General features: G+C 41.5%; 10 protein-coding genes and 4 pseudogenes across 10 annotated transcripts; 10 read left to right on the forward strand and 4 right to left on the reverse strand.

The window, feature by feature from the left end:
• The first annotated feature begins 14,001 nt into the window (after window positions 1–14,001).
• LOC121776202 lies at window positions 14,002–15,344 on the forward strand. Its single transcript, XM_042173361.1, has one exon. It carries the CDS (start codon window positions 14,283–14,285, stop codon window positions 15,198–15,200), a length of 918 nt encoding a protein of 305 aa, XP_042029295.1. The 5' UTR covers window positions 14,002–14,282; the 3' UTR covers window positions 15,201–15,344.
• A 9,821-nt stretch (window positions 15,345–25,165) lies between these two features.
• On the reverse strand, window positions 25,166–26,772 carry LOC121777715 (transcription factor MYC1-like). Its single transcript, XM_042175059.1, has one exon. The coding sequence runs from the start codon at window positions 26,609–26,611 to the stop codon at window positions 25,301–25,303; it is 1,311 nt and encodes a 436-aa protein (XP_042030993.1). The 5' UTR covers window positions 26,612–26,772; the 3' UTR covers window positions 25,166–25,300.
• An 11,859-nt stretch (window positions 26,773–38,631) lies between these two features.
• On the reverse strand, window positions 38,632–41,507 carry LOC121777777 (rho GTPase-activating protein 5-like). Its single transcript, XM_042175132.1, has 5 exons — window positions 40,921–41,507; window positions 39,868–39,988; window positions 39,658–39,777; window positions 39,345–39,575; window positions 38,632–39,196 (listed from the first exon to the last, which is right to left on the reverse strand). Exons 1-5 carry the CDS (start codon window positions 41,289–41,291, stop codon window positions 38,834–38,836), a joined length of 1,206 nt encoding a protein of 401 aa, XP_042031066.1. The 5' UTR covers window positions 41,292–41,507; the 3' UTR covers window positions 38,632–38,833.
• Window positions 41,508–46,026: 4,519 nt separating this feature from the next.
• Window positions 46,027–51,155, forward strand: LOC121777771 (CDPK-related kinase 3-like). The gene is made up of 11 exons (XM_042175126.1): window positions 46,027–46,701; window positions 47,625–47,755; window positions 48,532–48,573; window positions 48,714–48,822; window positions 48,924–49,002; window positions 49,414–49,710; window positions 49,818–49,927; window positions 50,130–50,237; window positions 50,317–50,379; window positions 50,475–50,642; window positions 50,726–51,155. Exons 1-11 carry the CDS (start codon window positions 46,174–46,176, stop codon window positions 50,858–50,860), a joined length of 1,770 nt encoding a protein of 589 aa, XP_042031060.1. The 5' UTR covers window positions 46,027–46,173; the 3' UTR covers window positions 50,861–51,155.
• Window positions 51,156–54,210: 3,055 nt separating this feature from the next.
• On the forward strand, window positions 54,211–60,201 carry LOC121777494 (annotated as a pseudogene).
• A 1,038-nt stretch (window positions 60,202–61,239) lies between these two features.
• On the forward strand, window positions 61,240–62,605 carry LOC121777061 (heat shock cognate 70 kDa protein-like). The gene is made up of 2 exons (XM_042174187.1): window positions 61,240–61,581; window positions 62,137–62,605. The coding sequence occupies exons 1-2, from the start codon at window positions 61,368–61,370 to the stop codon at window positions 62,319–62,321; spliced, it is 399 nt and encodes a 132-aa protein (XP_042030121.1). The 5' UTR covers window positions 61,240–61,367; the 3' UTR covers window positions 62,322–62,605.
• Window positions 62,606–64,765: 2,160 nt separating this feature from the next.
• Window positions 64,766–71,152, forward strand: LOC121777063 (heat shock 70 kDa protein 18-like). Its single transcript, XM_042174189.1, has 6 exons — window positions 64,766–64,887; window positions 65,258–65,502; window positions 65,800–66,799; window positions 67,174–67,183; window positions 68,888–69,077; window positions 69,373–71,152. The coding sequence occupies exons 2-6, from the start codon at window positions 65,289–65,291 to the stop codon at window positions 71,001–71,003; spliced, it is 3,045 nt and encodes a 1,014-aa protein (XP_042030123.1). The 5' UTR covers window positions 64,766–64,887; window positions 65,258–65,288; the 3' UTR covers window positions 71,004–71,152.
• Window positions 71,153–77,496: 6,344 nt separating this feature from the next.
• LOC121777057 lies at window positions 77,497–80,393 on the forward strand (annotated as a pseudogene).
• Window positions 80,394–87,758: 7,365 nt separating this feature from the next.
• LOC121776946 (heat shock 70 kDa protein-like) lies at window positions 87,759–88,079 on the reverse strand. The gene has a single exon (XM_042174085.1). It carries the CDS (start codon window positions 88,077–88,079, stop codon window positions 87,759–87,761), a length of 321 nt encoding a protein of 106 aa, XP_042030019.1.
• Window positions 88,080–88,693: 614 nt separating this feature from the next.
• Window positions 88,694–90,341, forward strand: LOC121776947 (annotated as a pseudogene).
• Window positions 90,342–93,649: 3,308 nt separating this feature from the next.
• Window positions 93,650–109,847, forward strand: LOC121777062 (heat shock cognate 70 kDa protein 2-like). The gene is made up of 4 exons (XM_042174188.1): window positions 93,650–94,049; window positions 94,400–95,407; window positions 99,639–99,833; window positions 107,940–109,847. Exons 1-4 carry the CDS (start codon window positions 93,836–93,838, stop codon window positions 109,670–109,672), a joined length of 3,150 nt encoding a protein of 1,049 aa, XP_042030122.1. The 5' UTR covers window positions 93,650–93,835; the 3' UTR covers window positions 109,673–109,847.
• On the reverse strand, window positions 96,713–97,494 carry LOC121777060 (annotated as a pseudogene).
• A 664-nt stretch (window positions 109,848–110,511) lies between the features above and the next one.
• Window positions 110,512–112,751, forward strand: LOC121777058. The gene is made up of 2 exons (XM_042174184.1): window positions 110,512–110,673; window positions 110,776–112,751. The coding sequence occupies exon 2, from the start codon at window positions 111,051–111,053 to the stop codon at window positions 112,602–112,604; it is 1,554 nt and encodes a 517-aa protein (XP_042030118.1). The 5' UTR covers window positions 110,512–110,673; window positions 110,776–111,050; the 3' UTR covers window positions 112,605–112,751.
• Window positions 112,752–112,906: 155 nt separating this feature from the next.
• On the forward strand, window positions 112,907–113,407 carry LOC121776948 (RING-H2 finger protein ATL52-like). Its single transcript, XM_042174086.1, has one exon. The coding sequence runs from the start codon at window positions 112,907–112,909 to the stop codon at window positions 113,405–113,407; it is 501 nt and encodes a 166-aa protein (XP_042030020.1).
• The last annotated feature ends 4,201 nt before the right edge of the window (window positions 113,408–117,608 follow it).

Here is a 117,608-nt window from a genome sequence, read left to right on the forward strand (position 1 = left end):
TTTCGGGGTTTTCCTAGCATTTCGGTGCTAGGTAAAGGCGCCTTTTTTTAGTGATAAAGAGACACGGAATTTACGTGGTTCACCAACGTTGTGTTGGCTAAGTCCATGGAAAAAAAACGGAGAACAGATTGTATTTAGATTGTTTTCAGATTACAGAGTTATGTATCCTACCTGTTTGACTAGTGACAAACTATACAGATTTAAGGCATACTAACAATATTTCTATTTATTGCAAACCGAATCAAAATTTGAGGATCCACTTCTGATTAACACTTACATTATTAACATGCATATTTTGTTTTCTCTTTTCAGAATGTCTTATTTTTCTCTATTGAGTTGGTTACTTACAACTTTCATGTATTAACATCTTACCAAGTAAAATGCTCTTCATTGTCAGGTTATGGTCTCGTAGTGAAGTGAGCCTTCACTACCATTTTGTAAAGCAGTCCGATTCTCGGTCTCAAGCTTCTCTTTGACCTTTATTGGTTAGCCACTTATAGCCGGTCTCTTCAACCAAGCCAAATGACGTTGAGAAATAATTACTATTTGCAATTATTTCTCTCATTTCATTTTTATACATTTTTATACTCTATTTGATAAGTAGATCACATCTGAGGAGTATTAGTATTATAAAACTTAATAAAAAAAATGAGACTGATATTTAACTAATTTTTTCAATTCACATTTCTTACAAACCAAAACAAAAAAGTAGGACATGTAATTGCTTGCGGAAGGAGGGAGTATTTATCTATGTTTTTCATTTTTCCTTAAATCCATTCCAATGTTTATTTATAAAGATAAAATAACCAAAGCTAGACAAGTCAAAACTTATTAAGAGTGTCCACTATAAGGCTGACACGCCCAATAGCCCCGCCCCAGTTTTTGTCCATAGCCCCAGTTTTGTTGTCCATAGCCCCAAAATTCTATTTCCGCCACTATAGTGGACACCTCCAATAGCCCCCAAATTTTATAATCAACTTTCATTTTATAATGTTTCAAGTAATTATTAACAAATTTATCGGGCTATACGTAATTAGAAGAACACGACTATACGAAGTAGAATTAGAATTAGAATTAGAATTAGAATTAGAATTAGAATTTAAATTTAAATTAAAATTTAAATTACACACTAAATTAAAATTACACACTACATTTAATCTAGTACAAATCACTAACATGTTTACACTGCGACATCACCTCCCCTACGTGCCCACACTTCTTCAATCAAATCGGCATGCAGTGTGTTATGTGATGTGGTCCTGCTCATATCAGCGAAGCGTTGGATCAAATATTCATTGCTCCGTGGTACGCCCATCTGGATCGGCGCGGAGGCAACACCGTGACTTGTACTTGCGCCTTCTTCCGGTGCCCATCGCTCTGCCGAAAAGCCTTCATCTTCTATTATCATATTATGCAATATGATACAGGCTAACATAATATTCGCGACATCATCTTCGTGCCAAACTCGTGCCGGACACCGTATAATAGCCCACCGCGGTTGGAGGACACCAAAAGCCCGCTCAACATCCTTCCTAGCACTCTCTTGTTTGCGCGCAAAATATTGTTTCTTCGGTCCAACCGGTTGGCGGACAGTCTTCACGAATACGGGCCAGAGCGGATACATCCCATCTGCCAAATAGTAAGCCCTACTGTACTGCGTACCGTTGGCTACAAAGCTGATTTCTGGACCCTCCCCCCGGCACTCCTCGTTGAAGAGCGGCGATGACTGAAGAACATTGATGTCGTTGTTCGAACCTGCCACACCGAAATACGCATGCCAGATCCGCAGACGGTAGTCCGCAACGGCTTCCAGAATCATTGTTGGATGTTTGCTTTTGAATCCTGTAGTGAACTGGCCTTTCCATGCCACGGGGCAGTTCCTCCACTCCCAATGCATGCAATCGATGCTTCCTAACATTCCTGGGAACCCGTGCATCGAACCGTGCATATCCAGTAGGCGCTGACACTCATCCGGGTTGGGCTTCCGTAGAAACTCCCCACCGAAAATTTCCTGGATCCCCTTACAGAACTGCCTTAGCACCGTGAGGCCATTCGTCTCACCCATCTGTAGGTATTCATCGAACATGTCCGCTGGTCCGGCGTAGGCAAGCTGCCGGATTGCAGCGGTGCGCTTCTGTTGCGTAGACAGCCCGATCCGGCCAGCCGCATCACGCCAGAGGGTGAAGCACCGGTAACGCTCAGCCAAATTCGTCGCTATATAGTTGAACAGCCGTCGCGACATCCTGAATCTCCGGCGGAATATCTCGGGTGGATAATGAGGGTTATACACAAAGTAATCATCCATTAGACGATGGTGCGCACCGACGTGGTCTCGTGGGATTGTCCGCCGATGAGTAATGGCACGAGGGATCGCATCCTCCGCATTCTCCGCCAAACAGGCTGCTTCCTCCTGGGCGGCCTGGTGTTGCACTTGTTGAACCAGAGCATTCCAGCCGTCTCTCCACAAATTGTTCATTTCCGACCCCAAATTGTAGTGAGAGAAATTTTTATAGATGTAGAGTTGGAATGGTGTGAAAATAATGAATGGAGTGGGGTGTATTTATAAGTGAATTGAAATGTAAAAAAAAAAAATCGGCTATAGCCGCTGCGGTCGGTGCCGCCACTATAGGCGCCGCGGCTATAGCCGCGTCCTCGCCCCGGAGTCGGCTGAAGGCCGTCCGCCCCCCTACCGCCCCCAAATCGCCGTCCGCCCGCGCCCTCCACTATAGCCCGCGCCCTCCACTATAGCCCGCTCCCGTAGTAGATACCCTAACTGAGTCTTGGCATTAAAACTCTAGCCGCCAAAAAGTAGGACGTGCAACTGCAGACGAAGGGAGTATTTCTCTTCGTTTTTCATTTGTACTCAAATCCAATCCAATGTTGTTTTATTAAGATAAAATAACTAAATGTAGACCAGACAAATCATATAGGTACATAAATACTAGTAGTAGTAGTTGAGAAGATAAACCCTCCCAACAAGCATAAACATACCTCCTAAGATAAACCTGCCCTTTCACCTTACTTCACTGGCTACACATATTTGACTAGTATTGCTATCTTATAATATTCATTATAAATGGGATTGGATGGAGTAAAACATAGGACAAACACTACTTTTATTTGGGTGTAACATATTTTGATATAATAGTGGTTCACGCGTGTGTGTGTGGTGTGATTAATGATACCCAAATTCAACTCTAAACTCTCAATCTAGGCAATCTGATGTCACATTTTGAAATCCTCTATATGATATATCATCCATCCTAACCTGCCAACTAGTATGTCAATGCAAACCTAAAGGCCACTAGTCAACTCAAACTATATAAAATACTATTATTATCAAATATGAACTTAAACCATATAGGTAGCAACCACATGAATATATAATCTGCCAATAAAGCTACACGCCAAACCCTTATCATGTTTTTTTCTTCTAGCAGTTAACAACTAATTTGATGGGAAGGGCACTGATTTGTACTAGCTTCCTACATCAGATATGAGATGATCATATAAATCTCATCTCACACTTTTTTATCAAACGCAGATTACTGATGGAATCATATTCGGACAAAGAAGATGTAAAACGGAGAAGGATTGAATACTTGGGATGGTCGGCAGTATGCTTGGCTGGTGGTGTGATGTTGGTTTGGTGCTTCCATGCCACCAACCGTCAGGAGTGGATGATGCCGGTGGGGCTCATTCTCTTTGTCACGCCTATCTTAGTTTGCTTCTCGCTCTTCCTCTCCGATTTGCTATCATCATAAACATGTTATATGTAATTTTCCATCTACAGACATGCATCCTATGATAATTACTCAATCTCTACTTGATTGATAGTGATGAATACATAGTACTATATTGTATTTTTACAACTCTGGTGCTTCTACTTCTATCTTATAGCATTGCACACAGAGTTTAACTCTGGAAAATAGGACTTGTATTACACAAACATGAGCTTTAGTCATGATGTTGTAGAATTATTATTTCCAATACTCAATGAATGTTAGTAGATTATTACTAAGTGGAAATTGTCAAAACATATCAAATGAGATATTCCAACCAAGGGAGAAGATTGTGGAGAATAATTAGTTGATTGAGAATAATTAGTGTATCAATTACATTTATAATATTTCCATAGATAGAGAGGATTCTACCCTATATATTGAAGGGGATGTAAATCATTCTGATTATCAAGAAATATACGAAACCTTTACCTCTCAAAGATCCTCTATCTTTCTTTCGCCTACCATGACCATCGCCTCTCTCGATTACCATCGTTAAGATGGTATCAGAGCAGGTTGATTCTGAAATGAGACTCAGAACAAATAGGATGTCAGAATCCAAACCCAAAACCTCCACAATCACAAACCAATCTATAATCCTGTCTGCAGAACAATTTGCAGAAATCATGAGCCGAATTGACCGACTGGCTACGATTGACCGAAGCCGAATACACCCCAACCAGAGCACCGGAAATGAGATCTGCAATTTTTCCGCCTCGTCGCCGCCCCAGACAAACCGGCGGATTCCAGCCGGCGATTATACCACCCCAGATTCGTCGTACTCCCAAATTCAGAGAAAGATATCCTCAATTGAAGAAAACCATCAACTCCTCCACACCACCACTCCGACGCATCGCTGCTCTGATGCCACGCCGGCGGTTAGTCTTCGCCAGCCACCGCTGCTGCTGTCTCCTCAACGGAAATCACCGCTGCAGAGCGAGAGAGGAGGACGGTCGCCGTGTTTGCAATTTGCCGCCGGGTGCTGCGTCGAAGAGTTGTCACTGCTCCCTCGCTGTCAGCCACCTTCGTCGCTTCGTACAGTCGGAACAATCGAACGAAAGGTCTCAACGCCGCTGTTCGCTGCCCCTCACTATTCGACAGCCTCCAATATCCACTCTGACCCCCGAGCCCAAAAAGCCTATCCAAAATTACCCCAGAACTCCCGAAAATTACATTCTGACCCCAGAACCCGAGAACCATCCAATTTTCAGCCCCAGAAAAACCAGAAATTACAATCTAAACCCCACTCAGCAAAAACCTTGCAGATTGCACCCCAAATTTTGGAAAATATCGAAAGCCTACCCTCTATACCATGCAAAAATTCCTTCGATGCCTTAGCCTGTTCCTCGATGTCCCAAACCGGCCCAAAAGACAACCATTGGATTTTCGACTGCGGGGCAACCGACACGATGTCATTTGATGCCTCTGATTTTTTTACTGTCTCAAAATCCACCACATCATATGTCCAAACAGCCAGTGGGGACCTAGCTCGAGTCCAAGGGGCCGGAACAATCAATATTTCGCCTACTTTACGACTGTCTAACTGTCTTTTTGTACCATCATTATCACACAAGCTCCTATCTATCAGTCATGTGACTAATGAGCTCCATTGCAAATTACTGATGCAACCCCGTTTTTGCATGTTACAGGATATCAAAACGGGGACGATAGTTGGGCGTGGCACTGAGCGCAACGGTCTGTACTATGTGGATGAGATAGCCCAACAGAGTACTGCATTGCTGACTCACGGACCGACAGACAGACAGGCTTGGCTTTGGCATCGTCGGTTAGGACACCCATCCCTAGGATATCTTCGCATGCTTTTTCCTAAGTTAGTTACTTCTATGAATTCCTTTCATTGTGAAACTTGTCTGTTAGCCAAAAGCCACAGACACACTTTTAAGTTAAACAATACAAGAATGAAACACCCTTTTGCCTTGATACATTCTGATGTTTGGTGTCCTGCCCCTATTATTGGGGGACAAGGCTTTCGTTATTTTGTGCTATTTGTTGATGATTATTCTCGCATGACTTGGATTTATTTTCTAAAGAATAAGTCCGACGTGTTCGAAAAATTCACCGCATTCTATACCCTTATCCAAACCCAATACCACCAACAGATTCAAATTCTTAGGTCAGATAACGGGGGGGAATTCGTCAATACAAAAATGCAAGATTTTTTCCGGGAAAAGGGATTAGTCCACCAAACATCGTGTGCCTACACCCCTGAGCAAAATGGGGTTGCAGAAAGGAAAAATCGATATATCCTTGAAATTACCCGAGCCCTCCTAATTGACTCCAAAATACCCAAAACCTTCTGGCCCGAAGCCGTAGCTACTGCTGTGTACCTCATGAACCGCTTACCCACTGGGATCCTAAACTTCAAATCTCCCTTAGACACTTTCTCCAAACACTTCGAGCTCCCTTCATCCTTATCTTTAGAACCCAGGGTATTCGGGTGTACTGTTTTCGTCCACATCCCTAAACACGAGCGAACTAAATTTTCACCATGTGCTCTCAAATGTGTTTTCTTGGGATATGGAAAAAGTCAGAAGGGGTATAGATGTTATGACCCGATCACTCGACTCATACACACCACCATGAACTGTGACTTTGTGGAAGGGGAATGCTTTTACAGCCAACCTAGTAGTCAGGGGGAGACACAATCCTCAGATAACTATCAGAACAGTGAACTACTAAGTTGGCTGCCTACACCCATACCTAACACTGATCCACAGCCAAGCCCCAACACTGAGCCACAGCCAAGCCCTGTCACAGACGTTGGTCCAACAGAGGAGGTAGAAGGCACCACCGGGCCGTCAAACCCTGTAGTACAGGACGGTGAGCAAAGTGACATTGACCAAAGATCAACCCCGACTTTGAATCCTGAGGTAAATCGTTCAAATATTGATGAGAGTATATCTCCAGAGAATACTAATGATGATAGAGACAATGGAGTCGAGGGTGAAACCAGTGACGGTGATGGAGAACAACAGCACAGATTACCTCCCAGAAGTACAAGAGGAGTTCCCCCTCGACGATACTCACCAGACTGGAAAGGGAGAAAGGCAAAATATGCAGTATCCAATATTGCACAAAGTCACCTATCAGAAATGGCCCGAGCTTTCGAAGCTGCTCTATATGAAGAAGAAGCCATCCCACAAACATTTGAGGAGACAAGCAAACATAAGCATTGGAGAGAGGCCATGAAGAAGGAGATAGATGCCCTAGTGAAGAATGGTACTTGGGAAAGATGTACGTTGCCAAAAGGAAAGAAGCCAGTCGGATGCCGATGGATATTCACCATAAAAAGGAGAGCAGATGGTTCAATCGAGAGATACAAGGCGAGACTCGTGGCGAAAGGATACACCCAAGTATATGGAGTGGATTACGAAGAAACATTCTCCCCAGTGGCTAAGATGGAGACTGTGCGAACACTACTATCTGTAGCAGCATGCAAAGATTGGAATCTACACCAGTTCGATGTAACTAACGCCTTCCTTCATGGAGAGCTTGAAGAAAACAAAGAAGTGTACATGGAGGTCCCACCAGGTTTTTTCGGAGAATTTGGAGAAGGGGAAGTCTGTCGGTTGCGGAAAACCTTGTACGGTTTGAAGCAGTCTCCACGGGTCTGGTTCGGCAGGTTTTGCCAAGCTATGCTTAAGCACGGGTTCCACCAAAGCCATTCCGATCACACACTCTTTACTAAAAGGAGAGACAACAAGGTAACATGTCTACTTATCTACGTTGATGACATGATTATCACTGGAGACGATACAGAAGAAATTCAGAGATTGAAGGAAAATCTGTTCCAAGAATTCGCAATGAAAGACCTAGGAGCACTGAAATATTTCTTGGGGATAGAAGTGTTGAGATCCAAACATGGAATATTCCTAAGGCAGAAAAAATATGTCCTAGACCTGCTGACCGAAACAGGTCTCCTCGAATGCAAGCCCGCAGACACTCCAATGATGCCCAACCATGGTTTGAAGATAGAAGAAGACGCGGAACTCGCTGACAGAGAAAGGTACCAACGGTTAGTCGGAAAACTCATCTATATCTCACATACTAGACCCGACATTGCATACGCGGTGGGCATTGTGAGTCAGTTCATGCACCAACCTCAAGCCAATCACATGGACGCTGCATTGAGGATCGTGCGATACTTGAAAGGTACTATAGGATACGGAGTATTCCTAGCAAAGAGGGAAGACTTGGAGATTGATGGATACACCGATGCCGACTGGGCGAGTAACCCGGTGGATAGAAAATCTATGGGAGGGTACTTCACTTTCATCGGGGGAAACTTGGTTACTTGGAGGAGTAAGAAACAAAAAGTTGTAGCCTTATCCAGTGCCGAGGCCGAGTTCCGAGGAATGAAAAGTGGACTCATGGAAATCCTATGGCTAAGGAGGTTGCTCACAGAAATTGGCTTCCCACCGACTCGGAAAAGCCGGCTATTCTGCGACAATAAGGCCGCTATTAGCATCTCAGAAAATCCGGTACAACACGACCGAACAAAGCACGTGGAAGTTGACCGACACTTCATTAAAGAAAATCTTGAGGCAGGCACCATTGAGTTCCCGTTTGTGCGTTCGGAAGACCAACTAGCAGACATCTTGACCAAAGCAGTTCATCCGAAAGCCTTCAAGGAGATTTTGGGCAAGTTGAGCATTGGGGATACCGTTTCTCAACTTGAGGGGGAGTGTCAAAACATATCAAATGAGATATTCCAACCAAGGGAGAAGATTGTGGAGAATAATTAATTGATTGAGAATAATTAGTGTATCAATTACATTTATAATATTTCCAAAGATAGAGAGGATTCTACCCTATATATTGAAGGGGATGTAAATCATTCTGATTATCAAGAAATATACGAAACCTTTACCTCTCAAAGATCCTCTATCTTTCTTTCGCCTACCATGACCATCGCCTCTCTCGATTACCATCGTTAAGAGAAATGAATATATGGCAGATCTCTCATTCTTCACTCAGTTCTGATTCTGCTAATCAAGGATAATAGATTTCTAATAAGAATATTTAGCATGCTCAATGCTCTTCCTCCACCCTAAGTCATACTTCCATGGTATACCTTTTTCCTTTAGCAAAGTGCAACTGAAATCAGGCTTGTGCATTACTATATAATGGAGTATGTAATTTGACACAAGTTAATATAATACGTCGTCAAGTAAAATTGTAGACAATGACGAACGATTGTGTTTACCTTCCACTGAGGTTGTATTGCTCAAGAGCAGGATATTCATGACAACGGAACAGAGCAGGCTCGGCACAGAAGCCAGATAAAGAAGTGCATTAAGGGATGGAATCTGTAAGAAATATAGAGGGATGCAGCAATGGAATGGGGAAGTGGAGATGCAAGGAAACTTAACAAGAGTATTTAGCATCTTTTCCAGTAAGACGTAAAGCTACAAAACAACAATGAGTCAATGATACAAAAGAAAGATATACTAATATGATCTTCGTGTTTAAGAGCATCTCCAGTGGGCGGATGTCCCACTCGGACATCCACTAGGACATCCCGAAAATACCTCCCGCCACGTCACTAGGACTTCCCATCCCACTGCCACGTCACTAGGACATCCTCTTCACAATCCGCCCTTCCCATCGCCCTTCCCACTAGGACTTCCTGCAATAAAAAAAATCACAAATTCACAAATAAAACAATTTACGTTTACGGAAATAAAATTTCAACACGAATACGAACGGGAAAAATTAACAACTTTATTTAAAAAAAACATACATGATTTGAAAAAAAAATTACATAGTAATAAAACAAAAAAAAATACTAACATCAACGTCAACCCTTCCGCGTCCAAACCTCTTCGATAATATCGTTCTGAAGTCGAACATGGGCATCTGTTTGCCGCATGTCGGCAAATGCACGCATCCGCTCGACCTCTCCATGAGGTACCCCCATATTCACATTCGCGGTGGCCACGCCGTAACTTGGACCTGCACCCGTATCATCTTCATTGGTCCACTGAGTCAGTTCCGCACCTTCATTTTCGACAATCATGTTGTGCATTATGATACATGCGTACATGACATCGCCGATATTGGGAATATACCACTGCCGTGCAGGACCCTTGACTACCGCCCATCGACTCTGGAGCACACCAAATGCCCGCTCCACATCCTTGCGCGCTGCTTCCTGACGGCTCGCAAAGTATGACTTCTTTTGTCCGAGCGGATGCTTGATTGTCTTCACAAAGACGGGCCAGTTTGGGTATATCCCATCCGCCAAATAGTATCCCATATTGTGCTGGTTGCCGTTGGCGACGAAACTGATGGCGGGACCAACGCCCGCGCACTGAGCATTGAACAGGGGCGACAACTGGAGAACGTTGATGTCGTTGTTCGACCCGGCGACTCCAAAATAAGCATGCCATATCCACAGCCGGTAGTCAGCTACAGCTTCTAGGATCATCGTGTGATGCTTGGCTTTGAAGCCAGTAGTGTACATCCCCTTCCAGGCGGCGGGGCAGTTCTTCCACTCCCAATGCATACAATCTATGCTGCCCAACATCCCAGGGAACCCGTGCACCGACCCATGCATATCTACCAAGCTCTGGCAGTCTTCGGGGCTCGGGCTCCGAAGATACCGCTCACCGAATATCGCTCTCACGCCTGCGCAAAAATTCTGCAGACACTCGACGGCTGTCGACTCGCCAATGTGGAGGTACTCGTCGAACATGTCGGCCGCGCCTCCGTACGCCAGTTGTCTGATTGCGACAGTGCACTTCTGCAAGGGCGTGAGTCCGGGTTTGCCAGCTGCATCCTCCCTGATCCTAAAATACAGGTATCTTCTCTCTAAAGCACCCACGATGTGCAGAAACAGCGGACGATGCATCCTAAAGCGTCGCCAGAATAAGGCTTCCCCAAAACGCGGTTGCGGAGCGAAGTAGTCTGCATACAACCGAATATGTGCAGCAATGTGGTCACGGGGTACTGTAGTTCGACGATGGATCGGGCGAGGTACCGCAGCCTGCTGCCGCCGCTGCGCCCTCTGCTGTAGCAGCCTATCTATCGCACCTTCCACAGCGACCTCCAATTCATTCTCGCTATCATTGTCACTAGACATTCTAGATATACTTGAAATTAGAGATGTAGAGAGAGAAAGTTGTTAACACAAGTGGTGCGAATGAAATAAAATTCAACGAGCCGTATATATAGAGTTTAAAAAAAATTAAAAAAATTTAAAAATCGGACGTCCGACCCGGACGTCCAACCCACGCCACAATGGCGGACGTCCGCCCTCCTGTCGCGCCGACGTCCGAGGACACCCGTCGTCCTCACGGGACGTCCGTATCCGACCTCCCCTGTCACAATGGCGGACGTCCCGGTCGCCCGTCGCACAAGTCCGACCGGACGTCCGCCATTGGAAATGCTCTAATAGGGACTAAAGATTCCAAAAGCTCATACAGAAATTTCAATCACCAAAATTTGTGAATGCCATGCTTTTTACATATCAATCGTAAAATAAGAATATTGACAATGATGAATGTCTATCTACATACATATCTAAATCTTGGAAAGTGAAGAGAGAAAACTAAAGAAGAAAACACTTTGATGACTGTGTTGAATGGAAATGAATGAAAGATTTTGTTCATCCTGCTAAAATTTCAGCACAGACAGCACCAATCAAAAGGTCAGATAAATTTTTCTTTACATAGTTTGTTGTACTTTTCGTAGCATAATAATGAAATAGATGATTTTGATATTTGGACTGTATAACCAAATACACCAACATGCTTCCAATTGAAAGTACAAGCTATAAACAATAACTAACCCTAAATCCAATCAACGAGAAATCTTTATCGAATAATTAATATCGTTGTTTTTTTTTATAATCCATTAATATCGGTGTTTACAATGTTCAAAATCCAAACTAGACTTCCTAACCATTACACAATCTAGATGTAAATGTGATTATGAATGTGATATAAAATAAATGATGGTTACGCATCTGGATAGGTTTGGCAAGAAATATTGATAATTACCACTAAGTTTGGTAAGGGTATAATCGCATGAGATGTACTTATAGTGTCATACTAATTTGAAAATGTGAATTTACATTAATGAAATGAAAACAATACATTTATATCAAATTCTAAACTTACAAATATATACAAATTACAATAACAATTTATTGTACTCCTACAAATGGTAGAATAGAATTGAATTCTAGGACAAAATTTATATTACATGGTTGGATAAGAGTATAATCACTTGAGATTTATAGTATGTCACATGTCAGAAAAAGGAGTAGATAAAATATATTTAGATATTTAATTGTGAATTTTATTTGGAAGTGGACAGGTGATTTAATTTCGTAGAAAATTAGTTATGAATTTGGCGTGGTTGAATTAGTAGTATTGAATAGAAAATTCATAATTGGCATATATAAGAGAAAAAATCAAAGTCGGCTGCTCACAAGTGGTTGTTTAGAGCATCAGTAATGGCGGACTTCCGCGCGAAATTCCCACGGACGTCCCGAAATTCCACCGCGGACGTCCGTCATTAGGCGTGCCCGCCACGGATACGGAATTGGGCTGAGGACGTCGCAGGTCCGCGGCGTTAAGCGGAATTCCGCGGGGACGTCCGCCATTGCGTCGACTCCCGCAGAATTCCGCATTATTTCATTTTTTAATTACGTAAATTATTTACTTCCGGAAATTGTTTCGTTTTATTTCATTTTCCTTATTTTCGTCGAAATTCCGCTTTATTTCGTTTTCCTTATTTTCGTCGAAATTTTAATTACGTAAATTGTTTAATTTGTGATTTTTTTAATGTGGAAATTCCGTCGGAAATTCCGCAAGGGAATTACGCCACTGTGCAGTGGAAAGTCCGTATGACGTGGCAGTGCAGTGGAAAGTCCTTATAACGTGGCAGGAGGTGTTTATGGGAATTCTGCGAGGAATTCCGCCGGGACATCCGCACCACTGCGGATACCCTTAGGGGATATTGATTGGTCAATCATATGTACACATGTTATCCCATAATTGGTCTAAATAAATACTCCTATAGTAAATAGTGCATTAATAAAATCACCACCACCACCACCTCAAAATTTCATATTGTAATTCAGCCAGCTCCATGTATTTATATTTTTCATGTGTAGAGGTCCAAATACGTTAATACTACTAGTTAATTAAGATATTACATTGAGATCGGCTGAGGATCACAGATCACCTACACCAAATCGAACCACATCTCCTACTTCATCCCTCACAAATATAATATATGATGATGAGTCCATTGCTCATGTATGTGCGTGTGAAGTAGGAGATATTGTAGGAATTGGTGTAAGTAATTAGACCAAAAACTTTATAAAAGCTAGTATTATAAATTAATTCGTGTTGACAGACATGATAAAAACTAAATTCATTACACGGTAGTCTTACCAATTAGTATAAATTATCAAAGATTAAAATAAACCAAAATGTGATATAATTGATTAATAAAATAATAACGAGTTACAACTTACCTTAGTTTTACACGAAATTATCACATTCTTATCATGTTACAACAAGTACAATAAGAGTTTGATAATTTGATATAAACCCATTATTTTTGTGCTGACATTAGTTTGTTGTATCTAAGCTAAATTAAGTAGTACGATAATAGTAGTGTGCAACACCATTCATTTGTGATTAAACAAAATTTAACATGCCAAAGATACGATATCAATAATTCATTGTCCTAATTGATATCGTATCACGTCCTTTGTCCTTATTCATATCATATTAATTAGTTAATTCATATTCCACTAAATAATACACATTGAATTCTATTTTCAATTATCTATTCTATAGTGTTTACATTTTTCAACATTTATCTCGCTTCACTTTAACTCCTCAAACATGACTTTGATTAACTTTGTAATAGCAATAATACTACTATTAATTAATTAACAATAATAATTACTCACTCCATCCACCAATAATTACTTTTTTTTTCCAGTTTCGTCCATCTACCAGTAAATGTCTCATTTGTTATTTACTCCCTCCGTCCCTAAAAATTTGTCATATTTCTTTCTGCATACGTTTCGAAAAAAATGATAATAAATAGTCAGAGAGGAGATAGAGTAAAATAAAAGAGATAATAATGTAGAGAAGACTCTCATCTACGTTATTCTCTCTCTTACTGAAAATGAAACGTGACAAATTTTCAGCGACGCATAAAGTATTACTTTTATTATACAATTAATACTATACACTTAAAAAAAATAACTTACATTCCATTACACAGTAATAAGTGATTAATGAAAAAGAATGAAACAGAAATAGAATGGGGACGATGTAGGAAGTGGTAATAAAGTAAGACCAAGTCAACAGACACATCTCTCTCTATAAAAATAAAATAAAAAAAAAGAAAGAAAATGGATTCAATTCAACCGTCTCTCCACTCTCCTCGCTCCCCTGCTTCTACATTTCAGATCTCTGTTCCCCTCTCTCACAATCAAGATTAACCGGAATGAATTTGGAAGATCGCGAGCAGCAATTACCCCCGCCGACGCAAGGCGGCAGCCTCCACCACCACCACCCGCGGCGGAAGAACCCCTACCAGAAACGCCTCGAAACCACCGCATCCAAACCCAGGGCATACGTCATCCTCCTCCTCGTCCTCGCCTTCGCCCTCGGCTACCTCTCCCACTCCCACCCCCTCCTCTCCAGCACCGCCAGCGACGTCCTCGAGCACAACTCCTTCCCCGCCCCCTGCGCCGAGCCCCTCCCCCCCTCCGACGTCCGCCGCACCATCCTCTCCCGCGTCTTCAACAACACCTCCCCCTGGCAATCCTTCCCCCCTCTCCACGCCCGCCCCCTCCTGCTAAAGGAATGGACCAAAGGCTGGGGATCTCAGATGCCGGTCTTCGAGCATTTGATCGAGCAAGTCCGCCCCCGCACGATCGTCGAGGTCGGCACCTTCCTCGGCGCCTCCGCTACTCACATGGCGTCGATTGCGAAAAAGTTAGGGCTGGAGACGCAGATCGTGTGCATCGACGATTTCAGGGGGTGGCCGGGGTATTACGACGAGGAGAAGAAGAGCTTGAAGATGGTGAACGGAGATTCTCTATTACTGTATCAATTTATGCAGAATGTGGCGAGGGCGAACGCGACGGAGAATATAATCATGATGCCGTTCTCGGCGGGGACGGCGCTGGGGGGGCTGTGTGATTGGGGGGTGTACGGGGATCTGGTGGAGGTGGATGCAGCGCATGATTTCCACTCGGCGTGGGTGGATATTAACCACGCATTTAAGGTGCTGAGGCCCGGCGGAGTGCTGTTTGGGCATGACTATGCTTGGGATGGAGTCAGGAAGGCGGTGCATATTTTTGCCAGGCTTCATGGCTTTCAAGTCAAGCTAGATGGAGAGCACTGGATTCTCTATTGATTTTTTCTTACTGAATTTCTGTGACTGCAGCATTGATTCACTGTTTGTATTATTGATTTATCCCCCCCTTTCCCTCTCTCTCCATTTCAATTTCACGCTGGAGTTGGTCAATGCCTAATGCTATTATACTACTAGTTTCCTTCTTCTCTGTCTGTTTGTGTTATTTTTAAGTTCTTTTTTTTTTGGGAGGGAATATATATATATATATATATATATATATATATATATATATATATATATATATAATATAATGGGACTATATATATATATATGTATGAAAAATATAGTATTCCCTCTGTTCTATACATTTTTTTATTTTTAGGCCGTAAATTTAGAATTAATTTTTTATGTAATTAAATTAGAATCTATAGTGTAACGAGAAATCACTTAACAAGGAGCTCTTAACTTAACTTAATATATTATTTAAATACCGTGTAAGTAGTTTGTGACAAGAATATATGGTAAATAACATAAGACAGGAGAGAGTATTAAAAAAAGATGATTTTGAATATGAATATATTATTATTGTAGATAATAGAGCAGTACAGCTTTTGGCCTATCGCCATAATAAACTAATGGCATGACTTTTGACCTTTGCTTGGCTAGAATATAACTAGCATTTCGGTTGGGCGTAATTGATATATGGTGTTGACTCTTGGCGTATCTTGATGATTAGGTCTTTTGTAGTCTTTTTTTGCTTTATACTACTCCATATAGATATGTGCTTTGAAAAATCATAACAGGCAGAACGACCACGCATATGGCAGGGGAAAAATACCAAAATACCGGCCTTATCGTACCGAAAAAATATCGAAAATACCAAATTTTTGGTATACTGTGACTTTCGGTACGGTATGATACCTTACCGAAAAATTTCGGTAAGGTAACGGTATGGATTTTCAAATACCGCGGTATACCGCTGCATACCGAAATTCGGTATATACCGTAAATTAAGGTATATACCGTAAACTAAGGTATATACCACAAAAATATAAACACAATTATATATAAAATATATTTTATATATTTTTAAATTATAAAATCTATTGTGAAATATAAATATAATTATGAATAAATTATATTTAATTTATTTTTAAAATTATAAAATATAAATAATATTCTAAAAAATCTAATTTTCTATTTTAATTGATGTTGAAAGTAAGGTATACCGAAAATGAGGTACGGTATCGGTATGGAAATTCGTCATACCGAAAATAAGGTATACCGAAGTTCGGTATACCGAAAACTTTGGTAAGGTAAAGGTATGATTTTTCCGCATACCGTATTTACGGTAAGTTATACGGTATGGTGGTTTCGGTAAGGTATACCGTACCTACCACGCATTCTCTCACAAAGCTCATGAGCATTTATGTCACATGCATACACCTCTTAGAGCATCCACAACGGTCGGCGGACAAGCAATAGCCCAGCCATGCCACATCAACAGCACTAAATTCCTCCAGCCATATCAGCTGGACAAGCAATAGCCCAGCCACAGCCTTGCCACATCATCAGCACTAAAAATAAATAATTAACAATCACACAAAATACGGAATTAAATTCACGCCACATATACGGGAAAATTCGATAATTTCATTTAAATTAAAAAAAGGTACATAATTTAACAAAATTACATAATAAAAAAATTACATAATTTAACAAAATTACATAATAAAAAAAATTACATAATTTAACAAAATTACATAATTAAAAAAAACCTATCGTCGTGCAGTCCTCCGCGCCCACAACTCTTCAATTAAATCCTTTTTGAGTCGAATATGAGCATCCACTTGGCGCATGTTGGCATGTGCCTGGAGGCGGCAGACTTCATCGCGAGGTACCCCGCTTCGTACGTTGGGGGCGGTCGCGCCGTGGCTTGGACCGGCTTCATTATCATCGTTGACCCAACTAGTCAGTTGTACACCTTCATCTTCGACAATCATGTTGTGCATGATAATACAGGCGTACATTATATCAGCAATGCAGTCGACATGCCACAAACGCGTTGGACCCCTAACTGCCGCCCATCGAGACTGGAGCACACCAAATGCGCGCTCCGCGTCCTTGCGCGCCGACTTCTGTCGTGCCGCAAAGTAGGCCTTCCTCTCATCTGATGTGCATCGGATCGTCTTCACAAAGACGGGCCACCTAGGGTATATCCCATCCGCCAAGTAGTAGCCCAAATCATGTTGGTTGCCGTTGGCGACAAAACTGATGGCCGGACCGACGCCCCTGCTCGTTGAAAAGGGGCGACGAGTTGAGGACGTTGAGGTCGTTGTTCGAACCGGCTACCCAAAATACGCATGCCAAATCCACAGCCGGTAATCAGCTACGGCCTCGAGGATCATCGTGGGATTCTTTCCCTTGTAGCCGGTCGTGTAGAACCCTTTCCAGGCAGCAGGGCAGTTCTTCCACTCCCAATGCATACAATCTATGCTGACTAACATACCCGGGAACCCATGCTTCTCCCCGTGCATCTGCATCAGCTCCTGGCAGTCTTCGGGGATTGGGCTTCGAAAGTACTGCTCACTTAATATTTCAACCACGCCCTGACAAAAATACTTCATACATTCAAGGGCAGTCGTCTCGCCGATGTGGAGGTACTCGTCCCACATGTCTGCCGCGCCTCCGTAGGCCAGCTGCCTGATTGCCGCAGTGCACTTTTGAATAGATGTGTGGCCGGGTCTGCCAGCCGCATCGTGCCTGAAGCGGAAACACAGATATCGACGCTCCAAAGCGTCGACAAAGCCCTGCTCATCCTAAAACGCCGCCTGAAAAGGTTGGCGTTAAACCGCGGCTCTGGTGCGAAGTAGTCTTCGTATAGCCGCTGATGTGCAGCTACGTGATCCCGGTCAATCACTGCTCGGCGGAGGACAACGGGTCGAGGTTGAGGTACCGTCGGCTGTGAGGCCCGTTGTAGCAGCCGGTCTATCTCTCGGGACGTATAGGCATCCAAATGTTCGTTCAAATGCCGTTCGTACTCCTCAACATCCCCACCACTACCACTACTACTACCACCTGCGTTACTCATTTCGCGTTGTTGTTGATCTTGTACGGAAATTAAGATAGAGAGAGTACTCGTTAAAACAAGTGGTGCGAATGAAAATGTCGTCCAAATCGCGTATATATAGTGTTTCGATAATTTAAAAAAAAATCGCTCGTCGGTTCCTCGCCGATCGGGAGGCTGCAATAGCGGCGAGCCGATGGCGAGCGCCTGAGAATCGCCGTACCCTCGCCGAAATTCTCGCCGATTTGGCACTCGCCGGCTACAATAGTTCGGCGAGCCGCTCGCTCGCCGATCACTGGAGATGCTCTTATCCTCTTTACGAAAATTGTTTGTTCAGTTGTCAAGAAACTACGTCAAGTTTGTTGGAGCCTAGTAGGTTTGATGCAAGGGCAGAGCTAAAAATTTGTAGGGAAGCGGCAAATTTATATATGAAAGAATTTTAAGAATTTGGGGATAGATCTTTCGTAAAAAATAAAGATATGAAATTTATAATGGATAATATATGTTTGTTTAATATGAGGGGCAATCCTATCTAACCCTAAGGTAAATCTGCCCTTGGTTTGATGTGATTCTATGTGCTAAGAGTATGTTGCACCTAACCCTAAGGTAGATCCGCCCTTGGTTTGAGGTGATTCTATGTGCTATGAGTATGTTGTTTTATGGACTTCGAGAGCATTAATCGCAAAATAATTTATCTTTCGGAAATAGAGTTTACTTCCACTTGAATTACATATTCGGACGATATGTAATTTTCGCTTTGTTCCTTTCGTGGAAATGTAATAGATACAATATGACATGAATCATTTTTTAAATATATAATTAGAATGTATTCTGCCTTAAAAATATGAACTGTTCTCATTTAGTTTGTCCTTCAAAATTATGAAATTTCTATTTATGATTTCTTTAGTGCGCGTGTGACATATTCTACACTAACAATATTTCCTTATATCTCTTTCTATTTTTTCGGTTTGACTCTACGTGTTCTGAACCTGCCTTTGCAGAATCTGACTTGTCTTGCTCGCCGGGTTTGCGGATTCAAGCCGAAAGTCTCCCAGCAGGTGGCAGGGTTTGAACCCGTGACCTCAATCAAGGTCACCGCAACTTCGCATTGCCAACTGTGTTATAACTCGCTAGTCTTTCTATCTCTTTCTTAATTTATCAATTGTGTAATAAAACTTGTGTCTTTTTAAAATTTCGTATTTCTAACTGACTAAGAATAGTACTCCTTTTGTCCCAAAGGAAGATAATAACCCCTTCCTTTTTAATGGGACGAAGGTAGTATGTATCAAAAGATGAGTGAAGTCAAGTGAAGTGATGTTAATACAAAGTGGGTGTGATAGAAGAAAATGTGCATCTTTTTCTAAGCACACTATATTCGAATTGTGTATAGGGATGTGGTCCTTGTAAAGCAAACTAACACTACCAAATGAAACAGAGAAAATAAAGAAAAAGAAAAAAGCGGCCCAAGATTCAAGTAGAGTGTGTTCTTATAGAGTAAATTATTTAACAATAGCCCATTTATGAAAAAAATAACGAATTTTGTTGAAATATTTAAGGCCCCATTTAAGAAATCGGGCCGCCCAAATTAGTGTATAATCCACCTGGCCTGTGGCTAAATTTGGGGCGACGACAGCAACAGTGACATGCTTCTCTTTCACGTGGCAATCAATTAAGCACAATTGATTTAACACTCCCACTTGCACTCTTGCTTTGTGATAAGTCAAAACCTTGTTTTCCACTTCTAAAACATGTGAATTGCTTTTTAATTGAAAACAAAATCTTTTTCGTCTTCTTTTATGACCATGTATTTACACACACAACTTCACACTTTCCCACTAACATCGCATTGCTTTTTTAGTCGCACAAATATGCAACCCTTGCTTTCATGTCCAAGTCCAATCTCTTGTTTCCGTATGGATTTAAGCAACATAACTTATGGGGTTAAACACAATAAAGAAGATAATAAAAAATCAGAGCCAGTGAGCAGGTTATCGCTACCAAAGAATAATAGACAAAACAAAAGCGATTTCGGGCGGAGCTGTCGCACCATGGAGTCGACGTCAGCTCCATTGGCAAAATTTAGTGGAGTTTTTCGGCCTCACGAGCTATCAGTGAGGTCTGAGGTCAGTCGACTCCAACTCCACCATTGATCTTCAAAACCTTTATTTATATATAGTACTACATGTAATTAAATGGGGAGAGGTTAATGTTAATGAATTTGAGAGATGAATTTTTTTAATCCAAGTCAGAAACTACATCATGATTTAAACATGCACAATTAAGCCTATCTAGTTTTCTAGAAGGCCATTTGCCTTAATTAGCTACTCATCCCCACTACCATTTTATTTCTTCTAGCCTCATTATTACTTTTCTTGAATTTTGTCACAAATCAAAATTTGGTACGACTTTCAAATTTGGACTCTACGTGGGAACTCAAATAGAAATTAAAATGACCATAGTCCATAAATTCCATTGACCAAGAGTTAGATGTTAAACCATGAAATGCTCGATCTTGAGCAACAAATTAAATTATACTCTCTCGATTCCATATTAATTAATATTAATTAAGTCATTTTATAGTTTTATAAAGTTTCAATATAATTGAGTCAGTTCTATTTTTGACAAAAAAATAATATTCTCTCTTATTTTATTCTCTTTTTATTTCTTATATTTTATTCTCTTCTACTTTATTCACCATCAACTTAATACACCATTTTTAATTCTGTGCAAAAAAAAATGTCTCAATTAACAAGAAACGAAAGAGAGTATCAAATTGATGTCCAAGATTTACAAATTCCGAATATAATTTCTGAAGCATGCCATCATCACTCAAGGAAGTTAAATAATTATTTTGTCAAGAGTAATACTAACATTGGCTAAAGGCTCATTTTGGACATATTGCGATTTTATGATTTTGGTCCAAAACATTATCTTTATAATTATTCGGTCCCTCATAAATAAAAACGGAACAAATTTTCCGAATTTGACGTAAATGTTAAAATTTAACGATCAACTTTAATTATATTTTGACCGTATTAAGTTAATAAATATATTTTATTAATGTCTAATATCTAATTAACCTAAAAATAATAAATTAAGAATTTTATTAGTCGGGCATAGGGCTGGTAAAGCTATTCTGCCTCAACGACAAATCCTGCAATTGAATCAACCCAGTGAAATCAGGCAAGGGGCCGGAGAAATCATTTTTGCGCAGCCAGATTTGAGTCATGTTTTGCAGAACAGAAATGGAGCCGTTCATTTCAATCATCTGGCCGTTCAGCCACAAGCTCTGTATCGAGGAGCCGGACAATGAGGCCGGCAGCGGGCCCTCAGTATTGTTGAGCGCTAAGTGATTGTAATCCATGGAGACCTCTTGCAGAGAGGTCATACCGTCGAAGAAGTCGGGAGGGACGAAGGTGAACTTGTTGTTGTTGACGGAGAGCGTTTTCAGCGAGTTCAACCCGGCGAGACTCGGGAGGGCGACGGAGAGCTGGTTGTTTTGGACCTCCAATGTTTGGACAGATGTGAGCTTTCCGAGGGAGGGATGCAGCGAGCCCTGGAGGTTTTGTTGCCTGATTTGGATCTTGATGATGCAGTTGTCTCTGGAGCAGGTGACGGACTTCCACTTGCAGGGGTCTGGGTCGGTCCACCCGAGTCAACTCTGTGCGTTGATGCTCTTCTTCAATTCATGCATCACTGCCGAGTCGCCGGACTGAGAGCGGGCGGCGGCGACTAAAAACGAAAAGACAGTGAAAAAATCAATGTTGATGACGCCATCAGACTAGGGATTGAATTGCAATGGACGTTTTTTTCCCGCTGCAGAGAATTGAATGAGAAAAAAATTGCTCCTGCAAACAAAGAGATTTTTTTCCTTGATTGGAATTATTTGTTTCCGTTTAAAATTTTGGTGATTTTGAATCCGAATCAGAATCCGAATTCAAAATCTGTGACGGCAATGAGTTGTTTCCATTTATAATTCTTAATTTATTAGTTTTGGGTTAATTAGATATTAGATATTAATAAAACATATTTATTAACTTAATCCGGTCAAAATATTATTAAAATCCATTTACTGTTAAATATTAACAGTTCCATCAAATTCAGACCAAATTTGACCCGTTTTTATTTGTGAGGGACCGAATAATTCAAAAGATAATGTTTTGGACCAAAATCGTAAAATCGCAATATGTTAAGAATCAAATTGGGTAAATCGTGAATAAGTTTACTTACTAAACAAATACACACATTTTTAGATACATCACTCTAAACTTCAATCTTTTTATTCATGCTTGCCTGCGTATAAAATTTAATGTTATAACATAATCTCAATCCAAAATTTCTATAATTCACACCCAAAACCATCAATAGAGTGCAATCCGATTGGGTACAAGCCTAGGACACGCCAAGAAAGGAGGGTAATGCATTTGGCTAGGCCACGATGAGCATGACAACGCAGTTAGCTAGGGCACGAGAAAGACTGTGTTCGAGGGGTTTGGATCCCTTGTTGTGGAGAGGAATACAACAGAGGATGTTGTCTCTCACACTCTACTATTTTATTAAAAAAAGTTTAATTTTTAATAATATATGTTTTAATTAAAATAATAGCATATGTGAGACATCATCCCTTGATGCGCTTCTCTCCGCTCTCTCCGCAACTGGAGATCCAAATCCGTGTTCGAGATGGAGTGTTTATAAATAGAATATGACAAATCCGTGTTCGAGAGGTTGTGTCAATAAAATAGAATATGATAATCTCACTAGCTAATTTATTGCATCTTTCTAGTTTCTAATACTTTCTCCGTGTTAAAAAATAGAAACATTTGAAACAATACAAATTTTAATGCACAATTGGTAAAATAAGTGAAAAAAATTGGTAAAGTATAAGAAAGGAAAAGAAAAATGAATAAAGTAAGAGAGAGGAAAAGAAAAAGTAATAAAAGTAGAGTTAGTGGATTGTGGGGTCCATGTCCTAAAATAGAAAGATTTTAAAGTTTCTATTTCTAAGGAACAAACCAAAGTGGAAATAGTTGCTATTTTTAAAAAACGGAATGAGTATTATACTAATGAAATGATTATGCTATCAAATTATCAGTATTTATTTATAAATCAGTCATCATAATAATCCATAAAATATCGCCACGCAAGCCCGGGGTTGTAATTTTTGAATTCATGTGATTTAGAATTTTAGATAATTATTCTTAATTTTGCCATGTCCACATTTCGAAACCCAAATGGCCCCTCGTCACAGGTTTGTGTGGTTGAGTCAATTAAATTGTTTAAAACAATAAAAACAACAGCAGCAGCATTGACACGCTTTCATCTACGTGAGTACATAAAAATAAATAAAATTAATATTTTTTGTCGTACTAGTTTCGTAACCAGCAATTGGAGACTGACACGTGGAAAATTGTATTAATTGGACATCACCATAAATTTGTCCTTTTCTTCAGCCAACGCACCTGTATTAAAACATTTTAAATTGATATGCAGTTGTGGGCCTTGTGGTTGTGCCTCATGTTTCATATGAGTAAAATATCTCATCCAAATAATTACTCTCATGTTCACGTTACTTTAATTCTATGTTTCTTCTCCCAACGCCATACAGAGATTCTCGTTGTTGCATCATTATCTGCAACATTATTATACTCACTTCATAGGATTAATTAATGGATTTGACACGAATATTAATAAAAGTTATTTGTGTATTTTGAATGAAAAATTAATTGATCTCATCTTAAAGTTGGTGTTGGTAACGATTAAAAATTATTGTGTTTTGGGTGAAGAAAATGTCGAATTTATATGGTAGAAAAAGTAATTATTCTTATAAAAGTCAATTTTTATGCGACATAGTGATTATTTTTGCCAATCACTCCAAACCAGCTCACAAATATGTCTCCAAATATGCTTTTTTTCATTAGAAAGGAAGCCTAGTTTACCTAGTGAAAAATTTTGTGTCCTATACTAATCATGAAGAATAACTAGAGATTCCTGTATGTAATCCTATGTTCATAAAAAATAGTTTATTTATGAATATCACGAGTTTTAATGAGAAATTGCTAAAGTACGAAAAAAGTGAAAAAGGTAGATAAAGTAGGAGAGCAAAAAGTTGATAAAGTACATGAGAAAATTTTCTATTTGTTAAATGAGATTATTTTTTATAGACACCTCAAAATGAAAACTGGTACTTGTTATTTTTCGTGGACAAGTGGGAGTATTATTATGGTGGAAACACCCTAAATTACAAGTAATTAAGCATTGGAAAAAAAATGGAGGCAGATACAATGACATATTAACAATTTTTGATGTAGGGTGCGATAAATAATTACAGTGACTTGGAGTCTCGAAGTTTGCACATTCGTTCGGAAAGGGGACACCAACTCATACAAGAGTAATAAACAAACATGCTACCACAAACACCAACATAGCTAGGGCAGATACAATGCTATATTAACGATTTTCAACATAGGGTGTGATTAATAATTACAGTGTCTTGGAGTTTCGAAGTTTGCACATTCCTTCGGAATGGGGACACCAACTCATACAAGAGTAACAAACAAACATGCTACCACAAACACCAACATAGCTAGCGAGCATTATACATACAAGTAGTACTAATCTGGATGAGATTTTAAAACTCTATGTGTGGAATAGGGCAAACATGCACCCCCAAATATAGTTGAGAAAGGAGTGAACGTTTTGTGCTAAAGAAAAATACAGTCTTCATTGGTCAATTAGGTGGGGGTCCCACCAAACAGTTTCCACATTTCAACCACACATATAAAGGGGGATAAAAATCACATGTATATTTTAGTGATTCTTACTACGAGGAATGTGTAATATCCTGTTTTGGTGTTCAATCCAACAATCCTGAAATATCCGTATCTATTTTAGTGTGGGGACAGAATTTGCAACCAATTATAAATTATAATCTTCAAAAAGCTAACTAATTAATCGCTAATTTCATAATCTCGATGAGTTGGTTATTCAATTCACGATGATCATACATACAACGTATCCAAAAAACGGAATTAGTGGGGTTTGAGCAGTCTACCACCACTAAAAAGACCGACGGTGAGATCGATCGACCCGTTTCTCACTGCTCTAATCTTGCGAGAATGGCGTTTCTCAACGCCTTCTCGCATCGGAGCCCCTCCGGGACCCGAATCACGACGTCCTGCAGCATCAGCTCGTTGACGCACGACATGCTCGCGTGGTGCAACGGGAGCTCGAGCTCCCGGATGGCGTTCATCAGCCGCGCGGCCGGGTAGTTTGACTTTTCCGACTGCACCCGGATCATCCCGTCGCCGCCGACGACCTTCACCTCCACTTCCACCGACGACGACGACAGGACCACCTGGTCAACTGTCGTGGTCGTGCTGTGGTTGTCGGCCGTCTCCGTCTTGACCGCCTTATTGGTATTCCTCGGCTGCTGCTGCGCCTGCTCGAGATCGTCGACTTTCGCCTTCAGCTCCTTGATGTACGACACTGCGTCGGACAGCAAGGAGGCCTTGTCCATCCGGGACACGTTGGGGACGACAGAGCGGAGGGCGTAGAAGCGGTGGTTGAGCTTCTCGCGCCTCTGCCGCTCTGCCTCCACGTGGTTCAGGGGGGTGCGCCCCTGAATGGACTTCCTGCCCCTCTTTTTCTTTGTAGGGGTCGCTTCAGCAGCCCCTACAAAGAAGTCTGAATCCGACTGCTCTGGCGAGTCGAGGTAGGACAAGATGTCCGGCTTCTGCATCTCCTTGAAAGGGAGATGCAGGGCGGGATCGTGGAGGGTGGGGTCGAAGAGCGACTTCACCGTCTGCACGAGGTTCCAATTCTCGGTGACGACGGCGTCGGAGCCGAGCTCGAGGACACCGTCGTAGCACGGGATGCAGACCATGGTCTGTATCCCGTGGATCTGGGCCTCCTTGGCGCGGTGGCAGTTGTAGAAGCGGAGCTGGTTGGCGCCGGAGAGCCAGACGAGGGAGCCGGAGTTGAAGGCCTTGCCGACGACGCCGTCGCCGAGGGAGATGGACTGGGCGAGGGACATGACGTAGAACCACTCGGAGTCGGTGACGTCGCCGTCGAGGGGGTCGGAGGCGGCGTCGCCGATGAGGGCTTGGATTCCTCGCATGACCTTCTTCCGCTCGGGCTGGAGGGAGCCGGCGGGGGCGGAGGGGCTATTCTCCTTGGTGCCTTGGAAGTGGCCGTCGGCCCAGGTGAGGACGATGCGGCCGGAGTCGTCCTTGGTGGTGTGCCATAGAATGGCGTAGGCCCACCAGTCCGGCTGGGTTTGCAGGATGTGCTGGAGCTTCTTCTGGAGGAGGCCGGAGGAAGGGGGCTCGGATGAGAGGGACGCCGCCGCGGCGGAGCTCGTGGTGGAGGAGGCGGTGGAGGAGGAGAGGATTAGGTCGTGATCCATGGCCGGTGGTGAAGGTAATTGAGAGAGAGAGAGAGAGAGGTGTTTTTAAGGAGAGAGAGAGAGAGGGGGGGATTGGGTTAAGCTAGAGTGTAGTGAAGTAAAGGAGTTTTATTAGATAGAGTCGTAGAGAGTGATGAAGTTCTGTCCCCATCCTCCTGTGTGAGTGTGACTATTTGAGCCACATACATAGGATCCCACCACGTACTAGGATTGGGATATCTCTATGCCCTACGCCTAATTGTGTGTGTTCTGTTTTGATGCTCATATTAAATTACCTCTAATAGTATTAAAAATTGTTCAAATATTGCTTGAGATTAGTATGGTCGTATGTATACCTCAAGACAAGAGCCACGAGGTCAGGAGCTATTAGAGCATCAGCAATGCCGTCCGTCCCCGCGGACATCAGGGCATTAGCAGTGGGGCGCCCTAAGGCGCGCCATATCATCATTTTATTGTTTTGTTTAATTAATTTAAATATTTTCAAATAACAAGTAACGAGTAAATAAAAAACGTCTACATAACAAATGGCGACGAATTAATAAAAAAAAGTTACACCATTCAACTTACAAAAAAAATAACTAAGTCGGTGCAATTCTCAACTTCCGACGCAGCTCATCGATTAACGCCCGGAGATATTCGGCTTCGTCGGGGTCGGTACACTTCTTGAGGGCCTTGTGCGTCTGCAATAACGTCCTCGCCATCGACGCTGTTGCCAACGACTCAAACGCGATGGTCGTCTGGGTCGGGAGCGTTTCCGGGAACGGGGATGGGTTTGCAGTGGTCGAGGATGAGGTCGCGGCCACCTTCCCCTTGGCCTTCGCAGCCTTGACACCGGGAGGACGCCGGGAGGACACCGGTGTGCCGGAACTCCCTTCATCCACGTACGTCCGGTTGAGGTCAACCGGGTGATTGCCGCTGCCGCTGCTCGTGTAATCACCAGCTTCGGTGGTCTTCGTCTTCTTCGGCGCACCAGTGTGTAGAATTCCACCTTGAAACTTCTGCTTGTCCCTCAAGAGCGCCCAGATGGCCTCGTGCTTGAAGTCGCCGTACATCGACTGGTACAACAACAGCGCTTGAACGCGCACGTCGCTCAAGCTCTCGCCGCTCCCCGGTGCCCGCGTGAACTTCTCGAACTCCGCCGCGTACAAGTTCACTTGCTTCTTCACTTGATCCCAGTGCTTGCGGAGTTGCTCACGTTTGCGCTTGTACGCGGTTGGTGCTTGGCCTCATTGTAGAGGCCGGCGATGCGCTCCCAGTACGCGACCTGCCTTTGGTTGTTCGCGAAAATCGGGTCTTCCGATATATCTACCCAACACCGGGCCAAAATGAGGGTTGGTTTCGTCGTCGGTGTAGTTCATACGGCCGGGGGCGTACTAATCGCAATTTCCGGGAGGCGGCAACTTATGTGCCCGCTGCCGGTTCCGCTTCTTTTTTGCTGGGGCGGAAGCGGTCGCGGCGGGTTCGGGGTCGGCCGCTGCGGCGTCACGGCGGGAGGGAGCGCTTGGTCGGTTTGGAGACGGCTCCATGTCAGACAACCCGTACGATTTCGTACTAAAATCGGGATTGTACTGGGTGTCGGCGTCGAACGAACGATATTCGCCGGGTTCTGTACCCGGCCAATGCGCCTCTCCGCTAAACATAGGACTATTGGGACTTGAATCCATTTCGTAGTAATTATGTAAATGTAATAAGTTTCGAAAGTGAAATCATTAAATGAAATTACAAATGAACTCTATTTATAAAAAAATGAAACCGCGTGCCATCGTCCGCGTAGCACACAATGGGCCGGACGATGACGCGGATTATGGCCTATCGTCCGCGGCCATCGTCCGCGTAGGCCGCAATGGGGCGAACGATGCCCATCGTCCGCGCTATACTCCGCGCCCTTAGTATAGGGCGCGACCATCATCCGCAGCCTATGTCACACACCCGCAATGGGGCGGACGATGGCGGGCGCGGACGATGCGCGCCATCGGGCGTGCCATCGTCCGCCCCATTTCGGATGGACTCAGCCATTGTGCAAGGCGCGACGGATACGGACGTCTGCTGCGGATGCCGGAGTTCTGCGGCGTTCCGCGGATATACGTCGCGACGTCGGTGCGGACGTCCGCCATTGCGTTGACTCACACGGACGTCAGCGCGGACGTCACGATTATTGCATTAATTTCTTTTTTTAATAATTCTTTAAATACATATCGTTGAACTTCATTTCATTCACACCACTTGTGTTAACGAGTATCTCTCTCTAAAATACTTTTCTTTAGTAAATTGTTTAATTCCGTAAATTGTTTAATTTGTGAATTTTTATTGTGGGAAGTCCGTCGGGATGTCCTTGGGGATGTCCGCCACTGTGCAGTGGGATTTCTGTATGACATGGCATCCGCAGTGGATGTCCGTATGACGTGGCAGGAGTTGTTTTTGGGATGTCTGCCGGGACATCCGCACCACTGCTAATACTTTTAGGAGCCTAATGTCCAAGGACCTTCCAAAATACTTCATCCATCCTCAAAGATTATGCATTTTGGGTTTGATACGGATTTTAATTCAAATTGGTAAAGTCAGAGCGAGGTAGAGAGAAAAATGAAATAAAGTATTATTAATGGAGAATGAGTCTCACCTCATTACAAAGAAAATAGTTTCAAAATTAGAAAGTGCATATATTCTTATTGAGCGGACTATAAAGAAAAAAGTGCATATTCTTGTGTGATGAAGGATGAAGTGAATATATTACTACTATGTATATAATGTATATTTTCAAAAGGTCCCAACCAAATTAGAATTCGATAAAACTTGTATTTCGATGTGGTATAGTTTGTAGCCAACACAATTTTCTTCAGTTTCTTGTATTTTAACTTAGCAATTAATTAGAACTAAGCCATTATATTCACTAATATCACACCCGCGGTGCACGATGCATTTAATATTATAAAGTGGTAAACAATACTATTATCCAAATATGGGTTATAACCACTTTTTAATATTCAATTTATGAGTATTAATTAATAGTATAAGATTAAAAGGACCGATCAATTATTTACTATAATAATCGAAAACATCTACTCCTTCTGTTCCATAGTAATAGAGTCATTTTGGTACGTTCCATAGTAATATAATTATTTTATTTTTTTAATAAAAGTCAACACATTTTTCCACATCTACTTTACTTTTTTCTCTCTTCATCTCTCTACCTTTTTCATTTTCCACTTTATTCTTCCTTTTCCTTAACTCACCTAACACAATTTTTCTTAATATCCGTGCCGAAAAGAAACGCATCCATTACTATGGAACAGAGAGAGTAAATTTTACTAATATATCCATCAACGGAGTGGTGGTTATATCACCGAGGCAAAGTTTCGATTTGAACCCCACCAATTAATACTAGTACTTATTATTTTTTTTTATTTTTTACTCTATAAATACTCCTATTTCATCCTCATTTCACACACAAACACACATCTAATCCTCTCAAATCATCTCTCTTTCCTCTCCAATTTTCATCTCAAATCATCTCTTTTATTCTTCCCCCAAATTTAATCGATCTAATGGATCCATATGAGCAAATGCGTCGAATAATGGAAGAATCACTTGAAGAAGATCGACGCCGGGAGGTGGAGGAAGCCGCGCCGCCCCAAAGACGCTCCCGGACTTACATCCATCGAAACCGGGAAGAAACCGCCGCAAGGTTAGTCCGCGACTACTTCTGCGATAACCAGGTGTGGGGAGATACCTACTTCCGTCACCGTTTCCGCATCCGGCGACCACTATTTCTCCACATTGCAAATACATTGGCAGCCCGGGAAGAGTTCTTCCAAGAAAGGTTCGACGCCGTCGGCCGTCCCAGCCACACGACGCTGCAGAAATGTACTGCAGCAATCCGTCAGCTTGCGACTGGACAAACGGCGGATGTGTTCGACGAATACCTCCACATTGGAGACAGCACTGGGAGAACGTGCTTGATCCAATTCTGCAAAGGCGTTCGGGCAGCCTTCACCGACGAATTTATCCGGAAGCCAAGCACGACAGATTGCCAGTTCCTGCTCCGCCTTCACGAAGAAGTGCACGGATTCCCCAGGATGCTTGGCAGCGTCGATTGCATGCACTGGCAATGGAAGAATTACCCGGTGGCGTGGAGGGGGTCGTACACGAGTGGCCACAAAGGCACCCACCCCACCATTATACTCGAGGTCGTTGCCGACTACCGGCTATGGATCTGGCATGCGTACTTCGGGGTCCCCGGCTCGAACAACGACATAAACGTGCTGCACCAATCCGACCTCTTCGCCGAAGTTTTGGATGGTAAAGCGCCGACCATCAACTTCACCGCTAACAACCGACGCTATAAAATGAGGTACTATCTTGCCGACGACATCTACCCGAAGTGGCCAACCTTCGTGAAGACGTGCACCAGGCCTGTGAACCCAAAGCAGGCGCTTTTTGCGCACAAGCAGGAGGCTGCTCAGAAGGATGTGGAGCGGGCACTCGGGGTTCTCCAAGCGCGCTTCAACATTATCAAAGTCCCGTCTCGTACGTGGTTCATGGAGAGCATGGTCGACATCATGTATACGTGCATAATCTTGCACAACATGATTGTCCAAGACGAAGGACCTGAGGCGGGAAATTGGTTCTACCCTGAAGCCCCCGGAAGCTCTATCGCTAGTAGTCCGCCACGCAGTGGAGTGCATCTGTCTATACAAGAACGGTTGTTTATTCGAGCAATGACACGTGACTCTTCCGCCCACGCCCAACTTCAAGATGATCTAATAGAGCACATTTGGGCAAAATTTGGCGGAGGAAATTAATAAATTATGTATTTTTAATTTTTTTAAGAAATTATTAAATTATGTTTTTTTTACGAATTTTATGTTGTAAGTTTATTTTATTTAATAAAGTGTGTTTTTATTAATTGAATTTGGTTGGAAATAAAAATAAAAAATGAAATTGAATGAATAATAGTAATTTAAGGACGGTTAAGGGACGGATAAGAGATGAAGGGTTTCAGGTTCCGTCCCTTAGTTAAGAGATGGAGTAAAAAAGTATAGTGGGACCCATAAATAGTAATTTAAAGGACGGTTAAGGGACGGATAAGTGACAGCGTTACGGATGGCCTTAGCAACTAATTCCATATGAGGAATTGTCACTTTTCACTTAATCGCTAAATTATTGAAGTCAACAAATAAATGATTGTCACTTTCACTAATTTCTGAAAATAGCAAATCCATGGCCACTGCAACATTCACCGCCGGTATCTGGTATAGGTCCAATTTATACCGCAACATAATTAAAAATCCAAAAAAATTTAAAAATACATAATTTAATTTCCTCCACCAAAGTTTACCCAAATGTGCTCCATGAGATCATCTTGGAGTTGAGCGTGGGCGGAAGAGTCACGTGTCCTTGCCCGAATAGACAACTGTTCTTGTATAGACGGATGCACTCCACTTCGAGGCGGACTACTGGCGGTTGAGCTTCCGGGGGCTTTGGGGTCAAACCAATTTCCCGCCGCGGGTCCTTCGTCTTGGACAATCATGTTGTGCAAGATTATGCACGTATACATGATGTTGACCATGTTCTCCATGAACCACGAACGAGTCGGGGCTTTGATAATGTTGAAGCGCACTTTGAGAACCCCGAACGCCCGCTCCACATCCTTCCGAGCAGCCTCCTGCTTCTGCGCAAAAAGCGCCTGCTTTGCGTTCACAGGCCTAGCTCACGTCTTCGCGAAGGTTGGCCACTTCGGGTAGATGTCGTCGGCAAGATAGTACCCAATTCTATAGCGCCGGTTGTTAGCGGTGAAGTTGACGGCCGACGCTTTACCATCCAAAACTTCGGTGAAGCGGTCGGATTGGTAGAGCACGTTTATGTCGCTGTTCGAGCCGGGGACCCCGAAGTACGCATGCTAGATCTGTAGCCGGTAGTCGGCGACGACCTCGAGTATAACGGTGGGGTGGGTGCCTTTGTGGCCGCTCGTGTACGACCCCCTCCACGTCACCGGGCAATTCTTCCATTGCCAGTGCATGCAGTCGACGCTACCAAGCATCCCGGGGAAGCCATGCACTTGTTCGTGAATGCGGAGCATGAACTGGCAATCTGTCGTGCTTGGCTTCTGGAGAAATTCGTCGGTGAAGGCTGCCCGGACGCCTTTGCAGAATTGAAGCAAACACATTCTCCCAGTGTTGTCTCCAATGTGGAGGTAATCGTCGAACATATCCGTCGTTTGTCCAGTCGCAAGCTGACGGATTGCTGCCGTACATTTCTGCAGCATCGTGTGGCTGGGACGGCCGACGGCGTCGAACCTTTCTTGGAATAACTCTTCCCGGCCCGCCAATGTATTTGCGATGTGGAGAAATAACGTTCGCCGCATGCGGAAACGGCGACGGAAGTAGGTATCTCCCCACACCGGATTATCGCAGAAGTAGTCGCGGACTAACCTTGCGGCGGCTTTCTTCTGGTTACGATGGATGTAAGACCGGGAGCGTCTTTGGGGCGGCGCGGCTTCCTTCGCTTCCCTACGTCGATCTTCTTCAAGTGATTATTCCATTATTTGACGCATTTGCTCATATGAATATATGAGATCGATTAAATTTGGGGGAAGAATAAAAGAGAGATGATTTGAGATGAAAATTGGAGAGGAAACGGAGATGATTTGGGAAGAATAGATGTGTAGTTGTGTGTGAAATGAGGATGAATTATGAGTGTTTATAGAGTAAAAAAAATGGAAACGGCTATAAAAACGGTAACATTACCGTTTTCACAATTTATAATTTTTTTTTATTTCAATTTTTTTAAAAAAAATGAATTATTGCGTCAGCGTGACGAATCCCACTCGCGCGCCGGCAAGTGGGCGTCACGCATCGCCTGGGAGCTCGCCACGTCGCCTCGGCGCGTGGCGAGACGTCATGCGATTGGACACTGCGGGACGGGTTGCGGGACGTGCTGGCGACGGGCTGGTGACGGAACGAGACGCTGCAACCCGTCCCGGTTCCGTCACTGCGGAACGAAACACGGGCCACCCGCGTAACGCGCTGCGGGTAGCCTAATTAATTAAAACAGGAAATTACCATTCTGCCCTTTCATAATTAATTAATCTAAAAATATTTTTCATGTGGCAAATTTTGGACCACTCATTTAATAAAAATGTGTGACTGATAATGCATCTCAATTTTTAATTAGGCTAAAAAATCTCAATTGATCATAACCCGTGCAGAGAATATATATAAATAAATTAATTAAATAAAAGCTATGCGGGTCCCTTAACTGTGTTCTTGATCAATGATCATATAGTGTACACCAAACTGTTCCAACTGTTAAAATTGTTTCTTACACATTTGATGCAATGTGATCGAATACGTCACATATGATTATAATAGTTTTATGAGGTTTGAATGATATTTTTTATAAATATAATAATATGAAGACTACTTTAATGGAACCAAAACCAATTAGCTAATTCCAAACTTCTGACCATTTACAGCTCAAAGGTCAAATTAAATGAATGTGGTGAAAAATTAATGAAATTTTGGTCTGTTAACAAATTTTTGTTGTGTAATTAATTAAAGGAGGACGTCTGTATGTAGCTTGGGAAATTAGGAGGGACCATATTAAAGCAAAGGTAATTAAAGGAAGATAATAATTATTTTTATGTATGCAATTTCTTATTATAATGGACTTCTAATATTATTAGTACGGAGTACTATTTTTTTTAGGGGAGGACTTCTAGTAATATTATTTTGGACTGTGTTTGTGTATAACATTTGAATGCAATTACCTTACATTATAATATTTGAGAATATAATAATACAGTGTACTATATACTTTCAATCCCATAAAAATAGACACTCTTTCCATTTTAGTCTGTCTCACACGAATATGCAATTTCAAATTTTGGAAACTCCTTTCTCATGAGGTGAGATATATTCTTCACTAACAATACTTTAATTACATTTCTCTTTACCTCTCTTACTTTATCAAATTTTCATTAAAATGTATATTCTTTTGAGATGAAGAGTATATGTATGATGTTCGATTTCAACTCACATCGATCCACACTATTCATACAAAACATCAATTAAAAGTTAAAAAACCGGACACATCGCGCGGTGAATTCGATCAGAACAAATGGATGCGGCAGTTTTTAAATTTAAAAAGTTAAAGGTGTTATTGTTTTTTAATTTTAACATTTTAAGGTCATGGGAAAATTCCAATTCAAACAAATTAATATATCATGTTTAGTATAAAGAAGCCTTGTTATTGTTGCTTATAAAAGAACGTGATCAAAATAAAAATATTATTATAGTATATAAAGTAGCATTACAGAAAAGAGACCTTTAGCTGTCAATTTAGTCAAAATTTAAATCAAATTAGCGCAAGATTCCGATTATATAAATATAGGTGGAGTCAGTCGAGTTTACTACCAAGAAACTTCATTACTAGACCTTTAATCCTACTATAGTTCCAACCATTCGTTTATGTTGTGTGATTTCTATGCCTCACATAGTGTTTAATCTAATCATATCTTAGAAGTTACTACGATTATAATTTATTGATTTAGCTAGTGAATTAATTTTCACTAGCACCACCATACTTTTGTTCTCTCTCTTGAGTAAGGAGTTTATAGATGAGACAAAGAAGGGGGATAGACCACATTGGTAAAAAAAAGGTTTCCTTAGTCCAACTGGTAGACGAAGCTAATGAATTGGTGACAATTTATTTTTTAAAGAGGATCAATAAGAAGTTCTCAATTGACTCCACAATTAAACTCCCAATCTCGTAAGGTGGTGTTCGGTTGACTAGATTAATTAGTATTGAGATATAATATGGGATAAGGTAAGATGGGCTTTGTCTTGGATTGAATTAGTATTGAGTTTTATTTTGTGTTTGGTAGATGAGATTATGTCCAACATAGATTTAATAAAGTGTTTGGTTGATAATATTAATAAAAAAACTAATGGGTATTAATTTTGATTCTATTTATTATAACTATAAATCAATTTTAAATTAACTTATAATTAATAATTGATTACTTATTCAATTCATTCAAATATTAATAATAATTTATTTATTTTTATAATGTGATAAGTAATCAAGCGATACGGTCTCATTTCTCATTGTCTACTAATCCTAGTAAGAGCATCCACTATAAGGTGGACACTTCCAAAAAGTTTATGCAGCAATAGTGGACACTTTTTTTAGCCACATCTTCTTCTTCAACCCATCTTCTTCTTCACTTCAAAAAATCCATCTCCTTCGTCTCCTTCATCAACCCATCTTCTTCTTCAACCCAAAAAATCAAAAGAAAACGAAAAAAAAGGAAATCCGGCGACCGCTGCGCCGGGACGGTCGCACAATAGGCCGCCGCGCCCCTCAAGGACCGGCGCGTCCTCGCCGCCTAGTCGCCGAAGGGGTTTCCGCCCCTTCCCATTCGTCAGCGTCGGGGCGGACACGGTTCCTACAATAGTTCGACGGGGCGGCCGGCGCTATAGTGTACACCCTAAAACATAAGCATTGAACATCTATAAATTGATTAGAATTTTCCAAAAACAAAAGTGTCATAAATTACAAATTCTCTAGTAGCTCAATTCTCTCTCTGATGCGTGCATTTTTTGCATATAATATTAATCAGATCTGTAACTATAAATTACACACATATATATATAAAAACTCGATGATATACAGAGAGAAATTTGGTGATTGGACCGATTTAGGGAAATGGTCTTCGTTCTTAGCTCTTCGGCTCTTCTACCATAGTAAATCCATCCCCGATTTTCCTCTCGTCTCTCTCATCTGTCATTCTTCCTTTCATTTATTCGCTGGACTAATGTTATCGCAGGGGTAGGGGCGGATGGTTTGTCATGTGATAACTGCCGAAAATACATCACGGGCGATGGGCCTAGATAACTTTGTCTCGGGCAGAGTCGTAGGAAAAAATAGAACCGAACAGCAGATTAGAGGAGATGAAGATAAGAAGTCATGGGCTATCTCGCCAACCGAACGGGGCCTAAATGGTTAAATGGAGGAGAAACGTCTCGTCAATAAAATTGTGATTCATTACCTTCCATCGATGAATTGTAATCTTGTAAATTATAATTCCCGGATCCGTTACTGCAAACAAATCAACGATCCTGCATTAACAATTAATCCCAGTGGCCAAATTTCCGTCTCTTTTTGTTAAATCGAATATTTTGACTTTTTGTTTAATTTGTGTAGGGGGAATAAAATAAAGAATATAACCCCATGAGGTTGGTAGATTGTCAATCGAGTAGTATTTTATCATATAAACAAAGTTGAACTTCTGATTAGCATTAAACAGTACACGCACCCCTGTAATAATCAACAAAACTCCACGTGTTTCACGTGTTTATAACCCCCAGATATCACAGAATCGATATAAAATAAATTAATAGTACTAGTCAGTTTCACACTCGTCAACTTGATATTATCTCGTATTTTTCTTTTTGAATGACCTAAAATAAAGTTTAAAGTTCATATATTCTTTCACTCTAACTTAAAATGCAATCCACGATATTATTATTTTTTTATTCTAATATGTTGGAACCTATCAATTTTTTGTTTTATTTAAAACAAAAATGTTGAATTGATGTTGAAAATTCCAAATTAACAACGGCCCACGCGTAATCCAAATCAAAATCAGATGTTCCAAAACCCAAACTTAGTAGTATTTCCAGTTTTAAAATTTTATTGATAAAAATACATTTTTTGAATATTTTATTTATTAATAATGCAACTTGAAATTTTTTGGAAAATCTTAAAATCGAAAACAAAAGTATAATATCTCTCTATTTGTAATTATGATACTAGTATTGGTACAATTATGTAATTAAGTGGTGAAGATTAGATAAAGTTAAGAAAATTAAAAATTTAATGCACCATTATATCACGTGATGTGGGGAAGGGCGGAAGGAGAGGACCACTCAAGCTGCTGGATAATAAACTATAATAAATTACATACTGTATAAATAGCGAGTGCAGAATATGAAGCAACCGAACCAAAAGTAAAAAAAAGAAAAAAAAAAGAGATTCTTAATTATTTAAGTGAACAAAATATTTGAGTCGAGACACCACATCTAGCAACATACTACATATTATTATATCAACTCTTTATAATATCATTACTTTTCTTTACTTGGTTCTTGAATTTCTTGAATTGAATAAAAAAAAGTTAATCCCACGTGTTGGTACTATATTGTATTGGTATAGATAGGTAAAAAGTCTCTCTTGATGTTTGGAGAAAATAGAGATTAGGTTCAAGATGAAAAAAATCGATTCATTTCTTCAAAAAAAATATTGTTAGAGCATCCACATCCATGCTCTTACCAATGAGCATGAATGTGGGTCCGGATCCACTTTTACTTCCTGCTCTTAGGCATGAGCACAACACCCACATCCGTACTCTTCCGCAAGGACAAGCTTAAGGGTCCCACCATTCTATTTAAATAAAAAACATTTTCGAAATATTAAAATGCATTAAAGTTACCCGGAATAATATTACAAATTTAAAAATTACATAAATAAAATCCTAAAATTAAAAATTACATAATTAAAATTCTAAAAAATAAAAATTACACAATTAAAATCCTAAAAATTGAGATTGAGAGAGTTGTTTGGTATAGTGTCATTTTTTGTGTTTGAAATGAGAGTATTAATAGATGAAAGTATGAATTTTGGGGTAAAAATAATGAAAAAATAAATTAAAAGTGTAGAAAAAATGGAAATATTTTATTAGGAAGTGGGAAAATATTTTTTTATTAAATCTGAATTTTTTAGATTTTTTCAATTTTTTAAAAAAATAATAATAAAAAATGATAAACCAACGGGCCAATCGGAACATGCCACGTCGACGCCTCGTGCTCTTGCCATTCACACGGACATGCTCTATGCATAGAGCAGCGCCCTGCCGTCGGCAAGAGCACAGCGGCGGACAAGGCTTGTCCTTGCCGACGGCAAGAGCACGTTCGTCGGCAAGGACACCGCTATGGATGCTCTTAGAATGATATGCTTTGGCCTTGTTGGAATGGATAATAAATAGGATGAAAAGGGATAAGAGAATTTGATACATAGAAAGTCCTAATTTCCAAGTGAAGGCCCAACTTTTAAGAACCAACCAACCAAGAAGCCTGCCTACATATTGTGTCTATTTATGTGGTGAAATGAAGAAAGAAAAAAACTAGCTAGCAAATCAACATTGCATTAGAAAAAAAGAAGAGATTAATTAGAATTATATAGCTTCTTAGGTTGTGTCTTGGTCAAGTGGAATACCGGATGCCGGCATAGCTTTTGCATGCCTTTCCGAAGATTCAGACGACGGAGAATTCCGTCGTCTGCTTCGTATTCGTCTTTGAAATTATGCCCTAAGGTTCGCCTTTTGCGTGTGGTGATAGCGGTGGTAGCGGGCGTTGTCTCTCCACTACTCATCACTACTGCATTATTGCATTCTTCGTCAACTGGGGCACCACTCTGCTCCAGTACCGCCGAATACTCCTCTCTCTCAGCAAGTGTCTTCCCAATGAGGGTCTTGAGAAAGTTCATGACTTGGACCGCGTGGATGAGCGCCGTAAGTGGATCAGCCATCTGGATTGTACATATTAGTATTTCAAATTAAGCAGTCTGATAACTCATCCAAAAGACTAGTCTGTTAGGAGAAAGTCATTTGGTCTATAATATTCACAACTGATGAGGGACATTAGAGTCTATAACAGATTTGAGAGTAGCAAAGCACCTGAGTCATGTTTGGAGCGAAAACCATAGCGATGTTCCTCGCGTTCATCTTGTTAAGGTGGTGGTGCTGCACGACATCGGCCATGAGATTGATGGCCCAGTCGAGCAGCGCGCCCTCGGTCGGGGGAAGCTGCTTTACGAGCTCGCTACACTCTTCCTCTGTGTTGCAATGCATCACATCTTCTGCACTTAAACAGTCAAGCACTCCTGAAGGGAGCTCTCTAAACCAAGCCTGATATCATATTTTCCTCATCAACAATGGGACAATATCAACTTTATTTTTAACTACTAATATAATTTGCTTCTATTATTACCTTTATCAAACCAGATAAGCAGTGTACATCAATTCCATGTGGCACAATTCCTTTGTTCAGCTGTTTCCTAACATTTTCTTCTTGGCTATTCTCAGCATTGATTCTGAAAATTCCTTCTGCCTTCAAATTAACACACACACACACACACAATTAATCATATACTACTAAATTATAAATATAAAGCTAAAATAACATTAGAATTGGGCATACTTGAAGGCCTCCTTCTTCATACAGCCTGGTTTGCATCCTAAGAAGAATTGTGGGTACGCTGTTTCCTCTTTGGTCAAAGCTACATTGCATTGACTCTGCAGAAACTCCAAATACACTAGCACTGTCCACATCATTATATAGATATTAGCTCATCACATTCAAACTCGACTGTTCAATTTAATTCTCAACCAGCCACTTTAACTACTGCACATGATTCAACTTAATGCAAAACATTGTGGGTTATTAGAAAGATAGAACAAAACATAGATCAACCAAAATCTTGAGCTATGCAGAGTTACAAGACAACTTACCAAATAAGTTAAATAGACTTATGCAATAATCTACTATGTACTAAACCAAAAAATATGCCTGCTATTAATATAGTTTTCCTATAATGAAAGATATGTAATTCTCTTTTGAATCATCAATTAGAAACCTAAGAAAATCTCTATATCCACAGTCTCTCCCTTCGTCTACCTCTCGGTATCAAAGTGCGTCGCTAAAGAGAAAATTAAAAATCGAACTTTGAAAGAGTTCAAGGGAGGGTGTTGACATAATGAAACAAGAATATTTACATCTATCCTAAGAGAAAATTAGAACCACTACATACATTTTAAGATAGAATGCCATAAACTTCCGTATTCGTAATCCCACCACTCCAATTATGTTAGCAAACAACAATATTGATGTATTGATTTGATCACTACTACTTGGATTGCAAATCTAGATCTGAATCAAACAGATTTTTTTAGAATTAATTACTAACAAACACAACTTAATTATCCAGTCTCACCTCCAGTTCCTAAACTAAAATCTTTTTCCCCAAAACACGGAAAATACACAATCAATTGTCAGACGATTTAGAGATTTATTCACCATTAAATACTCATTAAATCCCACCACAACACAAATATTATTCCACCAAACACAAATTAATATGCATGCATGTCATGTACCTCCCTCCTTCACTTCAATTATAATTAAATATTAAGATTAACAACAATTAATTAAAATTAAGAAAAATAAAACGGAAAAGAGTTGGTAAAACCAAACCTGGCGCTGGGCGGTTTAGAAGGTACCTCTGGCTGCAGCTCGACCGGCAGGCCCAGAAACCCATCAAACCGGTCAAACGTCACATGTGACACGTGTCGCACGTCGGTTGGCCATCCAATGTCCACGTCAGACGCAACGTCGTCCGCATCGACCGAGCACGTGACCAGCGACTTCCTCAGCGCCGCCGCCACAACTCCCAGCACCGAAAACTGCGCCTGATTTCCGCCGCCGTTTCCTCCAGGGCTCAAAAAAGGCGTAGTCGCCGGATTCTCCGAGGCTCCGTCGTCTTCATCCTCCTCCTCGTCGTCGGTGTTGTAGTTGTAGTCTCCAAAATAACCATTTTCGTCGTCTTCGTATAGAGGCGGCGGCATTGTGTTAAGAGAGCAGGATTTGGACCGGAAGAGTCACGCCATAATTTAGTTCAATTGAAGACGAAGACACGAAGATGAAGAAGCATTGCAATTGATTAATGCATGATTGATGATATGATAGTAGTGCTAGCAAAATGTATGATTGTGAGGGGCTGTTTTCAGATATGGGGGCCGAGGCCTGCACCTAAAATTCAGACTCATATTTGGAAATAGAAATACATTGAAATTCAAGTCTCATTAGTATTTATTTATTTATTTATTTATTTATTTATTTGTTTGTGAATTTACTACTCAATGATGATAACTAGCAACTATATAGTTGTCGCTATTCTTCATCCGCAATGCGCCAACCTCTCGTTACCGCGGGGGTCATCACGGGTGGCGAGACGAGAGTGCCACGTATAATGCGTATTAGTCTTGACTTACGAGTTTGTGACAAAATTAATCTCGGGTCAATTTGATAACACGTCTCTCCTTTTAATGGGATTGTGCGTAAACTTGATGGCTTTATCCATTTGTGTGTTCATTATTGACATTACTATCGTGACATTAAGTAGGGTAGATAAGAGAGTTAGTAGAAGCAGCCAAATAAAATTAAGGTTATGTGTTTTGTGTTTATGTGCAGTCATTTTCGTCCATGTGTAGTGGCAGATAATTTCTTTTGGTGATTTTAGATTGTTTGATTAATATTTTTCTCCAACTCTCATGCTTTTCTACAAAGAATTGAGAGATTCCTGCCTCTTTACAACTCTTTATCTTTTTGTAAAGGTCAGAATATTAACTACTTTTATTAGAATATATTCCATTAACTTAACTAGTCTTGGTAATTTTTCCCACAAGGCCACAACCAATATTGACCCCTCTTATCAATTTCACATTTATTTTCGGCACATGTTTTAAAAAAGTATATACATAAAGTATATTATAAGTAGGGGCGGGACTTTGTATAATAATTTTGTCGAAGTTTCATTATTTTGTTTAAATTATTGTGCAAAAGTCCATATCATGAGAACAAAACATATAATTCAAAATTCAATTTGAGTTTTTTTGAAATACATACCACATATCAAAATGAATTTATTTTTGCGTCCATCACTGATTATGAATAAGGGAGCACTAATAGAGTACGAGTCCCACCTTGTTGGTTGTTTGATTAATTGAGTGTTAAATAAGTGAATAAACATCCTATTTGGCAAATTGGGACAATATGTAAGTATAAAGAACTGAAAATTCTGGTATGCTACTAAGTAGTGATGATGCATAGGATTTAACGACATAAACAATAAATTTGCAGAGCAGTTGGCCTTGTAATGAGGCCATGATTGCACAAAGACAAAGAGTTGATAATGGCATGGGGCAGTTGGGACTTGAATATTTTTGGCAAATATTCATATATATAGAGAGAGTATAACATTAACAGCATTTGATACACCACAGTATTATTATACAAGTAGTGTAAATAACAGCTGTACATACACCAAAAATGAAAGAAAGTAGATGAAGTTGTTAATGAATATTGGAAGGTCTGAATTAATTTCACCTTTTTCTGTATTTATTTTGGCTAGGCTCTTCTTTTGCTTTGCCACCCAATTTAGTCTGAAAAAAAGACTGCAATTATAAGAATGTGTTTTTTTTTTGTTTTCCCAGAAGATTTGGATCTAGTCGTGAGAAGAATGCTTAGTATAACTATCCTGTAAATTATACTCTCTCCGTCCCGCACTACTCGCACTTATTTCCTTTTTGGGCGTCCCAAGTTACTTGCACTCTTCCCATTTTTAGTAAAAAATTTCACCTACAGCCGTAATTTTTGACTTTCCTATACACTCATTCCTTAATCTCCGTGCCGAAAAGGAAAGGGGCGAGTAGCCCGGGACGGAGGGAGTACTATTATTTTCAATTTAAATTGGAATATTTGCTACTTCAATTATTGGCAAGAAAAGTTTATAGTCGACCTGATAGTGCCTGTTTTGGAATGTCCATTTCTCAGAGTCACTGAATGAGCAAGTCGTTAATTCTTAATCTATGTAATAATCTACAAGTGGACATTTTATCCGAGATTTTTCACATATCCCTTGTGTGTATAGTAAAATTTTGTCTTTTAAATAGTGCATTTATAGTAGCATATCATTATTTATTTCTTGGTAATTCGAACCCCTGATCTATTGGATGGAAGATAAGCGTCTTAGCAACACTTCGTCATTAATGCTTAGTCAAGTATGTACATAGTTTTTGTGTGAGATCGTTGATGCTTACATATGAACATTGTTGTCTATTAAAATTAATGTGGAGAATCTCACATAGACAATTAATAATATAATAACATACATCCTAGCTAGAATGGTAACGCACGGTGGTATATAGTATATCCTATTGATTCCTTCATTCAATCTCGACAAAATTTATAGTACTAATATATTTTTCACGTGGAACTCCACATCTAAAATTGAAAGTATAAACATAGACACCAAAATATTGCAATATGGAGTAAATAAATATGTGGATATTGTTGTAGATACGTATACATGTATGTACATGTGTGTACGTATATGTATAGATATGATGAAACATCCACATCGTGGTCACATGATGGCACATGGGATGTTCTTTCCAGCTTCATTGTCTGTCCATTCCCCACAACCATGCATCCCCACATTTTAATTATTCATTCCTTAATTAATTAATTTATTACCAAGAGACAAGATCCCTGGCTTTTAATTTGGTGGTCACTCAGTAATAATAATAATAATCTTATCAAAGATGAGGGAAGTGATTTGGAGCAGTCACCTCGCATATGTATTTTGTCTGGGATGATGGTGGTGGGGTGGGGCAAAAGTTTTGGAGTTTTTATGAGTATTTTACTACTTTTATATTTTTGAAAAATAGGTAATTGTCATAATAAATTACAATTTCTTGAAACTAAAATATAGTACGAGTGAAATTACAACTTTTAAATATTTGCAATTATCCCACGATAATCAAAGTCGAAACTGATGCAACAATAAAATTTGGTTGTGTTCAATAAATTGACGTTGTTTTAACGTAGTTAAATTTGAATGGCGCCGTTTTATCCATAGCCAACATCGTTTTGCTACTTAATCATATTTGTTTCTATTTTGACCATCGGGGAACAATTGCAAAAAATTGTAATTTTTAATTTAAATATCAATTATCCCTTTAAAGAAATTACTTTTGTTTAATTAGTCAAATCTGAGAATTTGAAATTTGTTCAGTGCCGAAGCTATATATATATTTGGAAAATTCATTTGCTTTATTTATAAGTTAATTTGCTTTGAAGCTACTCGAAGAAAGCCCTATAGTGACATTTGGCCCACTAGTATAAGTTGAAAAAAGCCCAACCACTTAATTCCCGCATAAACTTTACTGTATCTTATTCTCAAAACTGGATATTTTCATTTTAAGAATCATTTTTCTAGAAAAGGCTAATATCCTTATTTTGTTTTTTCACTCCATATTATTATAGTGTGAATCTCGAAAGAAGATTCACATAATGACGAACTGTGACCTATATATTTAGTCGTTATCTCGTATTTCTCGAAATGTGATTCAATTTGACAAGATTTGGTATGTAAAGTGATTCGATTTGATAAAATTTGGTGTGAGATCGATGGTATAGATAAGATTGACACTCAAATATTTTTCCTTTGTCGATCTGCTTAAAATGTCACCACATACACCACACCTCTTTCACTTAACACCTTTACCAGCTCTAAACTTTTTCAACACACAAATGTAGTGTGGTTACCAATTACTATAAATTTACATTTATAACATGCTTGACCATGAGATTATGATGTGAGTTCTTTTGTGTTAGCATATATACATATATTTTATTTATATATATATATTTTGTGTTAGTATTTTTTATTTGATCTCTGTACAATCATACATAAATTGGGCCTAGATCCAAATCTCAACTGGGCCGGCCTGATTTACAGCTGCAGGCTGGGGATAAAATGATAAATACGTTCACCAACTAACATAGGTAAAGCTATAATTGATGAAAAATCACCACCAGATAATTTACAACGCAATAAATACCATAACAAGAATTTAATTTATTGCGTTGCAATTTAATCAACTCATAATAAATACAATAAATAGGCCCAAAATGAAGGTACAGTAAAGCCCCAAATCCATAAATAAACTTCTCATAATCAAGTTTTTTCCCTTTCTATATTAAAGAACATTAATAATTTTTTGACCGTGATGATTCGAATCTTCGATCTAAATTACGGCCGAGTATGATTTTTCAAATGTTGGTTAAGCTGCTCTCACACTGTCACACAGCATCACACCTATTTAAAATTTTCTAATTAGTTGACTTCTTGTTAACCTAATACTGCGTGTAGCATGTTCTCAAGCTTAATAAGTTTGAGTTTTACTTTCAATTAAATAAATATCTGGTTTGAATTCGTTTAAAATTTGATTTGCATATACAAAATGTGGATGTGTCATCATTAGGTGTGGAATAGAGAGCATTTATTACTAGTAATTCAATAATTTCCTTTCCTCTTAATTTTGCTTCTATCTTTGCATATTGCAGAAAATCTCACTCTTCATTTTTTACTAATTAATTTCCTCTTTCTCTAGAAAAAGATTAAAATTAGTGTATGTGTGTGTGTTTTTCGTCTCTTTGTCCAATTAACTTTGTTTTGACTCAGTTACATTTTGTCACATTTGAATTTTCTGATTTCGATTTTATTACAAAAAAATGGAGAAATACGGATACAGACAAAGAAACGTATATACTTTTTTATCCGTATAGGAATAGTAGAAGACAGTATAGAGGAAGAAGAAGAAGAAACTCTGTTATTCGCAGAGAGAGAAACAGAGAGAGAGAGAGAGTTGACACTCACTGCTGATGGGGCAGTGCTACGGTAAGACGATCCCCACGGTAAGCAACGATGAGTACCCAACCACCGCCTCCGCCGATCTCCCTCCCCAGACGCCTCCTCCCAACGGCACTCCGGCGAGATCCTCCGCCGCGAACAGCGCCTGGCCGAGCCCCTACCCCGCGACTCCCGGCGGCGTCTCTCCGTCTCCGGCGAGGTCCACGCCGTTGAGGTTCTTCAAAAAGCCCTTTCCGCCGCCGTCTCCGGCGAAACACATCAGGGCGTCGCTGAGGAAGCTGGGGAACAGGAAGAAGTCGCCCCGCCACGGCGCGATTCCGGAGGATGCGGCGGCGGCGGAGGATGCGGCGCCGCCGCCGCAGCAGCAGCACCACCACGCGCTGGATAAGAATTTTGGGTATAATAAGAATTTTGGGGCAAAGTATGAGCTTGGGAAGGAGGTCGGCAGAGGGCATTTTGGTCATACCTGCTTTGCCAAGGGCAGAAAGGGGGAGCTCAAGGATTTGCCTCTTGCTGTTAAAATCATCTCCAAATCCAAGGTTCATCTCAATTTATAATGTGCTTTGCTTTTCTTGTCTAATTAAACATCTTTATTTCATAGCCAATTGATTCACAATTGTTAGGAAGTCTACAAAAACATATGCCAAGGATTCAACAACAATAATTAGCTAACAGTTTTGTCTTTGATTATGTATAAAATGGAGGGGGGATGTGTAGACTTAAAAAAGGCATCTTTTTTTGTTTTGATTAGCTGATCAATGATGTAATTCTGGTTTAGATAGGATGGTGCATGTTTAGCAGATCAGGGAAACAGGTTTAGGATTATTGATACGAATCAAACATATATCTCAAGTTGCAGAATTTGTTTCTTAACTGATGAGCTTAAGTTTATGGGGTGACTGTTGAGGTGAAGGGAGGTTGTGGTTTCAAATGAAGCACGGACTGAGTAATCATATTGGTTGATGTAACAAGAATATACACGAACAGACTCACTTGATTCGATAATTTCATTTTCGGCGTCATTTTATTATGTAATATAAGGTCCCTTCAATTGTATGGGTTCTAATATGACTGCTCCAGAGTCATTTAGATATGTCTTTTGCTTTCCACTTAAAATGATTGTCGAATGATAAAATGAACTATCTTCAGCTGCAAAACATAATAATTTGTCAGTGTCCTTGTCGGTGCATTATTTTATGGAGATGGTGGAAGTGCATAATGAGCAGACAACTATCAGTATCTTTACTGGTGGGAGAAGTAAACCTTTGGATTAGAGTAACAGTAAGATAAGCATTAAGGGTACTTGGGAAGATAAATTCCATCTTTAGCAGGTCAAATGAAATGGATAGACCCGTGTATGCGTCAAATACACAGTTTTCTTTTATACTACTGATGGCTTCTTTCTGAATGAATTTTATGATGCTATGAAACTCGATTTATATCTCAATAAGCTGTTTGGCAGATGACGACTGCAATATCAATTGAAGATGTTCGCAGAGAAGTGAAAATTTTGAAAGCTCTCTCAGGTCATAGACATCTAGTTAGATTTTATGACGCTTGCGAGGATACCAATAATGTATACATAATAATGGAGTACGTATCTCTCTTTTCCCTGTGCTGTTGTGTACACAATTGAATCTTTGTTGAGTGAAGCTTGCAACTTTTCCTGATTTGCCCACTTTACTTTTTACGCTTTTCCTAGATCAGGAAATTTTTTGTTAGTTTCTTAATCTAGGAAAAGATAGTTGATGCTTGCTAACACATACTACAGTTTTCTGTAAAACCATCTTCTATGAATAACTTTATATCATTGTTGACCTTATGGTGGAGACTATTCTGTTCCCCACCTTGGATGTTGATTTAGTTAAGTATTTTCCTTTAGTATTTGATATATGAATCTTCCACAAGTCCTTTTCAGAACCATCTCATGGATTTTGGTCTGTCGTACAGAGGCTCCACTCCAATACGACTGATATTTTTCTTCTAACAGTCTTATTTTTCTTGAAGTTAGAATTTCGGTTATTAAAGTGATAGATATCGAACTTAAAGAGTTACTGTACTTTTGTTCTATCTTTGGACTTTGGTCTATGTGATGGTTTCGTGCAAGGTTTTTTCTTGTAACATCCTGTAATATAATTCTGTCTTCTGGTAGGAGTTATCTCCTTTTAACCCAATGGATTCGCATATAAAAATTCTCACATGTTTGAACAAACAAACTTTACGTTTTGATTTCGAAATATTTCTTTAATAGTAGTAAAAGATATACGAGAAAGATAGATAATAATTGAAACTGGGACTGGCAGGAGTTTTAAAAGTTTGTACTATTAGTCTTTGAACCAATAGCGTTTGTAATTCTGATTTTCTTACAGGTTGTGTGATGGTGGAGAACTGCTTGACAGAATATTGGCAAAGTAAGCTTTCCTTTCATAGTCCTGCCTGCAATCTATCAGGGAGGAGAAACTGAGAAAACTGATATTCGTTTATGTTCTAATTTTAAGCCATCTTTGTGATGGTTGCAAGAAAAACACCAACAATAGTTTATTCATTTCAGAGGTGGTAGATATACTGAAGAAGAAGCAAAACTTATTATCGTTCAGATTCTTAGTGTTGTTGCATTTTGTCATCTTCAAGGTGTTGTCCACCGTGACTTGAAACCTGAGGTACACAGAATGTTTCTTTTTCCCATCAGCTTGATATAGCTCTTGATAGAAGACTTATTATAACTTTCCATCATGACATCGATGCTAATTCCAATCCTCAGAATTTTCTATTTGCCTCCAGAAGTGAAGATGCTGATATGAAACTCATTGACTTTGGTCTTTCTGACTTCATCAGAACAGGTAACAATCCATTTCATCACCCCGTTTTTTGAAAACTGCTCTCTTTCAACTTGCTGTAAAACCTCGTAGATTTTCTTCCTATTTTTGATTACTATGACATGAGGTATTGCTCGATAAGTCAATTTCTGAGAAAATGTTTATTAGATTAGTTGCTTCTAGGTGAATTGCATCCCTCTGCCTAATTATTTGAACTCGTGAACTTCCCCGAACCCAAGCTTGTATCAGTTATAACACGTGGATATATGTAGAAATGTTTTTTTTTATTTGCACTGTTTTAGTGAAGCAAAAAGTTGTTACCAACAAGGTGTAACATCTTTCACCGACGTTCCTTGCACTTTTCTTACTAATGCTTTGCATTTTTAAAGTGGGTATCTTAGTTTTCTAATTTCTGCTCTACTTTTGACGTTGCAGATGAAAGACTAAATGATATTGTTGGAAGTGCTTATTATGTAGCTCCTGAGGTTCTTCACAGATCTTACAGTGTGGAGGCTGACATATGGAGTATCGGTGTCATTACCTATATTTTGCTTTGTGGTAGTAGACCATTTTGGGCAAGAACGGAGTCTGGAATATTCCGTTCTGTTTTGAGGGCTGAGCCAAACTTTGAGGACACACCTTGGCCATCTGTCTCTTCACATGCCAAGGACTTCGTGAAGCGACTTCTGAACAAGGATTACCGGAAAAGAATGACTGCCGCCCAAGCTTTGAGTTAGTATTGTTCCATGAGTTTCTCACAAAATCCATTTAAACCCGAACTGAAGTCGCCAATATATTGCTAAATGATGCAGCTAACTTACATTTCTTTGCATATGCAGCTCACCCTTGGTTGCGAAGCGAAAGCCATCCAATTCCGCTAGACATATTGGTGTATAAGTTAGTGAAAACATATCTACACGCTACACCTTTTAAACATGCAGCACTAAAGGTATGTCCGCTGTTTCGCAAGATGTGATTTTGAAAGTTTGTTTATTTTATTACAGTTCCCATCCTTTAATACATAGATACAAGGCGAGTTCGAAGTCTATATGAGGATTCCTTCTACACTAAAGTTCTATGGTTTTCATGAGTAATTGTTACACCCACCTTCGATTAATGGCCTTGTTTGATCATCCGATGGTTACATACAGGCTCTCTCGAAAGCATTGAGTGAGGAGGAGCTGATCTATCTCAGAGCACAATTCATGCTTCTAGAGCCTAGTGAGGATGGGCGAGTATCTCTCGAAAACTTCAAAAAGGTTGTCAAGCTTAACCTCCCGTCCCTCAATTTCTGAATCACACATGCCCCGTATTGAGATGGTATAACTGTTTTTGCAGGCTCTTGCACGTAATGCCACCGATGCCATGAAGACTTCTAGGGTCCCAGATATCCTTCACGCGGTTAGCTACCTTATCAACACCTCTCACTACACACATATATAACTATACTAATCTAAATAAGTTAATATTTCTTTTTTTTTGTGGGGTTACTTCAGATGGCGCCGTTAGCTTATCGAAAGATGGAGTTCGAAGAGTTCTGTGCAGCTGCCATCAGCACATACCAACTAGAGGCCCTGGACAAATGGGAGCAAATTGCTTCCACAGCTTTCGAGCATTTCGAAGAGGAGGGTAGCCGTGTTATATCAGTAGAGGAATTAGCCCGGGTACGTATATATCATGTCATAACTAACTAACTAACTAACTAATCTTGTCTCGCTCGTAGCTAATAAAATCTGGTTGGATGCAGGAGCTGAACGTCGGGTCTACTGCGTATTCAATGCTGAGAGATTGGTTGAAGCCCAACGGCAAACTTAGTTTGTTGGGATATACTAAATTTTTGCATGGCCTCACCCTTCGCAGCTCAAATATGAGACATCATTAGCTAACTTCTCTCCTCTTTTTGTTATGCATAATTTATTTAGGAATTCTCAAAAGGGAATGATTACTGCTGGTCGGAGATTTTGGGCATAAATTGACAAGAATTTCGTGTACAAATGTAGTAGAGGAACCAGATTTTACGTTAGAGAAACCATACACTTTTGTTTTATTTTTTTATTTTGATTTTATTCGTATTGATATAGTGAATGGAATTTGGGTTGACGAAAGTGTTGTGTGGACTGGAGATTCTCTTTGCACAGTTTTTTTTAAAGCAATATAATACTATAGTAATTTTATTATTCAGTTGGATTAGAGCAGTATTCTTGAGCTTCGAACAAGGTAATTATGTTTAAATGTTTTATTTATTCTTATCTGTGTTGGACAGAGGAATTTATTTGGTGCAATTTGTTAACGTTAGGGATTCATTTGCTTTTTTCTATAAACGTTTGGAATCAAGTTGCTTTAATACAAAATGCCAGGTATTTATTTGCTTTTTGAGCAAACGTTATTAGTGGTTTTGGTACTTACCTTGTTTTTTTATTGATAAATGAATAGAAATTCATAGGCTGCATCAACTCGAGTCTGAGACTTTTGGCTTCGGACACGAACCACTCTTCTATTAGCTGAACGCACGCACACAAGATAGATTATTGAAATGGTCCCTAATTTTTAATTACTTTGATATAAAGAGGTGTAATTATTGTTAATTGGATTCGATGTGTGAAAACGCTATTTCTAAGAGATAACTTAAATCTCAAGTAATTAGCTACTTTTATAAGTTATGAAATTGACTAGTCAACTAAAAGGTATCGAAATACACTATTGCGAAAAAATCATATGTTGATTTTCTAGGTTACTTTACCACATGAATTCGAATTTCTAGATAATTATTATGGATTTAGACATCTAACGCGAGCTGCAATATATATTTATATATTTCCAATAATAACAATAAAGTTGTGGCAAAAATAATTCATAAGATATGATCATGTGTATAAGAAACAAATACAGAAACTCTTCTTAAAATGGCAGTCGTGGCCATGCTCACATCACAAAATGAAAGACAAAGAGAGCTTGCTAGAAAACTAAAACGACTTCAACTCATTCACTAAAAATAACATAATAAGCTAAAAGAAATAATTTAATCGAAAATTCTTGCCCTTAATTATAAGGCCATCCACAACGCTGTTCCTATACCGTTCCTAAACCGTTCCTTAAACTACTATTTGCGGGCCCCACTGTACTTTTTTACTCCATTCCTTAACTAAGGAACGGAACCTGCAACCCTCCGTTCCTTAAATTACTATTCATTCAATTTCATTTTTTATTTTTATTTCCAACTCAATTCAATTAAAACAAACACACTTTAATAAAAAACAAACACACTTTATTAAAAAATACACAACATTAAAACAAAGTTACAACTTAAACTTAAAAAAATAAAAAGCACACAATTAAAATCCTAAAAAAATAAAAGTACACAATTTTAATAATTTCATCTGCCAAAGTTTGCCCAAATGTGCTCAATTAGATCCTGTTGGAGTTGGGTGTGTGCGCTAGAGTCGCGTGTCCTTGCACGAATAGATAACCGTTCTTGTATAGACGGATGCGCTCCACTTCGAGGCGGACTACTTGCGGTTGGGCTTCCGGGGGATTCGGGGTCGAACCAATTTCCCGCCTTGGGTCCTTCGTCTTGGACTATCATGTTGTGCAAGATTATGCACGTATACATGATGTCGACCATGTTCTCCATGAACCACGTACGAGCGGGGCTTTGATGATGTTGAAGCTCGCTTGGAGAACCTCGAACGCCCTCTCCACATCCTTGCGAGCGGCCTCCTGCTTCTGCGCAAAAAGAGCCTGCTATGGGTTCGCAAACCCACTGGACGTCTTCACGAAGGTAGGCCACTTCGGGTAGATGCCATCGGCGAGATAGTACCCCATTTTATAAAGCCGGTTGTTGGCGACGAAGTTGATGGTCGGCGCTTTACCATCCAAAACTTCGGTCAAGAGGTCGGACTGGTGGAGCACGTTTACGTCGTTGTTCGACCCGGGAACCCCGAAGTATGCGTGCCAGATCCAAATGCGGTAGTCGGCAACGGCCTCAGGTATAACGGTTGGGTGGGTGCCTTTGTGGCCGCTCGTGTAGGACCCCTTCCACGCCACCGAGCAATTCTTCCATTGCCAGTGCATGCAATCGACGCTGCCGAGCATCCCGGGGAATCCGTGCACTGTTTCGTGAAGGTCGAGCAGGAACTGACAATCGGTCGTGCTTGGCCTCCGGAGAAATTCGTCGGTGAAGGCTGCCCGGACGCCTTTGCAGAATTTGAGCAAGCACATTCGCCCAGTGCTGTCTCCGATGTGGAGGTATTCGTCGAACATGTCGGTCGTTTGTCCAGTCGCAAGCTGGCGGATTGCTGCAGTACATTTCTGCAGCGTCGTGTGGCTGGGACGGCCGACCGCGTCGAACCCTTCCTGGAAGAACTCTTCCCGGGCTGCCAAAGTATTGGCGATGTGGAGAAATAACGGTTTCCCCATGCGGAAACGACGACGGAAGTACGTATCTCCCCAAACCGGGTTATCGCAGAAGTAGTCGCGTACTAACCTTGCGGCGGCTTCCTCCCGGTTACGATGGATGTACGTACGGGAGCGTCGTTGGGGCGGCGCGGCTTCTTCCGCCTCCCGTTGTCGATCTTCTTCAAGTGATTGTTCCAATATTTGACGCATTTGTTCAAAATGATCCATTAGTTTGATTAAATTTGGGAGAAGAAAAACAGAGTTGATTTGTGATGAAAATTGGGGTGGAAATAGAAAGGATCTGAGAGAAATAGATGTGTGTTTGTGAGTGAAATGAGTATGAAATAGGAGTATTTATAGAGTAAATAAATTAAAAAAAAATAAATAAATAAAATCTGCAAAAAAAACGGTAACAATACCGTTGCATTTTTTTTAATTAAATTCGAATTTAAAAAAAAAATCGAATTATTGCGTCACCGTGACGACGCCCACTCGCGGGGCAGCGAGTGGGCGTCACGCGACGAATGGGAGGCCGCCACGTCGCCTCGGCGCGTGGCGGAAAGTGTCGTGCCGCGTCTCACGGGAACGGCACCCGGCACGGCACCGGCACGGATTGGCGACGACACGGGCGGCTGCAACGCGTGCCGCCGCGGTTCCGTTCCTCCGGAACGAAATAAGGCACCGCAACGGCACGCGTTGCGGGTGCTCTAAAAAAAGGAAAGATTTATAAAACGTGGCCCAATATGATGTTGGCGGGGTCCACGTAATTCCCTCTATATATATAGGGACTCAAATTTTCAATTTTCAAATCAAACTTGCCACTTTTCTGCCGAAAAATTTCACGTTTTCGACGAGCAAATATCCGATCGTCTGTTTCGTGATGGCCGGAGGGCTTGCGATAGGGATCGATTTGGGGACTACTTACTCGCGTGTGGCGGTGTGGAAGCACGACCGCGTTGAGATTATACGAAACGAACAGGGCAACCACACCACGCCGTCTCACGTCGCTTTCACCGACTCCCACCGTCTCATCGGCGCCGCCGCCATGAATTCCATCAACACTGTCTTCGGTGAGTTTCACCCTTTTATTTTCCATGGTTTTCATTCTTTTTTTTACCCTGCTGCATCAAGCATAGTTGAAACATTGAGAAAAATTTGTGTGTATGAGTTGAATTAGATGAAATTGGGAGTGGTTTCTAATTTTATTTTCTTTGTTTAATAACAATATCTGTACTTGATAGATGCAAAGAGGTTGATTGGTTGCAAATTCAGTGATCCAACGGTTCAGAGTGACATGATATATTGGCCATTCAAGGTCGTTCCTGGCGCTGATGACGAGCCTATGATCGCGGTAACCTACAAAGGGGAGGAGAAACAGTTTTCTGCTTGAGGAGATTTCGTCAATGGTGCTTACCAAGATGAAGGATATCGCGGAGGCATATCTTGGATCACCTGTCACGGATGCGGTCGTTACTGTGCCTGCTTCTTTTAACGACTCCCAACGTCAAGCCACCGAGGTGGCTGGACCCATTGCTTGCCTCAACGTTATAAGGATCGTCGATGAGTGCATATGGTTTTGATGAAAGGGTTATGTGCACCGTGGCAAAGAATGTGCTGATTTTCAACCTTGGTGGTGGTGGCACGTTCAATGTGTCTGTGGCCACGGCTAGGAGAGATGGCATTGAAGTGAAGGCTGTTGCCGGGATACTCATCTTGGAGTCTTGGAGGGAAGGACATAGACAACAAGATGGTGGATCACTTTGTGAAAGAGTTTAAAAGCAAGACAGGTATGGATATTAGTGGGAATGGAAGAGCTATTAGGATATTGAAGAGTGCTTGCGAAACAGCCAAGATTGTCCTTTCCTCTGCTTTAGAAACCCCAATTGAGATTGAATCATTGTTTGAGGGGATTGCTCTGCTTTCGACCATCACTCATGCTGGATTTAATGAACTCAACATAGATTTATTCATCAAGTGTATGGATCTGGTGGAGAAATGCTTGAGTGATGCAAAGATGGATAAGAGTAGTGTGGATGAGGTGGTTCTGGTGGGCGGGTCGAGTAGGATTCCCAAGGTGCAGGAGATGTTCCAGGAGTTTTTCGATGGAAAAGAGTCGTGCAAGACCTTTAATGTATATGAAGTTGTGGCATATGGTGCTGCAGTGCTAGCTGCCAAGTTGAATGGAGAAGACAATGAGAATGGTACGAAGAACAAGATCACCATTACCAACGATAATAAGTGCAGGCCGTCTAAGTATGAAATAGAGAAGATGGTGAAAGATGCAAAGAAGTACAAGAGGGAGGACGAAGAGTATAGGAAGAAGGTTGAAGCAAGGTACGGTTTGGAGAAGTTCACCTACGGCATGAGGGAAACCACGAGATGTGCAACAAGGATTGAAGCAGCCGACAAGGAGGAGATAGAGAAGGCATTCGAGTCTACTATGAAATGGTTGGAGTCAAACAAACTTGCAAAAGTTGATGCTTTCAATGAGAAGTTGGAGGAGCTTACAATCCCATTGTTGCTAAGATGCACTCTGCCAGTCCGAGTATTGTTGGGATATACTATTTATCATACACTTGTTTTTTGTTTTTTATTTTTATTTTTAATTTTATTCGTATCGATATAGTGAATGGAATTTGGGTTGACGAAAGTGTTGCATGTGTTTGGCTTTGCATTACAATTTCTGGTTTTTATTAAGAAATACTAGAGCAATGGTAAATTTTTTATTCAGTTGGATTAGAGCAGTTTTTTTGAGCTTAGATACGCTTATTAAGAGTCCACTGAGTTCAAATGAATAAATGAGAAATGTTTGAATTGGTTAATTATATTTAAATGTTTTCTTTATTTTTATGTTGTTGGACATAGGGTTTATTTCTTGCAATATATTGACATTAGGGATTCATTTGCTTTGAACAAAATTTAATGTTAGGAATCTATTTGCTTTTCGAGTAAACGTTAGTACTAATGTTTTTTTGTACTTAAAACCTTGTTTTAATTATGATATACTCCTATAGACGTATAGATAATGTGAGTTGGATTGGATATAAATAAACGTTGTCCCTAAAAGATAAATTAAATTTCAAGTTATTAGTCATCATGGGTTCAATTCACCAAACAATGCTAATTACATGAGAAAGGAGTAGTACAACTCTAGTCTCTAGCCAAAAAATCATACGGTGATTATGGATTTAGACATCTTATAACCCGAGCAATATATATTCATATATTTGCAATAATAACAATAAAGTTGTGGAAAAAATAATTCATGTGATATGATCATGTGTAGAAGTTTAACAAATACACAAACTCATCTTCAAATGGCAGACGTGGCCATGCTCACAATCACAAAATGAAAGACAGAGCTTCCTAGAATTTGTAGCTAAAAAAGAGAGCTTAAAATAATATATTAAGTGGAGGAAGAATGGAAGAATAAAATAAGAATAGATGAAAAGAGAATAAATTATCATGAAAGAATAATATTTTTACTTAAAATACAAATGATTTAATTATTTTACAAATTTGAAAAAAAAATGTGATTCAATTAACAAGAAGGGTAGAAAATTGTATGTATTATCACAGAAAATGTCAAATAAAAAAAAGCTAAAGAAGTGTTAATATCAAAAACATGTTGAGAAAGAAAAAATGTAAAAACTAAAAAAATCCCCACTTGTAGGTAAATATTTATCTCTCCGCTAAAAGATTAACACAAATATACAAAGACGCATAACTAAATCTTAGTGTAAATTATATAACAATACTCCTACTATACTTTATATTGTACCAGTATCATATAACAATAATAAAAATAATAGTAATTACTAGAATGATTTTAATTGATAATTTAATTGAAAAATCCTTGCTCTAATTGTTAGGAGTACTTCTGTTGTAGTGGCGGAGTTAAGTAATTCTCTCTATATATATATAAGAATAGGGTTTCAGAAGTCAGAACAAACTTGTTACTTTTCTGCAGTTCGTTGCCAATAAAAGTATTCCCTCGTTTGGTTTTGTGATGGCGGGAAAGGGCGAAGGCCGGGCGATAGGGATCGATTTGGGGACTACTTACTCGTGTGTGGCAGCGTGGAAGCACGACCGCATTGAGATTATACCGAACGATCAGGGCAACCGCACCACGCCGTCTCACGTTGCTTTCACCGACTCCCATCGTCTCATCGGCGACGCCGCAAAGAATCAAGTCGCCAATAACCCCATCAACACTGTTTTCGGTTACTTTTCTCTTCTATTTTCCATGATTTTCAGTCTTCTTTTCCCCTTGTTTGTTGCTGCATGCATATATTTAAAAGATTCATAACAGTTGAAACTAAAAAAGATTCATAACAAACTTTTAATATATTCATACATAGTGGCCAAACATTGCCTTTTTAGTGCACTATAGGAAAGTTGAATTTTAATATGACCTACTTCAGTGTTAGATTGTTTAGTTCATCTTAAAATCCGATATTAATATAATCAGCAAAACAAAGTAATAATGAGCTAAGGTATTCTCCTATTATGACCTAGTTTATTTCGTCCTGTGTTCTACATTTATGGGGTGTTTCCCATAGCCTTAAGATTAAGGATAGTCTTATTAAGATTAAGGATAGTCTTATTTGGGGCAAATTGCCAATAAAATCAAGTTTGGCTGATTAATGGTAAATCCCCTGTCTTAATGTACATATTTTTAATTGTTACGTGATGAAAATTTTCGGCATGATGTATTGCGCGCGAACATGTGTAAGCATATAAAGTGTGATTGAGTAATTAAGTGTATTAACAACGTCGTTTAAGTAGTTGAATGTTATGTCTGTAGAATAATTTTTTCTGACTTTTTGTCGAATTTGAGATTATGGGACAATTAAGAAAAATGTGGTTTTGTCAGCCATTGACTGAGTATTTGACCAAATTTTGGTGGTTTTTTTGGCAATATATGGGCAGTTGACGATATGTGGTGTGGTTGGAAGAGATGCTACTAATCCAATCCAGCCACAATTTTATTTTCTTGGTTTTAACTTTGTTGTAACTCAATTTGTATCTTAGATGCAAAGAGGTTGATCGGTCGCAAATTCAATGACCTAACTGTTAAGGATGACATGAAATTTTGGCCATTCAAGGTCATTCCTGACGCTGCAGACAAGCCTATGGTAGTGGTAACCTACAGAGGGGAGGAGAAACATTTTTATGCTGAGGAGATCTCCTCAATGGTACTTACCAAGATGAAGGAAATCGCTGAGGCATATCTTGGATCAGCCGTAAAGGATGCTGTGGTGACTGTGCCTGCTTATTTCAACGACTCTCAGCGTCAGGCCACCAAGGCTGCCGGAGCCATTGCTGGCCTCAACATTATAAGGATAATCAATGAGCCTACTGCTGCAGCCATTGCTTACGGTCTTGATAATGGTGTTACTAGCATTGTGGCAAAAAATGTGCTGATTTTCGACCTTGGTGGGGGAACGTTTGATGTGTCTGTGGCCACAATTAAGTCAGGTGTCATTGAAGTGAAGGCTATCGCCGGCGATACTCATCTTGGAGGACAGGACATGGATAACAGGATGGTGGATTACTTCATGAAAGAGTTCAAAAGCAAGAAGGGTAAGGACATGAGTGGGAATGCAAGAGCTATTAGGAGATTGAAGAGTGCTTGCGAAAGAGCCAAGAGGATCTTATCCTCAGCTTTCGAGACCCCAATTGAGATTGAATCGTTGTTTGAGGGGATTGATTTGTTTTCGACTATCACTCGTGCGAAATTTGAAGACCTTAACATGGATTTATTCAACAAGTGTATGGAACTGGTTGAGAAATGCGTGAGTGATGCAAAGGTGGAGAAGAGCAGGGTGGATGAGGTGGTGCTGGTGGGCGGGTCGAGTAGGATTCCAAAGGTGCAGGAGTTGTTGCAGGAGTTGTTTGGTTGGAAAGAGGTGCGGAAGACCATTAATCCAGACGAAGCTGTGGCGTATGGTGCTGCAGTGCTGGGTGCCAAGTTGAGTGGTGAAAGCAATGAGAAGGTGCAAAATGTGGTATTTGTGGATGTTACACCTTTGTCTCTTGGTATTTCAGGCGATGGAGATGTGATGCACGTGATTATTCCGAGGAATACACCTATACCAACAAGGATGGAGAAAATTGTCACCACAGCAAAGGACAATCAGACCGGTATGAATTTTCTGGTGTATGAGGGCGAAAGAAGCAAGGCAACAGACAACAATCTGCTAGGAGTATTCAGTCTCCAAGGCATTCCAGCAGCGCCCAGAGGTGTTGCTAAAGTCAATGTTTGCTTCGACATAGATGCAAATGGTATCATGAACGTGTCAGCGGAGGACACAGAGACCGGAGCGAAGAGCAGCATCACCATCACCAACGACAAGGGCAGACTGTCTAAGGAAGAAATCGAGAGAATGATTGGGGATGCGGAGAAGTACAAGGTGGAGGATGAGAGGTTTAGGGAGAAGGCTGATGCGAGATATGCTTTGGAGAAGTACGCCTACGACACAAGGAACGCTGTTAGAAGTTCAGCAAAGGTCACAGCAGCAGACAAGAAGAAGATGGAGAAGGCTTTCCAGTCTTTCACACAGTGGTTGGAGTCCAACAAACATGCAGAGGCTGATGAGTTTAAAGATAAGATGAAGGAACTACACACTGTTTTCAATCCCTTCATCGCCAACAAACGTGCAAAGACTGAAGATTATAAAGACGAGATGAATGGAAAATGATGAGTGGCAAGATCTCGTGGCTCTTTGCTTTTATCTATCTTGTATTTTTGTTTAGAGCTACGATAAAATATCATCGTGATGATTCTTGCGAAATGCCAACTTTAAGTTACTATGTTCAGTTTTACTATTAGTTTATATTCGTCTCAATTTTTGTTAGTTTCTCCTTTCTTTGCTCTTTTTTAGGAGTCACTCCTATAAGTTTAATCAAAATTATCTTTTACTAGTCTTTTAGTGAAATTTAAGAGACTAAAGAATCTAAAAACTATGAAGAATCTTTACGGCTGATAAAAAACATCTGAATTCTATTAACGATTTCTACAACATAAAACAGAATAAAAAAGACACTGCACAAGGTATTGTGGGGCATCTTGGACCGTTCGTAAATCCTGTTAAGCTCCTCCAACTTCTCTTTGAAAGCATCAACATTTGCAAGTTTGTTGGACTCTAACCATTTCATAACAGACTCGAAGGCTTCTCTATCTCCTTTATTCTCAGCTGCTTCAATTCCGGCTGCACATCTGTAGGCGTTCCTCATGTCGTAGGCATAGTTTTCAAAAGAAAACCCTCAATCTGCTTTTGGATTCCCACTCATATCCTTACCTTTCTTGATATTGAATTCTTTCATGATGCCATTCACCATCCAGTTGTCTATGTCTTGTCCTCCAAGATGAATATCGCCTGTAGTAGCCTCACTTCAATGACATCTTCCTCAATTATTGCTATAGTCACATCAAACGTACCACCATCAAGGTCGTAAAGGAGCACATTCTTAGCCACAGTGCTAGTAGCACTTTTTTCCGGATCATATGCGATGGAGGCAGCCGTAGGCTCATTGATGATCCTTATAATGTTAAGGCCGGCAATGGTTCTGGCATCCTTGGTGGCCTAACGCTGAGAATCGTTGAAATTGTAAATCCAGAAAGTAATATTCATAGGGTCGGATCGAACAAGATCAATATCAATATCTTGTGTGCGGGACAATTGATTATCTATGTTGTGAAAGTGATTCAAAATTATTCGTTGAAAATAGTTGCAAATATTTCTCTCTTTTGTAAATTAAAAAAAATATTAAAGTGAGCTGGATAGTGGAAAATAAACCGACAACTAAATTAGGAAAGTATTCCTCTCTCCTCTGCTCCTTCCACTCCCCTCTCCCCTCTCTCCTTTCCCTCGCCAACACACACACACACACACGGGTTTGGATCACACACACACACACACCTCCTCTCTCTCCTTTCCCCCGCCTCTACTACTTTTCTGCATCTCAAGTATTCGATCCTTTGTTTTGTGATGGCCGGAAAGGGTGAAGGGCGGGCGATAGGAATCGATTTGGGGACGACGTATTCATGTGTGGTGGCGTGGAAGCATGACCGCATTGAGATCATACCAAATGATCAGGGCAACCGCACCACCCCGTCTCAAGTCGCTTTCACTGCCACCGATCGTCTCATTGATGACGCCGCCAAGAATCAAGTCGCCAATAATCCCATCAACACTGTTTTCGGTGATTTTTTCTCTTCTATTTTCCATTGTTTTCATTCTTCTTTTATCTTGTTTGCTGCGGCATGATTGTATTCAAAACATCCATAACAATACAGTCATACATAGTGGCTAGATTTCAAATATTGTCTTTTTATTGCATATATACTTTACTTTACGTACATATAAAATTAAGAGAAGGATAGTCTTATTTAGAGTAAATCCCAAAAACAAATCAGGTATGGTTAAATTCTGGTCAATATCCTTTCATAACTTTGACAAAAATTTCTGGCATGATACGTGTCTGAATTTATCAACATAGTGCGTGCATGTGCAAATATTAAATACGTGATTGACTAAGGCTATACACATCTTGGAGGCCAAGATATGGACAATAGGATGGTGAATCATTTGATGAAAGAGTTTAAAAGAAAGACTGGTAAGGATATTAGTGGGAACTCAAGAGCAGTCAGGAAATTGAAGAGTGCTTGTGAAAGAGCCAAGAGGATCCTTTCCTCAACTTTGGAAGCCTGAATTCAGATTGAATCGTTGTTTAAGGGGGTTGATCTGTTTACTGCAGTTACTCGTGCTAAATTCGAGGACCTTAACATGGATTTATTCAAGAAGTGTATGGGACTGGTTGAGAGTTGCCTGATTGATGCAAAGATGGAGAAGAGCAACGTAGATGAGGTGGTGCTGGTGGGTGGGTCAAGTAGGATTCCCAAGGTCCAGCAGATGTGGGAACGAGGCATGCAAGACTATTAATCCAGACGAAGCTGTGGCATATGGTGCTGCTTTGCTGCTGCCAAGTTGGATGGTCACGGCAATAAGAGGTTGCAAAATGTGGTGGCTTCCAACAAACATGCACAGGTGTATCATTTTAACAAGAAGATGAAGGAGCTCCAGACTGTTTTCAATCCCATCATCGCCAAAAAGATTAAGAATTAAAATTGATGATTGGCAGGATCTCGTTGGTTTTTCTTTGCTTTTATCTATCAAGACTTTTGTTCATGTTTATGTGATGATTTCTGTGAGGTGCTTGGTTTAAGTTAAGTACTAGTAGTACATTGGTTTTTCTATAGTTTATTTTCTTCTATTTTATAGTAATTTTTAATTATACTTTCCTCTCAATGTTAGTTTCTTATATCTTTGCTCTTTTTTACCTCATTTTGCTCCCATTTGATTTTTCTTTTACAAAAACAACACATTTATCTATCTTACTTTATTTCTCTTTTTAATTTTTTTTTCTTATTTAACTATTTTTAAAAAAAAATATCATGCCCAAAAAAAACTTCTTATACAGTGGGACGGGATCTTAATCTCCCATTTCTTTATATTTTTAATAAGATAATTCCAGTATGAAAAGTTACCGATCCACTCTTGATTAAGAGCATCCACAACCGTGCTCTTGCCAGCGGCACGATTGTGGGTCCGGGCGGTACTATTCATGCCTGCTCTCTGGCAAGAGCACAACACCTACAACTGTGCTCTTCCGCAAGGACGAGCACAATTAATTTAATATTCAATTAAACATAAACATTTCCATAATACTAAAATTCATTAAAAAATCACAATAAATATTACAAAATACAAATAAAATAAAAAAGACATAATTAAAATCCTAAAAATTAAAAATTACATAATTAAAATCCTAAAAATTAAAAATTACATAATTAAAATACTAAAAATTAAAAATTACATAATTATTGGCTAATATTACCCGAGGAAGACTACTCATCCGGCGACAACAACCCCAATTGTTTTTGAAGACCCACTATCATGCCCTCGTGCGTTTGAAGTTGCGTGGGGGTCATAGTTGACCTATCGGCCATATTGAGTTGGGCCAAAAGGGCCCACAACGAGTTGTTCGGGGGTGGAGGTGGAACATAGGGTGCGGGTTCGGGGGCGGGGGCCGATGGAGTCGCGGAGCGCCGGCGCTCAGCCGCCGCCTTCTTCCTTCCTTGCGGTCGGCGTTGGAACCGCTTGGTCCGGCGTCGGGGCTACCCAAGTTAGCTCCGGCGAGTTGGCTAGCCACTTCTTCGCACCATACTCTCGTTGCGCTCGATCGTTCCCGGCGGCCGGTTTGCATTGTACCGGCGAGATACGCGCCACCAAAAGTGATCGCCCGATTGGTTCGTGCCAACCGCCGCATCTTCGGAGATTTCGAAGTACGCCTTGAACAATTTATCCATCTCCGCCGGCGTGTACGGTGTGCGGACACCGCTGCCGCGAGTAGGAGCTTGCGGAGGTTGGGAGAGGGCGGTCGGCCTAGGCTCCGGTGTCCACCCGTATCGTCCTTCGGAGGCACCTTGGTCGTCGATTGGGTATGGACGGTAGCCACCCGGAACGGCCGAATCTTGGGTTTGAGGAGGGGCTGAATATTCCGTTTCCGGACTAGGAAACGGTTGTAAACCGAACCATTCGGGGTTCCAACCGTGGGAGCCCGTAGGATTATCGCCTTGGCCGGACATAGTGATGTGTAGGGTATGAGAGAATGAAGATGAAAATGGATATGAGAGATTGAAGATGAGAATGGAGATGAAAGAATGATGATGAGAATTGTGTAGTTTGATGTGAATTTTTGGGAGTGAAATTGGGGGTATTTCTAGATGAAGTGTGTATTTTTTGGGTAAAAAAATTTAAAAAAATTAAAAAGTGGGAAAAACGGTTATAAACGGATATAATTTTTTTGGGAAGTGATTTTTTTTTTATCGGTTTTTTAATTAAAAACCGATTTAAAAAAAAAATTATTTAAACCCAACGGCTATGCCGTTGACGAATGAGGGCGCGCCACGTCAGCTGCTCGCTGGCACGGCGCTGCTCGATGCATCGAGCAGCGCCGTGCCAGCGGCGGGTGCCGTCCGTGCCAGCGGCGTGGACGGCGTCGAGCAGCGCCGTGGCCAGCGGCGCGAGCGCAGCGGCGGCGGGTGGCGTCCGTGCCAGCGGCGTGGACGGCGGTGGCGAGCAGCGCCACCGTTGCGGATGCTTTAAAGTTAATCAATTCCTACTATTGCATCGAGCAGCGCCGTGCCAGCTGCGCGAGCGCAGCGACGGCGGGTGGCGTCCGTGCCAGCGGCGTGGACGGCGGTGGCGAGCAGCGCCACCGTTGCGGATGCTTTAAAGTTAATCAATTCCTACTATTTTAGTATACTAACTTAACGATGAAGGCTATACTAAACCAATGTTACCAATCAACAATTCCTACTATTTCAACATAAGCTGGACACTCTCTCTCTACTACCTTTCCGCTCTCTCATCATTCATAGTGCACCGCCGCATCCCTCCTCCAGCGCCGCCCTTCGCCTTCATCCACAGCCTATACCGCCGACTTGGTATATTTCTCTCTGTGTGTTTAATTTTTCTTGGAGGGTTGAAATTAAGAGACTCTGTGTGTTTAATTTTTCAACGTCTTGAATGCTAGTATACTGAAATAGTAGGAATTGAACTAGTGAGCCACTATCTGTATAATATACTCAAGTAATTTAATACTAGTAAGCTGAAAGAAATTAGAATTCGGATGTGCATATTTCCCCTCTCTCAAATATTAGTTTATTGGGCAATGATTGGTGTGACATGCTGATGCTGCTTCTATTTGCTTGTCACTACCGGCTAATTTCAGAATAGGTGTTTCACATTTCAGTTCCTTGTTGAAAATTTCGACAACTATTGAAGCCTTCGTTTGACATTTTTGCTTTCTTTTGGTTACAGCCCAGTTTGTTGTTAGCATCATTAATGGCTGGAACTGGCTATGGGCAGGCGATAGGGATTGATTTGGGGACCACGTATTCTTGTGTGGCAGCGTGGAAGCACGACCGCTTTGAGATCATACCAAACGATCAGGGCAACCGCACCACGCCTTCTCAAGTCGCTTTCACTGACTCCCTTCGTCTTATTGGCGACGCAGCTAAGAACCAAGTCGCAAAAAACCCCTTCAACACTGTTTTCGGTCAGTATTCTCTTCTATTTCCAATGTCTTTTAATTTTTTTCTTGCTTGCTACTTTCATTCCATATATTTTTCTACGAGTCACAGATATATATATATTGGGAAGGTAGGAAAATTTAATGTAGTGCTAGTAAAAAGATTCTCCAGAAATAAATGCAACGTTTTTTTTATGCATTATAGTGGTATGTGTATGTAACTGCTAACTGTTGATGAAGTGAGGTGTGGTTGGAGCAGATGCTACTAATCCAGTAGTTTCTTCAGCAATTACTGATTTCTCATTTCTCTCTAATTGTACACAGATGCAAAAAGGTTGATCGGTCGCAAATTCAGTGACCCAACAGTCAAAAGTGACAAAATGTTATGGCCATTCAAGATCATTTGTGGCACTGGCGACAAGCCTATGATCGCAGTAACCTATAAAGGGGAGGAGAAACAGTTTTCAGCTGAGGAGATCTCCTCAATGGTGCTTACCAAGATGAAGGAAATCGCTGAGGCATATCTTGGCAAAACTGTCAAGGATGCTGTTGTGACTGTGCCTGCTTATTTCAACGACTCTCAGCGTCAGGCCACCAAGGCTGCCGGAGCCATTGCTGGCCTCAACGTTATAAGGATCATCAATGAGCCTACTGCTGCAGCCATTGCTTACGGTTTTGATAATTGTGTTGCTAGCTCTGTGGCAAAGAATGTTCTGATTTTCGACCTTGGTGGTGGCACCTTCGATGTGTCTGTGGCCATGATTGAGGGAAATGTCATTGAAGTGAAGGCTATCGCCGGCGATACTCATCTGGGAGGCCAGGACATGGATAATAGGATGGTGAATCACTTCATGAAAGAGTTCAAAAGCAAGAAGGGTAAGGATATTAGTGGGAATGCAAGAGCTATTAGGAGATTGAGGAGTGCTTGTGAAAGAGCCAAGAGGGTAATTTCCTCCACTTTGGAGACCCCAATTGAGATTGAATCATTGTTTGAGGGGATTGATCTGTTTTCCACTATTAGTCGTGCTAAATTCGAAGACCTTAACATGGATTTATTCAACAAATGTATGGAACTGGTTAAGAGTTGCTTGAGTGATGCAAAGATGGAGAAGAGCAGTGTGGATGAGGTCGTGCTGGTGGGCGGGTCGAGTAGGATACCCAAGGTCCAGCAGATGTTGAAGGAGTTTTTTAGTGGGAAGGAGGCATGCAAGACTATTAATCCAGATGAAGCTGTGGCATATGGTGCTGCTTTACTGGCTGCCAAATTGAATGGTCACGACTATAAGAGGTTGCAAAATGTGGTTCTTTTGGATGTTACTCCTTTGTCTCTTGGTATTGAATGCGATGGAGATGTGATGAGTGTAATTATTCCGAGGAACACACCTATCCCAACTAAGAGACAGAGAAATGACTTTGCAACAGCAGTGGACAATCAAACCATTGTGCCGTTTCTAGTGTATGAGGGCGAAAGAAGCAAGGCAACAGACAACAATCTGTTGGGTAAGTTCAGTCTCAAAGGAATTCCAGCAGCACCCAGAGGTGTTGCTAAATTAAACGTGTGCTTCGACATAGATGCGAATGGTATCTTGAAGGTGTCAGCGGAGCACGTGGGGACTGGATTGAAGAACAAAGTCACCATCACCAGCGACAACTGTAGGCTGTCTAAGAAAGAAATCGAGAGGATGATTGAGGATGCAGAGAAGTACAAGTTAGAGGATGAGGAACACAAGGCAAAGGCCAAGGCCAGGTATGCGTTGGAGGACTATGCCTACAACAAGAGAAATGCCATCAGAAGTGCAGCCGATATCAAAGCAAAAGACAAGAAGAAGATGGAGGATGCTTTCGAATCTTTCACACAGTGGTTGGCTTCCAACAAACATGCACAGGTGTATCATTTTAACAAGAAGATGAAGGAGCTCCAGACTGTTTTCAATCCCATCATCGCCAAAAAGATTAAGAATTAAAATTGATGATTGGCAGGATCTCGTTGGTTTTTCTTTGCTTTTATCTATCAAGACTTTTGTTCATGTTTATGTGATGATTTCTGTGAGGTGCTTGGTTTAAGGTAAGTACTAGTAGTACATTGGTTTTTCTATAGTTTATTTTCTTCTATTCTATAGTAATTTTTAATTATACTTTCCTCTATATTAGTTTCTTATATCTTTGCTCTTTTTTACCTCATTTTGCTCCCATCATAAATGTTTGATTTTTTTTTCACAAAAACCGAACATTTATCTATCTTACTTTATCTCTCTTATTTTATTTTCTTACTTATTTAACTATTTTTTAAAAAAATATCATGCCCAAAAAAAACTTCTTATGTAGTGGGACGGGATCTTAATCTCCCATTTCTTTATATTTTTAATAAGATAATTCCACTATGAAAAATATAGATGACAATGACATTAATCGAATAGTCCATTCACTTTAAACCAATGTTACCCTAATAGGAAACCGTTCACTTGAAACCAATGTTTAGTTAATTGAATCGGAAGCAAATTGGCACATTGTCTCACGATTCAACCCTAAAAACCGGCTGCTATATGAACTGTCGGTTTGACTTAAAAAGTTACCGATCCACTTTTGATTAAAGTTAATCAATTCCTACTATTTCAGTATACTAACTTAACGATGAAGGCTATACTAAAGTTAATCAATTCCTACTATTGCATCGAGCAGCGCCGTGCCAGCGGCGCGAGCGCAGCGGCGGCGGGTGGCGTCCGTGCCAGCGGCGTGGACGGCGGTGGCGAGCAGCGCCACCGTTGCGGATGCTTTAAAGTTAATCAATTCCTACTATTTCAGTATACTAACTTAACGATGAAGGCTATACTAAACCAATGTTACCAATCAACAATTCCTACTATTTCAACATAAGCTGGACACTCTCTCTCTACTACCTTTCCGCTCTCTCATCATTCATAGTGCACCGCCGCATCCCTCCTCCAGCGCCGCCCTTCGCCTTCATCCACAGCCTATACCGCCGACTTGGTATATTTCTCTCTGTGTGTTTAATTTTTCTTGGAGGGTTGAAATTAAGAGACTCTGTGTGTTTAATTTTTCAACGTCTTGAATGCTAGTATACTGAAATAGTAGGAATTGAACTAGTGAGCCACTATCTGTATAATATACTCAAGTAATTTAATACTAGTAAGCTGAAAGAAATTAGAATTCGGATGTGCATATTTCCCCTCTCTCAAATATTAGTTTATTGGGCAATGATTGGTGTGACATGCTGATGCTGCTTCTATTTGCTTGTCACTACCGGCTAATTTCAGAATAGGTGTTTCACATTTCAGTTCCTTGTTGAAAATTTCGACAACTATTGAAGCCTTCGTTTGACATTTTTGCTTTCTTTTGGTTACAGCCCAGTTTGTTGTTAGCATCATTAATGGCTGGAACTGGCTATGGGCAGGCGATAGGGATTGATTTGGGGACCACGTATTCTTGTGTGGCAGCGTGGAAGCACGACCGCTTTGAGATCATACCAAACGATCAGGGCAACCGCACCACGCCTTCTCAAGTCGCTTTCACTCACTCCCTTCGTCTTATTGGCGACGCAGCTAAGAACCAAGTCGCAAAAAACCCCTTCAACACTGTTTTCGGTCAGTATTCTCTTCTATTTCCAATGTCTTTTAATTTTTTTCTTGCTTGCTACTTTCATTCCATATATTTTTCTACGAGTCACAGATATATATATTGGGAAGGTAGGAAAATTTAATGTAGTGCTAGTAAAAAGATTCTCCAGAAATAAATGCAACGTTTTTTTTATGCATTATAGTGGTATGTGTATGTAACTGCTAACTGTTGATGAAGTGAGGTGTGGTTGGAGCAGATGCTACTAATCCAGTAGTTTCTTCAGCAATTACTGATTTCTCATTTCTCTCTAATTGTACACAGATGCAAAAAGGTTGATCGGTCGCAAATTCAGTGACCCAACAGTCAAAAGTGACAAAATGTTATGGCCATTCAAGATCATTTGTGGCACTGGCGACAAGCCTATGATCGCAGTAACCTATAAAGGGGAGGAGAAACAGTTTTCAGCTGAGGAGATCTCCTCAATGGTGCTTACCAAGATGAAGGAAATCGCTGAGGCATATCTTGGCAAAACTGTCAAGGATGCTGTTGTGACTGTGCCTGCTTATTTCAACGACTCTCAGCGTCAGGCCACCAAGGCTGCCGGAGCCATTGCTGGCCTCAACGTTATAAGGATCATCAATGAGCCTACTGCTGCAGCCATTGCTTACGGTTTTGATAATTGTGTTGCTAGCTCTGTGGCAAAGAATGTTCTGATTTTCGACCTTGGTGGTGGCACCTTCGATGTGTCTGTGGCCATGATTGAGGGAAATGTCATTGAAGTGAAGGCTATCGCCGGCGATACTCATCTGGGAGGCCAGGACATGGATAATAGGATGGTGAATCACTTCATGAAAGAGTTCAAAAGCAAGAAGGGTAAGGATATTAGTGGGAATGCAAGAGCTATTAGGAGATTGAGGAGTGCTTGTGAAAGAGCCAAGAGGGTAATTTCCTCCACTTTGGAGACCCCAATTGAGATTGAATCATTGTTTGAGGGGATTGATCTGTTTTCCACTATTAGTCGTGCTAAATTCGAAGACCTTAACATGGATTTATTCAACAAATGTATGGAACTGGTTAAGAGTTGCTTGAGTGATGCAAAGATGGAGAAGAGCAGTGTGGATGAGGTCGTGCTGGTGGGCGGGTCGAGTAGGATACCCAAGGTCCAGCAGATGTTGAAGGAGTTTTTTAGTGGGAAGAAGGCATGTAAAACTATTAATCCAGACGAAGCTGTGGCATATGGTGCTGCAGTGCTAGCTTCCAAATTGAGCGGTGAAGGCAGTGAGAAGGTGCAAAAGCTCATGTTTTCGGATGTTACTCCGCTGTCACTTGGCGTTGAAGTTGTAGGAGATCTGATGTCAGTATATATTCCAAGGAATACACCAATCCCAACAAGGAAGGAGCATATTCATGCGACGGCCTATGACAATCAGACCGAAGCGGAGTTTGCAGTCTACGAGGGTGAAAGAAGCAAGTCAAAAGAAAACAATCTGCTAGGTAAATTCGAACTCCTAGGCATTCCAGCAGCACCCAGAGGTGTTGCTGAATTCAAAGTGTGCTTCGACATGGATGAGAATGGTATCTTGAATGTGTCAGCGAAGCACACAAAGACTGGATTGAAGAACAGCATCACCATCATAAACGAAAAAGGTAGGCTGTCGATGGTAGAAATTCAGAAGATGATTGAGGATGCGAAGAAGTACAAGTTGGAGGATGACGAGTTTAGGGAGAAGGCTGATGCAAGGTATGCTTTGGAGAACTACGCCTACGACACGAGGAACACCATTAGAAGTGCAGTTAAGCTCAAAGCAAAACACAAGAAGAAGATGGAGGATGCTTTTGAGTCTTTCACAAAGTGGTTGGAGTGTAACAAACATGCAGAGGCTGATGATTTTAAAGACAAGAAGAAGGAGCTCCAGACTGTTTTCAATCCCATCATCGCCAAGATGAAATAAGAATGAGAAATGATGATTGGCAGGATATCGTGGGCCTTTACTTTTGTCTATCAAGATTTTTGATCAATTTTTTGTGATGATTCCCGCGAATTGCTTGGTTTAATTTACAACTATTACTAGTTGATTGGCTGATTATATTTTCCTCTCTACTCTCTGCTTATTTTCTTGATTCTGCTTTAGCGGATGCATTTTATTACTAATTCACTCTTAAATTCCTAATTACAACTAAATAATAAATATCAAATTTTCAAATCAAGTGTCAACATCATTCAACTTTGAGTATTAATATAATGAACAAAAAATGTGAATATTTTTTGTAATTAATAATAAATTAATTATAACTAACTTTTTAAAAAATATCTTAAAACTTTAAACATATATAACTATCTCAATTTAAATTATTTTTTCCCACAACATATATCAAATAAAAGATAATATTATAAGGATTTTAACGAGATTTTACTTAAACATATTCTGATATGAAAAAAGTTTAAATTTTTTAAATTTTTTTATATTTTTTAAGAAGCAGTTTAATATCAACATATCTATCATATTATGTCAACATAATACATATAAAATGTCAATTCGAATTGTGTTGACATGCATCGTATTAATGTGCTTCTACACTATATTGACAGTTTGATCTAAAATCCAAAATTTGGTAGTTTTTCTTATATTTTTAAAGTTAAATTTTTTCACATTTTAAAAACACATACTCCCTCAGTCCATGATTAATTGGACCCCTTTGATTTGACACGTATTTCATGAAATATAGTGAAAATTGAGTTGAAAAAGTTAATAAAATGTGGATCATACTTTTATATTAGTGCTATAATAGAATGTGAGTAAGATAAGTTAGTGGAATCTGAAGTCCAATGACCAAAACTATTACTCCCTTCTTCTTTGAAAAGTATGAATATTTGTTTCAACACTAGTTTTAATGCATAAAAGTATTACTCCCGAGTTACAAAGACAGAAGGCATAGTGTTCAACCAATTTGTTTACATATATAATAATACATAGAAGGAAAATTGATGGGGGACCGGGCCCCCTTGGCCCAGCGTAGCTTCGCCACTAGAGAGGACCTCGAAGAAATCTCCTTGGCTGAAAACTGTTTTTCCTTCCCTTTGTAGCTTACTAATATCATAGGATTGTTGTTCGTAGGGTGAGGAATGACCTTGATTGGCAATAGTTTTATGTCACTTTCAACCATTGGGTCATTGAATTTACGGCCAATCAGCCTCTTTGCATCTGCATCTGAAGAGAGAATAATAATAATAATAATAATAATAATAATAATAATAATAATAATAATAATAATAATAATAATAATTAGCTTAGTAAAGATAGAGATTAGAAAGATTGCAACAACTATTAGGGTAGGAAAAAAAATTAAAAAAAAAATTCAAGAATAAATTCTTACATATAATAGGATACAAATAGAAATAATATTCAACTTTGTGAAGAAAATTTTACTCATTCGCTTCTCCGATCTCTCCATCACAAAACACAAGTAGTTTTTTTTTAATATTTCAATTGTAATTGTGTTTTACTACGAGTAATAGTTTTCATTCCATTGTACTACTACCTCCGTCCCCCAAAATTCGTCCCAGTTTGACCGGACACGGGTTTTAAGAAATATAATGGAAAGTGAGTTGAAAAATTAGTGGATTGTGGGACCTACTTTTATATATTAGTTTTATAATAAAATGTGAATAGGAATGAGTTAGTGGAATATGGGACCCACTACCAAAAATGGTAAAAGTGAAATGGGACAAATTTTGGAGGATGGACGAAAATAGAAAACTGGGACGAATTTTCAGTGACGGAGGTACTACTAGTTAAAGTAAAGTACTAATATGAATGTTGAGATAGTAACTAGTAAGTGGTGGAAGAGAGAGCGCTAACCGAAAACGGTGTTAGTTGGTGCCCTAGCGACTTGATTCTTGGCAGCGTCTCCGATGAGATGCTCGTTCTCGGTGAAAGCGACGCAAGAGGGCGTGGTGCGGTTGCCTTGATCATTGGGTATGATCTCGACGCGGTTGTGCTGCCATGCTGCCACGCACGAATAAATCGTGCCCAAATCAATCCCGATTGCCCGTCCTTCCTCCTTTCCGGCAATTGATGCGAACGAGTTTAGTTGCTCTTTGAAACCGTGATATTTTGAACAAGGAACTACTAGAATTCACGATACGTATGTACAAAGTATAAACCTAGCTCATATATATATATATATATCTATATATATATATATATATATATATAGGAAAAATGAGGAAATATAGGAAAAGGAAATGAATACATCCCTATATATATATAGGGATGTATTCATTTCCTTTTCCTATATTTCCTCATTTTTCCTTCTTAATATCAACCATTAGATTAGAGAAATTGACGGTCAAGATCAACATTGGGTAATTAATCCCGTGTTGCATTATTTGTCCTATTTTGTGCATTATGAGGGTACAATAGTAATCTAATAATGGCTGGAAACCGCTACGAATAATGCACCACATGGTCACGAGTAATGCATATAATTGCCTATATAATGCACAATATGTGAACTGCAATGCATACGAACAAGATGTGCTGTGTTATGATGTTTGACACACGTTTCTTGTTTCCCCTAAGGGTTTAATAAGCTTAGGGGCTAGGGTATAGTACGTAGACATGTATGTAATCTTCACATGGTAACGAGTAATGGATATAATTGACTATATAATGCACAATTTGTGAACTGCAATGCATACGAACAAGATGTGCTGTGTTATGATGTTTGACACACGTTTCTTGTTTCCCCTAAGGGTTTAATAAGCTTAGGGGCTAGGGTATAGTACGTACGCATTAATAACAAATTATAAAACGATACAAATAATTCACCAAATTGTCACGAGTAATGGATGTTATTAACTATATAATGCACAATATGTGAACTGCAATGCATACGAATAAGATGTACCATGTTATGATGTTTGACACACGTTTCTTGTTTCCCCTAAGGGTTTAATAAGCTTAGGGGCTAGGGTATAGTACGTAGACATTACTAAATGCACGTATGTAATCTTCAATCCGTTGATTAACCCATATACACAATACCTCTAATAATGCATAATATACTGAGATAATGACAATTAACAGCTACATAATGCACTACCTAAACCAAATAATGCACATACGTGTATTCCAATAACAACAATTTGTTAGTAATGTCTACGTACTATACCCTAGCCCCTAAGCTTATTAAACCCTTAGGGGAAACAAGAAACGTGTGTCAAACATCATAACATGGTACATCTTATTCGTATGCATTGCAGTTCACATATTGTGCATTATATAGTTAATAACATCCATTACTCGTGACAATTTGGTGAATTATTCGTATCGTTTTATAATTTGTTATTAATGCGTACGTACTATACCCTAGCCCCTAAGCTTATTAAACCCTTAGGGGAAACAAGAAACGTGTGTCAAACATCATAACACAGCACATCTTGTTCGTATGCATTGCAGTTCACAAATTGTGCATTATATAGTCAATTATATCCATTACTCGTTACCATGTGAAGATTACATACGTGTCTACGTACTATACCCTAGCCCCTAAGCTTATTAAACCCTTAGGGGAAACAAGAAACATGTGTCCAAACATCATAACATGGTACATCTTATTCGTATGCATTGCAGTTCACATATTGTGCATTATATAGTCAATTATATGCATTACTCGTGACCATGTGGTGCATTACTCGCAGATACCAAAATGTGGCAGTTACTTTTCCGTCAAATGTCAATAATAACCCTGTAATGCATACAACCACCATCTATAATGCAACACGGAACCAGTTTTATAGAATCAATCTGATCCGTTGATGCCTTAGATCTAACGCGTAATATTAAGAAGGAAAAAGGATCTAAGATGTGAAAAGGAGAATAACGCTCCCCTATATATATATATATATATATATAGGCCGAGTTAATAGCGCATGTTGAGAGAGTCCTAGTCCTACATGGATTTATTTACTGTATTAATTAATCATGGAGAGACAGAATTTGATATCTATCAACTAGGATTTATTTGGACCTTTTAAATTTGGTCTTTTTAGTTCTAATTAAGATTACTTATTTTAAATTGAAAAACAAAAAGTTAAAATTTGTTTAGGTAATTAGAGCATCCACTATGCGTCCCGCGACCGTCCCGCGTTTCGTTCCGGAGGGACGGAACCGCCGCGGGACGCGTTGCAGCGAGGCGTTCCGTCCCCAGCCCGTCTCCATGCAGTCCCGTAGCCCGCGACCATGCGACAAGGGACGCGACGTCTCGCCACGCGCCGAGGCGACGTGGCGAGCTCCCAGGGCATGCGTGACGCCCACTCGCCAGCCCGCGAGTGGGCGTCGTCACGCTGAAGCAATAATTCTTTTTGTTAAAAATGAATTTTTTAAAAAATATTTTTTATTTATAAAAATTGTTTTTTATATTTAAAACAATTTTTACAAATAAATGAATACAATAAATTCGTATTAACCCATATATATTTGATGGGTTTGCGAATTTATGAAACTCATTTTTGGTTGTCTCTCTTTTATAGAGACATCCTTGAATGTTTTATGTTCCACTTCGATGTGGGACAAACTCATTCTTGGTTGTCTCTGTTTTATAGAGACATCCTTGAATGTTTTATTTTCCACTTTCGATGTGGGACAAACTCATTCTTGGTTGTCTCTGTTTTATAGAGACATCCTTGAATGTTTTATGTTCCACTCTCGATGTGAGACAAACTCATTCTTGGTTGTCTCTATAAAAATTGTATTTTAAATTATGTCATTTTTATTTTTTTAGGCTTTTAATTATGTCTTTTTCTATTTTTTGAATTTTAAGTTATAATGTTATTTTATTTTTAATGAAGTGTGGTTTTTATTAATTAAATTTGTTGGAGAAAAAAAATTAAAAAATGAAATTGAATGAATAGTAATTTAAGGGACGGTTAAGGGACATAGCGTTGCAGGTTCCGTCCCTTAGTTAAGGGATGGAGTAAAAAAGTATAGTGAGACCCTCAAATAGTAGTTTAAGGGACGGTATAGAGACAACGTAGTGGATGACCTTATATACAGAGTCCGCGAGTTACTCTTCATAACACATACACACATACCATATCAGTCGTGAAATTAAATCATAAGTTTATCTGTAACTACACAAATCCGAACAATAAAAAAGCACGCTCACATAGAAAATTCCTAAACTTTGATCTCTGCATATTAAGGTAAATTTTGCATTTTAGTACAATTTATTTGGACTAAAATGCCCTAAAGGTTGAGGAAATGAAGGGCGTAAAATATATAACAATTTAAACAATAAAATCATAAATTTTTGGTAAACAATTAATTTGATAACGCTGGTTTAATGTAGTCCATATTTATTATTGTGTTAGATAAAGGGATACAAATTAGAGCATCTCCAGTGGGCGGATGTCCCACTCGGACATCCACTAGGACTTCCCAAAAACACCTCCTGCCACGTCACTAGGACTTCTCATCCCACTGCCACGTCACTAGGACATCCCCTTCACAATCCGCCCTTCCCATCGCCCTTCCCACTAGGACTTCCCGCAATAAAAAAAAATCACAAATTCACAAATATACGTAATGGAATTATAATTTTGACACGGAATACGGGAAAATTGCAAATGCTTCATTAAAAAAAATTACATAAAAAAAGAAAAAAAATTACATAATAAAAAAGAAAAAATTACATAAGTGGTGTGAATGAAATGAAGTGCAACGAGCCGTATATATAGAGTTTAAAAAAAATTAATACCGGACGTCCGACCCACACCACAATGGCGGACGTCCGCACGTCCGAGGACATCCGACGTCCGTATCCTACCTTCCACGCCACAATGGCGGACGTCCCGGCAGGGGCGGACGCAGAAATAAATACCACTAGGGGCTGAAACTTCTAAATTTTGTTTCAAAGTATATTTTATGACGTTTTAGATTATTATAGGGGCTTTTACTCAATAATTTACATTAGACTTGGATAAATTTTAAAATTTTATATAAGAAAAAACTTAAAAATCAATTTTATTGAGGGCTTTAGCCCCTTCCTAAATACACATGGGTCCGCCCATGCGTCCCGGTCGCCCGTCGCGGATGTCCAAGCGGACGTCCGCCATTGGAGATGCTCTTAATCCCAAAATGTTCTCTATTGTGCATTGTTACAGTTACACTTGGGAAGATGAAGAGACGATGCTGATGGTTGTGGGAGGGGGGACTTGAAGATCCAATGGACGATGGAGAGACGAAGAGACGACCTTACTCTACTTACTTCATTGCTCTATATATCTCGATCGAGAGAGCCCTTGCCGAACATAACACACCTCTTAGTTCTTATCTCTCACGGTATGCTGCATTTCGATTTCATTGTTGAGATCTTCACGTTTTGTATAACCATTGAAGTTGGATTATATATGTTTTGATATTTTCGTTTACTTGTAGTTAAATGGCGGGAAAGGGGAAAGGACGGGCAATTGGGATCGATTTGGGGACAACGTATTCGTGTGTGGCGGCATGGAAGCACGACCGCATTGAGATCAGGGTAACCGCACCACGCCTTCTTATGTAGCTTTCACTGACGTTGAGCGCCTGATCGGCGACGCCGCTAAGAATCAAGTTGCCAATGATCCGATCAACACTGTTTTCGGTCTGTTTTCTCTTCCCTCATTAGTTTTTTTTTATCACTGCGACTTCGGTGTTTGGGGTAATTTCCTTAGTTGAAAATGGTAACTTCAAATGCTTCTTATTTCAACTTGCTTATCCTGCCATACATAAAAATTGCGTTAATTTCTTATTGTATGTTTAATTTGTAAGTATTCAAGAGCCAAGATTGATTTGTGTATGTGTGTGGCAGGAGCAGACAATACTATTCAAATGAAACACAAGTTTATTTTCTTAATTTTATGTATCATATCCATATTTCTTTAAATTTTGTTGTTTTATCTTCTCTCCCTTCAACTAGTTGAAATGTTTCATACTCTGTTATACAGATGCAAAGAGGCTGATAGGTCGCAAATTTAGTGACCCAACGGTTCACAGTGACATGATGTTCTGGCCATTTAAGGTCATTCCTGGTGCTGGTGGCAAACCTATGATAGTGGTAACCTACAAAGGAGAGGAGAAACAGTTTTCAGCTGAGGAAGTATCCTCAATGGTGCTTTCTAAGATGAAGGATATCGCTGAGGCATATCTTGGATCAACTGTCACGGATGCTGTGGTGACCGTGCCTGCATATTTCAACGACTCTCAGCGTCAGGCCACCAAGGATGCTGGAACCATTGCTGGCCTTAACGTTATGAGGATCATTAATGAGCCTACTGCTGCAGCCATTGCTTACGGTCTTGATATAGAGTCTACTAGATTTGTTCCAAAGAATGTGCTGATCTTTGACCTTGGTGGTGGCACCTTTGATGTCTCTTTGGTGACTATTGAGGCGGGCGTCTTTGAAGTGAAAGCTATTGCTGGTGATACTCATCTTGGAGGCCAGGACTTTGACAACAGATTGGTCAAACACTTCATAAAAGAGTTCAAGCGCAAGAAGGGGAAGAATATAAGTGGGAATCCAAGAGCCGTTAGGAGACTGGTGACTGCTTGTGAGAAGGCAAAGAGGATCCTTTCATCCTCTTTCCAAACCACAATTGAGATTGAAGCCCTGTTTGGGGGGATTGATCTTTTTTCTACTATCACTCGTGATGAACTTAATATTGATTTATTCAGCAAGTGTGTGGAGCAGGTGGAGAAGTGTTTGCAAGATGCGAAGATGGAAAAGAGCCGCATCCATGATGTAGTGCTGGTTGGGGGATCGAGTAGAATTCCAAAGGTCCAGGAGCTGTTGCAGAAGTTGTTCAATTGGAAGGAGATGTGCAAGACCATCAATCCAGATGAAGCTGTGGCGCATGGTGCGGCAGTACTAGCTGCTAAGTTGAGTGGTGAAGGCAACGGGAAGGTGCAGAATGTGGTTCTTTTGGATGTTACTCCTTTGTCCCTTGGTATTGAAGTTAATGGATGTCTGATGTCAGTAATTATTCCGAGGAATACATGTATCCCAACGAGGAGGGAGGAAATTTTTACTACAAGTGAGGACGATCAGACCGCTGTAACAATAATGGTGTACGAGGGCGAAAGAAGCAGGTCAGTAGACAACAATCTTTTAGGACAATTCATGCTCCAAGGCATTCCAGAGGCGCCCAGACGAGTTCCTAAAATCAAAGTGTGCATCGACATTGATGCGAATGGTATCATGAGCGTGTCAGCGAAGGACATGGGTACCGGGTTGAAGAACAAGATCACCATCACCAACGATAAGGGTAGGTTTTCACTGTCTGAAATCGAGCGCATGATTCAGGATGCAAGGAAGTACAAGTTGGAGGATGAGGAGTACAAGAAGAAGGTTGCAGCATTGAATGCTTTGCAGGACTACGCCTACAACATGAGGAAAGCCATTAGAAGATCAGCCAAGCACGCAGCAGCAGACAAGAAGAAGATAGAGGATGCTTACGAGTCGTTTAAACTGTGGCGACATTTCAATGAACATGCAGAGGCTGGTGATTTTGATTTTAAAAAGAAGATGAAAGAGCTCGAGTATGTTTTCGATCCCATCATCACCGATATGGACTAAGAATTTGAATTGATGTGTCGTTACTTTTATCTGGCATCTATAATATAGTATATCGAATAAAATCTTACGTATTTGATGTGTTCTTTATATTTTTTAATTGAATTTCATTGAGCTATTTTATGGACGAATTTTATAAAATCTTGAATCATGGATATATTTAGGTCACCATTGGAAACTGTTGCAATTTGTTTATATCGGCAAGTGCACGTAAATTTTTAAAGGCGGCGCCATGGTGGACTCGAACTCACGCAATAACCACACAAATCGTTCCCACCGCCCGTCTATCCCCCTTTACGGCCATTGATGCAATCAGTTTAATTAGAAGCTCTTTGAAACTGTCAAATACGGAACAAGGAAAAGAAAAAATTAATTAGTATTTGTCTATTGAATACATATAAATAAGAACTCATTTTGGGTACCGTTGTACCCTTGTTCCTTAGTGGATCCGCCACTAATTATAAATATGTTTATACTGTTTCTCTTCTTTTCATCTTGGGTGATGAGTACTAAATCAATGCACTAGTATATTTTCGTATTTAATGCATTATTTGTTTTGATCTTTAGTTTTGTTATGTTCTCTTCTCACCCTATTTCAACTAGTTGAATTATATTATATCATACTTGGTGTTATGTTACCCAGATGCAAAGCAGTTGATTGGTTGCAAATTTAGTGACGCAACGGTTCAGAGAGACATTATATATTATCCGTTCAAGATCATTCCTGGCGTTGGCGGCAAGCCTATGTTCGCGATAACCTACAAAGGGGAGGAGAAACAGTTTTCTGCCGACGAGATCTCCTCAATTGTGCTCACTAAGATGAAGGATATTGCCGAAGCGTATCATGGATCAACTTTCACGGATGCTGTCATCACCGTGCCTGCTTATTTCAACGACTCTCAGCGCCAGGCCACCAAGGATGCCGGAGCCATTGCCGGCCTTGATGTTATGAGGATCATTAATGAGCCTACTGCTGCAGCCATCGCATATTGTCTTGACAAAAAAGTCTACTAGCTCTGTGACTAAAAATGTGCTGATTTTCGACCTTGGTGGTGGCACGTTTGATGTGACCGTGGCCACTATTGAGGGAGATATCATTGAAGTAAAGGCCACCGCCGGTGATACTCATCTTGGAACAGGATGGTGAATCACTTCGTAAAAGAGTTTAAAAGCAGGATGGTGAATCATCGTAAAAGAGTTTAAAAAGCAGGATGGTGAATCACTTCGTAAAAGAGTTTAAAAACAAGAAGAGAGAGGAAATTAGTGGGAATCCAAGAGCTATAAGAATGCATGTGAAAGAGCCAAGAGGATCCTTTCTTCCGGCTTGGAAACCCCAATTGAGATTGAATCTTTGTTTGAGGGGATTGATCTTTTTTCGACTATCACTCGTGCTAGATTTAATGAACTCAACATGGATTTGTTCAATTGACGCAAATGGTATCATGAGTGTGTCCGCGGAGCCCATTGGTACTGGGTTAAAGAACAAGAACAAGTTACTTTTAATTTATTACAAAATCACAAGTATTTCATATGGAATGTTGATACAATCCCAGCCGAGCTGCAACCTCGGCAAGAGCCGGGCATGGTCCCAGCCGAGCTGCAACCTCGGCATGAGCCGAGCATGGTCCCAGCCGAGCTGCAATCTCGGCATGAGCCGAGCATGGAGCAGGGGTCGACTCCGGCAGACGGACAGCCTCGGGAAGAGCCGGTCGAGGAGCAGAGTGTAGCAAGGGAGGAAGTATCCATTGCGAAGACAAGGCCGGCGAGGAACGTGAAGCCTCCGAGCCGATTCGGCGACTTTGTGGCCCGATAGCCTCTTTCCATATTTTTGTTATTTTCGTTCTTTTTATTTATTTATTTTTTGCATATTTTATTATTTATTTTGACATTGGGTCGAGCGTAATTATAAGCTCCGTCGGGTTTTCTTGTTGGTTCTTTCCCGATGATTAGGATTAGGTCGAACCAAACCTAGGGTCCGTAGATTATAAATAGGGCTGTTATATCACAACGTATGAATAACAAAGAATATTTTTGCCCTAATCGCTGTTGCTTAACGATCAAGAAAACTCAGAAACGAGCTGCCCGACGAGAGGAACTCGCGCACAGCCGTTTTCGGGAGATTCCGCCGACCCTCGTGAAGGGCGCCGGACGTGGGAGAACGACGAAAGGTTTCGTCGGGTTCAGTTAAGGGAAGGGAGCCTTAACATCTGGTGCTTTCATCTTGAATTCAATGCGACGCAATAACAACTACGGTAGGCCGGGGTGGGGGCCTTTCCGACGTGGTCAGCCGGCGTTTCGCCGTGAGGCTGGAGGATTCAGTCACCCACCGTTCGAGGACTTGGAATTGGAGACGAGACAGGGGGACGACGTCCAGCATAGGGACCCTGTTAATAATAAATTGGACCGACTGTTGGATCGGTTCGACAAATTGGATGTGTGGAGGGATGAGACGGATCGACGATTTGAAAATCTGGAGGCGCCTTCCGCACGCGAGGTAGAGCCCCCGTCGCGCCAGGGCGAGTGGGAGGAGTACGAGGAGTTTGACGTAAGAGGCAAGAGACCTTGGGACCGTGGGCTCAGGCCGCGCCGCGCGCAGGGTGGCTGGGAACCAGCGGGGGTTGACTCAGGCCGTTCGCGACATACCGGGTTCAATCAAGCGTTTGATCGGCCGCCGTCCTGTTGGGACCCCCCCCAACGGTTCACATCGCGCGAATCACCGTTCGATCGGCCCGAGAGGGTCAAGATGGCTGCACCACGATTCGATGGCTCGGACGCTACCAATTGGGTGTCCCGGGTCCAGTTTTATTTTAATCATATGATGATGCCGGACGCACAACGCTTACACTACGCCGTAATGTTGTTCGACCCGCCGGCGTCGGAATGGGTTTTTAACTATTGCGCGAACAATGAATTTGTCACGTGGCAGGAGTTCTTGGATGATGTGCGCCATCGTTTTGATAGACAAAGCATTCAAGACTACTTCGGTCTAATTGCGAAGTTGACACAGACCGGAACGGTGCTCGAGTATCATGACACGTTTGAGAAATACCTTAACCGGATTCAGGGCGTTCCGGAGAAACAGCTCTTCACGCTGTTCGTGGCCGGTTTAAAACCGGCTATGCAGGAAAGGTTGCGCCTACATCGGCCGCCGTCCCTAGCCGCGGCGATGGCCTTAACCTTGGAACTGGCGGACTCGCACCCCGATCGACAACAGCCACAGATGACTGCTCGTCGCCCGTGGCAACCTCGGGATGGTCGCAATCCGACAGCCCCGAACCCCGCCCAATCTTCGGCCCAGACCCCCGTAGGTCTGCCTCAGCAGGCGGCTCAGGGCCGAGCTCCCATCCACCCTAGTCCCCCTCAAATCCGGGTGTCTCAGGCTGAAAAAGCAGAACGGGCAAGGCTGGGCCTCTGCTACTTCTGCCCGGATAAGTGGGTTGTGGGGCACGTCTGCAAGCAGCGACTACTCTGTTATGCCGATGATCCGATCGATGTGGAGGACGAGGATCTAGAGAACATCCCGACTGAGGACTTAGAGGATACAGAGGTAGCGCATGTCCACGCGATGAATGGCGGCCGACGGTCGCGCCCCTTGAATGTGATGGGGACCATCCAGGACCGAGAAGTGAGTATTTTGATTGATACGGGGAGTGATCGGGATTTTCTCCACCCACAGATCGCAGAGGGATTGCACCTACCGATCGACCCTATTCGGCCGTTTAGGGTGATTGTGGGGAATGGCGAGGCACTGCTTTGCACGCACATCTCAAAGCAGACAAAAGTGGACATACAAGGAACCACATTCTTGGTGGATCTCCACATTTTGCCGGTGCATGGACCGGACGTGATATTGGGGATGGACTGGCTCGAGTCCTTGGGACCAATCACGGCAGACTTCGCGGATAAGAAGCTTACTTTCTCTCAGGGGAATCGCCAGGTCGTGCTGAAGGGTATATTGCCCCCTCCCCGCCGCGTTAATCTCCATCTGATGGCTTCGTTGGTACCGCCACGTCTGGGGCACGACGTCTTCGAACTGTTGTTACTGGACCCAGAAACCGTTCACGGCGGGGCCGCAACGAGTGAGGAGTTTCCACCGGGCCTACCGTCGGGTATAGTGGAGGTATTGACAAAATTCAGGACGGTTTTCAGCTTGCCGATGGGGATACCCCCCAAACGTCCTTTCGACCACCGAGTCCATCTGTTGCCGGGGACGCGACCCATCAACGTACGACCTTATCGCTATCCTTACTTTCAGAAGAATGAGATTGAGCGGCAGGTGAAAGACATGCTTGAACAGGGCTTGATACAACGAAGCAACAGCCCGTTCTCGTCTCCAGTACTTCTTATCAGGAAGAAGGATGGGACGTTCCGTTTTTGCATCGATTACCGGGCTTTGAATAGCGCCACAATCCCGGATCACTTTCCAATCCCAACGGCAGATGAACTCTTTGACGAGCTGGGCAAAGCTCGAGTTTTCACTAAATTGGATCTGCGTTCGGGATACCACCAAATCAGAATGCATGACACGGACATTTTCAAGACGGCGTTCCGCACCCATGATGGCCACTTTGAGTTTTTAGTCATGCCGTTCGGCCTCACAAATGCACCATCAACGTTTCAGGCAGCGATGAACGCGATTTTTCAACCAATGCTCCGGAAATTTGTTATCGTCTTCTTCGATGACATTTTAGTTTATAGCCCGTCGGAGGAGGCGCACGGGCAGCACCTGGCCGAGGTACTCACCGTGCTTAAGACGAACGACTTCTTCGTCAAACTATCAAAGTGCTCGTTTTGCAGCACCACGGTGGAATATCTAGGGCATCTAATCAGCGACGGCCTTTTAAAGGCCGATCCAGGCAAGATTACCGCAATGACGGCGTGGCCTACACCCAAGTCGGTCAAGGAGCTTAGGGGATTTTTGGGGCTGACAGGGTACTACCGTCGCTTTATTGCGGGGTATGCAATGATTGCGGCTCCGTTGACCGAGCTACTCAAGAAGGATTCCTTCCGTTGGTCTCCGGAGGCGGAGGAGAGTTTTATGGGCTTGAAGACGGCGATGACGTCGGCCCCGGTTCTACGACTACCCGACTTCGAACGCCAATTTTGTATAGAGACCGACGCATCGGATCTAGGCATCGGGGCAGTATTGTTGCAAGATGGCCATCCTATAGCCTACTTCAGCAAGAAATTGGGACCCCGACGTCGGGTGGCGTCGACGTATCACAAGGAATTGTACGCCATTGTAGAGGCAGTACAAAAATGGCGACAGTATCTCTTGGGCCGGGAATTCGTGATTAGAAGCGATCAAAAGAGCTTGAAGGAGTTGTTACAACAAATCGTTCAGACCCCGGATCAACAGCTTTATGTGAGGAAATTGATGGGGTACAAGTTCACGATCGAATACAAAAAGGGGTCGACCAACCGCGCAGCTGACGCGTTGTCACGCCGCGCAGAGACGCCCGAGGGTGAGCCTCCGGGTGATGCAGCGGGGGCGGACTTCGACGATGAGCAGGCGGACGGAGTGCTACTAGCAGCAGCCGCCTGCCCGGTTCCCCATCTAATCGACCTATTGCGGCGCGAGACGGCCTCGTCTCCGGTAATGCGGGAATTGACCAAGAACATCAAGGAGGGGCGTGCCCAACCTCATCTATCGTACGTAGATGGGTTAGTCTACTACAAGAGGCGCATATTTGTAGGGTCCCGATCATCCGCTCGCACACCAATACTGACTGAATATCACTGTTCTCAGTCGGCGGGACACCCGGGCTTTGAACGAACGCTTCGGAGAGTGACGGCCGAGTTCTACTGGCCAAATATGAAGAAAGAGATTCGCCGTTTCGTCGAAGCATGTGTGGTATGCCAGACCACAAAATATTCTACTCAAAAACCGGCGGGTTTGCTACAACCTCTACCGATTCCGTCTCAGGTTTGGGAGGATGTATCGATGGATTTCATTACGGGCCTACCACCCTCGCGGGGATACACGGCCATCATGGTCGTCGTGGATCGTCTGTCCAAGTACGCCCACTTTGCAGCCTTACCGACGCGATTCGATGCTCTACGGGTGGCACATTTGTTTGTGAATACAGTGGTCCGACACCATGGTTTTCCCAAGACGTTGGTTTCAGATCGCGATTCGGTATTCCTAAATAAGATTTGGGAGGAAATTATGCGTCTAAGTGGGACAAAGTTGAACTTTTCAACGGCATACCATCCTCAATCGGATGGCCAGACGGAGGTAAGGAATAGGGGGCTCGAGCAATATTTGCGCGCCTTCGCGGGTGACCGACCGTCGAAGTGGACGAATTTCTTGCCGTGGGCAGAGCTGGCCCTTAATTGCTTCTATCATGCGGGTCTAGGCATGTCACCTTTTAAGGCGCTATATGGGAGAGACCCGCCGAGCTTGGTGTTTGCACCTCCATCGGCCGCGACGCCACCGGCAGTAGCGGATTTGATACGTCAGCGGAGTCAGTTGTTGGTACAGCTTCGTGCGAACTTGGCCCGCGCACAGCAGCGAATGCGTGACTCGGCGAACAGGCATCGGCGCAACCTGGAGTTTGCGGTAGGGGATAAGGTGTTGCTCAAACTTCAGCCATATCGACAGCATTCCGTCGCACGTCCGTTGTCGGCAAAATTGGCTAGACGGTATTATGGTCCGTTTAAGGTGATTGGGCGGATAGGGCAGGTCGCCTACCGGCTACAGCTTCCGGAGGGGAGCAGGATCCATAACGTCTTCCACGTTAGCCTCCTACGGCCTTTTGTGGAGGGCGCCGCGGCGTGTAGTGTGGGGGATTTGCCGACGGAGTTCTTCGGTGAGCGACCAGTGGTGTACCCTGTGCGGATCTTGGAGAGGAGGATGCTGTGGACCGGGGATCAGCCAAGGGAACATGCGTTAGTTCGGTGGTCGGATGGGACAGACTCGCCGACGTGGGAGCCTTTGGATACGATCCGGCAGATGTTTCCGAATATCCTCCTTGAGGACAAGGACGTGGCTATGGAAGGGGGGGTTGATACAATCCCAGCCGAGCTGCAACCTCGGCAAGAGCCGGGCATGGTCCCAGCCGAGCTGCAACCTCGGCATGAGCCGAGCATGGTCCCAGCCGAGCTGCAATCTCGGCATGAGCCGAGCATGGAGCAGGGGTCGACTCCGGCAGACGGACAGCCTCGGGAAGAGCCGGTCGAGGAGCAGAGTGTAGCAAGGGAGGAAGTATCCATTGCGAAGACAAGGCCGGCGAGGAACGTGAAGCCTCCGAGCCGATTCGGCGACTTTGTGGCCCGATAGCCTCTTTCCATATTTTTGTTATTTTCGTTCTTTTTATTTATTTATTTTTTGCATATTTTATTATTTATTTTGACATTGGGTCGAGCGTAATTATAAGCTCCGTCGGGTTTTCTTGTTGGTTCTTTCCCGATGATTAGGATTAGGTCGAACCAAACCTAGGGTCCGTAGATTATAAATAGGGCTGTTATATCACAACGTATGAATAACAAAGAATATTTTTGCCCTAATCGCTGTTGCTTAACGATCAAGAAAACTCAGAAACGAGCTGCCCGACGAGAGGAACTCGCGCACAGCCGTTTTCGGGAGATTCCGCCGACCCTCGTGAAGGGCGCCGGACGTGGGAGAACGACGAAAGGTTTCGTCGGGTTCAGTTAAGGGAAGGGAGCCTTAACAAATGTAAAATATATAGTCCGTGTCCGTCGGTGAACAAATCAGAATGCAAAATTAAGACTATTTTTTGAGATGCAGAGAGAATCATATTTACTCATCGTTTTCTTAATCTGCTTCTTAATACTACTAATCTGCTTCTAAACCCTAAACCACCCTTCTTAATACTGGGACTGTGATGCATCTTGGCAACGATGGGATTGTGAATTAGCTTAAGCTCCTCCACCTTCTCTTTGAAAGCATCAACCTTTGCAAGTTTGTCCGACTCCAACCATGTCTTAGTAGACTCGAATGCCTTCTCTATCTCCTCCTTGTCGGCTGCTTCAATCCCGGTTGCACTTCTGGTGTTGTTCCTCGTGTCGTATGAGTACTTCTCCAAAGCATTCCTTGCATCAGCCTTCTTCCTAAACTCTTTTTCCTCCCTCTACTTCTCTGCGTCCTTCACCATCTTCTCCATTTCTTTTTCAGAGAGCCTGCCCTTGTAGTTGGTGATGCTGATCTTGTTCTTCAACCCAGTACCCACGTGCTCGGCCGACACATTCATGACACCGTTCTCATCTATGTCGAAGCACCCTTTTAAATTTGTAACACCTCTGGCTTCGAGTATGAATTCACCAAGCAGATTGTTGTCTGTTGCCTTGCTTCTTTCTCCCTCGAACACTGTAAACCTCACACTGGTCTGATTCTCATGTGTGGAGAAACATTTCTCCTTCCTTATTGGAACACTGTAAATCTCCTTCAACATCTCCTGCACCTTCGGAATCCTACTCGACACTTATTTAATATTTAATTTATTTAATCAAATAATTAAATCATTCATAATTTAATAGTAAATAATCCTAAACACATAATCTAAACTTTAATTTTATTTTAACCAAACACCATATTAAATTTATCTTAGATGTAATCCAAACAACCAAACAATAATATAGAATTCAATACTAATTTAATCTTAGACATGGCCCATCTTAAGTTACCTCATATTGTATCTCACTACTAATTAATCTATCGAACCGAACGGCACCTAATTGTTATATTTTTTTTCCTGAATGAATATTCATCTTAATTTCAATTAAACCATGGTCGGCTATGATTATAACAGTGCATACAATTCAATACTAAAACATCATTAATATAGAGTAATTAATTTACAATTTATAATGTTTTAATTATGAAAACTATGATTATTGAAAAATAACTACATCTAAATAAATAAATATAAGTTATTAAAAGTTTTATTTATCTTTTTTTTAGTAATGACGGGATATGTCATATGTCTCTTTTATTAATGACGGGATATGTATCTTTTATTAACCCTAGGTCATTTGCGGCATTGGGAGTTATAGCAATTATTAGTAATTTACTGACAATACTCGTGATCGGGATCGGGCGATCGGGATCGATTTAGGCACGACGTACTCGTGCATGGCAGCACAACCGTGTCGAGATCATAGCCAACGATCGGGGATATCGCACCACACCATCTTACGTTGCTTTCACTGACAATGAGTGTCTCGTCGGAGACGCCGCCAAGAATAAAGTCGCCAGTGCTCCAACTAACGCCGTCTTTGGTTGGATTTTTCTTCTCTATCCGCTTATTATCTTCGTTCAAGTTATTTTTACTGGTGTGTTTTTGTTAGAAAATACAGGATACTGCAATCTATACTCAATCGATACTCAAATTATTTTACTTAATAAATACTTATACAAGCTAGTATAATGACATCGGAAATCATAAAACTAACTGTCAGTAGAGTCGAGAAATCCTATTTTCACCATAAGAATCACGCCCCGTCTCTCGAATTGACGTGTTACTATTTCTTACTTCGCTTCGCAGATGCAAAGAGGCTGATTGGCCGTAAATTCAATGATCCAACGGTTCAGAGTGACATGAAACAATGGCCATTTAAGGTCATTCCTCACCCAACAGACGACAACAAGCCTATGATAGTAGTGACCTACAAAGGAGAGGAGAAACAGTTTTCAGCTGAGGAGATCTCTTCAATGGTGCCATCTAAGATGAAGGATATTGCCGAGGCTTATCTTGGATCATCGGTCAAGAATGCTGTCGTGACTGTGCCTGCTTATTTCAATGATTCTCAACGCCAAGCCACCAAGGTTGCTGGAACCATTGCCGGCCTCAACATTGTAAGGATCATCAACGAGCAGCCATAGCATACGGTCTAGATAAAGGGGGTAATGTGGCTAAGAACGTGCTGATATTTGACCTTGGTGGTGGCACGTTCGATGTGTCTGTTGCCACAGTTGAGGCAGGTTTCATTGAGGTGAAGGCTATTGCCGGTGATACTCATCCGAGGAATACACCTATACCAACAAGGATGGAGAAAATTATCACCACAGCAAAGGACAATCAGATAAGTGCAGCTGTTAATGTGTATGGGGGTGAAAGAAGCAAGGCAACAGACAACAATCTGCTAGGACAATCAGTGCAGCTGTTAATGTGTATGGGGGTGAAAGAAGCAAGGCAACAGACAACAATCTGCTAGGAGTATTCAGTCTCCAAGGCATTCCAGAGGCGCCCAAAGGTGCTGATTTCAAAGTGTGCTTCGACATTGATGAGAATGGTATCTTGACTGTCTCCGCAGAGCACGTGGGTACTGGTTTGAAGAACATGATCAGCATCACCAATTACAAGGGCAAGGGCAGGCTGTCTGAGAAAGAAACAGAGAAGATGGTGAAAGATGCAGAGAAGCACAAGAGGGAGGACGCAGAGTATAGGAAGAAGGCCGATGCGAGGAATGCTTTAGAGAGCTATGCATACAACATGAGGGACGCCACCAGATGTGCAGCCGGGATCGGAGCTGCTGACAAGAAGAAGATAGAGAAGGCGTTCGAGTCTATTGTGAAATGGTTGGAGGCAAACAAACTTGCAAAGATTGATGTTTTCAAAAAGAAGATGGAGGAGCTTAAGAGGATTTACAATCCCATAGTTGCCAAGATGCACCACAGTTCCAATCCCAGTGTCAATATTAAGAAGGGGAATTAGTATTAAGAAGTGGATTCAGAGTGTTATGCCATGATCATGTGCATTGCTTCGTACAAGAGAAAGTGTTGGTTGGTTTTCTTTAAGTCAATTAGAATAGTTCAAGGTTTGCCAAGCCTGTGGGTTGTTATGAGTGCTATTTCATCTAAAATACATTTTGAGTTAATTAGAAAAACCTGAAACTAATTACTAGTAAAAATATTGTTTTATGAGCTTAATAATTCTCCAGTGTTAGACACAGTCACACAAGACAAGTATTTTAATATTGTTTTATGAGCTTAATAGTTCTCCAGTGTTAAACACAAGACAAGTATATTAGTAGATATTTAAGGTTTAAGGAGAATATGAGAGTAAATATTTGACTGAAAGATCGCTTCGATAAAATATTTAAGGAGAATATGAAATATGTAATTGATTCATATATTTAATGTGGGTTTATTTAATTGTTTATTTCATGGTGTGAATAAAATATTCTAAAATATGAAGAAAATCTTTGTAGAGGATTTTTATTCTATCACTATCTAGACAACTAAAGAAGGATGGATTCCACAACGAAATGAGAAATAAAAATAAAAATAAAAATAAAAACAAAAACAAAAGAACCAAATAGTGTGGAACAAAGTAAATAAATAAAAGAATGGAATAATTAATTCGAAAAGAATAGAATATAAAAAATAATTAAAGAAATTAAAGACGTACATCACAGGTAATACCTCAATAGATTAATAAGGTACGGTATAATGATGCACTACACCAATTGAATTAAGCAATACTCACACTGTCCTACAATAATACCCCCTCCATCCCTCTACACTAGAGGCGTTTCTTTTCAATACATGATTTAAAAAAAATTATGTTTAGTGAGTTAAGTAAATGAATAATAAAGTAGAAAAGGAAAAAGGTAGAGAGATGAAGAAAGAATAAAGTAAGAGAGAAGAAAAGTTGTTACTTTTTACTAGAAAAGGAAACGACTCAGCTACAATGGGACAACCCAAAAAGGAATACAACTCAACTACAGAGGGACGGAGGGAGTATATACTTTTTCTTTTGAGGGAACATCTTTTTAGGTCCACGAACTTTGCCAAAGTATCATTTTAGGTCCATGAACTTTGAAAATATCATTTTAGGCCCGTCAACTATAAGTTAATATCATTTGAGGTATTTTAAACTTTTTCGGACGAAAATGCCCTTAAGACATTCAAAGGTCAATTTGGACAATTCTTTCGCCACTCATCTTGCATCAGAGACCTATAGTCCAACAATTTTTAACGACAAATTTTTATATTTAAATTCAATTTGGATGTTAATTGTTCTCCATTATGAAATTCATATAAATAATACTCCGAATGACAATCCAAATGAATATCTATCTAATTTCAAAACAAATAAATTAAATATAATTCATAAATCACCTATAGTAAGTTCTTAAAATGAAGTTTAGATTGAAAAAATAAAATAAATTATCAAGTCTCAATTCACTATCACTAAATAATTGGTCGTCTAATAATTGAAAAATTAACACATATTTTTTACATCAAATTGTAATTATATTTAAATTCAATTTGGATGGTAATTAAATTAAATAGTAGTAAAAGAAATTGTTGGACTCTAGGTCTTTAACGCAAGATGAGTGGCGGAAGAATTGTCCAAATTGCCATTTGAAGGTCTTAAGAGCATTTTCGTCCAAAAAAAGTTTAAAATACCGCAAATGATATTAACTTGTAGTTGACGGTCCTAAAATGATATTTTCAAAGTTCACGGACCTAAAATGATAATTTGGCAAAGTTCTTGGACCTAAAAAGATGTTCCCTCTTTTCTTTTTTACTCTTCCACAAGAACATGCATTTTTTAATTTTAGAAAGTCTTTTCTCTCTAGTGAGTTGAGACTCATTCTCAATCAATAATACTTTAATTACTTTTTCTCTCTAACTCTATCTTACTTTATTAATTTTACATTAAAATATGTGTCAAACTCAAAGTGCATACGGAGACAACAGAGGGAGTATTATTAATATATAAAGATAAGGAAGATAAAAAAATATAATTCTATTTACATTTTGTTTCACACGTGCTAATAGCGGCGGGGGCAGCCTTGGCAAATAAAAAAATTTAAGAGTATCCACAATGGCGGCGAGCGGATCTGCTAGCCGATTCCCGACGCTGGCCGGTCCGCTCGCTGAACCATTGTAATAGGCGAGCGCCAAATCGGCGAGAAAAACGGCGAGCGCACGCCGATTCTCGGGCGCTGGCCGATGCGCTCGCCGATCGGCTGGCCGCCATTGCAGGCTCCCGATCGGCGAGCGATCGGCCAGCCGATTTTTTATATTTTATTTTATTTTATTTTATTTTTGAAACACTATATATACACGATTTGCACGTCATTTTCATTCGCACCACTTGTTTTAACGAGTTTTCTCTCTATCTTAATTTTTGTACAATAGCAACAACACGAAAAGGAGCACAATAACGAGTCTACTCCAATGACGAGCGGGTCTCAAACTCCCACGGTACCCGTGGGAAGTGGATGGGGTCCGATGGCCAGGTACTACAACATGTACCATTGGCAGCAGATGATGCCCGGGATGGCATCCGGGGGTGGTATGCCGGGATGGCAGGGGATGCAGGGCGGACCGGCGATGCCGGGCGGGCAGGGGGTACCCGGGATGCAGATGATGACGGGGTGGGTACCCGGGATGCAGATAATGCCGGGATGGCACCCGGGGATGCAGGGGATGCCGGGGGGACAACGTCTATCACCTCAATTTTGATTTTTTAACTGCTTCTTTGCACACATCGACCCCATCGGAGACGCAGTTCACTGAGTCTTTAGAGGAGTTGGGGATAGATCTCGGGGATGCGGACACTCCCGTTCAAACGGGGGGAGTAGGGCGGGGTCGGGGCGCGCCAAAGAAGAAGAAGGGTAAGGGCAAGAGGGTGGTCGGAGAGTCGTCGCACTGGCTGATGACGAGAGCCCGTCATTAATGTACTTTTTTTAATTAATGTAATTTTTAAAATTCTAATATTATTATTGATTTTTCCCGTATATGTGTCGTAAATTTAATTACGTATTTTGTGTGATTGTTAATTATTTGTTTTTTATAATTTTGTTTATTGTGGCTAGGCTATGGCTGACCTATTGTTTGTCCAGTTGTTTGTCCTGATGATATGACAGAAATAGTTTTTAGTGCTGATAATGTGGCAGGTGGAGTTTGTGACTAGGTTATGGCTAGGCTACGGGGGACTATCTCTACTGGAGATGCTCTAAGAAATCTCTAGAACTTCCTAGAATAATAAAGAAGAAACCGTGATCACATCGTAGTCGTAGAAGCCAGTATATTCCAGACTCCTCCACTTTCGGCTATTTAGCTTCTATCTTCTTTTGATTCTTCATCACAATTCAATCGGAATTTGAAATTCTCAAAGCTCACCACAATCACTTCTCTCTCAATTTTATATACTTTTGTTTAACTCTACTGTTTTAATTGTTTTCGGCATCAATGGCGGGAAAGGGCGAAGGACCGGCAATCGGTATCGATTTGGGGACAACCTACTCGTGCGTGGGAGTGTGGCAGCACGACCGCGTCGAGATCATAGCCAATGACCAGGGTAACCGCACCACGCCGTCGTACGTGGCGTTCACGGACACCGAGCGGCTGATCGGCGACGCGGCGAAGAACCAAGTCGCTATGAATCCTATCAACACCGTCTTCGGTGAGTTATCTATTCTGCGATCTACGTCCGTATTGTCTATTTGTTGGTTTAATTTTGTGTTTATCGTTTCTGCTTTGTGAATTTAGCTTCTTTGCTTCTATTGCGGTTTATTAGTTATGATTTAGCTGAATAATTGATTCTTATTTAAAATTTCTAGCTGTAAGGTTAAGGTTTAGGTGAATTTCTTTTCAAAATTGCCGGATCGTAAGTTTTGAATTTCATCAATTTTGAAGGTGTAGTGGAATAAATTAGGGATTGATACTGTTCAATTGTTGGCTTTTTTGGAGTATCTATATCATTACTTAACTGTGAATGTGATTGCTTATATCTGCGTTTACTGCGTTTTACAGATGCTAAGAGGTTGATCGGCCGTAGATTCTCTGATCCATCGGTTCAGAGCGACATGAAACACTGGCCATTCAAGGTTATTGCCGGCCCTGCCGACAAGCCTATGATAGTGGTATCCTACAAGGGAGAGGAGAAGCAGTTTTCAGCTGAGGAGATCTCTTCCATGGTGTTGAACAAGATGAAGGAGATCGCGGAGGCGTATCTCGGGTCGACAGTGAAGAACGCTGTTGTGACTGTGCCAGCTTACTTCAACGATTCTCAGCGTCAGGCAACCAAGGATGCCGGGGTGATCTCTGGCCTAAATGTTATGCGGATCATCAATGAGCCTACTGCAGCAGCTATTGCTTATGGTTTGGATAAGAAAGCCACCAGCACTGGTGAGAAGAATGTGCTCATCTTCGACCTTGGTGGTGGTACGTTTGATGTGTCACTCCTCACGATCGAGGAGGGCATTTTCGAGGTGAAGGCTACAGCGGGTGATACTCATCTTGGTGGTGAGGATTTCGATAACAGAATGGTGAATCACTTTGTTCAAGAATTCAAGAGGAAGAACAAGAAGGACATTAGCGGCAACCCAAGAGCTCTTAGGAGGCTGAGAACTGCTTGTGAGAGGGCGAAGAGGACTCTCTCTTCCACTGCCCAAACCACAATTGAGATTGATTCATTATTTGAAGGAATTGATTTCTACTCTACCATTACTCGCGCGAGATTTGAAGAACTTAACATGGATTTGTTCAGGAAGTGTATGGAGCCGGTGGAGAAGTGTTTGAGGGATGCAAAGATGGACAAGAGCACTGTCCATGATGTGGTGCTCGTTGGTGGCTCGACTAGGATTCCGAAGGTGCAGCAGCTACTGCAGGACTTCTTTAATGGGAAAGAGCTTTGCAAGAGTATCAATCCTGATGAAGCAGTGGCTTATGGTGCTGCTGTGCAAGCTGCAATCTTGAGTGGTGAAGGCAATCAGAAGGTGCAGGATCTCTTGCTTTTGGATGTTACTCCTTTGTCTCTTGGTCTTGAGACTGCTGGAGGTGTGATGACTACGTTGATTCCGAGGAACACAACCATCCCAACAAAGAAGGAACAGATTTTCTCAACCTACTCCGACAACCAGCCTGGTGTGTTGATCCAAGTGTACGAAGGTGAAAGAACTAGGACAAAAGACAACAACTTGCTTGGGAAGTTTGAGCTCACGGGCATCCCACCTGCCCCGAGAGGTGTACCTCAGATCAGTGTGTGCTTCGACATTGATGCCAATGGCATCTTGAATGTTTCAGCTGAGGACAAGACAACCGGCCAGAAGAACAAGATCACCATCACTAACGACAAGGGCAGGCTGTCCAAGGAAGAGATTGAGAAGATGGTGCAGGAGGCCAAGAAGTACAAATCCGAGGATGAGGAGCATAAGAAGAAGGTGGAGGCCAAGAATGCTTTGGAGAACTATGCTTACAACATGAGGAACACCATTAAAGATGATAAGATTGCAGCCAAGCTCCCTGCAGACGATAAGAAGAAGATCGAAGATGCTATCGAGTCTGCTATCCAGTGGCTGGACGCCAACCAGCTTGCAGAAGCTGATGAATTCGAAGATAAGATGAAGGAGCTTGAAGGCCTCTGCAATCCAATAATCGCCAAGATGTACCAGGGCGCTGGCGGTGACGCTGATATGGGCGGTATGAACATGGGAGGTGATGGCCCATCTGCTGGTGCTGGAGGTGCAGGCCCCAAGATTGAAGAAGTCGATTAAGTGTGTTCTTGTTGTGATGGTTTTATGGTGTTTTTGATGTTTTTGGCAAAAATGATTTTGTTGTGGTTTATCAAATAATCCAGATTTCAACATACTATTTTGTTTTGTACCAAAAAAGCAGCTTCAATTTAGATATAAAGAACTGAAGTTACTAACATACTACAACTAAAAATCAATACTATATAATATAACTTCTGCACTGCGCGGGAATCATCACTGTTTAAATGAAAATGAACAAAAATCTTGTGAAGGATAAAAAGTGAAAATATTTAAGTAATTCTGATAAATAAAAGTAATCTTTCAATCTGTGGGGAATCATCATCGTTCATTCTTATTTCATCTTGGCGAGGATGGGGTTGAAAACAGTGTGGAGCTCCTTCATCTTGTCTTCATAAACATCAGCCTTTGCATGTTTGTTGGACTCCAACCACTTTGTGAAGGACTCGAAAGCATCCTCCATCTTCTTCTTGTCTTTTCTGATGTATGTCGAAACACACTTTGAATTTAGCAACACCTCCGGGCGCTGCTGGAAAGCCATGGAGGCTGAATTCACCCTGTTGCCTTGCTTCTTTCACCCGTGTATTCCCTTCACCACTCAACTTGGCAGCCAGCACTGCAGCACCATACGCCACGGCTTCGTCTGGGTTAATGGTCTTGCACACCTCCTTCCCATTGAAAAAATCCTTCAACAGCTCCTGCACCTCCGGAATTGTCCACCAGAACCACCTCATCCACACTCCTCCGCTTCATCTTTGCATCACTCGTGCATTTCTCAACCAGTTCCATACACATGTTGAATAAATCCATGTTGAGTTCATTAAATCTAGCACGAGTGATAGTCGTAAACAGATCAATCCCCTCAAACAAGGATTCAATCTCAATATTAGTTTGGGAAGTGGACGAAAGCATCCTCTTGGCCCTTTCACAAGCATTCCTCAATCTCCTAATAGCTCTCTAATATCCTTTCCATTCTTCCTTTCAAACTCTTTCACGAAATGATTCACCATCCTACTGTCAAAGTCTTGCCCTCCAAGATGAGTATCACCGGCAATAGCCTTCACTTCAATGATACCCGCCTCAATTGTGGCCACAGACACATCGAACGTGCCACCACCAAGGTCGAAAATCAGCACATTCTTAGCCACATCACCCCCTTTATCTAGACCCATATGCGATGGCTGCAGCAGTAGGCTCATTGATTATCCTTACAACGTTCAGGCCAGCAATGTCTCCAGCAGCCTTGGTGGCCTGGCGCTGAGAGTCGTTGAAATAAGCAGGCACGGTGATGACTGCATTCTTGACAGATGAACCAAGATAGGCCTCGGAGATAACCTTCATCTTGGAGAGCACCATTGAAGAGATCTCCTCAGCGGAAAACTGTTTCTCCTCATTATTACAGGTTACAACGATCATAGGCTTGACCTTGAATGTCACTCTGAACCGTTGGATCACTAAATTTACTGCCAATCAGCCTCTTTGCATCTGAGAAGCAAAGTAGGAAATAATACGTCATTTACAGTTAGTTTTGTAAAAATAGGATTTCTGGACTTCACTTACAGTTAGTTTTATGATTTTCAATGTTATTTTCATCCGTTCATTATACTAGCATGCATGGAGTAGTATTTAATGAATGTAATATTTAGAGTATTGTTTGTATACATTTTGCCTTTTTTCTACACAAAAACACAACATGAAAAAATAGGTTGAACGAAGAGATAAGAAGTGCATAGAAGAGAAAAACCAACCAAAGACGGTGTTAGTTGGAGCACTGGCGACTTGATTCTTGGCAGCTTCTCCGATGACACGCGACACAAGAGGGTGTGGTGCGATTGCCCTGATCGTTGGCTATGATCTCGACGCGGTTGTGCTGCCATGCACGAGTACGTCGTGCCTAAATCGATCCCGATCGCCCGCCATTGATGCAGACGAGTTTAGATGCTCTTTCAAACCTTGAATTGTTGAATAAGGAACTAGAGTAGAGTTCACGATAGGTATGAGAAGGTAAAAGTTTACTACTCCAGTATATATTTACATCACATATTAGTCCAAGCAAATAAATGTAATTCATAGTGAATAAATTAAACAATATATTTTTATAAAAAGAGAGGAGAGCTTTATTAAAATTTTGAATATCATTGGTATAACATGTCTATACATTTATTGAGAAGAGTACTATAAAAATAAAAGTGAAATCACAAGGGAATTTTATAAAATTAATAAAAAATCAAGGCTCGATTTATTGTTTTAATCGTTTATTTAAAGCTGTAGAGGAAACGAACAAATTGAACTTTATTTTTTTATTAACTAGTGTTAGCACTCGTACTACACACGGACTAAAGAATTTTCGGCTAATGAATACAAGTTGTAAATAATTAAAAAATATTATCATTATATACACTTTATAAAAAAAAAGAATGATCCCCTAGTCATAATCTAAACAAAAACATTGCATATTCGAAACAAAATTTAATTCATTTATAATTTGTGATAAGAAATAAAGATTACTCACACAACAATAAAAAGTATGTCAAACAAGATTAGTGTTCACATAGAGTATGTATAGCATGATATTTTTCCCAATTTTATAATATCAAATATTTTAATTGATCTCATTGTATGTGACTTTGTCGATTGCTTTTGATGTTATATTGATATGTTTTGGTACTATTATTTTGTCATCTGTCGACATATTATAATAGTCTAAATCGTAATTTGGAGTTTTTACAATATTTAGAGTTTGCATTTGATTACATCCCTATCATAAAAATTGCTAAAAATTTATTTATAACAACATATAAATAATGTTGTATAATTATGTTAATATATTTTTTTATAACAACATATAATAAGATAAACGGTTTAAATTAAAAATATAAGGATGATAAAACAAATAATAATACTTCTTCTGTCATATAATAATAGAAAGATTTGGTAATGATAATTATTTGGCTGAAACGTTACATAAATAAATATTAGCTAATTTTATACTCCATTCATTTTAAAGAAGATGACTCTTTTTTTAACGGAACGAAAATTCATGCAATTTTATTGTATGTGTAAGATGAAGAGAGTAAAGAGATAGTGAATAAAATAGATAAAAATATGTTTTCACTTTTAGTAATGAGTTATCGGGTAAATTAAAAAGAAAAAATAAATTATTTTGAATGGGATGAATGAAATAGAATGAATAAAAATAATATCTTTATTTTTATATGATGGATTTACACGTGCCAAAGCGCGAAAAATAAAAGAAATCTCTGGAAGTTCCTAGATTAGTAAAGAAGAAACCGTGATCACACAAATCGCAGAGGCAAGAATATTCCAGACTCCCCACTTTCGCCTATATACCTTCGTATTCTTTTGATTCTTCACAATAATTCAATTCAAAGCTTACAACAATCGCTGCAATTTCTCTGCTCTCATTCTTCTTTACTTCGATTTTTGCTTAACTCTACTGTTGTAATTGTTTTCGGCATCAATGGCGGGAAAGGGCGAAGGACCGGCAATCGGTATCGATTTGGGGACAACCTACTCGTGCGTGGGAGTGTGGCAGCACGACCGCGTCGAGATCATAGCCAATGACCAGGGTAACCGCACCACGCCGTCGTATGTGGCGTTCACGGACACCGAGCGTCTCATCGGCGACGCGGCGAAGAACCAAGTCGCTATGAATCCTGTCAATACTGTCTTCGGTGAGTTATCTATTCTGCGATCTACGGCTGTATAGTTTTATTCTGCTGTGATTATGTCGTAGCTGTAAGGTTTAGGTGGATGATGAATCGGCGAATTTTTGATGATGATGAATGCTCGTAAAAATAAATTACGACACAGAGAATTTTACGTGGTTCGATTTACTGAGGTAAATCTACGTCCACGGGGAGAAATGGGGGCAGGTTTGTATTGCTTGATCTGCGAATTACAGCTTACAACACAGACTTGCTATATGATTATTTCTCTAGAGAGATTCTAACCCTTTTCTATCAGATCTAAGTTCTATTTATACATTGAACTAAGATCGTGGCTTACATCATCACTCTAGGTCGTGGAGGTCGTGTAGGTCATGGCCTAAGATCGTGGCCTGAGTTGACGCCACGTGGTAGTGGGTATGTTGGAAGTCGTGGAAATCCTGCATGGGTCCACTAACTCCTTGTTCGGTCGAAAACTGAGACCGAACTGCTTTGGTTGCCGATCTGAGAGTAGAGCTTGATGCCGACCTGAGAGCAGAGCTTGATTGGTTGGCTTTTACCGAGCTGTAGGCTGAGGCCGAACTCTTTGGTAATGCCGAACTCCTCCGAACTCTTTGGTAATGCCGAACTCATACTCTTCCTTGGGCTTCGGGCTGATGGGCCGTCATTGCTGTTGGGCTTGTTTAGTACGCACCCCATCACTACCCCCCCCGAAAAGCGAAGTGAATCACTTCGGCGAAGTGAGTCACTTCGGCATTCTGAGAATGGTACGGGGGAGGCTGAAGTCAGGGGACGTGCCCTGCGCGTGACTGCATTAAATGCGGCATTAAATGCGACAGTAAAATCCGGCCGTCGAATCCTGAAAAGGTGGGATATGAAACGGTGCGATGATTTGAAATCTTTTCCAAATCTGATAAATACCGCCTTTCTTCATCATTCGAACACCTTTGCTATTGGCTTCTTCTGCACTCTCTATCTTTTGCGTGAAAGATTTTCTTCCGCTTTCAAAAATTTCCTCAGATTTTGCAAAGAGTAAGGACCATGTCTGCTTCTTCTTCGTCTGAGTCTGGTAGCGGTGGTGAAGGGGGTAAGGGGTCTTCTAGCCGGAAAGAATCCGGGGAGAAGACCGTAGAGTATTTTCACAGTATCTTGAGTAAGGATACTGTGATATCCCTTCACGAAAAATACTCTTTTCCTGGGGGGAAGGTTGCGATTCCTGACGACCTTTATAGGGCGGACTCGCCGCCGGAAGGTTACGCCACCGTCTACGAAGCCAGCTTAGAATGCGGGCTTCGTTTCCCCCTTCCCCTTGCCTTTGTAGAGTTGCTAGATTTTTTTCAACTCCCTTTAGGTCAGGTGACTCCGAACTCTTGGAGGCACTTATCGGCTTTTGCTGCCGAACTGCGTAGGCTAGATAAGGATCTGTCTCTGAGGGCAATCCTTAATTTTTTCCAGTTTAAAAGGAAGGGATCTTGGTTTTACTTGGTCCCTTTACAGCCTTTTAGGGCCTTTTGTAAAACCAAATGGCCGAAATGGCAAAATCGCTTCTTTTTTTATAATAGGACTGCGGCTCCTAGTTTTCCCTGGAGAGGGCCGAAGTCCGTTATCCGTCATCCTCGGCCTGAACCGTTGGACGAGCTCGATGGCGAGCTCAACAAGATTCCCATAGTTAGGAAACAATACACGGAGTCTGAGCTCGTCAAGGGCGACGTCGTGTTCGACATCTCGTCTTCGGACGAAGAGGCCGAGGGTGAGGATTTCTCTTTATCTTTATGCTCTACTGCTTTAACGAAGAAAACTAACCTTGCTTTCTTGCTTTTTGGCAGTGTACATGCTGAACAAGGCTACCCGAAAATCTTCGGAGTCCAAGGAGCCGGAGAGAGAGAAGGCTACCAGCTCGGCGCCTGATGCCGAGAAGAATCCGAAGAGGCAAAAGACTTCTTCGGGTCCAAAGAAGCCGGAGTCGACTTCGGCAAGTAGGAAGGGGAAGACCCAGAAGCCCCCGAGAGCGCCAGAGAAAGACGTGGTCTTGGCGCCTCCTTCGGAGCATATCTGTGAGCCATTTTTATGGCCCACGGACTTCGCCGAGGTGAATTGTCTTCTTGATTCTTTGGCTTGGCTTCTGTCCTGTATTTTTGGTGCCCTCTGTTGACTTTTTTCCTTATCCATTTTCAGAGGAACGATATGCTCTCCAAGCTCGTCGCCGTCGAGCTCTCCAAAGCGTCGAACGACTATGCTGAGATGCAGAGGAAGTTGGCGGCTGCTTGTCACCGGGCCGAGCAGGCTGAGGCAAACTTTGAGAAAGCCAGAGCTGCTAGGATTTCGGCCCAGGATGAAGCTCAGTTTGCCAAAAACCAGCTCGTCATCCAGCGAGAGCAGACGAAACGGAGTGATGCTGCCGCCGTGGTTGCCCAAGGAGAGGGTCTCCGTGCTTTCGTGGAGAAACTCTTTCTGAGCCACCAATTCTCGGCCTTTGTCGGTGATCTGGTAAGGCTAATTACCGATAAGGGCGAGCAGGGGCCTGAAGTCGTCCTGCCGCTGTACGGCCGGGAGATAGCAGCTCGGCTTCAGAATCTGCCGCTCCTTGAGGAGCTCGCTTCATCCTCGGTCCTGCTTTCTGCAGACCGAGTCCGGAGTTGTCGAGCTGATCGGGACGAGAACCTGGAGGCTATCTTTGCCTCCGTGGGACCCGTTTCACCTGCTCCGACTTACAACGGAGAGGGTGAGGCCGAGCCGCTGGAGTTGGAGGCCGAAGTCGAGCGGGCCGGGCATCCGGAGAAGGAGGCCGATCAGGAGGCGCAGCAGATCGGCTACGGTGGCGCCGAGCAGGCTGGGGAGAGCAAGGAGGCAGAGGCTGAAGCTGAAGCAGATAAGGAGAAGGAAGCTGAACCTCACCGAGAAGGTGGAGACGAAGCTAGCGAAGTATGATTTCGTCTCCCTTCTCCTAGTTTAGTTTCTTCGTTTGTGTAAAATGGCCTTGAAGCCCTCCTTGTATAGAAAAATTTTTTTTCTTATGAATGAAAAAATTCTTCTTTCTGCTCTTGTGTCTTCGTATAGCCTTTCGTACTCTCTTACTCCTGCTGTGGTTTACTACCTGCTCGGTAAGCTGAAATGCCGAACTGACGTAGCTGCTTTGTATTCTTAACTCTCAAGGAGCTGGAGGTACTTCACTGGAAGCGGCTGTACTCTTCGGCTTTAGACGAAGCTGAGAAAAGAGCTATAGCTGACCAGATGAAGAATGACGAACTCTTGGCTCGTTCAATGAAGCTGGAGGCCGATAATAGGGACTTAGAGTCCGATAAGAATGATCTGGAGGCCGAGCTGAATACGACCATTGCTGAGAGGACTGCGTACGAGGATTACATCCGTGTGCGCGGGGGAATGACCATCTCTGAAGTTCAGGAACGAGTTGACGAACTGTGGGAGGAATATCATGTACTCCGGAGGAACAATGCGCTGGAGAGCTCGGCTTGCCAACAAGTTGTGACATCACTGCGGCGTTGGGCTTCTCGGTACAACATTGTTCTTTCTCGGCGCCCCTCCATAGAAAGATTCCTTCGGCATATCGTGCCAACAGATGCTCTCACTCCAGATCAAACCTCTGGTTCCCTTGTTCAAAATCCTACTCCAAGTCAACAACGAACTCTGGATCAGCCGGAAACGTCAAGACGAGAACGGGCTCAGGAGCAACCGGAATCGTCAAGACAGGGACGGACTGAAATTTGCCGAGGAGTTGTGACTATGAGTGAGCAAGATCGGCAAATGCTTCGTGAAGAGACTCTTCGCCGCCGAGGTGCTAGGGCTTCCCGGGCTCAGAGAAGAGGTGGCAGGTCGATGAGAGCATCTCGTCGACCTGCTTATTCTGCAGCTGCCTGGAACGCCCGAACTCAGCTTCACGAGGATTTTGTGAATAGATGGCTCAACTTTAGCAACCCTGGACAGTAGAATAGTCCTTTGTAATAGCGTAACGCCATTTTGTAGGGTAGCGGAGTTGTATGCCGAACAAGATTTGAAAATGAAATTTTGTTTTCGCTTCTAACACTGTATTTACAGCTTAGCGAAAAAATTTCATCGTACTTGTCCTCGGTCTTATGAAGTAAACTTCTTTGACCGGACTTGGTCCTTGATCTTATGAAGTAAACTTCTTTGACCGGACTTGGTCCTTGGTCTGATGAAATAAACATCTTTGCCCGGACTCGTCTTTGGTCTGATGAAATAAACATCTTTGACCGGACTCGTCTTTGGTCTGATGAAATAAACATCTTTGACCGGACTCGTCTTTGGTCTGATGAAATAAACATCTTTGACCGGAATCGTCTTTGGTCTGATGAAATAAACATCTTTGACCGGACTCGTCTTTGGTCTGATGAAATAAACATCTTTGACCGGACTCATCTTTGGTCTGATGAAATAAACATCTTTTGACCGGACTCGTCTTTAGTCTGATGAAATAAACATCTTTGACCGGACTCGTCTTTAGTCTGATGAAATAAACATCTTTGACCGGACTCGTCTTTGGTCTGATGAAATAAACATCTTTGACCGGACTCGTCTTTGGTCTGATGAAATAAACATCTTTTGACCGGACTCGTCTTTAGTCTGTGTTCTAATTTGGCGATTTTTGTCGCCGGGATCGAACTTTCCCTTGTCCTAATTCGGCGAGTTTTATCGCGTGGATCGGACTTTCCCAGTTAACCGAAGTGGTCTTATGCAGTAAACCTCTTTGACTAGACATGGTCGTCCTCGGTCTTATGAGGTAAACTGCTTTGACCGAACTTGGTCGTCCTAATTCGGCGAGTTTTATCGCATGGATTGGACTTTCCCTTGTCCTAATTCAGGCAAGTTTTATCGCGAGAATCGGACTTTTGTTGCAGTTCGTTTCAGACGAAGTGCTTGATTCTTAAGCAAAATTGTGGTCTTGTATCCTCTTTAGAAGCTTTGACACACAATCTTTGGCTTGTTGCAGCTCGTTTCGGACGAACTGCTTGTTTAAGCTGAATTGTGGTCTTGTATCCTCTTTAGAAGCTTTGACGCACAATCGTTGGCTTGTTGCAGCTCGTTTCGGACGAACTGCTTGTTTAAGCTGAACTGTGGTCTTGTATCCTCTTTAGAAGCTTTGACGCACAATCGTTGGCTTGTTGCAGCTCGTTTCGGACGAACTGCTTGTTTAAGCTGACCTGTGGTCTTGTATCCTCTTTAGAAGCTTTGACTCACAATCGTTTAGCTTGTATATGTTCTAAGAAGGGGATCAGCCTTTGAAGAACGAGATACCTCAGTTATATTTGTAAGAGACGACACTCACATAGACAGACACAACGCACGTAGAGACAAGAACAAGTAAAAAACAAAGAAAACACATAAGACTGACTGACCGGACTGTCTCTTACAAATGGAACTTTTTGAGGTTGGAAACGTACCATGTTCGGGGTACTTGTGCTCCTGACGTGAGTCAATTTGCAAGACCCTTTGCCGAGGACTTCTGACACCCGATGTGGACCTTCCCATGTGGGTTCGAGTTCGCCCAGCTTTTCTGCTCGGCTTACTTCGTTGTTTCTCAAGACGAGATCTCCCACTTGAAATTGCAGCTTCTTCACCCGTTGGTTGTAATACCGGGCTACTTGCTCCTTGTACTTGGCTGCTTTTATGCACGCCAATTCTCTTCTTTCTTCGGCCAGATGTAGTTCGGCTCTTAGTCCGTCACCATTCATTTCTGAGGAGAAATTGAGTTCGGGGACTGGATATGCCGATCTCAACCGGAATCACGGCTTCAGTGCCGTACACCATCGAGTTCGGCTCCGGTGTGACTTCGGTCATTTCGCCGGCCTCTGATTCCGGCTGCTGTGATTGCTATGCTTGATGGTGCCGAACTGATTGCTCGGCACTTTTAAGCGCAATCTGCGAACACACTTGCTCTTTTTCGATCACCTCGGATGACCGCTATCCCTCCTTTAGTGGAGAAGGTGTTCGGCGAGGATGCCTCTGATCGCTATGACCGGGCTTCTTTTTGTCTTCTCCAGATGAGCTGTCTAAAGACCGTTTTCGACGGTCTGCCTCATCGGCACGAGAAAACTTGTCCGCAATGTCCCACATCTCTTGAGCTGTTTGCGGACCGCACTCCACGAGCTTTCTGTAGAGAGCTCCGGGCAGGATTCCATTTTGGAATGCCGAAATGACAAGTAGATCATTGAGATTATCTACTTGTAGGCATTCCTTGTGGAATCTCGTCATAAAATCGCTGATCTTTTCGTCGCGACCTTGACGTATAGAAAGCAGCTGAGCCGAAGTGCTTCGGGCTTCCGCTTTCTGAAAGAACCTCCTGTGGAAAGCATCCATTAGATCTCGGTAGGATCTAATGCTGCCTTGGGGGAGGCTATCGAACCACCTTCTTGCGTTCCCGATAAGCAGCTCGGGAAACAGCTTGCACATGTGGACCTCGTTGAGACCCTGGTTCGCCATGTTATATTGATAGCGTCCCAAGAAATCATGAGGATCCACGAGTCCGTCATAGGTTATCGACGGAGTTCGGTAGTCCTGTGGTAGGGAAGTTCGGGTAATATCGTCCGAGAACGGAGTCCTCAATGCTCCGTACATGGCGAACCCGACATTTCTTCGGTATGGAGGAGATGGAGTTCTCCTGTGATTCCGGTACCGAGGATTCTTTCTTCTGGAAGACATGACACTACTGCGGTAGTGACTGTCTCGTATGGAGGGAGAGGGAGAATCCGCCGTTTTCGCCTCCGGCTGCTTTTGGCTTCTCTGCAGGAAGGTTAAGAATTCCTCCTGCTTTTCAGCCAAAAACAGCTTGACAGCCTCGTTCAAATCGGGCTGCTGGGAAGACTCGGTGTGACGGCTTTTGGAGCGGCTTGTTCCTCCACCATGAGAACTGGTGGTGGATTTATCCCTAGGCTGTTTTCCAGACCTATGGGATGGATTGGCTTCCTCCTGGTTCTCACGGGCAGGAATACGGGTACTCTGCGATCTGGTATGCATTTTTTGGGTTGAAAAAATGGTCAAAAATTCGCTTTATCACAAATTTGGTTCTCTGTTTCCCACAGACGGCGCCAGTGATGAATCGGCGAATTTTTGATGATGATGAATGCTCGTAAAAATAAATTACGACACAGAGAATTTTACGTGGTTCGATTTACTGAGGTAAATCTACGTCCACGGGGAGAAATGGGGGCAGGTTTGTATTGCTTGATCTGCGAATTACAGCTTACAACACAGACTTGCTATATGATTATTTCTCTAGAGAGATTCTAACCCTTTTCTATCAGATCTAAGTTCTATTTATACATTGAACTAAGATCGTGGCTTACATCATCACTCTAGGTCGTGGAGATCGTGTAGGTCATGGCCTAAGATCGTGGCCTGAGTTGACGCCACGTGGTAGTGGGTATGTTGGAAGTCGTGGAAATCCTGCATGGGTCCACTAACTCCTTGTTCGGTCGAAAACTGAGACCGAACTGCTTTGGTTGCCGATCTGAGAGTAGAGCTTGATGCCGACCTGAGAGCAGAGCTTGATTGGTTGGCTTTTACCGAGCTGTAGGCTGAGGCCGAACTCTTTGGTAATGCCGAACTCCTCCGAACTCTTTGGTAATGCCGAACTCATACTCTTCCTTGGGCTTCGGGCTGATGGGCCGTCATTGCTGTTGGGCTTGTTTAGTACGCACCCCATCAGTGGATTTAACTTCTTTGCCTCTATTTGTGGTTTTAAAGTTGTGCTTTAGCTGAATAATCGGGTTTCTTAGCTAAAGCCAGTTGATGATTAAAAAAGTTGGTGTTTCTTTGCTTTTGAATTTATCATTTCTGCTTTGGTTTCGATTTTCTGCTGTGATTATGTCGTGACTGAAAGGTTTAGGTTCATGGATTTAGGTTCTTTGCTTCTATTTGTGGTTTAGCTAAACAATCCGGTTTCAAAATTGCCATTTCATACGTTTTGAATTTCATCAATTTCGAAAGGAATAAATTAGGGATTCTCTCTGTTTGATCTTCATTATGCATATAGTAGGGTAGGGTATTGATTTGAGGGATGGATTTTTGGCATCTTTAGAGTATCTGTATCATTATTCAAATTTGAAGGCTTATATCCGCATTTGGTGCGCCTTGCAGATGCTAAGAGGTTGATTGGCCGTAGATTCTCTGATCCGTCGGTTCAGAGCGACATGAAACTCTGGCCATTCAAGGTTATTCCTGGCCCTGCCGACAAGCCTATGATTGTAGTATCCTACAAGGGAGAAGAGAAGCAGTTTTCAGCTGAGGAGATCTCTTCCATGGTGCTGAACAAGATGAAGGAGATTGCTGAGGCATATCTCGGGTCCACTGTGAAGAACGCTGTTGTGACTGTACCTGCCTACTTCAACGATTCGCAGCGACAGGCAACCAAGGATGCTGGGGTCATTTCTGGCCTAAATGTTATGAGGATCATCAATGAGCCTACTGCTGCAGCTATCGCGTATGGTCTGGATAAGAAAGCCACCAGCACCGGTGAGAAGAATGTGCTCATCTTTGATCTTGGTGGTGGTACGTTTGATGTGTCACTCCTCACGATCGAGGAGGGCATTTTCGAGGTGAAGGCTACAGCGGGTGATACTCATCTTGGTGGTGAGGATTTCGATAACAGGATGGTGAATCACTTTGTTCAAGAGTTCAAGAGGAAGAACAAGAAGGACATTAGTGGCAACCCGAGAGCTCTTAGGCGGCTGAGAACTGCTTGTGAGAGGGCGAAGAGGACTCTCTCCTCCACTGCCCAAACCACAATTGAGATTGATTCATTGTTTGAAGGCATTGATTTCTATTCCACTATTACTCGTGCGAGATTTGAAGAACTTAACATGGATTTGTTTAGGAAGTGTATGGAGCCAGTTGAGAAGTGTTTGAGGGATGCAAAGATGGACAAGAGCACTGTCCACGATGTTGTGCTCGTTGGTGGCTCGACTAGGATTCCGAAGGTGCAGCAGCTACTGCAGGACTTCTTCAATGGTAAAGAGCTTTGCAAGAGTATCAATCCTGATGAAGCAGTAGCTTATGGTGCTGCTGTGCAAGCTGCAATCTTGAGCGGTGAAGGCAATGAGAAGGTGCAGGATCTCTTGCTTTTGGATGTTACTCCCTTGTCTCTCGGTCTTGAGACTGCTGGAGGTGTGATGACTACGTTGATTCCGAGGAACACAACCATCCCAACAAAGAAGGAACAGATTTTCTCGACCTACTCTGACAACCAGCCTGGTGTGTTGATTCAAGTGTATGAAGGTGAAAGAACTCGGACGAAAGACAACAACTTGCTTGGGAAGTTTGAGCTCACCGGCATCCCACCAGCCCCGAGAGGCGTACCTCAGATCAGTGTGTGCTTCGACATTGATGCAAATGGCATCTTGAATGTGTCGGCTGAGGACAAGACGACCGGCCAGAAGAACAAGATCACCATCACCAACGACAAGGGCAGGCTGTCCAAGGAAGAGATCGAGAAGATGGTGCAGGAGGCCGAGAAGTACAAATCTGAGGACGAGGAGCATAAGAAGAAGGTGGAAGCAAAGAATGCTCTGGAGAACTACGCCTACAACATGAGAAACACCATCAAGGATGACAAGATTGCGGCCAAGCTCCCCGCAGATGATAAGAAGAAGATCGAGGATGCTATTGAGTCTGCTATCCAGTGGCTGGACGCGAACCAGCTTGCAGAAGCTGATGAGTTCGAGGATAAGATGAAGGAGCTTGAAGGCCTCTGCAATCCGATCATTGCCAAGATGTACCAGGGTGCCGGTGGTGATGCTGATATGGGCGGTATGAACATGGGTGGAGATGGCCCGTCTGGTGGTGCAGGCCCCAAGATTGAAGAAGTTGATTAAGTGAACATGTAGATGCTGGGATGGTCGTTAGTTGTGATGGTTTTCTGCTTCTGATTTTACTCTTTTGTTCTCTCTGTATTTGCTACTCCCTTCGCTTGCTATGCGTTGTTAAAGAACACCTGCGTTTAGTTTTGATTCAAATGACACATTCGTTGCTGGGCTTGGTGATTGGAAATTTTGCCTATTTGAATTTTACTTGAGATTTAAAATATTTTAAGTTTCTCGCTTTCTCTCACGTTATCAAGTGTGAAATTTTGACGAGAAACTGGGGTTGCTAAAATTACTAAAATAATTATATGATTGTCTAATTGCAACAATATTTTTAAATGGGCTTACATTTAAATTTGATAGTATAAATCTCGAAGTTTGCATGGTTTTGTATCAAGGAAGAAATGCAAAGAAAGTGAGTTATGAAACTTTGTGTTATTGTATATTTGTATTAGTAAAATATGTGAATAATTGGGTGAATAACTCAAGAAATTTTGAGTTAAAAGTTATCCAAAAAGCTCAAGATAAATGATTCAACCGTGCATTAATTTAATTAATTACACGTAAATGGGCCACAAATTGAAAATAAATGAAGAAAATAGGCCAATTAGAGCAAACAATGAAAAGAATATCCAAAACTAGAGTGTAAAATCCAAAAATTCCATTAGATTTTCTATTTTTATTTTTATATTTTGTTCCTAGTTAATTAGAATCAGAAAATGGAGATTTGTATTAATTAATTTTGATATTCTTTGCTTTTATCAATTGAAATTTTGAGTGCTCTATCCATATATGTACAATTTTTTTAAAATTTATTTCCCGATTTCCTTTTGATTTTATGGGTATTCCCTTTTTGCGAATATAGACGGCTTATTTGACCCGTTTGCCACCCTTTCACACCACCGTCAACTAACGCCGTCAGTTTATCGACACGGCGGTTCCAACTGGTGCAGGTCTCTCTCAATATCTTCCTCCTTTATTCCACCGCCTCTCTCTCTCTCGTCGTCACTGAGGTACTCACATCTGCTCTCTCTTGATTTTATGCTACGATTTGTTTATGTTCTCGATTTCTACTAGTGCAACCAATGAAGTTTTCCCTTTTTATCCGATTGCAGAATGAGCTGTACCCAAATCTAACCTAAAATCGTTGAGATTCGATTTTGATGGTGTTTGCGTTTGTCTCTGTTTTGGACGTCGATTGAGATTGCTGTGATTCTGAAATAGCTTCGAATTTTAGGAGTGCGCTCCAGCTTGGTCGGGTTAGGGCTTGTAAATCAAATCACTATTTCCGTTTGATTTGAATCGTGTAAGATGTTTTTTTGCTGCTTTTTTGCTTGATTGTTGCTGAAAGAGGTGGGGCTTTTGATTTCACTGAAACATTCGCATAAGGATGCCTACAAAAGAGCAAATTGGGGATAATTTACTCACAAACTTATCCATGGAGAGCATCCATTTATCCACTCTCTTGTCCATGGATTCAAGCTCTTCGAATCAGGATGAGAGGTTGAGAGAGTTTAATCGATGCGTTAACCTTTTGCATCTCCCACCGGATATCAATCTGCCCCTCTGTGCTGAGCCCAGCCCCCCTCCCCAGCATACATGGAATGATGCTTGTGAAATGTTGGAGGTCAGCCTTGCACCTCAGAACTACGATGTTGAGATCACTGCTAACGGTGTGTCTAAGGTTGGGAAGAAGTGTGCGAACGCGAAGCGCCTTGACAGTGTTTGGGGGGCGTGGTTCTTCTTTAGTTTCTACTTCAGACCTGCTCTGAATGAGAAGTTCAAGGGGAAGATTGCGCGGGAGGCTAATGGGGCTTGCGATGGGTATGATAAGACGGATTTGAAGCTGGAGGTTTTCCTGGTGCAACATGATATGGAGAATATATATATGTGGGTGTTTAAAGAGAGGCCGGAGAATGCTTTGGGGAAGATGCAGTTGAGGAGTTATATGAATGGGCATTCGCGCCAGGGAGACCGCCCCTTTCCGTTTAGTGCAGAGAAGGGTTTTGTCCGATCTCATAGAATGCAGAGGAAGCATTATAGGGGGCTTTCTAATCCTCAGTGTGTTCATGGCATAGAAATTGTTCCATCTCCTGTTCTTGCAGGACTTGACGAGGAAGATAGGAAGAGATGGAAGGAGCTGACCGGGAGAGATATTAATTTCTCAATCCCTCCCGAGGCCAGTGATTTTGGGTCATGGAGAAACCTCTCTACAATGGAGTTTGAGATTGAGCGACCTTTGCAGCTGAAAGGCAATATGAATTCGCAGGTCAAGAAACTTCACAATGGTCCTGCTTTGAATCTGTCAGCTAAGCCTCGGGATAATCTAAATGGGGAAGTAATGGAGCTGAAGGGAGCTGCACCTGCTGCTAAGCGTAAAAAGAACTTCTTTCCACATGGAAGTGACGATGATTGTGATTTGGCGAGCGACTCCCAGGACAGGATCTTGGAGATTCATGCCATCGAGCCCTCTTGGCTAAGCGAGTTTGGTGGTGTTATGAGGAGTGCATATGGCCCGGTGACAGCTGCAAAAACTATTTATGAGGATGATAAAGGATTCTTGATTCTCGTCAGCATGCCGTTTGCTGATCTGCAGAGGGTGAAGGTAACGTGGAGGAACACTCTCTCACACGGGATTGTGAAGATATCATGCGTGAGCACTGGTTGTATGCCGATTATCAAGAGGAAAGATAGGACATTCAAGCTGACTGATACAGCACCTGAGCACTGCCCTCAAGGGGAGTTTATCAGGGAAATTTCGCTTCCAACTCGCATCCCGGAAGACGCCAAACTGGAAGCGTATGGGGACTCAACGGGGACTATGCTCGAAATCCTCGTGCCAAAGCATCGTGTTGGGCCTGAAGAGCACGAGGTTCATGTGTGCCTCCGCCCTTCTCCTTGGACTGATCCAGCTTATGTGGATTGGACAGAAGCCTTGGTATGAAATAGTCCTTAGATTCTTTTGATTTATTTGATTATCTGCTGCTGCCATTCCTTCTGATTAAGCCCTTAAAATGTTATATATTTCTTGTTTTTCAAATGTCTCTTTCTGTTTGTCGCTACTTCACTTAATCAAAGAAAAGATTTGTCACATTGTTCTGTGTTTTATTTCATCTCATCTTAATAAAATGGTAATAATATAGTAGAAGCGGGCAAATAGATGGTGACTTCCCATAAAAAAAATGTCAAATAGTAACATTCTTGCTATATCCGTCGCCAAACGCAAACAAACACACCAACAAAGTCATGGCAGATGACGAAAACAACGGCCTCGTGCTCAAGCTGATCATCTGCCTCATCGCGGCAGCGTCTGCCGCGGTCGTCGTCACCGTCTACCACTGCATCACGGCAAGGTATGCGCGGCCGCAGCCTCCCCCCAGCCGCCTGTGGCTGCCGCCGTTGGAGGAGCAGCAGCAGCAGCAAGGGATGAGTGTGAGTCTGGAGCACTCCGTGGCGGAGCTCCTCCCGGCTCATAAGCACAGCAAGGGCGCGGGATCGGACGGGGTGGATGACAGTATGTGTGCAATTTGCTTGTGTAAGTTTGAAGAGGGCGAGGAGCTCCGGACCCTGCCGGAGTGCTCGCACTCGTTCCACGTGGCGTGCATCGATATGTGGCTTTGTTCGCATTGGAGCTGCCCGATGTGTCGCTCTGCGGTTGGGGTGTTCGGTCCGTCTTCGCCGACGCTTATGTACTTGCTCAATCCTAGCAGTATTACGCACAATACAAGTCACATTGAAACAGTGTGATGGCTCCACTTTCTTGTCTCAATTTCTTTGAAATATTCAATCAGTTGGATTTTTCTGGTAATATGCAAAGAAGGATTCTTCAATTTGGTGAACGTGTTTTCTTAAAAGATCAATGGAGTAATAATCCATTATTAAGATTGTAACGTTTACTCGATAAATTTTAATGAACTATTCTAAGGATTATTGATATTGGTCTGGCTGTAGCTAAGGAGTACTTAAATACATAAATAATTGTTTGCAAATATTATGATTTTTAAAGTAATAATAGTACATTTGAATATGAAAGGTACATCGCAAATTATCTAATTTTGATTTACATAAACTATAAATTATTGTGCACAAGAGAATCAGGATTAATGTTAAAAAGACATGTCCTTTTCCATCAAATGGATTTTGGTGTCTGATGGAAAGAAAACAAAGATTTTTATTAAATAGAAGGAAAATAAAAGATAAAAACTTCATAAAAATAAAAATAAAGTAAATATCACAGCTCAATTACATTACTATATGCATCACAAAAATTTAGGTAAACATTCACCTACATGACAAAAGTGGAAATGAGCCGCATAGCAAAGACTAAGGTGAAAAGTTTATCCAAAATACAGTAAGCTTAGTGTTGAGAGACCGTATTGTTGAAGATTTCTCCACCGGCTTCTAAAGGAGCCGAGAAATCAAAAACAAGATATTAGGCAATTAAAGGAATAGATTTTGCAATATTAAATAATTAAAGAATTGGCTAGAAGTATCCAGCTAGCATGGAAAATGGTAAGTATAGACTAATCTAGAATAAGTGATTAGTACTAAACTATGTCGGTTATTTTGTATGCTAACCGACAGTGAACTCCTATAAATATGCATCAATCTTCATTGTAGGAATAAGTACATAAGAGGGAGTACACCAAAGAGTGTGTGTCAAGTGAGATCGAGTTATAGTTAAAGTCTGTGAGGTGTGTTCTCGGGTGTTTGTGTTGGTGTTGTGTACACTCGTGCCGTGTATTGGTGTTTCATACACCATTGTCAAGAGTAGAATAAAATTTTGTTTGTATGTGCTTTATTATCGATCCTGGAGTATTGCTGATACCCAACAAGTATGGAGGAATATCATAATAAAAAAATCTCTGCCTATACCATATTCTGCAACTCTAAACCGATGCAACAAACACTTGAAGAGAGAAAAAAGTAGCAAGTGAAAACTTGAGATCAATCAAGTCAGTTATAGAGCATGCCATAGTGTTTGTTGCGATTAGCTTCATAGCGGAAATCATTGCGTGAAATTCTGAGAAAGAGAAAAAAAACGCGAGGAATTATGAGAATCGAGGAAGAAGTGCGTTTCATGTGATTAGTTTAAGCTAGTGGAAATGAGCCACATAGCAAAGAAGAAATGTGAGAAGTTTATCCAAAATGCAATAAGCTTATTTATTGTTTTAACATGCCGCTTTTAATTATTAAACGATGTTGACACGAAAAAACTAAACAAGTGTTCATAGTATTTTTTTCTCAATATTAAATTTTTAGTTTCGCCACAGCTTGAATTCTCGACCCGAAATCGAGCTTGGCATACTATAAAAGTAAAAAATGATCATGTTTGGAATTTCACACAATTGATGTTTCCATCGAAATCGAAACACACATGAAACTTGTCCATTCATATGTGGCCAAAACATAATCGAGTATAATTTTTAAAATGGATAAAATTAATAAATAAGACCAACAAAAAATTTAAAGGAGTAAATAAATCTAACAAATATGACACTGAATACTTAAACAAAAAGAAATTTTGTATAAGAACATGAATTAAAAATTTTGGGTTGAGATTTAATCTCAAGGTTTACGTGAAGGACATGATTTATGGTTATTCAAAACGACATCGTTGCTTTTCCCGTCTGATTAGTCCACATAGATAGCTGATGAGTCACACATATATCGATTTTGTCAGTCATCAATTATGAGAAATCACAAACAAGATTTTTGCGACGAAGTTTTTATTTTTAAATTCCGACATTTGGTCATAATTAGTGATATTAGAGTATTTGCAACAGTTTGGGTATCCAATGCTTATGATCTACTCTTTCACTGTTATCGTGTTATATTTTATGTACTATATGAGTTTGATGTATTGATTTTTTAAACATTATAATATGTCAAAGTGTGATTTGTCTCATTTGTAGGAGTAGTATAAATTCAATCACGTTATAATCAATTTATATGCATTTTAAAAAAAGTTATTTAATCTATTTTTGTTTTTGCCATTTTAGTTCATTCACCAAATTAGTACACTACTAATGATATATTGCTTGATAACGCTTGTGTAATTAATTTAGAGGTGATGAAAACGAGGGCAATGATGAGAAGAAGAACTTTAAATGAACTTTAAATGAAGAGGCTCCCCATATTCACGTTTGAGCAACCTACATTTTTTTGCAGGAGGCCATCCACAATAGTAATAGCCCAGCCATAGCTTAGCCACTGCCACATCATCAGCACTAAAAATCCTTCTGTCACATCATAAATAGCTCAGCCATAGCCTAGCCACATCATAAATAGCCCAGCCACATCACTAATAACAATTATATAAAATGACATAATTAAGAATCACACAATATACGGAATTAAATTTACGCCACAAAAACGAGAAAATTCACTAATATTAATAAAATTTAAAAAGTACATTAATTAAAAAAAATTACATAATTAAAAAAAAAACTAACGTCGTGCAGTCCTCCGCGCCCATAACTCTTCAATTAAATCCTTTTGGAGTCGAATATGAGCCTCCGTTTGGCGCATGTCGGCATGTGCTTGGAGGCGGCCGTCTTCATCGTGGGGTACCCCACTCCGTACGTTAGGGGCGGCTACGCCGTGGCTTGGACTAGCTTCATTATCGTCGTTGGCCCAATCAGTCAGTTGTCCACCTTCATCTTCGACAATCATGTTGTGCATGATTATACAGGCGTACATTATATCAGCAATGCAGTCGACGTGCCACAAACGCGTTGGCCCCTTAACTGCCGCCCATCGAGCCTGGAGCACACCAAATGCGCGTTCCACATCCTTGCACGCCGACTCCTGCCATGCCGCAAAGTAGGCCTTCTTCTCATCTCCTGGGCATCGGATCGTCTTCACAAAGACGGGCCACCTAGGGTATATCCCATCCGCCAAGTAGTAGCCCATATCATGTCGGTTGTCGTTGGCGACAAAACTGATGGCCGGACCGACACCCTGACACTGCTCGTTGAAAAGTGGCGACGAGTTGAGGACGTTGAGGTCGTTGTTCGAACCAGCTATCCCAAAATACGCATGCCAAATCCACAACCGGTAATCAGCTACGGCCTCGAGGATCATCGTGGGATTCTTTCCCTTGTAGCCGGTAGTGTGCATCCCCTTCCAGGCGGCGGGGCAGTTCTTCCACTCCCAATGCATACAATCTATGCTGCCTAACATCCCTGGGAACCCATGCTGTTCCCCGTGCATCCGCAGCAAATCCCGGCAGTCATCGGTGGTAGGGCTTCGAAGGTACTGATCACCGAATATTTCAATCACGCCCTGACAGAAATACTTCATACACTCCAGGGCAGTCGTATCACCGATGTGGAGGTACTCGTCCCACATGTCTGCAGCGCCTCCGTAGGCCAACTGCCGGATTGCCGCAGTGCACTTTTGAATAGGAGTGTGGCCGGGTCTGCCAGCCGCATCGTGCCTAAAGCAGAAATACAGATATCGTTGCTCCAATCCGTTAACAATACGCATAAACAGGGACATGCGCATCCTAAAACGGCGCCTGAAAAGGTTGGCGTTGAACCGCGGCTCATGTGCGAAGTAGTCTTCGTATAGGCGCTGATGTGCAGCTACGTGATCACGATCAATCACCGCTCGACGGTGTACCACTGGTCGAGGTCGAGGTACCGCCGGCTGCAAGGCCCTCTGCATCCATTGATCAATCTCACGGTTTGTATAGGCCTCTAGCGCTTCGTTCATTATACGCTCGTACTCCTCAGCATCCACACCACTCCCACCACTACCACCGGCGTTACTCATTTCTAGGTGTTGATCTTGTACATAAATTAAGATAGAGAGTACTCGTTAATACAAGTGGTGCGAATGAAAATGACGGGCAAGTCGCGTATATATAGTGTTTCGGAAAAAAAAATTAAAAATTCGCGCTAGGCGGTGCGCTAGGCGATCCGGACGCTGCAATAGCGCCTAG

Source organism: Salvia splendens, chromosome 18, assembly GCF_004379255.2.
Source record: "Salvia splendens isolate huo1 chromosome 18, SspV2, whole genome shotgun sequence".
NCBI classification, from domain to species: Eukaryota; Viridiplantae; Streptophyta; class Magnoliopsida; order Lamiales; family Lamiaceae; genus Salvia; species Salvia splendens.

What these genes read in the sequence shown, in the direction of transcription:
- LOC121776202 (XM_042173361.1), top strand. Translation starts at nt 14,283, where the DNA reads ATGAATTTGGAAGATCGCGAGCAGCAATTACCCCCGCCGACGCAAGGC.
- LOC121777715 (XM_042175059.1), bottom strand. Translation starts at nt 26,611, where the DNA reads ATGGATCACGACCTAATCCTCTCCTCCTCCACCGCCTCCTCCACCACG.
- LOC121777777 (XM_042175132.1), bottom strand. Translation starts at nt 41,291, where the DNA reads ATGCCGCCGCCTCTATACGAAGACGACGAAAATGGTTATTTTGGAGAC. An exon ending in ATGAAGAAGGAGGCCTTCAA is followed by an intron (nt 39,778 to 39,867) that starts GTATGCCCAATT and finishes GTTAATTTGAAG; the next exon opens with GCAGAAGGAATTTTCAGAAT. An exon ending in GCTTATCTGGTTTGATAAAG is followed by an intron (nt 39,576 to 39,657) that starts GTAATAATAGAA and finishes ATATGATATCAG; the next exon opens with GCTTGGTTTAGAGAGCTCCC.
- LOC121777771 (XM_042175126.1), top strand. Translation starts at nt 46,174, where the DNA reads ATGGGGCAGTGCTACGGTAAGACGATCCCCACGGTAAGCAACGATGAG. An exon ending in CTCTCGAAAACTTCAAAAAG is followed by an intron (nt 50,238 to 50,316) that starts GTTGTCAAGCTT and finishes CTGTTTTTGCAG; the next exon opens with GCTCTTGCACGTAATGCCAC. An exon ending in TCCCAGATATCCTTCACGCG is followed by an intron (nt 50,380 to 50,474) that starts GTTAGCTACCTT and finishes GGGTTACTTCAG; the next exon opens with ATGGCGCCGTTAGCTTATCG.
- LOC121777061 (XM_042174187.1), top strand. Translation starts at nt 61,368, where the DNA reads ATGGCCGGAAAGGGTGAAGGGCGGGCGATAGGAATCGATTTGGGGACG. An exon ending in TCCCATCAACACTGTTTTCG is followed by an intron (nt 61,582 to 62,136) that starts GTGATTTTTTCT and finishes TGTTTACTGCAG; the next exon opens with TTACTCGTGCTAAATTCGAG.
- LOC121777063 (XM_042174189.1), top strand. Translation starts at nt 65,289, where the DNA reads ATGGCTGGAACTGGCTATGGGCAGGCGATAGGGATTGATTTGGGGACC. An exon ending in CCCCTTCAACACTGTTTTCG is followed by an intron (nt 65,503 to 65,799) that starts GTCAGTATTCTC and finishes AATTGTACACAG; the next exon opens with ATGCAAAAAGGTTGATCGGT. An exon ending in CCCCTTCAACACTGTTTTCG is followed by an intron (nt 69,078 to 69,372) that starts GTCAGTATTCTC and finishes AATTGTACACAG; the next exon opens with ATGCAAAAAGGTTGATCGGT.
- LOC121776946 (XM_042174085.1), bottom strand. Translation starts at nt 88,079, where the DNA reads ATGTTGAAGGAGATTTACAGTGTTCCAATAAGGAAGGAGAAATGTTTC.
- LOC121777062 (XM_042174188.1), top strand. Translation starts at nt 93,836, where the DNA reads ATGGCGGGAAAGGGCGAAGGACCGGCAATCGGTATCGATTTGGGGACA. An exon ending in TCCTATCAACACCGTCTTCG is followed by an intron (nt 94,050 to 94,399) that starts GTGAGTTATCTA and finishes TGCGTTTTACAG; the next exon opens with ATGCTAAGAGGTTGATCGGC. An exon ending in TCCTGTCAATACTGTCTTCG is followed by an intron (nt 99,834 to 107,939) that starts GTGAGTTATCTA and finishes TGCGCCTTGCAG; the next exon opens with ATGCTAAGAGGTTGATTGGC.
- LOC121777058 (XM_042174184.1), top strand. Translation starts at nt 111,051, where the DNA reads ATGCCTACAAAAGAGCAAATTGGGGATAATTTACTCACAAACTTATCC.
- LOC121776948 (XM_042174086.1), top strand. Translation starts at nt 112,907, where the DNA reads ATGGCAGATGACGAAAACAACGGCCTCGTGCTCAAGCTGATCATCTGC.